Source organism: Calypte anna, chromosome Z (genome assembly GCF_003957555.1).
Source record: "Calypte anna isolate BGI_N300 chromosome Z, bCalAnn1_v1.p, whole genome shotgun sequence".
NCBI classification, from domain to species: Eukaryota; Metazoa; Chordata; class Aves; order Apodiformes; family Trochilidae; genus Calypte; species Calypte anna.
This window is the reverse complement of record NC_044274.1, coordinates 4,368,844-4,490,739: the sequence shown is the minus strand read 5'-3', so window position 1 is coordinate 4,490,739 and position 121,896 is coordinate 4,368,844. Positions and strand designations below refer to the sequence as shown.

At 44.8% G+C, this 121,896-nt stretch overlaps 4 protein-coding genes across 6 annotated transcripts; 2 read left to right on the top strand and 2 right to left on the bottom strand.

Moving 5' to 3' along the window:
- Positions 1-1,816: 1,816 nt before the first annotated feature.
- PSTPIP2 (proline-serine-threonine phosphatase interacting protein 2) lies at positions 1,817-25,887 on the bottom strand. Of its 2 annotated transcripts, XM_008506424.2 has the most exons (15): positions 25,821-25,887; positions 15,978-16,078; positions 14,762-14,839; positions 13,639-13,673; positions 11,536-11,642; positions 10,326-10,388; positions 9,778-9,876; positions 9,536-9,581; positions 9,069-9,148; positions 5,994-6,092; positions 5,413-5,509; positions 5,029-5,110; positions 4,006-4,040; positions 3,446-3,503; positions 3,170-3,264 (listed from the first exon to the last, which is right to left on the bottom strand). In XM_008506424.2, the coding sequence occupies exons 1-14, from the start codon at positions 25,851-25,853 to the stop codon at positions 3,454-3,456; spliced, it is 1,005 nt and encodes a 334-aa protein (XP_008504646.1). In that variant the 5' UTR covers positions 25,854-25,887; the 3' UTR covers positions 3,170-3,264; positions 3,446-3,453. The 2 variants fall into 2 exon arrangements, with proteins under 2 accessions (XP_030323217.1, XP_008504646.1); XM_030467357.1 differs by lacking the exon at positions 3,446-3,503 and having other exon boundaries at positions 1,817-3,264.
- Positions 25,888-32,483: 6,596 nt separating this feature from the next.
- ATP5F1A (ATP synthase F1 subunit alpha) lies at positions 32,484-40,317 on the bottom strand. Its single transcript, XM_030466836.1, has 12 exons — positions 40,120-40,317; positions 38,992-39,070; positions 37,716-37,885; positions 36,775-36,948; positions 36,524-36,690; positions 36,240-36,388; positions 35,583-35,734; positions 35,247-35,471; positions 35,034-35,141; positions 34,325-34,469; positions 33,331-33,481; positions 32,484-32,685 (listed from the first exon to the last, which is right to left on the bottom strand). Exons 1-12 carry the CDS (start codon positions 40,177-40,179, stop codon positions 32,604-32,606), a joined length of 1,662 nt encoding a protein of 553 aa, XP_030322696.1. The 5' UTR covers positions 40,180-40,317; the 3' UTR covers positions 32,484-32,603.
- A 2,597-nt stretch (positions 40,318-42,914) lies between these two features.
- HAUS1 (HAUS augmin like complex subunit 1) lies at positions 42,915-55,353 on the top strand. Its single transcript, XM_030467665.1, has 9 exons — positions 42,915-42,987; positions 45,083-45,257; positions 46,116-46,251; positions 48,780-48,914; positions 49,824-49,947; positions 51,332-51,397; positions 53,089-53,160; positions 53,995-54,042; positions 55,059-55,353. Exons 1-9 carry the CDS (start codon positions 42,967-42,969, stop codon positions 55,134-55,136), a joined length of 855 nt encoding a protein of 284 aa, XP_030323525.1. The 5' UTR covers positions 42,915-42,966; the 3' UTR covers positions 55,137-55,353.
- A 13,277-nt stretch (positions 55,354-68,630) lies between these two features.
- CZH18orf25 (chromosome Z C18orf25 homolog) lies at positions 68,631-117,915 on the top strand. 2 transcript variants are annotated; one of them, XM_030467123.1, is made up of 5 exons: positions 68,631-68,767; positions 85,674-86,490; positions 104,739-104,921; positions 110,889-111,015; positions 114,968-117,915. In XM_030467123.1, the coding sequence occupies exons 2-5, from the start codon at positions 85,767-85,769 to the stop codon at positions 115,155-115,157; spliced, it is 1,224 nt and encodes a 407-aa protein (XP_030322983.1). In that variant the 5' UTR covers positions 68,631-68,767; positions 85,674-85,766; the 3' UTR covers positions 115,158-117,915. The 2 variants fall into 2 exon arrangements, with proteins under 2 accessions (XP_030322983.1, XP_030322984.1); XM_030467124.1 differs by lacking the exons at positions 104,739-104,921; positions 110,889-111,015; positions 114,968-117,915 and adding an exon at positions 93,073-95,717.
- The last annotated feature ends 3,981 nt before the right edge of the window (positions 117,916-121,896 follow it).

Below are 121,896 nucleotides of genomic sequence, written 5' to 3'. Positions count from 1 at the left end.
CCCTTCCAACCTCAGCCATTCCATGATTTTCATCAATTGTAGAATTTCAAGCACACAGACCACGCTCTGGGGATGAGAGGTGCAGACAGCACTGACTATGAAAGGACTTAGGACAAGAGAAAAGAGAAAGAAGAATATTAAACTGAAAGAGGAGAGATTTAGATGAGCTATTAAGAGGAAGGTCTTCACTGTGAGGTGGTGAGACACTGGTCCTGTGGCTTCCCCCAGCCTGGAGGTGTTCAAGGCCAGGTTGGATGAGGCTTGAAGCATCCTTGTCTGGATGAGGGGTGTCCCTGGGCATGGCAGGGAGCTTGGAGGAGATGAGCTCTGAGCTTCCAACCTCAACCACTCTGTGATTCTGTCACTTGTGGGGGAGGCTCAGCTCCTCCATAGGGGCCTTGGAGATGGCCAGGGTGCTGCTAGGAGAAAACTGGGATGACAAGCCAAGCCCCTGCTGCTGAGGATGGAGAGTGTGAGGTTTCTTCTGTCTGTGCAGAAGAATCACCAGGGTATCACCTGGAAGTGCTATGGCAGCAGAGCAGCCCTGTCCTGCAGTGCTTGAGGCTTCTCACACCAAAGGGCCAGGAACCACTGCCCATTCTGGACCCTGCCCTGATGCCCTGATGCCCAGCTGTCTCCAAGGAGCCATGGCTGGCACCAGTTCCAAGCCCCTCCATGTGCAGAGTCACCATCCCTGGAGGCATCTAAAAGGCATTTGGACCTGGTCTTTAAGGACATGATGTAGTAGCTGACTGTGGTGTTAGTCAAAGGTTGGACTTGGAGGTCTCTTCCAACTTAAACAGATGATGGATAATCACAAATAATTGCTATCATAGAATCATAGAAAGGGTTGGGTTGGAAGGGACCTCAGAGCTCATCAAGTCCAACCCTTGATCCACTCCCCCCGTGGTTCCCAGCCCATGGCACTCAGTGCCACATCCAGGCTCTTTGGAAAGATCTCCAGACACGGAGAATCCACTACTTCCCTGGGCAGCCCATTCCAAGGGCTGATCACCCTCTCCAGAAAGAAATGCTTTCTCATCTCCAACCTAAACCTCCCCTGGCACAACTTGAGACCCTTTGTGCCCTCTTGTCTTGCTGAGAGTTGCCTGGGAAAAGAGCCCAACCCCCCCCTGGCTCCAACCTCCTTTCAGGGAGTTGCAGAGAGTGATGAGGTCTCCCCTGAGCCTCCTCTTCTCCAGCCTCAACACCCCCAGCTCCCTCAGCCTCTCCTCATAGGGTCTGTGCTCGAGTCCCTTCACCAGCCCAGTTGCCTCCTTTGCACCTGCTCCAGCACCTCAAGCTCCTTCCTGAACTTCCTGAGGGGCCCAGAACTGGACACAGGACTCAAGCTGTGGCCTCCCCAGGGCTGAGCACAGGGGCAGAATCCCTTCCCTGGACCTGCTGGCCACGCTCTTCCTGATCCAACTTTCCTTGGGGAAAGCTTCCCCACAGCTGTCCTTGTACTGAGCAAGGACTGAAATAAAGGCTGAGCAAGGATATCCTCTCGTGGGCCCCCTTCCAGGAGAGGCACCCCTACCTAGAATCATAGAATAATTTGGGTTGGAAGGGACATCTAAAGGAGCAAACTCCATCCTGTGGTGCTTTGAAGGTGTACTGGCCTCAGACAGAAAGCAAACAGGCAACATCAAAAAAGCAAAAAAACAAAAAAACAAAACAAAACAAAACAAAACAAAAAAAAACCCAGAAAAAACTCAAACCAAACAAACCAAAAAAAAAACCAAACACGTATCCAGGACACAGGTCTCAAAACTGATTTTTAAAACATGTATTTAAAGAACTAAGACTACAGCAGGATCCTTCAGAAGAGTATTTGTCTTTCAAAACCAAAATAGGACAACTGATTCTTTGACACGGGCACCTCACAGAGTTCATTCTCATGCAGCAGGACAGAAACTTGAAGCACACTGTGATCTTCTCCACGCAAGAAAACACAGTAAAATCCCCAGAGACCAGTGGGCATAGGCACACACTGAAGTAATGCAGATTCAGCTTGATGAAGAACATGATACAACTAGCAACTCCTTTTGCCCCAGAGTTAGTCACCTGGCACCAGGTTTAGACAGCTAAATTCTGTGTTAATCCCCATGTCCTCTGCCCCTGGGTCCAGTGTTGTAAAGCACTGAGGAGCTGCCATGCAACACTGCAGACAGGGGCTGCAGAGGAAACAGCAGCCCTGAGGCTCTGAATCAAAGTCACAGTCATCTATACAGTAGCAAGAAGGGCACAAACTTTGAGGAGACCTGGTCAGAAAACCAAGTTTCAGGGCTCCAACCCAACCTTAGTAGCTAACTTTGTTTCCAGTGGTGCACAGCCAGAACAAGCCCAAAGTTTAACCATCCCCAGAGGCTCATCAAATAGGGGTCTCCAGAACATACCAGGGACATTTTATGCAAGATCAGGTTGCTCAAAGCCCTGTCTAACCTCTCCTAGAGCACTTCCAGTGATGGGGGACCTACAACTTCTCTAGGCAATGTGTTCCAGGACAAACTCTACCATGAGCCTAAAAAACTCCAAGCCCCTGATTGGAGAGGTGGTTGGAAGTGCTGCCTGACCTCCTCCAGACCCTCAGCAGCACTTCCCAGGATGACTTCCCAGAAGGTTTGTGGTGGCACAGCCTCCCATGAGGTTTCTGCACCAGGCAAAATGCAAATCCCCTTCCAGTGGGCTGACACTTCAGCCAGGAGCACCATCCACAGCTAAGCCAGACCCACGGTGCTCCTCTAAGGAAGCTCCCTGAGAGACATGTCCTAAAGTAAATCTAAATTACGAGTTTAATCACCATTAATAAAAGACTTAATCAGGCACAAGTTTCACCTGAGACTTGGAGTGGGATCTGCATGCCCTGGGCACAAGCCAGCATGCCCAAAGCATCACATATGACTTCTCTAGTGAATGTGTAGCACGGCAGGCTCCAGCCTCCCCCAGATGGCTGCACTTCAGAAGAACTTCAAATCAGAATCTTCTTCTGGCACAGAATCTGAGTCCAGGTCCACTGCTTGTATTCCTTTCCTTCCCCTGAGCGTGAAGATGCAAAATCCATCCAAGGAGTTTGCTGATCAAAGGCACAGATTTTTTTAGCAGGCATTTTCTGAATGTACAAATAATTATCAGAACTCTTTCTTAAACTGGAGAATCCTCGAATTTCTTTCTTAAAATGGAGAAGAAGCACTTCAGCTCTGTGTGGCTGGGAATAACTGGAAACACCACCTTCTGCCAGGCAGGCCAACTGGTGTCTTCTGCCTGGAGAACAAACAGAGCAGACTGACAGCATCTAAACCACTGCTCAGCCAAGCAATGGGAGGGCTGGCATGATCATCACTCCCAGATGGTCACCTCGAAACCCCATCTCTTAATCAGTGGCCTTTCTTTCTCCACTGTCCCTCTGAGTAGCTGCATCTGATATTAAGCTGTGAGTACTTACTGTGGCTGTTAGTGGTGTATCAAGCTGTAGCCATCAACTGTGGCATAATCAGGCTCACCTGAAACACAGAGTACCAAAAAAACATCAGGTCTGTTCATGAGAAGTGCTTCTCATGAGACTCTACATAGCACAGGAATAACATGCAATGCCCTCCCCCCCTCAATTTCTAAGGGGGTAAGAAGTAAGTTGGAATGAGGCTCAAAGACTTGATTTGCCCAAGAGCCAAAGCAGGGCCTCATTTTACCAAGTCCCACTGCAGTATCCTATCTCTGAAGAATGATAAAGCTCATCCTTGTTGAAGCAGAGGGGCCCAAAATGCAGAGGCAGGTGGGATCCCAAACTTAGGCACCATTAAGGAAATCAGACATCTGATGTGTGTGGGTAATGCCTAAACAGGAGGCTTTTTTTAATGAATCCTTGCCTTCAAGCTCCCAGCATCTCTTACTAGAGACCAGACTTACAGCAGGAGCTCCACCTAAAGCAATCCCTTTGGAGAGCTGAAGCTCCTGAACTGATGGGAAAGAGCAAAACCTAGAAATCCTATGAAGCAAGTAACTCACCTGGTGCACTGGTTGGGGTGGGTAGAGGTCCCCTCCTGCACAAAAGGAAACACAGAGCTGAGGATCTTGGTGTCTTGTGGGGCTCTGGCTCTACACTCCCAAATTGCCTTCCCAGAGCAAGGGAAGAAAAAAGCTTTGGCCAGCCTGGGGACCATGGTGAGCTCACCTCTGAGTCAGACACGGGAATTGAAGCTGATATAGTGTGGGGAGAGGAAAAAAACACCCAAAAAGCACTAAGCTGGGGAGACACTCACAAGTGAGCCTCAGGGCATGCCTTCTTACGTGCCTCTGCCCAGAGTCAGACATCAGGAAGCCACAATTGGACACGACTCCTCTCCCAGTATGACAGTCCAAGTGGCAAACTCATCTTCAGCAAGAGTCTTTGGCCCTGAGTCTTCATGTTCCCCCTGGCAGAAACATCCTTCACCTTGTCCTCTCCCTCCACCTTCTGTCCTGAGGGAGTGAATTCAGTTCTGCCATCCCTCCCTCTACCCACACATGCTTTTAACTGAGCCATCTCTGCTCAGACAGACAGGCAACATAGAGAACCATGCTGAGAAGACCATCAGGTTTCATTTTGATATTCAAAGGCTGCTCTGGAGGAAAGCTCAGATTGTTTCCAAAGAGACAAGACATGAAACTGCCTTGTTTTTCTGCTCTCCAAGTACCACTGCTGCTCACCTCAGTGTAAAAGGCTTCTGAAAGATGCTTTGCATAAGAAAAATTGAGCACCCTCTCACCACAGGCACTTTCAGAATAAGACTGCCACCTCTGAGAAGGGAGACCCAAAAAGAGGGAGCAAAAGCCTCTGACAGGGCTTGGAAGAGACCCTGAAGAGCTTAAAACAAGCAGCACATTGGCACAACTCCTGCTGTGCAGCATGATGGACTGCCTGACACAGGAAACTCCCAAGTCAAACCTCCAACAGACTGAAAGTAACAAAATATATGGGGGGCTTTTATGTTTTTTGGGTTTTGTTTGGTTTTTTTTTTTTGTACCAATTGCACATGTTACATCCCTTACCTTGATATGGGCACAGGAACTGGACTTCTCGCAGGAGCCACGTTTCTCTCTGCATTATAGTAGTTTTCATAGACAACAGGAGCTAGAAAAAGGTAATAATAGTAAAATACAGACCTTTTATAAGCACAAACTACTTGTCAACACCAACATTCAGCTGCTAAGTCTTTCCTCTCCCTGGGAAAATGCCTGATCAGGAAATTGAAAGTTACAGAAAATGGAGATAAATGGTAGTGAGTGGCAAAGATCAGCACTATGCAATGAAAGGAGGGATGCTGCAAAATCAGTGGGTTTGCATCCAACCTGATGCTGGTGAGAGCAGCACCCCCATGAGGAAGGTGTACAAGGAAGTGAGCACTGGTTTGTGGAATTGTATTGAGCTCTTACCTGGGGCCAAATTTCCAGTCTTGCGTAAATTTACGAAAAAATCAATATCCTTCTCAATGCTGCACATTTCTAAGCTCTTGCGGATCTCCTCGTATTTCTGCAACAGGGAAATAAAAAGCACTTCTATCCACCAGGTCAAAAAACAAAAGAGTTTTTCCCCATCACTTATCACACATGAGGTGAAAGCCCAGTGCTCACCCAGGATACAAGCTTTCATGGAAAGGGAATCACAGAATAATTAGGGTGGGAAGGGACATTTCACAGCCATTTAACCCAACCCTGCTGCAGCCAGCAGGGACATCTGCAACTGGATCATGTTGCTCAGAGCCCCATCCAACCTGACCTGGAATGGTTTCAGGGATGGGGCAATCTGGTTGTCCTGGTTTGGGCCAGGGTCTCAAAAAAAAAAAAAAAAGGTAATCCCTGTAGATCCCAGCTCTAGGCCAGCCTGCACACTGCTGGTGTCTGGTGGCAAAGCAAAGGCCACAGCACCACTCAGACATCACCGCATCAGGGGCAAAGGAAAGCAACTTGGGCTTTTCTTTCCAAGCAGAAAAATGAAGATTTTCATTTGAGGTAACCTCATCATTCTGGACACAGTCCTGGGAGAGCTGGTTGACATGAAGCCAGAGGGCATTACGGAAGTAGCTGATCCGTTCACACTCCTGAGTCTCGAAGAACTGGAACGACACAGACAAATCACCCCTAAGATCTGTAGAACAAGAGCAAATCTCCTCTATCCTCACTGCTTCTCATCCCCACTACAAAGACAACTGCCCTCCACAAAAAGCAGGTATTAGTGGTCTTCTGTAGGAAACATGGAAACCACAAGTCCTACAGCTTGTGGAGAGGTGAAATCACCCCTCTATGCACCCAGGTATTGCAAAGATAACTCTTAAGCTCAGGAAGGTCTACAGAACCAGTGTGGGAGGGGTGACCCATCATACTGTGACCTCTGAGGAAACCAAGCCACCTTTCTAAAGGCAGTGCACATTCCCTAGGTACCCCATGGCCCTGCATTCCCAGCTCACTACCTTCCCACAGTTATGATGCAAAAAGCACAGGGCATGTGTGAGAGCAGAGGTGCATCAATTGGTTGGTCTTCTCCCTCTTTCCTGCCCAGCCCTTTTCCAAGCAGTTTTAAATCCCAGTCTTTTGAAATCTGCTGCCTGGTATGCCTCAGTGTCACATGCCTGTGTGGATTTCCATGGCAGGATTAGCTTTTCCCAAAGGATAAACCTTTCATCCCGAGCCTATGGACACACATTTTATCAGGTCACAACCCCCACAACACAACAATGGGAAAACATCCATGTGATCCATCTGTGGAACTGAAACTATTGCTCCCCACCTGCAGAAGCCTTCACAGACACCAAAAGCACACCAGCACTGAGACACCAACACACACCCCATGAAACAGGCAGCAAATTCCACTTCAAAAGAAGAAAGCAAAATAGAGGCCTGAGGAGAAATAGCTTGGGAAGGGAATGGTACAGAGGGAATGGATCCACCCAAGGGTAATGAAGGAGCTGGCAGAAGAGCTCGCCAAGCCTCTCGCTATCATCTACCAACAGTCCTGGCTCACTGGGGACATCCCAGATGATTGGAAATTGGCGAATGTCACGCCAATCCACAAAAAGGGCCGGAAAGAGGACCCAGGAAACTACAGGCCCGTCAGCCTGACCTCAGTGCCTGGCAGGGTCATGGAACAGATCATCCTCGGTGCAATCACACAGCACCTGCAGGATGGGCAAGGGATCAGACCCAGCCAGCACGGTTTTAGGAAGGGCAGGTCATGCCTGACCAACCTGATCTCCTTTTATGATCAGGTGACCCGACTGGTGGATGAGGGGAAGGCGGTGGATGTGGTCTACCTAGACTTCAGCAAAGCCTTTGACACCGTCTCCCACAGCATCCTCCTGAAAAAACTGTCAGCCCGCAGCTTGGACAGGAGCACCCTGTGCTGGGTTAGGAACTGGCTGGAGGGCCGGGCCCAGAGAGTGGTGCTGAACGGGGCTGCATCCAGTTGGCGGCCGGTCACTAGTGGTGTCCCCCAGGGATCAGTGTTGGGCCCAGTTCTGTTCAACATCTTCATTGATGATTTAGATGAGGGGATTGAGTCCATCATCAGCAAATTCGCAGACGACACTAAGCTGGGGGGGAGTGTTGATCAACTAGAAGGCAGGAGGGCTCTGCAGAGGGACCTGGACAGACTGGAGAGTTGGGCTTATTCCAACGGGATGAGGTTTAACACGGCCAAGTGCCGGGTCCTGCACTTTGGCCACAACAACCCCATGCAGCGCTACAGGCTGGGGACAGAGTGGCTGGAGAGCAGCCAGGCTGAAAAGGACCTGGGAGTCTGGATCGACAAGAAGCTGAACATGAGCCAGCAGTGTGCCCAGGTGGCCAAGAAAGCCAATGGCATCCTGGCCTGTATCCGGAACAGCATTGCCAGCAGGTCCAAGGAAGTGATTCTGCCCCTGTACTCAGCCCTCGTGAGGCCACACCTTGAGTACTGTGTCCAGTTCTGGGCCCCCCAGTTCAGGAAGGATATCGAGGTCCTGGAGCAGGTCCAAAGGAGAGCAACCAGGCTGGTGAAGGGACTCGAGCATAGACCCTACGAGGAGAGGCTGAGAGAACTGGGGTTGTTCAGCCTAAAGAAGAGGCGGCTCAGGGGAGACCTCATCGCTCTCTACAACTACCTGAAAGGAGGGTGTAGCCAGGTGGGGGTTGGGCTCTTTTACCAAACGACTTTCAACAAGACAAGAGGGCATGGACTTAAGTTGTGCCAGGGGAAGTTTAGGTTAGATATTAGAAAGAATTTCTTTACGGAAAGAGTGATCCGTCATTGGAATGGGCTGCCCACTGAAGTGGTGGATTCTCCGTCCCTGGAGATATTTAAAAAGAGACTGGATGTGGCACTCAGTGCCATGGTCTAGCAACCGCAACGGTGGTTCAAGGGTTGGACTCGATGATCTCTGAGGTCCCTTCCAACCCAGCCAATTCTATGATTCTATGATTCTATGATCTTTTGCAAGCTTGATCCTCTCACCACCATCTCCAAACTTCCCTAACATATGCTTGAAATCCTTGCTAGACCACTTCACTAGCAGAGAATGTGCCTTAGGCTGATACAGGTGCTCAGAGGAGTTCCCACACCACCACATGAGGTACAAGGTGAAGGGCTCCTGGTACGTAGGGACCCAAGATGTGTCCCCAGGCCACCAGCAGCCCCTCCTGCAAAGTCATTTAAAATCTTTGAATGTTTTAGACAGTCTGCTCGGTGCTGCTGCACCTATAGCACACAGCAGCCTCAAGGCACCAGGTGTGCAGAGGTGACCCTGACCCTGATGTTCAAAACAATGGGAAGGGGACAAAAAAAGGGAAGGGAAAGGGAAAGGGAAAGGGAAAGGGGAAGGGAAAGGGTAAAGGGAAGGGAAAGGGGAAGGGGAAGGGGAAGGGGAAGGGGAAGGGGAAGGGGAAGGGGAAGGGGAAGGGGAAGGGGAAGGGGAAGGGGAAGGGGAAGGGGAAGGGGAAGGAATCCTGCTGCTTCACTGCCAGAAGAATACAGAGAGGGCAAATCTGCACTGTCCCTGATACCTGCAGCAAGGGATTGAGGATCATGTTGCCACATTAAAATATTTTGATGCATTTACCTCACAAGCTTTGATGTGCTCTTTCTGCCATTCTTCACGAATCTTCTCCAGTGTGGTAACATTCTGCTGGTAACTTCTGTCTATGGGGGAAATAGCATTGGCCTCTGATTAACATAAATAAAAACACAACCCTTTGCTAGAGGGCAACATGTGAAGCCTGAAATGGCTGGGATGTCAGGGAGAAAGCAGCAGTACTGCTCACACCACTTCTGTAAGCTCAGCTACAGGTGAGCACTGCAAGGGGTTGCACAGCCAGACAGCAAAGCTGAGGGTTCAGCTATGGGAGAAGCCTTGGTGGAGCCATCCAGGCTTCTCCAAGGTGGGTGCCCACATCCAGTATCTTAGGCACATGTTTCTGAGGAGCAGCACCTGCCCCAGGAGCTGGAATTCACCCAAGAGCTGTGCCATGGCTTCACAATACCCTGCCCCAGGAAACATTCTCCTCACTGCTCCATTTCCATGCTCACCAGAGTCCTCCAGAGCTGATTTTGTCTGAGCCAGCTTCAGGAACAGCTGCCAGAAATGGGTTGAGAAGGAAGTTAGCAGGTGAGACACAGCACTGTATCCCAACCAAGGAACATCACCAGCCCTCCTGTCCCATCCCAAACCTCAGAGCTGGGAAAAGAGGCATGGGGCAGGAGAAGAGACACACACACACACACACCCTTTTCTCTTCCTACCGCACAAACCACCCCCTTGTACCAGGTACCTTCTCCTGCTGCTTCTGTGTCACCAGGTTTGCGTTGCGGTGCACAGCCTGTTCTGCCTCATCCTTATCCCTGCAGCGCTGCTCGTAGAGCCTCTTGGCCTGGAATTTTGACATCAAGGGAATCAGAGGGAAACACAGCTCGTGCAGGAGGCTTTGGAGGAGAGAGCACAGCCCAGGAGTGAGGAGGTGGGTGCAGGGCTGCCAGCAGAGCAGGGGATGGCACCCAAGGCTCCAGGTGCCCTGCCGATGGGGCAAAACCAACCTCGCAGGGTAAGATGCTCTTCACTCAAGATTAAAAGCTCATGGCAAGCAGGTCCATGGCATCTAAATTACTCATATCCAACCTTGCAAGTCTACTACCAGCAGCATGCCTTGCAGATTCTTCAGTTCTGCTGAGCACGTGCTGCACACCACTCATGCAGACACAACATGCAGACTTGCAGAAGGGGAGGACAAGCCTTGAGTTTAAATCTGTCCCAGTGCCATCTCTGTGCAGATCAGAAGCAGTAACACGTATGGCAAGAAACAGAAGAAGAAGTTTGCTTTACCTCCATGGTCTTCTTGTACTGCAAATTCCTGTTTTTGTGAATTGCATCCATTATCAGCTCTATCTGTGAAGACAACAGACCTAGAGTCAGCACATCAAAGCTCCAGGATAAACTACATGGCTTAGGAAAGGAAGAGGTATAGACCATATTGAGATGGGGTAAAGGACCTTAATCTACCCAAAGCATCTTCACAAAACCAAGACATTCACCTTTCATGCTTCTAGCTAAGTCTCCACTTGTGTATGCAAAGGAGCATTACACATCCCAGCAATTCAGTGCTGTATCATCCCACAGAACCACAAGAACACAGAATTACTTTGGCTGGAAAAAACTTTCAAGACCATTGAGTTCAACCTTTAACCTAACATTGACAGTTCCTTAACTAAACCATAACCCTAAGTACAATGTCCATCTGACTCTTCAATACCTCCAGGGATGGGGACACTACCACTGGCCTGGGCAGCCTCTTACAATGTCTGATAACCCTTATGGTGAAGAAATTCTTCCTTACATCCAGTTTAAACTTCCTCTGGCACAACTTGAGGCCATTACCTCTTCTCCTATCACTTGTAAACTTCACTGTACAGACTGAGTGCCCCCTCTTTACAACCTCTTTTAACATTGTTGTAGAGAGTGAGAAGGCCTCTCCTCAGCCTCCTTTTCCCTAGGTTAAAAAAACCCAGTTCCCTCAGCTGCTCCCCATAAAACCTATGCTCCAAAACCTTCATCCAAACCTTCTTTGGATGCACTCAATGTCATTTCTGTGGTGAGGGGCCCAAAACTCAACACAGTACTCAAGGTGAGTACAGGTGTAAATCCCCACAGGGTCCATGGAGAAGACCACTTCCCCACTGCTATGTCCAAACCAGCCCCAAGATCTAGAAGTTTTCTCTCATTTTCCAGACATGGGAATCTAAGCCAGGACAAGTTAAAAAGAAGACCTTATGGAGATCACACATACACATCCTTTAAAAAAAACCCTAGTTGAGGCTGGTGACCCCAGAGAAATGCCCCCCAAAAGCTGCCCAGAGGTGCAGATGTGGCACTGAGCAGAAGGAAGCTGGGAGGTTGCCACACACACAGGTCACCAACACAGTTGCAACACATAGGAAGGAGCTCAGGGCTTCTGGCAGCAGCAAGGGCAAGGGACAAGGAGCAGGCAGAAGAGAGGAGGCACCTGGCAGGAGCAGCCCATCCCACCACACCTGACCTTCTTCCGATGCAGTTTCTGCTTTTCCCTGAATTCCTCCATTTTCTTCGCCTCCTCCCGAAGGGTTTGTGCCAGCTGGATGTGACCTTGTCCCACATTGTCTACCTCTGCAAAGAAAGGAGATTTTAAAAATATTCATACATCCCTAAAAAAGGATTCTTCCTCAAATCAGCTGCTGCAGCTGGCATCAAACTGAGCCATCGAACTGGGTTAGGGTTAGGGTTAGGGTTAGGGTTAGGGTTAGGGTGAGGGTTAGGGTTAGGGTTAGGGTGAGGGTTAGGGTTAGGGTTAGGGTCAGGGTTAGGGTTGGGGATAGGTTTAGGGTTAGGGTGAGGGTTAGGGTGAGGGTTAGGGATAGGGTTAGGGTTAGGGTCAGGGTTAGGCTTAGTCTTAGGCTTAAGGTTGGGGATAGGTTTAGGGTTTGGGTTAGGCTTAGGTTTAGGCTTAGGGTTGGGGATAGGTTTAGGGTTAGGTTTAGGGCTAGGTTTAGGTTTAGGTTTAGGGTTAGAGTTAGGGTTAGGGATAGGTTTAGGATTAGGGTTAGGGTTAGAGTTAGGTTTAGGATTAGGGATAGTGTTAGGTTTAGGGTTAGCATTAGTGTTAGTTTTATGTTTAGAGTTAGGATTAGGATTAGGGTTATGTTTATGGTTAGGGTTAGGTTTAGGGTTAGTGATAGTGTTAGTGTTACATTTCCTTGGGGTTACATCTACCAGCAGAAATACATAAAAGCAGCAACACTTTTTAAGTGGGTCTCAAGGAGTATGTGCATATGTCCTGCTCTGGCCTGACCTTCAGTTTAAGGAAACCCACACCAAGAGAAGTCATTCAAAAGTACACAATCACATCTCTACTCTTCCAGGTGAATTCAGGTATGAAGCAGCCACCTGAATTAAGTGCTTCCCCAGCTTGGTGTGGAAAAGAAATACAGATATCTCTGTCTCGTCTGGGTTGTGGTGAGCAGCCTTGCCACAAAACACCACACCAGCCAGCTCATCAAGGGAGCAAAGCCAAACTGTAAATCATGATTCAACCCACAAAGATGTTTCAAACCTGCAGCTATTGCCAGTCAGCTGCTGGGAGGGCAGATCAGGTCAGGGAGCTTTGTCAAGGGACAGGACAGACCTGAGCAGAGGGTGAGCTCAGGACAGGGAAGCAGAATGCTGTCCCTCCAGGTATGGATGCTGGCCCAGTGGGATGTGATGTGCAATGCAGGGACAACAAAAAGAGGTCAAAGCATCATCTTCTAGATGCTCAGAATAGAACCACAGAGCATTACAGTTATTTAGATTGGAAAAGACTTTTAAGATCATGGAGTCCAGCCCTTAACCCAGCAGTGCCAAGGCCACCAACATGTCCCTCAGCACCACATCTCCAGGGCTTGGAAATCCCTCCAGGAATGATGGGGACTCCAGCCCTGCCCTGGGCAGCCTGGGCCAGGCCCTGACAACCCTTGCCAGGGAGAAATTCTTCCCAAGCTCCAATCTAAACCTCCAGCTCAATTCCTCTTCTCCCATCCCTTCTTCCTTGGGAGCAGAGCCCGACCCCCCCTGGCTCCAACCTCCTCTCAGGGGCTTGCAGAGAGCCACAAGGTCTCCCCTCAGCCTCCTTTGCTCCAGGATCAACACCCCCAGCTCCCTCAGCTGCTCCTGGGCAGACTTCTTCCCTTCCCCAGCTCCATTCCCTTCTCTGGACACACTCCAACCCCTCAATGTCCTTCTTGTCCTCAGGGGCCCAGAACTGACCCCAGGATTCAAAGTGCAAATTCCTTCATACATGTGTGAAGAGGTGAGCCAGTCCAACAAACTCCAGCTGAGTTTCTGGTCCACAACCTCTATACAATGCAAGCACAACCTCTCAGCTTCAGCCACCCCTGAAAGACCAAGAGATTCCCAAAGGGACATCCTATGGGTCTCCTTTACCACTCAAGCCCTGAAGTGCTCTTTCCCAAACCCCCAACCCTGGAATAAGCCTGGCCAGGAGGACAGCCCACACCTGACCCCTGCATTGTGTTGTCTTGGAGGTTTGCCTCCTGTTTTCCTCCCAAGCAGTAGCCTGTAGGTTTGCTGATGCCAATTGTCCTGACAAACATAAGGAATTACTCACGTTGCTTGAAAACATCCAGGGATCTCTTCAGCGTGCTAAAAAACAAGGCAGAGCATTAAAAAAAAATGTGAAAACATGGCCATGTGCACCAGAGCACCTCTCCCAGACCAGATAGCAAGTCCCTCACTCAGCACTGGTCAAAGGAGCTCAAAGAATGTTTATTTATCCTCTTTACACCTCTGGCTTTCTCCCTCTCAGCAAGTATGCACAGTTCACTTGGTCTGAGATCTACTCTGTATCTTTCTGAACACTGAAGGCTACTAAAAGAATCTGAGTTTTGTGATAAATGTTTCAGGAAACCTCCTAAAAGTACAGTTTGAATTATATGAATACCTTCTACCTGATGCATTGGCCAGTGGTTGGAAATGTAGGAAAATCTCCTCCCTATTGATATTGTAAAAGAAATATTTCAGAAACATTTAATTAGACAGCTCATTATAAAACTGTAAAAAAAAAGATTGGAGAAATAGGACCAGGCATGTATAAAGTACAGAAACAAAGGAGGAAGCAGAAGATGCTCTCTGGGGAAATTAAGACCCACTCATGGAGCCAACTGCAGAGCCCACACCACCCTTGCAAGGTGATAACCTGCTGGGCTTTGAGGATTTGCATGGTATGAATCAAAGAAGCACCCGTACTTTCCACTGGCCTCCAAAAAAGCCAGGAGTGAACCCAATGTCTCATGACCCTCAGCTCTCTGCAGAACTGCCAGCCCACAACTTGCCTGAGAGCCTATGATGCTTTGGTTGGTCTGCACCCAGTGAGAACTTGGTGGAGTCTGACTTATTTTTTGGCAAAGGCCTACCCACTATGCACCATTCATTCACAAGATGGATTTCAGATCATCTTCTGGTAGCATCCCAATCACAGTTCAACACTGCTTTGTCTCTCACAGCCTCCCTACTCCTTCTCCTCCTCTCCTTCTCCTTCTCCTTCTCCTTCTCCTTCTCCTTCTCCTTCTCCTTCTCCTTCTCCTTCTCCTTCTCCTTCTCCTTCTCCTTCTCCTTCTCCTCTTCTCCTTCTCCTTCTCCTCTTCTCCTTCTCCTCCTCCTCTTCTCCTTCTCCTCCTCCTCTTCTCCCCCTCCTCCATAAAAGCAAAGCACACACAGGACTGTGGACTTACTTCAGCTCTGTCTGCCCACAAGGCTTCTTCTTTGACAAGTTAATGAGCTCTTTGCCATATTTTTCTTCTATAATTGCCCTGTTGAGGAAAAAGAGAAATTACAGGAAGCTCTCATTTCAGAAACTTGTTTGCAAGACCTGCTCTTAACACCCTCTCCCTACCTGCTGACCTGCTGTGGATGGTTGACTGAAGGAGGACTGTTGTTTGCAGTTACCCAACAACCTTTCTGGTGAAAACACCGTGCCTGTGGTCCTGAGGCATTGCCCTCCCCATGGATAATGGGTGCAAGGACCACCACCACCACAGGAGGTGGAAGGTCTAAGTGAGTTGTACACTGTTCTCAAGAGTTCAGCAGATGGCTCCTCAGACAGCTGGAAAGCCCAGATTTTCCTGGAATTACAGCCTAAATAAATGTAGGTGCACTGGATACTTCTAACTGCGGGTCCTCCTCTTCATCTCCATTACAGCTGTTCCAGGCTGTTTTGTCCCTAGTCTTGTACTCAGAGGTTTGTTTTCTCCAGTCCTCAGTACTCCAATTACATTAATTCAGGGTTGTTCTACAACATTGTTCATACTTATCTATTGCTAACAGGTGGATCATAAAGTCAAAATACATGGCCAGACCACCTCAGCTGTATTCATCACCACTGTAGTCCCTCATCTTTGTATTCCCTACTTGGGTCATATGCTCTGATTAATAAACACACTACCTAGTGCTACTACATCTTTTTAACATAAAATTTCTGGGCTGTCCTAAATGTACAGAGACAAATTCAGGCCAAAGCCAGGCCTTTCTTATGCCAAAGTCTTCACTTTATCTCCCACAAGCTGAACTTACACGGTGAACTTCATAGGACAGCGTGTGGCCTGGGCAGGCCAGCAAGAGCTGCAAACACATCAGCACAGATGTCTGGAAATAGGTAAAATGGAATTTTTAGACTGTTCCTGATACAATTTTCTTTTTAGCAGACGGTTCAAAATAGAGCATCAAGCCCTGGGCACCACTGCTGCCTTGCAGCTGAGGATTCCTGGGCATGGACTTTGTACCACTGCACCTCCCATGCAAGGAAAAGGTATTCAATAAAATTGAAGGTGTTTTAACAAAATTGATAGTTAAACATGACATAAACTGAAATGGGAATACCCAGAGCATATGTAGTGCCACTGCCTCACTTCCCAGGTTCAACCCAACCTATTCTCAGAGGCAGTTCCATACCTTTCCTTCAGAAAGTCTTCAAACTCTTTGCAGTTCTTCCTGCCATCATTCAGATGTTGGATGATGCTGTCATAGCCAACTGTGCTCGTCAGATCCGTGCTCTGAAAACATAAGAACAGAAGTTACATCCTTGTCACTCCAGTTCATGGCCACCTCCAGCATCATTTGGACAAGCAATAGCGAAGTGAGCAGCAAATAACTCTTTATGAAATCAACTCTTGCTGTTTAAAGCATGGGAGAGACTCCAGAAAGGCATCCAGAAAGAATCATAGAATCATAGAACTGGCTGGGTTGGAAGGGACCTCAGAGATCATCAAGTCCAACCCTTGATCCACTCCCCCCGTGGTTCCCAGCCCATGGCACTGAGTGCCACATCCAGGCTCTTTTGAAAGATCTCCAGACATGGAGAATCCACTACTTCCCTGGGCAGCCCATTCCAAGGTCTGATCACCCTCTCCAGAAAGAAATTCTTTCTCACCTCCAACCTAAACCTCCCCTGGCACAACTTGAGACCCTTTGTGCCCTCTTGTCTTGCTGAGAGTTGCCTGGGAAAAGAGCCCAACCCCCCCCTGGCTCCAACCTCCTTTCAGGGAGTTGGAGAGAGTGATGAGGTCTCCCCTGAGCCTCCTCTTCTCCAGCCTCAACACCCCCGGCTCCCTCAGCCCTTCCTCACAGGAATTCTGCTGGATCCCTTCACCAGCCTGGTTGCCCTCCTTTGGACCTGCTCCAGCACCTCAGTCTCCTTCCTAAGCTGAGGGGCCCAGAACTGGACACAGGACTCAAGCTGTGGCCTCCCCAGGGCTGAGCACAGGGGCAGAATCCCTTCCCTGGACCTGCTGGCCATGCTGTTCCTGAGCCAGGCCAGGATGCCATTGGCCTTCTTGGCCACCTGGGCACACTGCTGGCTCATGTTCAGCTTCCTGGCAATCCAAACTCCAAGGTCCCTCTCTGTCTGGCTGCTCTCCAACCACTCTGTCCCCAGCCTGGAGCTCCCCATGGGGTTGTTGTGGCCAAAGTGCAGGACCCGGCACTTGGCCTTGTTGAACCTCATCCTGTTGGAATCGGCCCAACTCTCCAGTCTGTCCAGGTCTCTCTGCAGAGCCCTCCTGCCTTCCAGCTGATCCACACTTCTCCCCAGCTTAGTGTCATCTGTGAATTTGCTGATGATGGACCCAATGCCTTCATCTAAATCATCTATAAAGATACTAAATAGAACTGGGCCCAACACTGGTCCCTGGAGGACACCACTAGTGACCAGCTGCTGACTGGATACAGCACCATTCACCACCACTCTCTGGTGGCCTCCAGCAGTTCCTAACTAGGCACAGAGAGCCCCTCTCTGAGCCATGGGCTGACAGCTTTTTCAGGAGAATGCTGTGGGAGACGGTGTCAAAGGTTTTGCTGAAGTCCAGGCAGACCACATCCACAGCCTTCCCCTCATCCGCCAGGCAGGTCCCCTGATCATAAAAGGAGAGCAGGTTGGTCAGACAGGACCTGCCCTTCCTAACCCCGTGCTGGCTGGGTCTGATCCCCTGTACATACTGCAGGTGCTGTGTGATCGCCCCCAGGATGATCTGCTCCATAACCCTGCCAGGCACTGAAGTCAGGCTGACAGGCCTGGAGTTTTCTGAGTTCCCCTTTTTGTCCCTTTTTGTGCATTGTCGTGACATTCACCAACTTCCAATCATCTGGGATGTCCCCAGTGAGCCAGGACTGTTGGTAGATGATAGGGAGAGGCTTGGCGAGCTCTTCTGCCAGCATGAAGATGGTAATTTGGACAAGGCACTTCCATGACTTTAAGAAAACAGAAGATTTCAGTTCTGCCATACCCTATTTCTTCCCCCTGAACTAAACACCGCTGGCACCTAGGACCTCAGCTGTCAGCTCTGTCTTAATTAAATCAAACAATGAGAACTCCACAAGCCTCTAGACATAGCCCATCTTGCTATTGCTTCTACCACTTTCTGCAGACATGCAGACAGATCTTGGTAAGCAGTGGCTGGCACTATTTTGGGTACTGCCATCATGTTCCACTGCAGGAGCCTATGTCTGGTGCATTTTTCAGACCTCTCTGCACAGAATGGCTGAGCTATGGGCTTTTCTGGCTGCTTCACAGCAGCGTGTGGATGCACTTAATCACCACTGCTGCAACAGCTTTCTCTTTGTTTTTGCAAAAAAGGAACACTGTCCCACACATCAATTCAAAACACCACTGCAAAGATCATTTCCCTAAGCACCAGCTCCTCCCCACCACTGCTGTAGGCTCTCCAGCACACCACAGGGGGACAGGTTCCAATGAGGACAAGCCTCATCTTCCAATACAGGACTTCCAGCCACCCAGTGTCACTCAATCTTCCCATTGACTTCTGAAGGATCAGTGCTTTCCTTTGAATTACTTCTTAAAAACTGTAGTAATATTAAAAAAAAAAAAAAAAAAAAAAAAGCAAGCTACATGCGGCTAGGATGAAGGTTGACCAATTCTAACCCATTTTTTCTTCCTACCCATACCTTGAAGCAGCTTGAGACAAAAAATGGATTTTTGCCCTAAGATTGTTGAGGATTAACCACCCGGGAGACTGGACTAAGACCAGAGCTCCTAAGTACTGATAATATTAAGAGATGTTCTGAGTATGAGCTCTGCTTCTCTGGGAGAAGATTGAAGCAGATGCCAGGGGCTGAGCAGGAGGTGATATCTGTTGTCTTCTGTTTCTCCTCTCAGTCAGTGAGGAGAAAGAGGGTATGAGGAGGAACGGGGTATTTGTGATAAATGAAAGAGTTAATGATGTGGAGACAAGGGCTTAAATGTCAGTGTCCAGAGTGCAAGAAGTGAAGAGCAGATCTGGTGGAATGGGACCTGCAGAAAATCTCCAGATGTGCTCTGCTCATGGCAAGCATGGGAAGAGGGGACTGTGGAGCAGGACTGCCCTGGTTTGGGCCAGGATAAAGGTGATTTTCTGTCTTGGACTTTTGCTTTCAGCTCAGTCTCTTGTAAGGAGCTGCACTTGCTGAAATGAACAGCAAGTTTCTCAGGCAGTGTCTGCTGCTGGGACTGATCCCACTCCATGTTTATAGTTACTGCTGGAGACTGGTGTGCAGAGCCAAGGGCACTGCTCAGCTCTGAGGAACATTTTGCCCTCCAGAAGGAGAAAAGGAGTAAAGAGGTCACACCTGGAACCCTCCTCTGGGGAGGAACAGACAAGATAAATGACCAAAATTGACCAAACAGAGGATTCCATCCCATACACCTCATACTCAGGATAAATTGGAGGGATCTCAAGGGTCAAACCCCTTCCTGCTTCCCCTTCTTCCCGTCCCTGTTTGCTTCAGCATCCTGGGAGGATTCCATCCCTTCCTCTGCCTGTGCTCCTGATCCATGCCAGCCTCAATCTGTGTGTTCCTGCCTCCAGCTCCCAACTGCTGCTGACCCCAGGATTCCAGCCTGGACTTTCCCAGGGCTGCCCTGCAGCCTCGGTGGTGACGTGAGAGTTACTGGGGGAAAGGGGGGAGGAACATGGGATCAATTTTCCTGTATATTTGTATATATTTAGCTTTTTTTTTTCTTTTTATCATTACTGTTTCATTAAAGCTGTGTAGTTTAGTTTCCAACCCCTCAGTCTCTCTCCCTTATTCTCTCTCCTTTCTTTATCAGGGAGGAAATGGTGATTAATAGAGAGCATCTGGTATTTGATTTAATTGCCAGGCAGTGTTAAACCATGACAAGGACCTAAGCAGAAACCAAACCATTTTCCATTTCTTTACAAAGCACTAAAGTCCCTCCAAAATGGGCTTATGGCTGGTAAACCCACAACCAGTTCTCAGCTTGCTTTGTGTCTTGGCTACCCAGCTCTCTGAAAAAGGAAACACATGTGCACTGAACTCAGTCTTCATGACAGCTACAAAATGCAGGGACATCCAAACTTGGCTTCCTACCCCCAGTTTCAAAGGAAATACAACAAAACTGTCAGTCCCTGCAAGCCCAGGCAGGATTGGGTGGTCAGACCCAGATCACTGCATGCCAGAGGGCACCCCAAGGCTCCTGCACCCTGGCTCTGCTGCTTGGGTTTGCTGTGCTGGGTGGAAATGCCCAGGGGAACACAGAAGTGCTCATCAAAAATGTGCAGTAAGATATTTTAATGCCCTTCCTCCTATAAAGAAAAAAAAAAGGTAAAAAAAGAAAAAAAAAAAATAAGGGAAAAAAAAAGAAATAAAAAAAAGAAAAAAGAACAGAAAAGAACAGAACAGGAAAGGAAAGGAAAGGAAAGGAAAGGAAAGGAAAGGAAAGGAAAGGAAAGGAAAGGAAAGGAAAGGAAAGGAAAGGAAAGGAAAGGAAAGGAAAGGAAAGGAAGGAAAGGAAAGGAAAAAAAATTAAAAAAGAATGTGTGCAGCATGTGTGTATTTCCTGAGCTCCCACGGCCGGACCACACCTCTTGGTACGAGGTGTTTCCAAAAAGCTGGCTTCCAGGCAGGAGGAGCCACTGGATGAGGAGCTGGGTTGTATGCCATGAAACCAGCCTTTGCAGCATGGAAAGAATAAAAAGATCCAGCATGACTGCCCCTGGGATGTCCCCAAGGCAGGGCTAGCAAGGAGCAATGAAGGAAGAAGGGCAACAGAGCCATGGGTGCAGAGGAAAAGATTTCAGGACATAATAGACTAAGCCAAAGACAGGTTTGGAGGATGAGGAGTTGCACCAAGCCCTCCCCAGCCAAAGGGAGGTGGGACAATCACCTCCCCCCTCCTACCCTGCAGCACATGGCTGTCCTGCTCCTCCTCACTGGGCAGAACTCTGAGCTCATGACCTATTTAGAGAACAGCCCATGGAAACTACAAACAGATGATTTCAAGGTGACAAAGAAGCAGATGATGCTTTTCGAGCGCACAGGGCTCAGCAGGACAAACACCCACCCCCCTTCCCAACTCACTGCCTGGGTTTGCACCATTGTCCTGATGTTAGGAGAAGTGATCTGTGTTTATTGAAATGTTTTGGGTTCTGTTTACCCTTCTCACCAAAAGAGGGGCTAAAATGTTCTATTTAGGGCTTGAAGCCACGTTGTTACCTGTGTGAGTCACAGATGAAAGGGGCTGAGCTTGATCTTTTCATCCACCTTTCACCCCACCTTACATTGAAACCCCCCTCCAGATACATACCGTATGAAGCCAATGACACAGGACAGTCATACAATCATTTAGGTTGGAAAAGACTTTTAAGATCACCCAGTCCACCCAAAAGACTTTTAAGATCAACCAGCACTGCCAAGGCCACCACTGCCCCATGGCCCCCAGCACCACATCTCCAGGCCTTGGAAATCCCTCCAGGAATGATGGGGACTCCAGCCCTGCCCTGGGCAGCCTGGGCCAGGCCCTGACAACCCTTGCCAGGGAGAAATTCTCCCCAAGCTCCAATCTAAACCTCCAGCTCAATTCCTCTTCTCCCATCCCTTCTTCCTTGGGAGCAGAGCCCGACCCCCCCTGGCTCCAACCTCCTCTCAGGGGCTTGCAGAGAGCCAGAAGGTCTCCCCTCAGCCTCCTTTGCTCCAGGATCAACACCCCCAGCTCCCTCAGCTGCTCCTGGGCAGACTTCTGCTCCAGACCCTTCCCCAGCTCCATTCCCTTCTCTGGACACACTCCAACCCCTCAATCTCCTTCTTGTCCTCAGGAACCCAGAACTGACCCCAGGATTCCAGATGCAGCCTCACAGGGGGACAATCCCTGCTCTGCTCCTGCTGCCCACACAGTGCTGACACAAGCCAGGATGCTGGTGGCCTTCTTGGCCACCTGGGCACACCCTGGCTCATGTTCAGCTGAATCAACCAACACCCCCAGGTCCTTTCCCTCTGGGCACTTCCCAGCCCCAAGCCTGGAGCATTGCCTGGGGTTGGGGTCACCCAAGTGCAGGACCCAACAGTTGGTCTTGTTGAACCTCATACAATTGTCCCCATCCCATCATTCCAGCCTGTCCAGCTCCCTCTGCAGCCTCCCTGCCCTCAGGCAGAACAAGACTCCCACCCAATTTGGTGTCACCTGCAAAGTGACTGAGGGTGAACTCAATCCCCTCGCCTAGATCACTGATGAAGACACTGAACAAGCCCAGCACTGAGGGAGACCACTGGTGACCATCCACCAGCTGGATTCAATTCCATTCACCAGAACCCTTTGGGCCCAGCCACCCAGACAGTTTCCAGCCCAATGAAGAGCTGAGCTGTCTGTGCCATGACCCATCAGCTTCTCTAGGAGAATGCTTCGGGAGACAGTGCCAAAGGCTTTACTGATGTACAGGTAGGCAACACCCAGAGCCTTTCCCTCACCCATTAGGCAGGTCTTCTGGCTATAGAAAATCATGCTGGTCAAACAGAACCTGCTTTTCCTGAACCCATGCTGGATGGGCTTGATCCCCTGGCTGTCCTGCTCTTTGCCTCAAAGTGATTCCTTCTTCCCCCCAAAACCCCACTTTGTTCCTTCCAAATGACAGCCTGAGGGTTTCATAATGCTTCCAATAAGCTCTGACAACCCAGCCTCCATTTCGAGAAGGACAACCAAGGGCAAGAGGAAGTGAAACAGCCCAGCCTGCATCACATCCCCAGTCAGCAGCTGGGGAATGAACCCAAGAGCCCAGGACTGGCAGAGGAGTTTATCTTCAGAGATGTGAGGCTTAAAAAGAAACCATGGCAAGGAAATAAAAATAAAGCCATGGCAAGGTGGCATCCATAACCCCTGCTGGAGGGCCCAGAGGGTAGGGATTGCCAATTCCTTTGCAGACACAGCTGCTCTCTTGCTCCACAGAGAAGGGCAAAGCATTTCTTTCCCTCCATGCTTCATTTCTGCCACCAACAAAAGAGATGCAGTAGCTCTTTCCTATGTGCTGGGGGGTAAACAAGCATTTTCAGATACTTTGCCACACGCTTTGCTACAAAAATTAAATATGCCAGTGCATGGAAAATGAATATTTATCAGTGCCTAAAAGACTTAGATACTGAAGGTCTTGCTTTCAAAGATCACTGGGCCAAACCAGCCTTGGCTAAAGACAGCAGATCATAGTCTTTAGCCTTACTTTCTTTTTTTTTTTAAAGTTTTGCCAGATACTTCTTTTTACTGCATTCTGGAACCCACTGCAGAGAGCAGAGCTATTACTTTTGTCCCATTTAAAGCAAAAGGACTGAGAATCCACTCTCCATGTTGCAAGTGGTCAGCCAATACATCAGACGTGAAGTGTGATTTTAGTATTATTATAATTTTTGGTTTTCCCACGTAGTCCTACAAGGCCCAAATGATGAGACCCAAAGCTTTGCTGTTGGGTTACCTGGAATAAGCTGCAAGAATAGTCACATACCAAAAAAATTACTTAACTGAAAGAAGAGATCTTGTAGAGTAAAAGAAGAACAACAAGTTGCCAAAACCTAATGAAAACTAAACCCCACGCTTGCTCAATTTGCAGCAATCACTATAGGCAGGGCAAGAGGAAACACGCAAGATCTTGGGCATATTTTTACTTTTGCACAGCCCTTTTGCAGGCAGCTGCTGGCTGTGGAAGGCAACATCACACAAGCAGGGGCATTTGAGGTTTAACTCTGGTTTAAGGTCCTTCCTTCCCTGCTGTGCAGCTTTGGGCGTCTCTGGACTTCAGATCCTGGGCAAGCAAGAGCTGTGGCAGGATGGAAAAGAGCAAAATCCTTTATTTAAAGGGATTTATCATCTTGTGCTGATGCCTAACACAGTGTGCTTCCCCAGTGCAGCATATGATGAGCATCACACCATGAAATTTGGGCAAGGACCAGGTTCCAGTGCAAAAAAAAAAAAAAAGACAGACACACACACCCCACTGATAAAAACCAGAAATAAAGCGTTCCCCAGATGAGGCTCAAGGCACAACCCCACTGCCCTGGCAGTACAAATGGGGGTGCAGATTACCCCACAAAGAAATTCAGTGGCTGACGTTCACAACCAGCCACATCTCAAGCTGGAAGATGCAATACCAAAACCTTCTCAGCTTTTTTTTGGGGGGTTGTTTATTATTTAGACTTTTTCCCACCATTTGGTGCCTCTCTCCCCTGCAACCCTCTCAGCATCTCCCCTTTCCCATCGGACTGCCCTGACCACTGAGAAATCACTTCCTTCATCAGAGAAGGCTTCTCCTTCCCTTTTCAGCTGAAGCAAAGTCATTTAAGAGGAAAAACTGCAGGAGGAAGTTTGTGCTCTCTCACCACACTTACCAGCAAACCGAGGCTGGATGAGCAGCCCTTCACACCTCATCTAAATTTGGTTTTTTGGGTTGGTTTTTTTTTGGTGTTTGGGTTTTTTTTTTTCCTGCCCACATCTCCTTCCCCCTCCCAAATCCCTCCCCAGCCTGATGCACAGTCACCAGTACATGGTCTGGGGGCAGGCTGGGGTGGCAAATGCCTTTTCCACGGGACAAAAGACAGCAGAAGGGCCTCGATGTCTCCACTGAGTCACATCCATCACGCTCCCCAACCAACCTCCACCCCAGATGCCTGACCCCCAGGCACCTCTCCTCAACTCGGGGAGGGGGGTGAAGGACACAGGCTTGAGAAAAAAAAGAAAAAAAAAAACACCAAAGAAACCCCCCAAAACCAAAACCAACAAAAACCAAAAACAAAACAAAACCAAAACCAAACCAAAACAAAGAAAAAAACACAAAAAAAACCAAACAAAAAAACCCCACAAGCAAGCAAAATCCAGGGCAACACCAATAGTTATGGGCTCAGCAAGAGGATTATTCAGTAAATAGAAGTATTTGCTAGCACAGGGACCCAGCAGCCATGACAGACCCCGTGGAATGGACCAGCTCCTCCTGGCCTTGGGGTTGCTCCTGCCCCTGTATCTTTTCCCACTGATCCCTTGTCCTCAGGGATCATCCTTCTGACAGCACCACACTGCAGCAGGAGAGGATCAAACGGGGCAGCCGTAGCCAAAGGCAGCCCCAGGGCAAGGACTTCTTCTCCAATCCACAAACCACATCTCCTCAACTCTCTCGGCATCACGGTTATTCCCTCCGCACCCTGGGGGAGGCTGCCACCGCATCCCTTCCCTCCCGAGCATTTTGCAAAAGCACAGTGAGCACCGGGGAGTTTTTCTTGGGCAACGAAAAGCTGAGAAACTGCTGCCAGATGCAAAGCACTTACACATGTGGAAGCTCACAGAGCTCTCACACCTTTGCCCCGTCCTGCAAGCCAGGAATGGATTATCCCAGGTGATGCCTGGGAAACCCTGAGGGCTGCTGCCATTCCCACCGGGTGGGACTCTCATCCCCAAAAGCCAAAATTTTGTCATTTCTTTCCTGGTTGCCAGTACTTGACATGAAAACTTGCACTCCCAGAGGAACCGGGCAGCCACAGCGACCGTGCTGGGCAGCAGATAAGTCGCTTGTTTGGCACTTCTCCTTTTCCAAAAGCACAGTTGGGGCTCAAAAAGAGTAAACTGAGGTTTTCCACGAGAACTGGGGCTTTTCCTACCACCGCTTGGCAGGCAGCAGGACCCTGAGGGGCTCGCTGCTACTCCGGGCTTAGCTCGGAACCAAAGGACCCGTGCTTGGCCACGGTGCCTCCAAGTAGTTGCCCAGTGGGCAAAGAATTTAATATCACCAAACCCTCAATCCGGCACCGGGAAGTTATTTTGGCTGCAAAGCCACGGCTGTCAGGACCGGGGCTTGGGGGTAGGGGGGGGGGGGGAAGATACTCAGAACCTTCAGCAAAGCCCTCATCCAGGACCACAAAGGCGGCTTTGGACCCACCTCTGATCAGAGCGGGGTTACCCCCTCACCCTACACCCAGCTGTGATCCCCCCGGCTCCTCTGGGTCCCATTCCCGCTCCTGCCGGGTCCCACCACTCACCCAGAAGTGGTCCCTGAACCTCGCCTCCCGCATCCTGCTGCCACCGCTGCGATCCGGAGCTCCAGCACCGCCCGCCCGCACGGTCCCACCCCTCGGTGCAGTGTCCCCACCCCGTCCCGTCCCCACACCCCAAAAACCGCACGGTTACACCCACAACCCACACACCCCCCCTTGCTGCTCGGGGCTTGTCAGAGCGGTCCTGGGTCGCCCTGGGTGACAGCATCCCAGGATGGTGCGGGTTGGAAGGGGCAGGAACCTCGATATTGGAGGTTCAGCTAGAGCAGGCTGCCCAGGATGACGTTCGGGAGGGTTTTGTATGTCTCCAGAGTGCGAGACTCCACAACTGTTCCGGGCAGCCTTCTCCAGTGCCTGCCACCTTCAAAGCAAAAGTGGTTTTCCTCAAAGAATCATGTGCCAGACTGGTTTGTGTTGGAAGGAACCTCAAAGATCATTCAGTTTCAACCCTTCTGCCACCTCCCACCAGCCCAGGTTGCTCCAAGCCCCATCCAACCTGACCTGAGACACTGCCAGGGATGGGGCAGCCACAGCTTCTCTGGGAAACCTGGCACAGGGGCTCAGCACCCTCACAACAAAGAATTTCTTCCTAATATCCAATCTCAATCTCCCTTCTTTCATCTTGAAACCCTTCCCCCTCATCCCATCCCTCCCTGCCCTTGTCCCAAGTCCCTCCCCAGCTTTCCTGGAGCCCCTTCAGGCACTGGAAGGTGCTCTAAGGTCTCCCTGCAGCCTTCTCTTCTCCAGCCTCAACAACCCCAGCTCTCTCAGCCTGGCTCCAGAACAGAGCTGCCCCAGGACCTCATTTCACCTTGTGGCCTCCTCTGGATTTGCTCCAACAGCTCCATCTCCTTCTGGTGTTGAGGGCTCCAGAACTGAACACAGTGGTGGATTCCAGGGGGAAGGAGGGTGTCTCATCCCCTCCCTTGACCTGCTTGTTATACTTCCTTTTTATACAGCAATTATTTGTAAGCACTGTTAAGATCCTTCTCAGTGTCCTGTTCTCCAGGCTAAACAGACCCAGGTTTCTCAGCCTTTCCTTGTCAATGAGATGCTCCAAACCCTGATCACCTCTGCAGCCGTCCCACACGTCTTCGATACTTCTCTTCCTACTACTGAGGAGCCCATCACTGGACACGGTTCTCCTGATGTGGCCTCACTAGGGCAGAGCAGAGGGGTAGGATGACCTCTTTTCTTCTTGCTGGCCACACTCTTCTTAAAACACCCCAGGATGCCATTGGTCACAAGGGCACCTTGCTGGCTTATGGTTAACTTGGTGTCCACCCAGAAGCAAGAGGAGTAAGGTGCACTGCTGCAGGTGGGTGAGGGTTGGGGATGCCAGCCAGGAATGGTGTGGATGTGCCATGGGAGGAAGCCCACTTCTGATGGCCAAACCCAGCTGACTGACACAGTTCCATGAAAGAAACTTGGTGTGGAGGGTGAGCATCATCAGCAGCAGCTGCACAGCCATGGCCTGTGACCTGTAACACCTTCCCCTCCCAGCCTGGCCAGAGGCTGATGGAGAGTTTTGGGAAGGTTTCACCATATATGTCTTGTTCTTCTTACTTGACAAGGGGATGCAGGGTGAGCAATCTCTGAGCAATTCTTGAAAAAAAGATGACAGCTGATGGGATAGGACTCTGTGCTGGAAAGCCTGAATCATTCCTGCTGCCCTAACCTGCTGCCTCTGCTTCAGCATGGGAACAGCTGAAACACCACAGTAATGTTAAAAAAAAAAAAAAAAAAAAAAAAAAGGGCATTTTTCCGCTTACTGAAATAAATCTGCCCAGTTCTGACCTGAGGCCACTGCCACTGGGTGATTATTCCTCAGGTTTGTACTGATGAAATCAGGTTTGCATGGACTGTGCTCCCAGTGCTTGTGGCTGCAGTTCCTGCCCCATCAGCAGAGGCAGTGCCACATCTCTGTTTCAGGTGTGAAAGGTTTCAGTCAAAACTTTGAAGAAGTTTTAGCACCTTCATCTGAACATCTATGAGCTAAAGTTCAGCCTGCCGAGCTCCAAAAAAAACTCCACGAGAAAACTCCAGAGTGTGAATTCTGGAATATATTTCCAAGTTTTCTGTCTGATCAGCCTGCACTGGAAGGGGCAGGAGGATAAGGGTGAGTGGGACAGAGATCCAAAATGAGCAGGACCAGGCTACATGGGTAGCAGAGCAGCTCAGGGCAGTGTCTTCAGTGGTCACCACCAGCCCTGGTGTCACACATCAGCTTGAGGGCCACTTGCAGAGGGAGAGGGTGCTGTGGCAGGGCTGGCAGTCACCCATCACCACACACCCATCCAAAGGGTGCTTCTGGGATGTCAGGGTTTAACACTGACCTGGCAATTAAACCGAGTAACAGATGCTCTCTATTAATCTCTCTCTCCTCCCTGATAAAGAAAGGAGAGAGAAAAAGGGAGAGAGACTAAGGGGTTGGAAACTAAACTACACAGCTTTAATGAAACAATAATGATAAATAGGAAAAATTACTAAATATATACAAATATACAGGAAAATGGATACCACGTTCCTCCACCTTCTCCCCCAGTAACTCTCACATCACCACTGAGGCTGCAGGGCAGCCCTGGGAAAGTCCAGGCTGGAATCCTGGGGTCAGCAGCAGTTGGGAGCTGGAGGCAGGAACACACAGATTGAGGCTGGAATGGATCAGGAGCACAGGCAGAGGAAGGGATGGAATCCTCCCAGGATGCCGGGTGAAGGAAGGGAAGCAGGAAAGGCAGGAAGGGCAGGCAGCCAGAAGCTGGAAACTGGCTTGGCCCTCATGATGCCTCAAATTTATCCTGAGTATGAGGTGTATGGGATGGAATCCTCTGTTTGGTCAATTTTGGTCATTTATCTTGTCTGTTCCTCCCCAAAGGAGGGTTCCAGGTGTGACCTCTTTACTCCTTTTCTCCTTCTGGAGGGCAAAATGTTCCTCAGAGCTGAGCAGTGCCCTTGGCTCTGCACACCAGTCTCCAGCAGTAACTATAACCATGGAGTGGGATCAGTCCCAGCAGCAGACACTGCCTGAGAAACTTGCTGTTCATTTCAGCAAGTGCAGCTCCTTACAAGAGACTGAGCTGAAAGCAAAAGTCCAAGACAGAAAATCACCTTTATCCTGGCCCAAACCAGGACATGGGATTGTCTTGTGATCCTCGGACTCGGCTCCTCAGGGTGATGTGGTGTGACAACCCCGTGCACACTGCCAACAGCGTTTTGTAAGAAAAAAAACAAAAACCAAAAACCAAAACCAAACAAAAAAAACCCCCAAAAAATCAAAAGCGGGAGTTTAGAGTTATTTATATAGATGTTAAAATTTTGCACTATTTTTTAATATAAAAATGTCAGTGCTTGTGTTGGTCAAAACCTCTAGCATGTCTACCATGACCTTGTTAAGGGATATATTTTGAAGTGAAGACCCAAGTAGCTGGAATGGGGTGGACAGATGCTGAAGTGGAGATGCCAGCCCTGGGAGGAGCAATGAGCGAGATTGCAGCTTATGCAAATCATTACTTTCCAGAGTCCCTGCACATGGCCACCAACAGTCATGGCTTTATACATTCCCTACAAAGCAAGAGGAGTTGGTGTGTGTCTGTATGTCATCCGGTAGGATTATTGGAGTAAAAAGGTAAAATTAAAACTCCCTGCTTCTGTGAGTCGGTAACGAACAACAGAAGCAGAAAAAAATTACTTTGATTTATTTTTTGAGGGCACAACCGCTCATCACCACCGACCCACACGCTGTTTCTCGGCTTTCCAGCACCACACTGTGGCCAGGCCAGCTCACAGCACAGCTCCGGGCTTCGGTTCTTCAGAACCAGCTCTGACATTACCCTGCTGTGTAGCCAGACTTAACCACCACAGTGTTTTAACGAGGAAATTGCCACCAAAGTCACAGCAGCGATGGGGCAGAAATCAGAATTTAGGAATATTTATGTTACCAGAAACAAATGTGTCTCTGTGCAGTTTGGGATGAAAGCACTCCTGTGCTTGGTGCTTTCCAGCTACGACAGCAGACAAAAAAAAAAAAAAAAAAACATAGTGAAAGTGGAAGAAAGAGGAAGCTGAACATGAGCCAGCAGTGTGCCCAGGTGGCCAAGAAGGCCAATGGCATACTGTGCTGGATCAGGAACAGCGTGGCCAGCAGGTCCAAGGAAGTGATTCTGCCCCTATACTCAGCCCTGGTGAGGCCACACCTCGAGTACTGTGTCCAGTTCTGGGCCCCCCAGTTCAGGAAGGATATCGAGGTCCTGGAGCAGGTCCAAAGGAGGGCAACCAGGCTGGTGAAGGGACTCGAGCACAGACCCTATGAAGAGAGGCTGAGAGAGCTGGGGCTGTTCAGCCTGGAGAAGAGGAGGCTCAGGGGAGACCTCATCACTCTCTACAACTCCCTGAAAGGAGGTTGTAACCGGGTGGATGTTGGCCTCTTTTGCCAGACAACTTTCAACAAGACAAGAGGGCATGGTCTTAAGTTGTCTTAAGGCCATGGGGAAATTTAGGTTAGATATTAGAAAGAATTTCTTTCTGGAGAGGGTGATCAGACCTTGGAATGGGCTGCCCAGGGAAGTAGTGGATTCTCCGTGTCTGGAGATCTTTCAAAAGAGCCTGGATGTGGCACTCAGTGCCATGGTCTAGCAACTGCAACAGTGGTAAAAGGGTTGGACTCGATGATCTCTGAGGTCCCTTCCAACCCAGCCAATTCTATGATTCTATGATTCTAAGTGACAGATTTAGTCACTGTGTACAAACAGCAGGAAGCTGCCCTGGAAGGGACATGAGGTGCAGGGCAGCCAAAGCAACACAAAATATTCCTTCCCATCCACAAAGCCTCCCAGCTACGGGTGGTGGAGCTGCGTGTGGACAGATGACTTTGGAAGGTCAGAAGACTGGAAGGTCAGAAGAAGACTGGAAGGTCAGAAGAATCTGGAAGGTCAGAAGACTGGAAGGTCAGAGCACCTCCACAAGAAGTCCCCCTCTCGGAGCACAACACTGATCTTTGACCTGCCAGCTCTTCCCCAGTGTCTGACAGTTCTTTCATTTTTAGATCAAGTGTTTCCAGCTGCCCCCAAGCAGCTGAAGATGTCAGACTGGGCATTAGCAAAACCAGCTGCAGAGGGTGGTGGCAGATTATTGATCCATTCTGCTCTGGTATGGCCTCACCTTGAGATTGGGGCACTGGAATATAGAAAAGACATTGGAGAGAGCAACAAGGATGGTGAAGGGTCTGGAAGGGATGACTGATGAGGTCACTTGGGTTGAGGAGGCTGAGGGGTGACCTTATTGCAGTCTATGGCTTCCTCACAAAGGGACAAAATGGGATTGGCATCAATTCTTCACTTCTGTGGCCAAATACAAGACTTGGGAAAATGTGAGGAAGCTGAACCAGGGGAGGTTAGCTGAGGTATCAGGAAGGTTTTTCACCCAGAGGCCACCAGGGCAATGGAACAAACTCCCCAGGGAAGTGGTCATAGCACCAAGGCTTCCTGAGTTAAGTGTTTGGGTGATGCTCTCAAGGCACATGGTGTGATCCTGGGGGTGCCCTGCTCGGGGACAGTTGGACTTGATTATTCTGATGGGTCCCTTCCAACTCGGAATATTCTACCACTATAATGTAAAAGCTCAATGTGCAGATGTCCCACAAACTACAAGAAGTCAGTTCCAAAATAAACCACCTTGCAGGCAGCAGGATGGGTGAGACAGTGTATTACCAGACTGTTACAGAAGAACAGGAACTGTTACAAGAACAGGACTGTTACTCAGGAACAGTGTGGCCAGCAGGTCCAGGGAAGGGATTCTGCCCCTGTGCTCAGCACTGGGAAGGCCACAGCTTGAGTCCTGTGTCCAGTTCTGGGCCCCTCAGCCCCTCAGGAAGGAGACTGAGATGCTGGAGCAGGTCCAAAGGAGGGCAACCAGGCTGGTGAAGGGACTCGAGCACAGATCCTACGAGGAGAGGCTGAGGGAGCTGGGGGTGTTGAGGCTGGAGAAGAGGAGGCTCAGGGGAGACCTCATCACTCTCTCCAACTCCCTGAAAGGAGGTTGGAGCCAGGGGGGGGTTGGGCTCTTTTCCCAGGCAACTCTTAGCAAGACAAGAGGGCACAAAGGGTCTCAAGTTGTGCCAGGGGAGGTTTAGGTTGGAGATGAGAAAGAATTTCTTTCTGGAGAGGGTGATCAGACCTTGGAATGGGCTGCCCAGGGAAGTAGTGGATTCTCCGTGTCTGGAGATCTTTCAAAAGAGCCTGGATGTGGCACTGAGTGCCATGGGCTGGGAACCGGAACGGGGGGAGTGGATCAAGGGTTGGACTTGATGATCTCTGAGGTCCCTTCCAACCCAGCCAGTTCTATGATTCTATGAAGAGCCTGCTGTCCAACCAATTGTCAAGATAGCACAGAACAGATCATCTGACCTAGAGAAAAGGGTAAAAACCACACAAGCAACCCTCAGCTTCACCACCACAAAAACAGCAGCTTCAGCCACAGAATTCAGCTGCTACCCCCCTCTTCCTCCCATGGGAAGTTGGATCCACCCAACAATGAAGCTCCCTGATTTTCCCTGTTCCTTTGTCAAGTGTGTGTCCAAGGGATGTTTAACTGCATGGTTTTAAAGGCACACATTGCTCCAGTACCAGTAATTCAGAACAAAATATGCAAAAACCTTTTTAAATGGAAACTTTTATTCTAACTGATATCTGTACATTCAAGTCGCACATACATTTAAGTCTTTGATGGAGCTGGAGCACGGGATCACAACAGCCTGGTCTGTTTTTTAAGAGTTTATGCCTCAAAAGTAGACAGGAAATTCGTGACTATTTCCTTCAACTTAGCTTCTGTCTGGTCAGAGATCTTCCCTTCGGTCCTGTTGAAAGAGTTTAGTTAAAATTCTGATGCAGGAATAGATAATATGGGTTAATCCCTGGCTCTGCAATGAACCTTTCAGTTACTAATAAAATTATCATTTTAGTGCAGAATGCTGTACCACTGAAACTAACAGAACATCCTTTCTCCTCAAAAACTCCTGTTTAAGAACAAAGGTTTGTCAGCAAATACTTCAAAAACAGCTGTACATAGTGCAAGGAGGCTATGCCTCAGAGATGCAAGGAACATGACTTGGCTGATGACACCACAAGCTAGGACCAGCTGACAGGACTATGGAATTGTCCAGCAGTTCCCTCAGCAGCAGGGAAAGGAGTGGGCAACACTTGGCCTACAGTTCTCTAAGAGCTTAAAGCTGTCAGAAACATCAAAACTGACTAAGGGACTTCAGTACCAGACTGGAGGAGAGGTATGCCAGCAGGTTCACTTTAAATGTCATCTGAATTTAAGTAAAAACTGGAGAGATGAAGCTGACCTCTGGACAGCAGCACAAAGACCATGCTGACTGAACTTCCAGTTCTGGCACAGGCAGCTCCAGGACTGATGTTCTAGGACACACTAAATAAATTAGCAGTTCTGTGACTACCCTCTAGACTCCAGCCATGGAGATGAGAAAGACAAATCATACCTGATTGTGGAGAGGAGGGACTGGTGCTGGCTCACCACATGAGCTAGGAAAGCACTTTCAAATTTAGTGATCTTGCTGGGCTCCAGTTTGTCCAAGTGACCTCTTACACCAGCATAGATGACTGCTACCTGTTCCTCAATAGCCATGGGCACTGCAGAAAACAAAGCATTCATGCTACTGCTGACTCTTGCATGGGGAGACTTCTGTCATTCATTCTACAAAAACCAACTGCATGCACTCAACGTGTTTCAAACAGTGTGCCCAGGTAGCCAAGAAGGCCAATGGCATCCTGGCCTGGATCAGGAACAGCTTGGCCAGCAGGTCCAGGGAAGGGATTCTGCCCCTGTGCTCAGCCCTGGGGAGGCCACAGCTTGAGTCCTGTGTCCAGTTCTGGGCCCCTCAGTTTAGGAAGGAGATTGAGGTGCTGGAGCAGGTCCAGTGGAGGGCAACTAGGGATCCAGCACAAGTCCTATGTGGAGAGGCTGAGGGAGCTGGGGGTGTTGAGGCTGGAGAAGAGGAGGCTCAGGGGAGACCTCATCACTCTCTGCAACTCCCTGAAAGGAGGTTGGAGCCAGGGGGGGGTTGGGCTCTTTTCCCAGGCAACTCTCAGCAAGACAAGAGGGCACAAAGGGTCTCAAGTTGTGCCAGGGGAGGTTTAGGTTGGAGATGAGAAAGAATTTCTTTCTGGAGAGGGTGATCAGACCTTGGAATGGGCTGCCCAGGGAAGTAGTGGATTCTCCGTGTCTGGAGATCTTTCAAAAGAGCCTGGATGTGGCACTGAGTGCCATGGGCTGGGAACCACGGGGGGAGTGGATCAAGGGTTGGACTTGATGAGCTCTGAGCTCCCTTCCAACCCAGCCCATTCTATGATTCTATGATTCTAAACAAACCCACATTTACCATTGTCCATTCCTGTGGACATGCTGCCACAAAGCCCAACCTCCTCAGCACAAGGAATGAGTGGGAAGTGCAGGTTTATGTCCAAGACACTCACCATACTGTCCTTGTTTGAGGAGCTCTGTCAGACGTACGCCACGGTTCAACAGCTGCTGTGTGGCTGCATCCAGATCAGACCCAAACTGGGCAAAGGCAGCAACTTCACGGTACTGAGCCAATTCCAGCTTCATGGTACCTGCCACCTACAACACCAGGTCACACCAAGTTTGATCACCTCTTTTAAATCTGTCTTGTAGTTTAAAGGTCATCTCCAGCTGCCAGTTGTCACATGCCAGTTTTGCCTTGCATATCAGCCAAGTGGATCTCAAGGTTCTGGCAGATGGTTACATGCATTTCTGAAAACCCTGCTGTCTGAAAACCCTGGTTTGGCCATAACTTGCTTACCCTGTAAGCAGGACATTTTTTCATAAAATGTTACCAGTTGGTATTAAACCTCTCTAATTCCAGATTTGTTCTAAAAGCATGCCATTAAAAAGAGCATTTTCTATTTCTAATTACATTGGTACCCAAATTCAGCATACTGAAACTTAAAAGCCCTGCAAACTTATGTAGATACTATTTTCTTTCTTCATTCCTCTCCCAGCAGACTATCAAAGAAATCCCCAAAGTTTGTTCTTCTATAATTTCATTAGCACTAAGGAATCCAAAGCTGTGTTCCCTCTCTATTCACAGCTCTTGAATGAAATGGATTGGGAAGTCTACACACTGCTCATCTGTAGGAGGAGCAGCAGCAGTTTCATGCTTACCTGCTTCATAGCCCTGGTCTGAGCAGCAGAGCCTACACGGGACACAGACAGACCCACATTGATGGCTGGACGAATACCTTTGTAGAACAACTCAGTTTCCAAGAAAATCTGCAGGAGAAAATTGCTTTATTACCATGAGTCAGAAGCCTGGAAGCCTCCTCAGAGACCTGCCAGTAAGTTACACAGAAGCACTGTTGGGTGAAGAAGTCCTACCTGTCCATCAGTGATGGAGATGACATTGGTTGGAATGTAAGCAGACACATCACCAGCCTGAGTTTCAATGACAGGCAGGGCAGTCAGAGAGCCACCTCCAAAGGAATCATTCATCTTGGCTGCTCTCTCCAGCAGGCGGGAGTGCAGGTAGAACACATCACCTGGGTAGGCCTCACGACCAGGTGGACGACGCAGCAGCAGAGACATCTGACGATAGGCAACAGCCTGCAAAGTACCAACAACACTCTCAGACTTCAGATTATTAAAAATTCTGGTTTTCTGCACCCGATGCATCTTAGGGGTACAAACACCAACGCAAACAGGACATTTCCTGACCTGTTTGGATAAGTCATCGTAGATGATTAATGCGTGTTTCCCGTTGTCTCTGAAGTATTCCCCCATGGAGCAGCCTGAGTAGGGAGCCAGGTACTGAAGGGGAGCTGCGTCTGATGCTGTGGCAGACACCACGATGGTGTACTTCATGGCATCTGGGAAGAGTTGGAAACACACACCACTGTGAACACATCACACACCTCTGAGCAGCAAGCACACAACATGCACGTGAAGTGGTAGCTGCTGAGGAGAGCCCAGGCAGCCCTTGCAGGAAAAGATCTCTCGTTCCAGATTAGCATCTCTTGAGCTCAACTAACTCAAGTTTCATAAGCAAGTTCATGGCACCTGATGTCTAAGACTCAAAGACTTTTTTTTCCCCATTTAAGACAGTTGCAACTATCACTAAGGCACATTTTGGTTCTACAAGAAACTCAGCCCAAAAGTCCATGTTTTCCTCACTACTGGAAGGTGGTACTACTCTTGGTCATGTAATTCCAAAGTATGTCCATTACAAAGTGGGGTCAGTACAGAAAGGGTTCCTGGCCAGGGGTGACTCTGCTTGACCAGCAGCAAGACATAAGGTGGCTGATCTTTTACAAGTTGTTAAAATACAAGCTTTGGTCAACAAGATCACTGCTTCTGAGAAGATGCTATTTGTACCTGCATCAGTGAGCCTCTTCACCAGCTGGGCAACAGTAGATCTCTTCTGGCCAATTGCAACATAGATGCAGTACAGCTTCTTTTTCTCATCTGTTCCATCATTGAATCTTTTCTGGTTGATTATTGTGTCAATTGCAATTGAAGTTTTCCTGTGTAACACAAAGCCTGGCAAGTTAAGCTGTCCCAGCCTCTCAGCAGCTCTGTATTCAGCTTTGCAGAGCAAAGAACACTGTACTTGGGGTCTCTGTTTAAGGAAACACTTTTAGCTTGGCCATGTAACTCACCCAGTCTGCCTGTCACCAATGATCAGCTCTCGCTGGCCACGGCCAATTGGCACCAAGCTGTCTACAGCCTTAATCCCAGTCTGCATGGGCTCACGCACAGAGATTCTGGGAATGATTCCAGGGGCCTTTAAGCCAACTCTTCGACGGGTTTTGGATGCAATAGCACCCTTAGAAGAGAGAAAACAACCTGTTGCAGCAGTTTGTGTCACACTGGTAACAAGGAGAGGCAATAAATACATAGTTACACTTACCTTCCCATCTATTGGGTTGCCCAGGGCATCTACAACGCGGCCCAGCAGCTCCTCCCCAACAGGAACATCCACGATGGCTCCAGTCCTCTTCACAACATCCCCTTCCTTGATCAGTCTGTCGTTGCCAAACACGACAACACCAACGTTGTCAGGCTCCAAATTCAAGGACATGCCCTAGGACAAAGACCACCATTTACAGAATTTTGACAGTGTAATAACAGAATGATTATTCTACAGTGTAAAACACCCAACACCATATTATCTCAATTTTATTTGTAACAACAGTCAGTGTTCTGCTTTTATGTACAACGCCTGTATGTTCTTCTATTTTGGTTAAAAAACATCCCTAAGCCTTGAACCTACTACATAATTTTACCTGCAGCAATCACTTATCTTTCTAAAGATAAGCAAGATTCAAACTTCTTGCTTGCCAAAAAACTAGACAAGAGAAAAGCACCAGCTTCTTCCCTGTCTGTGTCAAGCAAGGTCATTAAACATAAGAGATGTTACAGAACTCTGGGAATAGTCAGACAGCTCTAACTCTAGTCTGCTCTTACTACACTAAGAAGCCTGCAATCTGCACATTGCTTTGAAGCATGGAGGCTACTGCTCAACATTAAAAGATAAAAGCAAGCCTGAAACCAAATACAATAAAATCCAATGAAATTTGTTCTTAATGCTTCGTAGGTAAAGAGAAATAAAACTCAAATATTGGCCAAGAACCAGATAATTAAAGCAAAAAGCTTTAAAAATTTAAATGACATTTGGTTTTTATTGTCTAGTAGCTACTTGAATTAATAAAATAAAGTTGCAATGAAGTCTGTGAAGGGTCCATACGGGTAACTCCAACTGGAGTGTCAGGTTGTCCATGGAAAAATCTTTTCTTAAAATAGTCTTCTTTGCACTCCTAGGCTGAGGAAACTGCTTTAGTGAAATCTTACCTTCAGCCCAGAAGAGAACTCAACCATTTCTTCTGCTTGGACATTTCTGAGGCCATACACACGGGCAATTCCATCCCCAATGGAGAGCACACGGCCAGTCTCCTCCAGCTCAGCAGAGGTGTCAGCTCCCAAAATACGTTCCTCCAGAATGGAGGATACTTCAGCAGTGCCTGGGAAGAGGTGTTTCAAACCACTTTTAGCACATTAAAGCACAAGATGGATTCACTTAGCTTGTCCTGAATTCACAACCCAAGGTCTCCTTTCCTGGGTAAACCACAAGGTTTAGCAAGCAACACTTCCTTGCAGAGGATGTGAAAGATAAATACCAGCTTCTGTTCTCACAGGCAGTAAAAGCAGCTTCAACTCATCATTATAGCCAGATTCAGTCAAAATATTGATGGCTGTTTAGTTATCTACTTCCTTCATTATGTCTATGCTAATAGCCCACTCTGCTCTTGGGAGCAATTAGATTAAATAATTAGCTTTCAGAAAGAATAGCTGTTAAAGAAATAGCTGTTAAGAAAAAAGAGACATGCTAGCTCTGCTTGCATGGCATTTACTTAAACTGAAGGCATCCCAGCACCTTGCCAACTCATCTATAACTCAAGATACAAAAGCATTTAAAATATTAAATAAGCAAAATGTTTGATATAAGCTATAAAAATATATTCTCTATCATCCAACGACTCCATTCTCCAAAACCATTTTATTTCCTCAGCTAGGAAACAGCAAGTAACATTGTGAACACTATTAATTCCTAGTAACACCTTTAATCACCTTTAACCACTTCAAAAATTGTACACAAACCACTACCAAAAATACACCTATTCAGCACTGCTGCCTTCTCTGATTGCCAAGATGCTGACAGCTAAAAAGTTACCCTCAAGGACACAAGGTCAAACTTCCAGTCAGGCAGTGGAAAGTCATCTGTTCCTTCACACTATTAGAAACAAGATATGAAACTGGAATTTGAAGCATTTTTTCCACATAACGCTACAGCAGAATCAAACCCTTGTGAGGCAGGTAAGCTGTGTAAGCCAGCTGACATGTGACCATTCCTCTGGTTTGGCCATAACTTGAACAGTTACTACAGTGAAGTCTTCTGGAGGTCACTAAATAACAGACAATTTACTGTTAAATGGTCAGAAATAAAGTGTTTTCAGGTGTTTTGTCTACTAAAATGTACACATCCCTCACGCTCCGTATTCAAACTTTTTGTCTGACAAAGCAAGTTTCTTAAACTGTGTTCTTATATGAAGACATTTCTCAGACTCACCAGTTTTCTGAAAGCATGTTTTGGAGGCATGGATGTTTCTTGTGGCAACAAAAGCTGCACCCAGGGTGTTTCTGGAAATCTAAAGCAAACAACTCTTTCAGCAATGGTAAAATTTCCTCTATCATTCAAGAGGAGATAACACACTGAAATTTTTGGCCATGAGCTTATACATTTAATACAAGTCTGTTTTGAGTTGTCCTCCACAGCACTGCGTTCACAAGCTGTACTTATAGAATCAAGTCCAGAATGACTAAGCAAATAAAGATGGTAACAGAGATTTCTCTTAATTACTCCCCGAATTTTTCTGCATTGCACTTATGTCACCACGACAGCACCACAGCAGATCCCAAAAGCAACAGCCCTGTTCCACACCTTTGTGCTGAACATTAAAAGGGTCTGGACCAAACAATCTCTTGGGATCCCTTCCACCCCCCCTAACACTCTGTGAAAAACTAGAATATGAAGAAATGAGTGCACCCCTCATGATTCTGCACAAGGGTGGAAACAAGACAGCTCCTTAAAAGGGTTGGCCTTCCTAAGAAAAATCTAACTGCAAGTACTTACTGAAGCATGTTTAGAACATATAGCAGAGACAAAAAACGCATTAAAACATTATTATTATCCTACACCCCAAGGCGAAAACCCAGTGCAGTTCCTTGCAGCCTTATTGCTGCTCCTCTGGAAGTCCGCACAGGCCTCTCCTCCATTCACCTTCACAAGGGACACCAGCCAGAAAGAGGTCCTGACAAACCCCGTTCTCCCCACAAACACCACGGTAAAACTGCGACATGGCAAAGCCTTCCAGCTGAAACCCTCAATTATGACTGGGAACTAGCAGCTCTCAGACATTAACCTGCACCTCAGGGGTGCCAATCTCTATCCCCTGCGAAGGACACGCCGTCCCCTTAACCCTCCCACCTCTCAGCCGGCGGCACCCCCGCTCCTCCAGCAGTTCGTGGGACCCCGCTGCCACCCAACACTGAGGCAACCCCTCCATGCAACCCCTTCCCAGACTCCCAGGAGAGGAAGGCCGCGGCCCCTCAATGTCACCGCAGCCCCCAAGATGGCGCCGGCGCCCGCCTCCCCCGCCAAAGGATCTCGCTCCTAGAGAGGACAGGTCGCACTCACCAGGCCGGCCTGCCGCGGCAGAGAGCGGGCGAGGGCGGCAGCCACGCGGGCGGAGAGCATGGCGGCTGTGGTGACGATGGTGCCGCTGGTGGAGGAGGACCTTGAGGAGAAGACTGAACCGGAGGTGAAGCTACTGCCGCCACCGCACCCTCTCCACAAAATGGCGGCGGCGCGCTCCTCCCCTTTTGCCGGCCAGGCCACGCCCAGTGCAGGAAGTGCCGCCCCCCCGCCACCCCCCCCCCCACCTCAGGAGCGGCTCTGAGCGCTCCCCCCCCTCTGCGCCTCTGGGAAACAGGGGGAGTGTAGAGATATCTGGAAAATAATAATAAAAAATGAAGGCGAAATGGGGCTGGTCTTTGAAAAAATACCTCGCTGGGGAGAATGCCCTTGAAACGGCCCCCGTAAGGGCGGAAGAGGCGGGGCGGGGGGCGTGAGGAGGGCGGGTAGGTGTGAGGTGGTGTTGGGGGGGGTCTGTGAGGCGGTCTGGGACGAGGTGCCTGGGGGAAGGGGTAGCAGGGTGGTTTTCACTCTTTTCTGGGGGTGTTCCTGGGCACCTTGTTCCACAGAAGAAGAAAAGTCGAAAAGTCCTCCACGGCAGGGGAGTGCGGGTATCTCGCCATTGCTCTGGGAACGGAGCACCATGTAGAACCACAGTACTACAAGGTTGAAAAAGACCTTCAGAACAAGTGGAAAGCATCAGCCCTACACAGCTATAACCACTAAACCATCTCCCGAAGTGCCACATCCACCCACTTTTTTAATACCACCAAGGGATGGTGACTTTGGCACCTCCCTGGGCACCCCCTTCCAAGGCTTCACCGCTCCCGGTGAAGATTTTTCCTCGTATCCAATCTGAACCTCTCCGGGCACAACCTGAGCCCGCTTCCTCTTGTCCAGTTGTTTGTTCCTTGAGAGAAGAAACCAACACAGCCTCCTTCCAGATAGGTGTAGAGAGCAAGTAAGTCTTCTCTCAAACTCCTCCAGGCTGAACAGTCCCAGCTCCCTCAGCCTCTCCTCCCAAGACCTCTTCTCCAGACACGTGTAACTCCATGGTGGTTTCCTCACCGATGCTGCACAACTTAATTTTTCTTTTTTATCCAGCCTGCTGGTAGCATGTCCACCCTAAAAGTTGACCCCTTAGGTGCTATCAGAGTGACAGTGGCAGGACAATAGCTAAGGAGGACCTGTCTGCAGGAGGTGGTCATGCCTCTTACTTGCCATGGTCCATGGCTTCCCAAAAGCCCTGCAGGGACAATGTGCTTGGCAATGTGTCCCTTGTGTGACACAAGGGATTGATTCTGCCAGGGAGAAAGCGACAAAACCTGAGCACAGCACAGTTGTTTCCCCATGGTAATCCAGAATCATAAAATCATAACATTTTCAGGTTTGGAGTGGAGCTTTAAGAACACGCAGTTCCAACCCCCCTGCCATGGACATGGACACCTCCCAGCAGCCCAGGTTGCTCCAAGTCCCATCCAACCTGACCTTAAAAACTTCCAGGGATGAGGCTTCCACCACCTCTCTGGGCAACCTGTGCCAGGGTCTCACCATCCTCATGGTGAGGAACTTCTTCCAAACTTCCAATCTAAATCTCCCCTTCTCTATTTTTAATCCATTCCCCCATGTCCTATCACTCTCTGGCATCCTAAAATGTCCTTGTATCGATACTGGATCCTCCTTAGATCCTTCTCCTCTCCAGACTGAATAACCCCAACTCTCTCAGTCTGTCTCCATAGGATCATCCTTGGGGCCCTTCTCTGGACACACTCCAGCACATCCATATTCCTCCTGTAACAGGAGCTCCAGAACTGGACACAATACTCCAGGTGGGATCTCACAAGAGCAGAGTAAAAGGGAAGAATCCCCTCCCTGGACCTGCTGGCCACACTTCTCCTGATGCAGCCAAGGATCCAGTTGGCTTTCTTAGCTGTAAGTGTACCCTGATGGCTCATGTTGAGCTTCTCATCCACCAGCACCTCCAAGTCCTTTTCCACAGGGCTGGTCCCAAGCAGAGGGGTTGGTAAAGCACAGATCCCACCAGATCCCATTAAAGTCTTAAGTGAAAAATCCTCCACTATCGTACCATGTGTGGCACCAAATCAGCTACTTCAGCAGGGTTCCTTACATGGATGGTCCCAGTGATCACTTTAAATTCTTTTAAAATGCCTGGGAAAAAAAAAAAAAGAAAAGAAAAGAATTATGCATTGACTTAAATAACCCATTGTGCCTCTGTACTTATGTTACTAAAGAAATGTGGTTCCTTGATAACTGTTTGAGGAAAAAGGTGGTTCCTTGGTAACTGCTTGAAGAGTTTGACTCAGAAGATGTGTTTTACAGTGTATTTTCCAGCAAGGAGTAAATTTTCAGATGAATTTACATAAGCAGTAATACACAAACCGTCCAGATTTCAATTTTTACCATTGAATGTAAAACACAAATCTTGCCTTTTTTATTTACTATTTGTTATAAATGTTAATATATTATTTTTTAAATTCTTTTTATATTTTTTTAATAAATTTATTTTATTTTTGTGGAGTGTTCTATATGCTTTTCTCTTGCAGCCTTCCACATGGTACACACATCACACACGACCTCACGGCTGTTTTCCTGAATTCGGTAACAGGGGGTGAGAACCTTCCTTCAGAACAGTCAGATCTACTCCCTTACAAGCGCCGACTGCCGGCACTGAACTAAATTGTAGTTATTTTTCCCTGGAAATTAAGCATTTAAACCCCGGGATCTGCGTGTTCCCCGCAACCCGCAGCCCCTCGGAACTACAACTCCCGTCAGGCCCCGCGGCGCGGAAGCGGCTCCGGAGGCGGGAGACTCAAGGTGGCCGAGACCGCCATGGAGAAGAAAGCGAAGCGGGTAACTGGGCTCGAACCGGAGTGGGTTGGGTCGGGACGAGGTTCTGGCGGTAGGGGGGGGGGGGGTTAGTGGAGGAGGTATCGGTGGGCTCCGCGGAGGCGGGCGTGGGCGCGGTGCGTTCCCGGAGCCCGCGCTCCGCTTATCCCGGGTGCGGCTCTTCCCGTCCTCACCGGGCACCCACCCACCCCAGCGATTTATTTCTTTTTATTGAGAAAGGTTTGAGATAAAGGATTTTCTGTGCCCTGGGGTGTACGAAGGAGCCCCTGTTGTTTCCTTGCTGCTGCCAGCGGTGGGGGACAGGCAGGATGTGGTTCCTGGGGAGGGTGGGGGTGTATTTTATTTTATTTTATTTTATTTTATTTTATTTTATTTTATTTTATTTTATTTTATTTTATTTTATTTTATTTTATTTTATTTTTTCTGCCCCCAATTCTGTGCTCAGCCCACTGATGTTTCAGGGATAAGACCCCGAGATCGCTCCCCTCGAGGTATCAGCCCACGGCCCGTGTTAGAGGTCAGCCTGTGAAGATCTTGGGTGCTAGAGGTTTTTTTTGCGTTTCGAGTATTTCTGATGAGGGAGAGTAGCAGGAAGATGTAGTTCATCCTTTGTTCACGAGCCTGGAATCAGAGAATCACTGAACCACAGAAAGTGAGGGGTTGGAAGGGACCTCAAAAGATCATCGAGTCCAACCCCCCTGCCAGAGTAGGGTCACCCACAGCAAGTCACAGGAATGTGTCCAGGTGGGATTTGAAGGAGACTCCACAACCTCCCTGGGCAGCCTGGGCCAGGGCTCTGTCACCTTCACAGTGAAAAAAATTCTTCTTTGTATTTATACAGAACTGCCTGTATATTTATACAGAAATCCAGTTTATAACCATTGCCCCGTGTTCTATTGTTGGTCACCCCTGAGCAAAGCTTGGCTTCCTCCTCCTGGCTCTCTCCCTTTACATATTTTTAAACATCACTGAGCTCACCCCTCATTCTCCTCTTCTCCAAATTGCAGAGCCCCAGCTGCCTCAGCCTTTCCTCACCAGGGAGTTGTTCCACTCCCTTTCATTATCTTGGTTGCCCTGTCCTGGAACTGAGGCTTTCTTGCAGTATTAAAGGGTTTTTATCTACATATAATTAGTGCTGTTTGCTTCTCTGGGCTTGATGGTTTTCTCCCCAGCACAGTTCTGGGAGATGCAGTGTAGATACAAGGAAGCAAATGATTTATGCTGAGGGTGGGGAGACCCTGAACCAGGTTGCCCAGAGAGGTGGGAGATGCCCCATCCCTGGAACCATTCCAGGTCAGGTTGGATGGTGCTCTGAGCAACCTGATCCAGTTGGAGATGTCCCTGGGGTTGGACTGGATGGCCCTAAAAGGTCCCTTCCCACCCAAACCATTCTGTGATTCTATGTTTGCTTCGTATCTAGCTGAGATGCTGCTATGGTAAAAGCATAAATCAGGACATGCTGGAAAGAATTGTCTTTTTTAAGTTATGAGGCTGGGTCCTTTTCCATCATTGGGTTGCTTAGATGTCTCAAACAAGGAATTTTTGTTTCCTCAGTGTTGAACTTTCATGTGTTCAATAATTAACCAGCCATAATCTAATCTTTCTGTACCACTTGAGAGCATTGCATCAAGCTTGCTCTAATTGCTGACATTTTTCAGAGGTAAAAACTGTGTTCTGCAGAGTTATGCCTGTCTGATGTCATAACCTCCTCTCCCCCTCTTCCCTGTAGAGACTTCCCAATTATCAGAGTTTGGGCAGGCATATCCCATGCTGCTTTAGTGCAGTAGTTTTTACCCAATGCAGCTGCCCAAATACTCACATAGCATCTCTTAGACCATTAGTATGTCTGCAGCAAGTGAGTCCTGCAGATAAAAAGAGAAATTTTTATCTACTTTAGGTAAGCATGTGTTCAGTGAAATGGGGGAGATCAAAAGATAAAGGATTTTCTAAACTCCAGAGAGTGTTTAAAACAGAAACAAAGGAGCTTTAGGACTTGTTCTTCAGAAGTGGAGAGCTTGCAGCACCTTACGTCTCACACATCTCTCACTGTTTTCTGTTGTTTCACTTGCTTATGCTTTTTATTTTCCTTCTCTGGCAGGTTGGTTTGTGGCTAAGGAAAATATTGGGGAATCAGCCTATTCCACAGTTTGAAGTGACTGAGACATCAGTTAATATCTTGCATGAGATTGCAGCGTGCAATGAAGCCAGAGACAGGGAAATTCTTTTGCTGATAGAGAACGTGAAGCAGAGGAGAGCAGCATATGAAGCAGAAGGTTTGAAACTCCATTTCTCAGTTCAGTCAAAATTAGAAGATTGTCTCTGTTTAACATTGTTGGTTTGTAAGATTTTACATTTGCATTTACACAATTTGCATTTACACTTTTACATTTACACTTACATTATACATATAATGGGAACAAACTCAGCTTTTGTTCTGGTGCTGCTTTTTCTACAATTCCTTGCTTTTGGCAAAATTTACAGTCATGAAAGGTTGGTCAAGAGCAATTTTTTAAGCTATCCTGAGCAGTCCAGTAATACCAGCAAGCAGATTAATTACTAAAACCTCCTACCCTGCAGGGCTGAGTAACACAATATTGAAATATGTTCTGGTAAGACAGGGAAGGAACCCTACAGCTGATTTAAGAGTCTGAGCTGTTGCTAATCCACAGTTAAGGAAAGCACTTGAGGAATCTGAGACAGCAGCAAGGTGATTAAGTTGTGCTTGAGCTCTCAGAGTGCGCGTTTGTTAATGGGGTTTTCTTGGACCAAATCATAGAATCATAGAATTGGCTGGGCTGGAAGGGACCTCAGAGATCATCAAGTGCAACCCTTGAACCACCGTTGCGATTGCTAGACCATGGCACTGAGTGCCACATCCAGTCTCTTTTTAAATATCTCCAGACACGGAGAATCCACTACTTCCCTGGGCAGCCCATTCCAATGCCGGATCACCCTCTCCAGAAAGAAATTCTTTCTAATATCTAACCTAAACTTCCCCTGGCACAACTTAAGACCATACCAAAGCAGTGGTGCAGGGGACCACAATACATTTTTAACTCACCTGTTACAAGGGAGAGTCCCTTGACAGTGCTATAAAGAAATTACCATATTACCTTGTATTTGTTTTCCAGCTAAATATCTACAGGACATTCTGGAAGAAAGCCTGGGTCTTTCCCCATCTAGGCTGTCCCATAAAGCCTCCAAATGTCTTGATGTCCTGGCAAAGAGTGCAATGATACTTGAAACAAAGGACACTTCTCTTATCAGGTAGTTTTTCCCACTGTGCATTAAGGGTGGTGGTCTGTGCTCCCTCCTGTGTATTTTTTATCTGTTCAGTGGTTTCAAACTTGGGGTTTCACACCTGGTGTCTTGTCCAGCTTATTTTGCACCCTTTGAGCAGGTTTGCAGAACACAGGAGCTGAGCACAAAGCTTTAGCTCTTGGTTATCCTCATCTGCAGATTCCATCTGGAAGAGAGATAATTTTCTTTTTAATAGCTAGAAAGAACAGTTCTGTGTTTTGTATTGAGCGTGGGATTTGATATGAGAGGAATGCTGATAATACACAGATGGTTTAGCTGTTTGGAAGAAATCAAGGACTTTTCAACTTCCCATGCTTTCCTAGCTTGCAGGTTCTCAGGAAGGTGGGAGGGAGGCATAGCCAGAGCAAAATACCCAAACTGGCCTGTGGACTATTCCATACCATGCTATGTCATGCTCAGTATATAGATGAGAGTTGGTTGGGAAGTTTCCCTCTCTTCTAGGATTGCAGTTTCAGGGTTTCCGTCCCACAGGGTTGCCAGCTTGAGACAGGCTGAGCATGGGTCAGAGAGTGGTCAGCAGTTGCACTGCACATCACACATCACTTGTTAGGAAATTCTCCTGTTAGTATCATCATCATTATTATTTTATTACTATTATTAATTTATTTATGTTACTACATTTTTTTTATCTCACGAGTCTCTTTTACCTTTCCATTTCCCTCCCCCCAGCCCCAGGGGAGGGGCAGAGGAAGAGGGAAATGAAGACTTCACTGATGCAAGAATATTTTGCTGCCTGCCAGGCCAAACCATGACACCCAGCAAAGGAAGTCCTCAAAGCCTGAGAAGTGCATTTGCCAGAGTTAAATCCCTCTTTTTTTTGGCCATGCTTTTGTGGTCAGGGGCTGCAGGATGTTGCCACTCAGGCTGTTGTGCCAGGCTGTGCAAGCTGCAGCAGGATTCATGCTGCTTAGGCAAGGACTGGGGAACTGTAACTCATCTCTCAGTCTCAGCTCCTCATTCTATCCTCTCTTATCTGCCCTCATTTAATATAAGGAATTTCCCTTGGCTACAGAAAGCTGTTAGTCTGGGCCCCTCTCCCTAGCCTGGCCTTGGCCCATTAAACAGCAGGTTTGTGCTTTACACTGGCAGTGAGGAAGGACCTAAATCTGCTTTGGAATCTGATTTTCGTTTTCTTTTGAGTACCTTGAGGTGAATACAATTCTCTCAATGGCAGCTTGGCAAGCCAGGGGTGCAGCTTGTGTCAAACCCAGTGATTATATTCACAAGAGTGCCACGTCTTGTTGAGTTCCCCCTGCTTGCTGGGCCACTTCTCCTTTCAGATGAAATGTTTATTAGCAAAGGGCAGCAAATACCCTTGGTGACTTTTTTTTACTTCCCTTCTCATAGAATCATAGAATAGGCTGGGTTGGAAGGGACCTCAGAGATCATCGAGTCCAACCCTTGATCATCTACCGCCACAGTCATTTGACCATGGCACTGAGTGCCATATCGAGTCGCTTTTTAAATGTCTCCAGGGACGCAGAGTCTACCACCTCCCCAGGCAGCCCGTTCCAATGTCTGATCACCCTTTCCGTAAAAAAAATTCTTTCTAATATCCAATCTGAACTTCCCCCGGCACAACTTGAGACCCTGCCCTCTTGTCTTGCTGAGAGTTGCCTGGGAAAAGAGACCAACCCCCGCCTGGCTCCATCTTCCTTTCAGGTAGTTGTAGAGAGCAATGAGGTCTCCCCTGAGCCTCCTCTTCTTCAGGCTGAACAGCCCCAGCTCCCTCAGCCTCTCCTCATAGAATCTGTGCTCGAGTCCCTTCACCAGCTTGGTTGCCCTCCTTTGGACCTGCTCCAGGACCTCGATATCCTTCTTGAACTGAGGGGCCCAGAACTGGACACAGTACTCAAGGTGTGGCCTTACCAGTGCTGAGTACAGGGGCAGAATCACCTCCTTGGACCTGCTGGCCACGCTATTCCTGATCCAGGCCAGGATGCCATTGGCCTTCTTGGCCACCTGGGCACACTGCTGGCTCATGTTCAGTTTCTTGTCAATGTAGACTCCCAGGTCCCTTTCTGCCTGGCTGCTCTCCAACCACTCTGTCCCCAGCCTGTAGCGCTGCATGGGGTTGTTGTGGCCAAAGTGCAGGACCCGGCACTTGGCCTTGTTGAAGCTCATCCCATTGGGATCAGCCCAACTCTCCAGTCTGTCCAGGTCCCTCTGCAGAATCCTCCTGCCTTCCAGCTGATCAACACTTCTCCCCAGCTTGGTGTCATCAGCAAAGTTGCTGATGATGGACTCAATCCCCTCATCCAAGTCATCAATGAAGATATTGAACAGAAGATATTCTCTAAGATAGCTGGCAGTTACCTGGTGGATCAAGACATAAGAACAAAAAAAAACCCAAAAAACCCAAAACCCAGTCATTTGTGTAAATTGTGGAGAAAATAATAATAATAATGATGATGATTCTGAGTTTCAGAAGAGCTAGTTCCTGAGCATTGCCACTGATTCTGTCTTTTCACCAGCTTCTTCAGTGCCATCAATGATATGACTGCAGAGGTGTATGCAACAGAAGCAAAAAACAGAAAAATGAAAAGGGAACTGATCAGGATGAGGGACAAACTAACTGCAACACTGCTGTTGGAGCAGAAATTAAAGGAGTGAGTAATAGATGGGAAAAAGGAAATATGTAAGAAATACATCTTATATCTTCATTGTGGAACGTTGTTTGTGATAACTGGCAAGGATAACTGAATTTTCAGGGTATTGACAGTATTTGTAACTATCTGCCAAAAGCCACGTGCTTTGGACATACTCAATAATCAAACCAGATCTGTGGTATCATCAAGCCATTTTAAACCAAACATGGTCTACAAGCAGTTTTCAGGTATGGGCTGACATCTTACACCAGCTGCCTTCTCCTGAGATTGAAGGCAAACCTGGTTTTATTACCACATCTGGTGTGTGCTGTGTAGTCAGAGTGAAGGAGACAGGCAAAACAAAAAACGTTCCCAGGTAAGAATTTCCTTTAACCAGTGTGTGGGACACTTAAAAAAATAATAATTTATATCAAGTAACTTCCCTAGAGGATGTAATCTGAAGTGTTTGGTCAAGCATTGCAGAATCCACCTCTGATGGATTTGCAGAAGCATTGCAGAATCCACAAAATGATGAGAGCATCATTTAGTGGCCCAGATGCTCTCCACAGCCCCCTTCAACTCTTAATTATTTTTTGGCTTTAGTCTTTCAAGGGTTGCCATGGCCCCTCTCTGTGATCTTGAGTGTAGCTTGCATAACAGGTCCCTAACTGGATTAGGGAATTAAGCAAGAAGACTGTGCTTTTATGCAGATAGCTTTACCCTTGGCCTTTTTGGGTTTTTTTTGGAGGCTGGGTGTCACAGCTATGGATGTTTCCACTGGGAAATCTAGTGGGGAAATGCAAGTGTTCTCTCTCTTTTCTGCTGTTGGTTGTATTGCATGGTTTCACTTGGGCATAGGTAATTAGGCAGTATCTGTGTACCAGTATCTCTTTGAATGTAAATGTTTGTTTATTATTGTATTTTTTTAAGGGATATTAAAAAAACAGAAGAACAACTGGAAGTAGCAAGTATCAAATCTGAAATCCGAAAATGTGATTTGAAGTTCTTAAAGGATAAAAGTCTGGATATGGCAATCAGGATCAGAATTGCTGAGGTAGGTGGAACAAATCTTCCAATGTGATGTTGTGACAGGATTGCACCATCATGGGTGGTCAGGCCCAAAGCTGCTGTTACAGACATCCCAGGAACATCCTAAGTTTGAGGACTGAGGACTCTTGGGCTAAGCTGAACATGAGCCAGCAGTGTGCCCAGGTGGCCAAGAAGGCCAATGGCATCCTGGCCTGGCTCAGGAACAGCGTGGCCAACAGGTCCAGGGAAGGGATTCTGCCCCTGTGCTCAGCCCTGGGGAGGCCACAGCTTGAGTCCTGTGTCCAGTTCTGGGCCCCTCAGCTTAGGAAGGAGATTGAGGTGCTGGAGCAGGTCCAAAGGAGGGCAACCAGGCTGGTGAAGGGATCCAGCAGAATTCCTGTGAGGAAGGGCTGAGGGAGCTGGGGGTGTTGAGGCTGGAGAAGAGGAGGCTCAGGGGAGACCTCATCACTCTCTCCAACTCCCTGAAAGGAGGTTGGAGCCAGGGGGGGGTTGGGCTCTTTTCCCAGGCAACTCTCAGCAAGACAAGAGGGCACAAAGGGTCTCAAGTTGTGCCAGGGGAGGTTTAGGTTGGAGCTGAGAAAGAATTTCTTTCTGGAGAGGGTGATCAGCCCTTGGAATGGGCTGCCCAGGGAAGTAGTGGATTCTCTGTGTCTGGAGCTCTTTCAAAAGAGCCTGGATGTGGCACTGAGTGCCATGGGCTGGGAACCACGGGGGGAGTGGATCAAGGGTTGGACTTGATGAGCTCTGAGGTCCCTTCCAACCCAGCCCATTCTATGATTCTATGAACAAGACAGTGGGTTACTACACTTCAGTTTTCCTGCTATATTCCTGGTGTCTCTCCAGGACATCCTGTGAAATGCAAGGACATTTCATCTCCTTTCACTGAAAAATGTGTGAGCTCAGACTACCTTGTGCTTATTGTGAGGTTTTCTCATGTAAGAGCATCCAAGCAGCTACTGGTAGAGCAGCTAATCCACTGAAATAAATTCTGTGTCAAAAATGTGAATACAGCATTTTTTTTTAAATTAGTGAATGGATAAAAATCAGAAGCTGTACTGCCTTCTCATTCAGAGTTCTTACATGATGAAGGACATGTGAATGCTTTATTTAACTGTCCATTACCTTGATGAAAATCATTGTAGGCACTTTACTGAGAAGCCTCTTCCCAGCATTGGCCCCTGCTTTTCTCCCACTACTTCTTGATACAGCTCCCAGTAGCAGCTGATTTCAAATACCAGCAATAGCTGTGGCTCAAATAGCACACGTTGCTGTTGTTGACGAACTGTGTTCTTGTTTGCCAGCTTAGGTGAACACCCAAGGAAGTGGCAAAACCTTTCTTCCTCACTCTTATGTTTTGTGGTCAGATACAAACTCTTTCCTTTTTGTAGGAGAAGTTTCTGGCCTCTGACTTTGACAAGTCGCTGACACATGATTCACTGATGGAATTGGCTGAGGTAAGTCTTCTGGTGCAAGGTGGATGTTTCTGCAGTGGTACAGAACAGGATTGTTTGTCTAGTGGCTTCAGGAAATTAATTTTGCTACTTGGTTACCTGAATCAATCTCAGTAGCCAGAAAAAGCATAATTAAAAATCCCGTAGATGGGTTGCTCTGAACTGGGATATGTTGGGTGGGTTTGTCTGTCCTAGCCACTGAGAAGCATCTGTGGCTGCTGAAGTGGTGCCTTTTCTTCAGGGGAACAATTGGAAACTTTATTTTTGTTGCCTTTTTTGGTTTTCCCACTCTTCTTTTTCCGCCTCTGTCTGTAACTGGGAATAGAGCCTACTAGAGAATTGCCATGGCATAAAAATCCCTGCTACTGACAGAAAATTGGCAGCCCATGACCTGCCTCCTTTCTCTGTGATCTGGGTCAAAACCAGAGTGAGCTATATCCTGTTACATGGCTGCCTATGTATTGCAATTACCTAATAGAATGACCCAGGTGATTCCTTCTAGTTCATGTGAAATAATGAGCAAGGAAAGGAGGTCAAGTGGAGCCCAAATCCTGACCCACCATATGCTTTTTTATTTTTAATCTTGTGTCTTTAAATATAACTTTTTTTTTTTTGCTGTATTGTAAGCTCAGCAGAAAAATCTGTTAAAAGAAAAGCATGTTTCTAGCTAGATTCTCCAGCTGTGTGGTGAGGCTTTTGTACACAGGTAACATACATTTGTGGTATTCTGTCTGCAGAATATATTAATAATAATAATATGTAATATTGTTTCATATTACTGTAATGTGAGTTTAGCCTTCCCATTTATTTTGCTAGCTTATCCTGCATGTAGGTTAAGTTGAACAATGAAAATAGTAGGTCTCCTGAGTTTTATGTTGTCAGTCTCCTGAACCAACACTGGATGGCAATGTTTACATTGCACAGTGTTTCAGAAGAGTACTAACAAAAAGAGAATTTCTGTGGCAATTTTACACATAAAAAGTTGTTGTAGGCAATGGTCTAAACTTGTCATCTTCTAGAACCTGAGCATAAGGGCAGGCTGACTTGCTGACATGTCTGTATCTGCTTTGCCAAGACCTCAGAGAATTGGGCAGCACGTGTGACTGTCTTCAGAATGTGGGTTTATTTGGTTTCTTTTTGGTTTGTTTTTTTTTACCTTTAAGTTGATTATTTGAAAAGAGTTGAGGACTGTGGAAGGTGCTCATTTTTCAAGCCCAAAGAGAAATTACTTTTCCTTGTTAGCAGACTGAGCAGAGCCATACAAGCATAAGGGGAGGCTTTGCTGGTGCAGATGCAAAACTGCTTTCACACAGAGAATGGTTCCCTTTCCTTGGGGCTCAGTTCTCTGCCCTGCAGTGAGATTGACAGTGAAAAGTCATGCTGGTGAATTCTCATTTGAAGTCCCCTCTCCCTTCAGGGAAGTGAGGTCAGGTGCTTTTACAGTTGAAAAAAAAAAAAAAAAAGAAGTCTGAAGGTGTCTTCAGAACAGAGGAAAATTAATTGATACCTCTGAGTAAAGCTAGCTGCCTCATAACTGAGTGAATGGCAGATCTTTAGTTTTCTGTGGGTTTTAAGAAGGATCATGAAGGCCAAGACCTTTGAATTCCAAAATACTGTAGATAATTGTGGATCTATTAAACTAATTTACATGACTTCTGTAAGTAAGACTATAACCTGCCTTGCTCTCTTCACAGAAAGTGGCTAAACTGAATAAAGAAACTGCAGCTTTGCAGAAGAGGCTGAAGGCTTACGAAGATTTACCTCCTGTAATTATATTTTCCACTCCTCTATTGCATTTGCCATCAGATTAATTTTAATGGTATTCAGAATGTAAAGGATGCTGTGATGCTTTCACAAGCAGATGTCTTACAGGTCTACTTATGGATGGATACAGAGGCTTTACTTAAACAGAAGGCTGTATGTATTTATTAATCAAAGCCCAAAAATTAGGTATTCTTACCAGGCAATGTTGGTTAAGAAAAAATATACATAGATTCACTGGGTGAGCTCAGTGTGAAGCTGAAATGGCCCCAAATTAGACAAGGAAATATGAAAGAGAACATAATTCCTCAGTATAACGTTTTTTTGAGATTTACCAGTATATTAGCTATACATGTCATCAGGATGTCAGTATGTGGGATACAGCACCTTGTGCAGAGGCTGGAGGTCAAAGCAAGATTTTAATGATTATTACAAAGCAGACACATGTGAGTGTAATCCCCTAAACAAATGCTCTAACTTGTGTGAGTACTGGCTGCTTCACCAGTTTCTCTGATTTCTCTTGAGGGTGCTGGGTACTTACCAGGACCATGTCTAAAATCCATTTCCTTCATTAGCAGGTTTGCAAAATTAATACTAAAAATGGGTTGGTTTTTTTCTAGACTTTAAGCCATACCAGATTTCTGAAAAATAATGGGGTTGCCCAAACCAAGCTGATACTAGGCTCTTAAAGTCAGTACTTTCAGCATGTGAAAGGTGTATGCAAAACTGATTTCACTGTCCCTGAATTCCCCCTGGTGCACACCATCAGACTCTGGCAATTATTTGGGTACTCTGTTTCCAGCTGAGATACTGATTTTTGTGCCATTTTGTCTCGTTAGAGCATTATTCTTGCACAAGTGAAGATTGCAGAAGCAAAACGAGAACTGGTAAGCGGTTTTTTTTGGGGGGCGGGGGGATTATGTATCTTTCTCAGGTATTTAAATGAGTGTTGGTGTTCCAAAACAAGCTATATGTATTATTGGTTGTGGATTTATCTACCTCAGATTGTAGTCTTAATGATCTCTAGAGGGAAATTTGCTGTGGTAAAGGCAGAAGCCATGTTGATGGGTAAGAGGAACTGGTGGGGGAATGCTATCTAAGATTCAGAAGTAGTTGATGGCAAAATGGTATAAGTGGGGATTAGATTTCTGTATGCCTCTGGATTTTGTCTGCTTCACATCTCAGAATGTTTATTGACTCAGCTGTGTGGCAGCTTTGTGGTCACTCACCCTTCCTTGCTGCTCCTGAGCTCTGAGGGCTTTAGGGCCCGTGTTTTATTTAATACCTGCCCTGTGGACTGCAGTGAAGACTTTCCCCTATAAAACACAATGCCCATTTCATCCACACTTGTGTAATCTGCAGGAAACAGTCAAATAAAGATTTTTGGGAAGCTCATTAATAGCTTTCCTGGGTGAGCAGGGCCACACCTGAGCACATAACCTGTCTTCAGGCTATTATCTTTTTTCTGAAAGATAAAGGCTATTCAGTGAAACCCTTAAAGCTGCCATTGAAAATCACAGCTGTTTGAGAGCATTTTGTACATCTCCAGGTGGAACTGCTCAGGTTGGTGACAACCACCCTGTTTTGGTTCAGAAATACAAGTTCACCTTGTCATCCTGAGGCTTTTATCAGGTCAGATACTCACCTCTGGGGTGTTCCTGTTCAGCTTGAAGGTGTCTGATGCCACACTGGGACACAGCAAATGCCCTTGTGTAGCCCTTCATTTTGAGATGTCCTGGTAGTGGTCTGCAGAGGCTGCTGCTGTTGGCAGCAGTGACTATTTCCAGATGAATACTCAGGCTGGTCAGTGCCAACAAGACCTGAGGATTTTGTCTAATGGGAATCTAAGAAAACTCTTTTGTGAGCACTGATCCCTCTTGTTTTGTTTTTTCAATTCTGCCAGAATATCTTGGAGGAAGTGTTCACAGCAGAGATTAACAAGGCATTTTCTGATATGCCCAGGAGTTACCGGTACACTTGAAGGGGACTGCAAGGAAGATGATTTCCTTTCCAGTGTCTGCTTGCAGTAGTAAAACATTTGGGGCTTGTTACTGTACTTCTGCTGCTTTTAGCCTTACCCTTCTTGCTGTTGGATGGCATGTTTGTGACCTCCCAGCAAGCATGCTCAAGCCTACAGCTCATGTAGCCTTGTATTTGTAAACCTCACTTAATTTTCATTAAATATCCCCCAAACTTGCTGCCTGTTTTACCAGTTCTTTTTCCTGTGTGATGATATACAGCTGGTGTCCAGATAGCACCTTCACCAGAAGGTGTCCCTATCAGGATTTGGTTGATCATTACCACTTATAATTGAACTGATCAGGGAGTTTGGTTTCCTTTTTCCCTGTCCAGGCTCTGGATTGTGCTTCTTCCTGAAGTCCTCTCCTTGGTGGGGCAAGTACGGTGATGACAGACCCTCTTTACATCTACTAGATCACTGAATTTTGCTCCCTTGTTCTGTTTTCTGTCATCACATCATGGTTAGGGACATAACTTTTTTGTTGTTGTTATTCCATTCATAGCACGTCTGATGTTTACCAAGTTGAGAAGATGAGTTCTAAGAGAGAGGCTTGTGCCTGGAGTGCTTCTTAGTCTGAACATCTTCCTCAAACAGAAGTGAACAGTTAAGTTTCTTCTTAGTATCTTCAGCAGGGATTTGATATGTTAATCAAGGTGTACAGTGCAGAAATGGTGATCTAGGGCTCAGAATAGCAGCTCCTGATGCCTTTTAAAGCTCTGCAGCACCCAAGGCAGACCACAAAGGGAATTTTCTTCTCTGTGAAAGCTGTCTATCCTCTTGTACTACTCCCACAGGGAAAAAACTGAGGTGAGATGTAGAAGCAGCAGCCTCCTAAGGTTCTTTAAGAATCTGAGAAAAAGGAAGCCCGTGGCACTAAGTTGTTGGGTTTGCCCATTTTTAAAGGCTCTGAGAGATACCAGTCTACTGTTGACTACTTGTTGTTCCTCCTTATGTTCTAATTAGGGCAAAGCAAAGAAAAGTAGATAAATGGCTTTATGTATAGTGAAGTGAACCAAAAAAGGGCTTTATAGGTCTGAAAAATACATTCATATTTTCATAGAACCACTGTGGGACCTGGTCATTTTGAAGCTAGAATTGTCCTTTTCAAAGCTGCCTCAAATGTTATCTTCCAGAAGGGTCCCCATAACCTTCTTTTTATTCCCATGCTACTACCACACCACCCTTGAACACCCCAGCTTTTAAAAGTTGTTCTGTACTAAAGCAAAAAATCTGAAAAGCTCCTGTGGATGGGGAAAGCCCCAAGATCTAGAAATAGTGGAAGCACTTAAGGACGTCAAGCATGTCCTTGCTTGACAGGGACTGTCTGTAGTGGGCCTGTTTGTACTGGGCAACATCCAGACAAGCAGCAATGGTGACAATTCGTATGTACATCTGTTTGCAATTAGAGTTGCAAAAGATTATGGTAACGATTTAGCATGGTGTGCCTGTTGCCAGGAGCTGTTATTTCACTGCAGAAATTGATTTCCCTGATCTACAGGAGGACAGATTCTATTGCTTCATGTCCTTCCTTGAAGAAGCAGGATCATGAGATCTGTGTCAGATTATCTATAGGGTGTAGCTCTGGTTTCCAGGATGCTGCAAGCTCAGATTGACATGGGTCTCAGTGGAGTGCCTTCCTCATCTCATTTCTCTTGCTGTGATGGGGAAGAATTGAAGGATGTTCACTTCTTGTGAGTCACTGCTTGTCTGAAACTCTTCTGGAGGCAGTTCTTGTTTAATGTCAGGTTTTTAAAACACGAAATTAGGAAAGGGTTAGTTACCTTAGTTTTGTGACTCTTTTGAGGTTTGATTTTTTTCTGAGCTGGAAATCAAGATGGCAGGAGGGAGTGGACAAGCCATCTTTTGTACACATGGGGTAAGCTGGCTAAATGGGAAATAACTTCAGAGGCAACAGAGGAAATAACACTCAGAGGTGTGAAATCCAGAGCTGTCATGGTAGTGCAGGGATGATTACAACAGGTACAGCTACTTCTTACACACACACAGAAAAACCTAAACCAAAAACAAAAACACCAAAAGAAGAGAAGGGAGGTGTCTGAATCTGGAAGGACCAAGAGCATAATGTGATTTTCCCAGTTGTGAAAGGGGAAAGAAGTCAGTCTCAAAAGGCATCAGAATGTAGCTGTGGGATATACAGCAGAGAATGATCCAAGCAGAAATCCACTGTAAGGCACTGGAGGTCATGGCCTGACAATTAAGGAATCTTAATCACTGAAAGCTTTTAAGAGCAGATCAGGAATGCTTTGGATAAGTGTTTATAATGTGAGGAAGCCTTGATCATGCTCTGGGATAGAAACACAGTTTAGATGAGGGCTTGAGGATGCTGCCAGCCCTGCTTCTCAACGAGAGCCTCAAGACTTTGGTGCAGCTCACATCAGATGAAAGCTTTTCATCACCCACGTGTTACCATGACTCATGGCTTAGGAGGATTTCCTGGGGCTGTGGCACTCCCTTAGCAAGGCTTCACCATGTAACACAGCACCAGGTGTGAAAACTGGGGTCTGTCCTCCCCCTGCACCCCCCAGGGCAGCTGTGCTGCTCCCCAGCTGCTGCCATTTCACAGCATGTGCTGCATCCCTTTCCTGGGCAAAGAGCCCAAATGTAGAGAGCAGCAGGGCCAGACTGACTGGAAAGTTGTCCAAAGGCAGCCTATGTGTTGAACTGGAAATGCAAAGAGGGGGAATAAATAAATAAATAAAATACACACACACACACACAAAAAAAAAAATCACAAGAAAACCAAACACCAAACCACCCAGCAGCTGCATCCGAGGTGTGTGCCACAGCTGAGCCACAGCACATGCAGCACCAATCATCAGCCAGTTGTCAGGTCAGGATTTCAGCTCCTGGACTTGTCAGGGTGATTTCTCAGCTCTTTGATTTCGTGTCTGGGTGGGCAGAGGGCACCTGTGTGGAGTTGTCCTTCCTCCCCTCTTGGTGTCTTGGGGCAGCCCCAGCTTTCCCAGTGGATGCTGGCTGATGGGATGCTTCACCAGTGGTCCAACAGAGGCAGGAGGAGCACACCAGTCTGAGCACTTGGTTGGTGACAATGTTTGATTTTTGGGGCTTCACCCTCTACCCTGCCAGCTGCTGAGTGTTTCCAGGGAGGGCACAGTGGGTGGTGAGGAGGGAAGGTGCCAGCTGGACCCCTCTGCTGTTGTATCCCCTGGAATAATCACCCAGCTGAGAATAACACAAATGCCTGGAGAGGCCCCTCTGGGTTCAGCCTCTCCTCAGGTTACATCAGCTGCTCCTCTCTGAGCTCCCAGCCTGGTTTTTGGAGCTGTCTGTCTATTAACACCTGCAAGCTGGGAGCAGTTGTGCTCCATGGGGGCTTCACATGGGGTTTCCACAGCTCCACGGTGTGGGATGCTACAGAGCTGGGGATGGGGATGGAGCTGGGCTGTGCTGCAGGTCCCTTGGCTTAACAAAGTGTAAAAGATGCTCTGGCTTTACAACCATGCACTCAATTCCTCCTCCTGCAAAATGTGAGGATCCAAACTCTTATCTGACGAAAAAAAAAAAAATAAAAAAAATTGAATCATGCTCTAGAGGTGAAGACCAGTGGTCAACCTCAAGTGTGAACCTGAATATGTTTTACCACACAGTGGCTATTATGCAAAGTAATAATTGCTTCAGGAAAAAAAAAATTGGAATTCATCCCCAGATTAGATAGGGGGATAGGGATTTATTTAAAGGAAAACACTGGGGTATTAGAACCAGAATAATAAAAATAAAATGCTGGAAAAACGCAAAATAGAGGAGGTAAATTTAAGGCTATCAAGGTGAAATACATATATATATAGATATAGATATACTTAAAATGTCTTGGATCAAAAGAGATGGTTTTTTATTGCCTTTTTTGGCAATATATTTTGGCTAGTAATATAAAAATGCCCTATGAACATTTCATTGTGGTTGCTTTTCATTCTTCCTTTGACTTAAAATGTTCATTATTTTTTCCCCACTCATATCCACCCTTTACTAGATACAGAAAATTAACATGAGATTGTTAACCACAATTTTTTAAACATTAAAATAGTTTCAAGATCTATTTTTAAAGTTGTTTGCATTTCATACCATCTCCAGGAAAATACTCCAAATATTCTTATGACACTCAATTCTGGTTTGGGTCCTTACAAGCAAAAATGGTGATGTGTCAAGATTGTGAACGTACTTACAATATTTTTCATTACAACTAGCAACAAATAGGTTTTACTGGTCTGGGAAAGATTTTCCACCTGAACTATTCTTTGAATTTTGAAATTACAGGGTCAGCAGTGCAGCAGCAGTAATCCTGGTGTGCGTGCTCTTGTGTGCTTCAGGGAAGGCTTCAGTTTGTCTCTTGAGTATGCAGTTGCCATTAGGACCTTCAAGCAGCTTTAGAAACTTACATGCTCACTTCATTAAAAAAAAAATTCAGTGCTAGGGTAGAAGGATTTCTGCTGCTCCAATTCAGTAATATTTCTTATGGGAAAAAAAAAAATAAAGAAAAAAAGAAAAAAAAAGAAAAAAAAAGAAAAAGGGACCAAAACAACCAACAAAACTTCTAACTTTTGAGTAAGCAGAGGCTTTACCAAGATGTGTTTAAAGCAGAACCTGTGGTTCCTTCTCTTTTTGATGGGTAACACCTCTGTGGGAGGACACAGCACTGCCCTGAAGCCATTCAGCGTCACACCATCCCTCCTGAACCCTGCAATCACAGAATCATAGAATCATAGAATAGGCTGGGTTGGAAGGGACCTCAGAGATCATCGAGTCCAACCCTTGATCAACTACCGCCACAGTCACAATCTCTGGTTAAAAAAAAACAACAAAACAACACAACCAACATCCCCAAAACTGACCTGGTGCCATAAATACCTCCTCCAGCCCCTCACCCAAAATACCCTTAGTGATAGCTGATACTGGGGGGAGGGGGGGGGGGGTAAAAACTACCAGCAAGGAATGGTTGTGCCTCTTCCTGCCCCAGGAGACAGGGTCTGTATTTCTGGGGGATGGGGTGGGGTGGGTGAACCCCTCAGTGTCCTGCTGCCCTTTTCTGTGTGGCTGCAGAGGAACCCGTGGTGCCTCGGTGAAGCCCAGCAAGGGGAGGGCTTGGCTGTGTTTCAGCAGCAGCACATTTGTGATTTCAGATGCTTGGCAAGCCCGCTGCCCAGCCTGGAAAAAATGGGCGTTGTTGAAATGTTACTGGAAAGGTGAAGTTTCTATATATTCCTTCTGCAGGAGGGTGCTTAGTCACTGTGCCTATGGAGGCTGCCACCACGGGGGGCAGGAGGGTGAGCTCTTGGGAAGTCATTTTCCCAGCCTGGAGCTAAAGGGAAGATTTTTGGCCTGGGTCTGGTTGTGAGGTGAGAGCAGGGATGCTCAAAATCCCAGTGGCAGAAGCTGGGTGGGAACCCGAGTGCTCTCACATCCAGCTTTTACCCTGACACAGGAGCATGGCTCAGGGTTGCTCCTGCTCCAACACTGAGCTAATTTCCTCCCATTGTCTTTGGGGGAGCAGGAGTTCAGCAGGGGGGTGTGTGACAAATCCTCTGGAAGCTCAGGCACACGGCTGCACTTTTGGGACCCTCTGCAGCTGAAGGAGCCTCCCCTGCTCCCTTCCCTGGTGATCCTACCTGGAGATGTCCCACAGAGGCTCCCATTTCTCAGCCTCATTTCTTCCTGGTGGAGTTCTTATCGCTTCCTTGGGGGGGTAACTAATGCTGAAATCATTTCACTCTTGGCAGAGGTGGTGGAAGAGTGATAAAACAGAGCCAAAGGAGCCTGGAAGAGGTGCTGGGCTGTGCTGAACTTCCTGGAGCCAGCACCACCTCTTGCCTTTCCTCCTCGCTTCTTAATCTTTCAGCTCATCTCCCTGAAAATTCAGAATGAGTCCCCTGGTATTTCTCCTAACCCAGCATTTAAAATCTCAGGCAATAAACCTTTCACCACTTCCCTCGGGGAGACAATTTTCCAGCCTACGGTTTTCCATTCACACGCTTTCCACCCTGATTCTCATCTTAAACATGCCCTTCCTTAATTTCACCCCATTAAAATCATTAACTTATCACCAGCCTTCTCCCTTCATGCCACTTACTTCATTCAAATATTTACAGATCACTGATGTCTCCCTGCTTAGTTTACTAATTCCGTTGTACCTATGATAGCCAGAATTTTTTTCCTTTTTTTTCTTTTTTTTTTTTTTCCCTTTCATAATGCCTCCAGGCTGTCAATTGCTTCAGCCGTGGCTCTGTGAGCTCCTTTCCATTTTACCACTCTTCCTGCAAAGGCAAGGCAGATGCTCACCACCCTCGCCTGTGTGGTTCTGTTTTTCCTGTACGCCATCCAAAACTGCATTCCCTGCTCCTTGCTGCCTTCTCCTGACGCCTGTGCAACAGCATGCTGTCCTCTGGGTGTCCTTCAGGAGTCGTGCCTCCAAAGCACACATCCTTCCCTGTAAATACAGGCTCTGGATCATTTTCCCAGAAGTAGCTGGCAAGGATGGGGAGGTTGGTTTTAGGTAGCGGGAGGGCATGGCCGAGGAAATCAGAGCTGGTTCTGGGTCAGGGCGCCCTGGAGCAGCCTCACCCGGGGGAAGGTTTTATCTTTTTCTGGATTTTGTTAGCTCTCTGCTTGTTCCCTCATACACCACCAGCCCTGGAAGCACTGTTGGGGCTTGGTGCTCTTGCAGAGGAAGTTTTTTACAAGTTAGCTGAGAGGTGTCTTACAAAGTATTTTTAAAAAAAGAGAAGCATGAACTCCTGAGCGCGGAGCTCTGCTTTCTCCTGAATCTCCCTCTTACTTCTCAGTGTGATAAATTTTCCTGAGTATGTGTTGTCTGTCCTGATTTCCCAAGCCCATGCATGTGATTTGGGGGGTGGTAGATGCATACAGGTTTCCAGGCTATCAGCCCTGTCAGTGTTCCTGTGCCAGGAGCAGTGGCTGTGGAGAAGCACAAGGGAGGACCTCCCAGGGGTGCCTCTGCTCTGCAATGCATCTTTAGTGCTGGAATTGTCCAGATATTTGTATGCCCTGATCAGGAATTAAGGACTCTGCTGAAACCATCAGGTTTACTCCTATTTTGGGAATGATGTCTGGTGGGCTTTTATTGCATTCTCTCCCTTTTTCTTCTCCCTTCTCTCGCCTTTTGGTGAAAATCAGGCAACTTGGAAAGCTGAAAATAAATCCAAGGAAATACTGTGAGTGGCTTTTGCAAAAATAGTGGTTTAAGCATTTAAATGGCTTTGTCTGCCCTTCTCTCTCCATGGATTTGCCAGCTGTCAATGTTCTAGCAAATTAGTTCACTGCTAAAATGCATATAAATGGCTTACTGTTAAACACCCCATTCTACTGAACAGTGATACATGAGGAGCAAGGACTCTTTGGCACATTGATGAAAATAAATAAATGCAATTAATTGCAATTTCCTGCTGGACAGTTTTAGTTCACAAGTTCTGTATCTTCCATGTTTGCCTTATAAAGGGCATGCAGGAAAAGCAATAGCTTCTTGTATAACTGAAATATGAAACTTGAAATATGAATGTTTTAACCATACTTTATGAATAGCCATACCTTCAGTTAAAACAAAGGAAGGAAAAAAACCCCAAAACCAGAGATGGAGAAGCTACTTTGAAGCAGTGGCTAAACTCATGAGAGGAAATGAAGAATTTCTAGCAACCTTCCAGTATGTGAAGGGACCTCAGGTAAGCTAAAGAGTGACTTTTTGTGAGGGCATGGAATGATAGAGTGAGAAGGAACAGTTTCAGACTGAAAGAGCAAAGAGTTAGGTTACATATTAGGAAGAAATTCTTTGTTGTGAGGGTGCTGAGCCCCTGTGCCAGGTTTGCCAGAGAAGCTGTGGCTGCCCCATCCCTGGCAGTGTCTCAGGTCAGGTTGGATGGGGCTTGGAGCAACCTGGGCTGGTGGGAGGTGTCCCTGACCATGGAAAGGGGTTGGGGATGGATGAGCTTTAAGGTCCCTTCCAACCCCAAACCAGTCTGGGATTCTATCACTGCAGAGACATATTTTCAAATTGCAGGGCACCACCTCACAACATATTGTGCAGTTACGCAGCAGATATATATATATATATACACACACACACATATACACCCTGGGGCTGCAGAGCTAAACACTCTGATTAAGAAACATCAGAACAACTTTTAATGAATGCACTATAATGCTGCCCTAATTGCACTTGTGCTTCCCTGCCCTGCCCCCAGGTCCCTGATCTCAGGGAGGCACTTGCAGTGCTGGGCTCATCCCTGCATTTCTCCTGAGCTTGGTCCTCCTTGTCACCCAGCCCGTGCACTGGAGGGGTGAAGATGTTTCTTCTCAGTTCTCTCTGCTTCATCTTCCATGGTTCTTCTTCCTCCCCTGCTTGGTTGGAACACTGCTCCAGGCTGCCAGGAAGCCTGAGGAAGCTCCTGGAAGGTGTCCAGAGGAGAGGCACTCAAATGCTCAGAGGGCTGAGCACCTCCCTGGGAAGCCAGGCTGAGGGATTGGGGTTTTTCAGCCTGGAGAAGAGGAGGCTCCCAGGTGAGCTCAGAGCAACCTTCCAATATCTGAAGGGGCTCCAAGAAAGCTGGGGGAGGGCTTTGGACACGGGGGGGTAGGGAGAGGAGAAGGGAAATGGGTTAAAACTTGGAGAGAAAGGGGAGATTGAGGTTGGAGATGAGGAAGAAATTGTTGAATGTGAGGGTGCTGAGCCCCTGTGCCAGGTTTCCCAGAGAAGCTGTGGCTGCCCCATCCCTGGCAGTGTCTCAGGTCAGGTTGGATGGGGCTTGGAGCAACCTGGGCTGGTGGAGTTGTATCCATCACCCAGCATACAAAAAAGCCAATTCCCACACAGTGTGGAGGCACTTTCTTTCAGAAGCCTCCACTTCTGCACAGAAAGGGGAACAGGGAGATGCTCCACAGAACCATCCTGAATTCCTGGATCACAGAGTGCTGGTTTTGACGCCCCAAAAATTGTGAGGAAAGAACTTCAGTGCTATTCTGACAGTCACACATCCAGGGTTGGTTGACTGAACCCTCAGTGGCAACACTCAAAAGCTTTCCCTTACACCTGCCCAGGGCGTCTTTGTTAGCAGGGGTCCCTCCAGCCCATGGGTGGGCACATCACAGAATCACAGAATCATCTGAGTTGGAAAAAACCTCTGAGATCTTCAAATCTGACCCTTGATCCACTGCCCCGGTGGTTCCTAGGCCATGGCACTGAGTGCCACATCCAATCCCTGCTTAAAAACCTCCAAGGACACAGAATCCACGCTGGGCAGCTGATCAGAGTGTTATTAACTCACTGATACTTCAATGTTCCTCAGCAGCTCAAGGCTGTAACCAAGGTAAGCTGGGGATGGAGTAGATGACCTTTGGAGGTCCCTTCCAACCCAAATTATGCTGATCCTACAACAACTTGTGAGCAGTGCTCCTCCCCATCCTTTTTGTCTGCCCTGGAGGTATCTGGCAGGCCTGGCTCAAGGCTGGGCTGTTGAGTGCTTGGGTCATGTTTTTCTCCAGTTGGAATGTGGTTGTCTACTTTTTACTGTTTTGTGAGCCTTATTTTTTACTCTGCATGTCTCCTTTGTTCTCTTTTATGTGATTTTTTGTTTTTTCCCCCAAAATGCGATGTTTTTTGTCAAAATAACCACTGATATGCTTCTCTCTGAACTGCAGTTATATATTTAATGTTAATGAGGAGCTTTCCGATAAGCACCAGTTCAAGGCACCCTCACCTGCTGTTTCATCACCTGCCAAAACTTCTTTAGAAAACGTAGAAAACGTTTATTGCTTTGTAGGAGCTCACGACAAAAAGGAGAAATGCCTTATTAAATCAGTTTGAGGGATTAAGAACTATAATCTGAATGGATAATTGATACCCATTATTAACCAGATTTATGCTATGGGATAGGAACTTTTTAATGGATAATAATGCGTATTTCTCTTCTCTTCTCTTCTCTTCTCTTCTCTTCTCTTCTCTTCTCTTCTCTTCTCTTCTCTTCTCTTCTCTTCTCTTCTCTTCTCTTCTCTTCTCTTCTCTTCTCTTCTCTTCTCTTCTCTCTTCCCTTTCCCTCTTCCCATATAATTTCATTTAATTTCTTTTTTTTGGGGACACACACATAAAATTTCACTCATTTCAGTGAATAACCAACACCAAGGGGGGAAGCCCCAGCCCGTGACTTTGGGGCTTTCAACCTCATGATCCTGAAGGTCCCATCCAACTCAAAACCCTTCTATGATTCCAAAATTCTGGGTCCCCATGGGGCTCAGGGGTTGTTCATTATGAGGGAGGGTTTTGAGACCCCTGGGGCTGTTTGGGATGGGGGGAATTTGAGACCCCTGGGGCTGTCCGGGATGGGGGGTTGGAGGGGTTGAGCCCCCCGGGGCTGTTGGGGATGGGGGGGGAGGGTTTGAGACCCCCGGGGCTGTCCAGGATGGGGGGTTTGGGACCCCCAAGTCTGTTTGGGATGGGCAGGTTGAGACCCCCAGGGCTGTCCAGGTTGGGGGGGGTTGAGACCCTTAGAGCTTTTTGGGATGGGGGGGTGGTTTGAGAACCCCAGGGCTGTCTGGGGTGGTGGTGGTGGTGGGGAATTGAGACTCCCGGGGCTTTTTGGGGTGGGGGAGGAATTTGAGAGCCCCCAGGCTGTTGGGGATGGGGGGTTGAGACCCCCAGGGCTGCTGGGGATTGGGTGTGGTTGAGACCCTCGGAGCTTTTCGGGATGGGGGGATTTGAGACCCTCGGGGCTGTCTGGGATGGGGGGGTGTTGGGACTCTTGGGGCTGTTGGGGATGGGGGGAAGGAGAGGGTGTTTGAGACCCCCGGGGGTGTTTGGGACAGGGGGAGAATTTGAGACCCCCGGGGCTGTTGTGGATGAGGGGGCGTTGAGACCCCCAGGGCTGTTGGCGATAGGGGTGAGGGGAGGGTGTTTGAGACCCCTGGGGTTGTCTGGGATTGGAGGGGGGTGAGAGGGGTGAGACCCCCGGGTCTTTCAAGTTTGGGGGGGGATTTGAGACCCCGGGGGCTTTTCGGGATAGGGGAGGGATTTGAGACCCCCTGGGGCTGTTTGGGATGGGGGGAATTTGAGACCCCTGGTGCTGTCTGGGATGGGGGGTTGGAGGGGTTGAGCCCTCCAGGGCTGTTGGGGGGTGGGGGGGAATTTGAGACCCCTGGGGCTGTCTGGGATGAGGCGAGGAGTTTGAGACCCCCGGGGTTGTTCGGGATGGGTGTGGGTGTGGGTTCAGACCCCCAAGTCTGTCCGGGATGGGGGGGTTTGAGACCCTCGGAGCTTTTCGGGATGGGGGGATTTGAGACCCTTGGGGCTGTTTGGAATGGGGGGGGTGTTGGGACTCTCGGGGCTGTTGTAGATGGGGGGAAGGAGAGGGTGTTTGAGACCCCCGGGGGTGTCTGGGACAGGGGGAGAATTTGAGATCCCCGGGGCTGTTGGGGATGGGGGGGAGGGGAGGGTATTTGAGACCCCCGGGGTTGTCCGGGATTGGGGGGGGGGGTGAGAGGGGTGAGACCCCCGGGGCTGTCCAGGTTGGGGGGGGCTTTGGGACCCCGGGGGCTTTTCGGGATAGGGGAGGGGTTTGAGACCCCCGGGGCTGTTTGGGATGGGGGGAATTTGAGACCCCTGGGGCTGTCCGGGATGAGGCGGGGGGTTTGAGACCCCCAGGGTTGTTCGGGATGGGTGTGGGTGTGGGTTCAGACCCCCAGGTCTGTCCGGGATTGGGGGGGTTGAGACCCTCGGAGCTTTTCGGGATGGGGGGGCGGGGGGGGTTGAGACCCCCCAGGGCTCTCTGGGATAAGGGGGGGGAATTGAGACCCCCGGGGCTTTTTGGGGTGGGGGAGGAATTTGAGACTCCCCGGGCTGTTGGGGATTGGGTGTGGTTGAGACCCTCGGAGCTTTTCGGGATGGGGGGATTTGAGACCCTCGGGGCTGTCTGGGATGGGGGGGCGTTGGGACCCTCGGGGCTGTTGTAGGTGGGGGGAAGGAGAGGGTGTTTGAGACCCCCGGGGCTTTTCGGGATGGGAGAGGGGTTTGAGACCCCCTGAGGTGTTTGGGACAGGGGGAGAATTTGAGACCCCCGGGGCTGTTGTGGATGGGGGGGCGTTGGGACCCTCGGGGCTGTTGGGGATGGGGGGGAGGGGAGGGTGTTTGAGACCCCCAGGGTTGTCCAGTATTGGGGGGGGGGGGTGAGAGGGGTGAGACCCCCAGGGCTGTCCAGGTTATGGGGGGCTTTGAGACCCCCGGGGCTTTTCGGGATGGGGGAGGGGTTTGAGACCCCCTGGGCTGTTTGGGATGGGGGAAATTTGAGACCCCTGGGGCTGTCCGGGATGAGGCGAGGAGTTTGAGACCCCCAGGGTTGTTCGGGATGGGTGTGGGGGGGGTTTGAGACCCCCGGGGCTGTTTGGGATGGGGGGAATTTGAGAGCCCCGGGGCTGTCCGGGACGGGTGGAGAGGGGTTGAGCCCCCCAAGTCTGTTCGGGATGGGCGGGGGCAGTTGGGACCCCTGGGGCTGTCCGGGATGGGGGGATGCGTTGGGACCCCCCGGGCTATTGGGTTTGGAGGGGAGGGGAGAGTGTTTGGGACCCCCGGGGCTGTTGTGGATGGGGGGGTTTGAGACCCTCGGAGCTTTTCGGGATGGGGATGGGGATGGGGAGGTTGAGACCCCCAGGGCTGTCCGGAATGAGGGGGGGAGAATTGAGACCCACGGGACTTTTTGGGATGGGGGTGGGATTTGAGACCCCCGGGGATTTCAGGATGGGGGGGAGCCTGAGACCCCCAGGGTTGTCCGGGATGAGGGGGGGGAATTGAGACCCACGGGACTTTTTGGGATGGGGGTGGGGTTTGAGACCCCCGGGGCTGTTGTGGATGGGAGGGGGGATGGGTTTGAGACCCTCAGAGCTTTTCGGGATGGGGGGGGTTTGAGACCCCCGGGGCTGTTGTGGATGGGAGGGGGGATGGGTTTGAGACCCTCGTAGCTTTTCGGGATGGGGGGGTTTGAGACCCCCGGGGATTTTCAGGATGGGAAGGGGGGAGGGGTTTGAGACCCTCGGAGCTTTTCGGGATCGGGGGGTTTGAGACCCCCGGGGATTTTCAGGATGGGAAGGGGGGAGGGGTTTGAGACCCTCGGAGCTTTTCGGGATCGGGGGGTTTGAGACCCCCGGGGCTGTTGTGGATGGGGGGAAGGAGAGGGTGTTTGAGACCCCCGGGGGTGTCTGGGACAGGGGGAGAATTTGAGATCCCCGGGGCTGTTGTGGATGGGAGGGGGGGGAGAATGGGTTTGAGACCCCCGCGCTCCCTCCGCTCCTCCCCCCACCCCCGAGAAGGCGGTCACCGCTGTGCGCCGCGGGGTGGCGTTGTCTCTGGCGGCCTGCCGCTCTGCCCTTGGCGCTTCGCTGCTCCGGCGTAGGCCGGAAGTGACGCGCCGCCCGCGGCCTCCGGTGACATTTTCTCTGGCGTCGGGGGCGCGGAGCTGCAGAGCGGGGCGGGCGGTGGCGGGGGTAACGCAGGAGGGATCACGCGCTTCCCGCCTGACCCATGCCTCAGCGTCTTTCCCCCGCTACGAGGGTTCTGCGTTCAACAGGTGAGTGTGGCCGGGGCTACCGGCGGGGTCGCGCTGGCTGTCCGCAGGTTCGGGGCCGTCGCTTGGGAAGCGGTGCCGGTTGTCTGAGGGAGGGAGGGAGGGAGGGAGGGACGGGCCGCGGTAAAGGACCCGTAATTCCCCATCTCCAGGGTAGCGGGTACGGCCCCGGGACACCTCGGGGGCATCGTCCCACTGGGATCCCGGAGGGGACGGCCCTGGCCCTGCCGGTAACCCCCGTGCTGGCTTGAGGGGTTTCGTAGCGTTTTAGAGTGGTTTGGGTTGGAATGGACCTTAAAGCTCATCCATTCCCAACCCCTTTCCATGGTCAGGGACACCTCCCACCAACCCAGGTTGCTCCAAGCCCCATCCAACCTGACCTGAGACACTGCCAGGGATGGGGAATTTTTGAGGAAAAAGCGTGTGTTTTGCAGGGCTTTGGTGATCGCCTCGGTGAGGAGTGACCTCCTCCTCCTCCTGGCCTCGAAATGCGGGAGTTTCAGCCCATCCCCTGTGTTTTTGTGTCGGGGAGTGAAACCCTTGCCACAGCTCCTTGGGAACAGCTTTTTGGTGTTTTTGCCTTTTTTTCCAGGATTTCTGCGATGTGTTGTGGGGCTCTTATCAGGCATTGGGAGAACAGCCTTTTGCAAAACAAGGCGTGTAATTGCTGTGGTTTTAGGCATTTCTAGTTTCTCGTTGGTTTTTTTTTTTTTTTTCTTTCTTTCTCTTGTTTATCTTGGGTGATGTGGGAATATATGTTTTATGTGGAAAAAAAGTTCAAGTTGGTTGTTGCTTATCTAGCCCGAATTCCCCCTTGAGCTCCTGACTTCTAATGGGTTGCAGATGTGGCCCTACAGTGACACATAGGAGAATATAAACTTTAGCTGTGCTGTTTGTTCTTTTCAGAAAGGGAAAGGCAACCTGAACAGACTTTAAGTATTTCCCCAGCTCCAGTATGGAAACTTTCTTTTCATTGAGGGTATTTGACATCCTTCCAAGAAGGACACTTTTTGAGAGACTTTGGGCTTGGGTTTTTTCATGTTTTACACTCTGTAGCTGGTGGGTAGGGAGAGCTTCCCTCTCTCTTAACTAGTGTCTAATTGTATTTATGTCTTAGTTGGTCAATAGTTGAACAAGGCTAATTGTATGAAAGTTTGTAGGTACCCTTGTGAAGTGATAACTGTGAGAACTTAACTAAATATGGCCTTGGTTGTAACTAGTTACATACATTAAACTCGTGCAAAGTACCCCAGAGGCTGAAAACACATCTGCTTAAAGATGCTGTGGACAGTCAGTCCTGTTTGGTGTTTTGTTCTGGTTTTTTTTTCACACTGGTAATTCTAGTTTTTTTACAAATGAATGAGTAGTAAGACTTTGAAGCCTTGAGCATCTCTTTGAAAATGTAAAATGTATCTTAATCCATCCTTAGTAAATGTTTCTTGGTTTTAATTCTTCCTCGGTGCTCATCAAGCATATGACAAAATACTTCCACCTGCAGGCAAGTGTTTACCTATTTCCCATGTCCCAGCTGGTATTTTGGGTGCAAACAATAGTCCCTCTCTCCTTGGAGCATCAAGCAAACATTAGATTTGAGGTGTTTTTCTTAAATTATCTTATATTGCTCAAGTTTATCAAACTTGATAAAACTTGGCCTTGTGGTGGAAAATGGGTATGGTGCTGTTTTGAGGCCTTGATCTTGTTCTTCTGTCCCAGTTAAGAACTCTTATTTCTGTTTCCGTGATACAAGAGCTGAAGGTCAGGCAGTCAGAACAGTGAACCTTCCTCTCTCTTGCCCTGGAGGTGAGACACATCACCTCTGGGGAGGGAGTAGGTTTTTAAAAATAATAATAATAATAAAAAAAATCTAAGGAGAAGAGTAAGTGGCTTGTCATGAGTTGGCTAAACCCAACACATCCCCCACCCTACACCTATGGAATACAAAAGCAATGGAGAACTCTTTAGGTATCATTTTCTGAGAATTTCTTGCAAAGCTCCAAAGGGGGTGGTGATGTGGCTGCTGAAAGCTGCTAAAATACTTCTTCCTGCTAAAATACTTCTTCCTGTGGCTTGGGTGTACCCATGGTTCTAGGGGATTAGGAGGAGGGACAGTGGGGGTGATGTGAGGTGGTAGGTGAGGTTAGCCAGCTGGTATTTTATGCTTAGCTATGAGGACAGCAGTTCTGAGTCATTTTTTTTATAAACACTTGAATTTTTAATTATAATGTGTCAGCCTGTTTCTGTTTGCTCTTCAGCCTAATTGCTCTTTAGCATCGTGAAGAGGGGGCAATGAGGAATTCCTGAGAAATCAGGAAGAGGAAAGGGCTGTGGCTTTACACATTCAAGCCCGTGGTGTGTATGGCACTGCAGCCCCTGCAGGAAGCCAGTGCATGAAATTCAAGTGCACAAACAATCTGGGAAAAGAGTGGATTCATTAAACTGGGTACAGGGGTTGGAGGGGAGAAGGGGAGGAACCTGCAGCTGAGCAGGGTTGATGTGGTGTGGTCACAGCATCCAGACCAAGCTCTAACTAATAAAGGAGGGGCAGGTGGGATGTGTGTGTGTGTTTGACAGATGGGCAGGTGATGCTGGCAGCTGACAGTGTGGAGCAGGTAGGGATTAATGAGATATGTGAGATGAGCAAAGAGCAAATACAGAGAATCATCAGAGGCTTTGAACACGTTAGGGAGAGAAGTCAGTGCAACCTGGTGGGAGCAGCAAGAAAGAATTGCTGTGGTTGTCCTGACACTCGTTCCCTTACTGCATATTTACTGTTAAAATTTGGGCTTTGTTTTGCCTCGGTTTTGTTCACTTTCTTTGCTTTCTCTTGTGTATTACCATGTCAGCTCCCTGCTCCACCAAGGATGGATGTGCCACCTCTGATGCACCTGTGTATCAACATCTCACCTGTTAATGAGAGGGGAGTCTTTATGTACCACCCTGTGAAAGCAGTTGCAGGCCAAGCATTCACACCTGCCTGCTAACCCTCTGACCAAAATGTGATCTGTTCAAGCTTTGTAAACTTTCCAACCAGTTTATTGTTGCAAACAGCTTGGATTTAATTTCCTGTAACATTTCAAAGTTAGTATGTTGATAGTACTTTTTGACAGAATTGGGTCGATGGTCAATCTCAGCTTCTGTGTTTTTATCTGCAGTTGACTAAATGGCTTACAAAACTGTAAACATTGACAGAAACTGAGCAGCAGATTTAATAACACATTTACTAGATCAGATTGAAAGATTTCATTACTGTAGTTGCAAGCTTATAACTCTCACCACAGAACAAAGCAGTCTGGAAAAGAAATACCAACACTTGTCCAGACTTGAATGTCTTTTGGTACCAATGGGGAGCAAACAACAAAGCAGCAGTTGGAGAATGGGGTAGGCATGGTGCTGGGAAGGAGCTCTGGTGTAATGTTGTGTGGTGTGATGCACATTGCTGCACAGCTGGAGATCCCAGATAACCTCAGAGTTACACGGGAAGGAAGCCACTTCTGTCTTGGTTTTGTAGTGATTGAATTGGAGTTAATCAGGGAACCAGTGCTCATTCCTTCAGCTTGAGCACCATCACTCTGCAGGAGTTGAACTGTTTTGACACTGTGTCCTGGTTTTGCTGGGACTGAATTATAAAATCATTTTTCTCTTCAAAGAAACTAATGTTGAAATGCTGCAGAGACCAGTTCTCTGACAACAAAAGAAATAAGATGCATTAGATTTTTGATTTTTGGGTTTGTTTTTTTTTTTTTTTTTATACCCAGGTCTGATCTGCAGGTCTCTATGGTGGTCAAGGGTAGTTTTGAACCATGAAGGTGCAGTGAACTAGAAGGGGTGAAGCCCAGGGCAGCTGACCCAAGCTGGTCAACCCAAGTATTCCACACCATAAACATTTCCTTCATGATGTATCAGAAAGTTTGGGGAGATTGTTTTTTTTTTCTTCTGCCCTGTCTACCTTCCTGAGAGGGTCCTGTCTATCTCTCTAACTATCCCATGCCTGAACCCCCCTCCTCCATGTCCTGTGACCACCGTGTCCTTGATGGAGCTGTCATACTGCAGTGTTGGGCATTCAGCCTGCACTGCTAGAAGTGCTCAAGTTGTGACTGCAGTCTGGAGCTTAGCATAACTTTGTATCCTAGTTATTATTTGGGCTAATATTAGTTCATTATTACTATTCTATTAAATCTGCTTTCCCTGCAGCCCGCAAGTCTCCTTTCCTTTTCCTGATTCCTCCTCTCAGGTGACAGAACAACTGTCTAAACCATGACATGCTGGAATATGTGGCAGCAAATAATTTTGCAGGGACCTTAGTAAGATTTTTGTGGTAATTTGTGTTGTCTTTCTGTCACATCTTTGTTCCAGGTTTTTAATGCCTAAGGCGGTTCTGAGTCTGCAGCTCTGCCTAGCCTGTAGTTTCTACAAAAGTGCAAGACTGAGCAGAAAGAAAACTGAATGAAATAGACTGTAAATTAAAATGTGCATCTAGTGTAAATACTGTCCTCCGAGTTGCCTTATCACAGCAGAGTACATCTCTGAGCTAGGCTGGAGGGACTGATTCCTTGTCACTCCCTTGGTGTTAACTGCTAAGAGTTAGAATTTGAATTTGTGGTTGCTCATTCATTAGTGTTCCTGCTTCACACCTCTGGTCAGTGTCAGAAGAGCCTGTGCAGTGCAGCAGTTTCTCCACGGGTCTGGAGGACTTCCTGCAGTTCAGTTCTGCAGGGGTAGATCACACACTGATGACTGAAAATGAGATGTGGCTCAGCCACTGAGGTGTTGCCTTTACACTGTTGCAGATGCACTATTGAATGCATGGGGAGGTCAGGTAACATGCCTGTAGTTGTGTGATGAGTCAGGTGTAGATTGAGAGTGATCCAAGCTAATATCCCGTTTTATTTAAGAAGGTATTTAGGGTTTTAAATGAATTTTAGCATGTAATCTGTCTCTTGAATACTCAGAAATTGGTGTAAGTAGCAGAACAGCACACAGGCTTCAGCCATATCATGCCTTGTGGTATTTCTTTTCCAAGAAGGCAGCCTAAAAACTGGACTCAATCTGACAGCTTTTTAATCATGAGTGGAACAGGTGGTGACTCTTTAAATTAAACATGAGTATTTAAGATTCTTTCAAGCTGGCATTTTTGTTTCAGTGTACTTGGATCCCGATTCAACATTATAGTGAGACTTATGCAGTGTCCTGCACAATGCTCTTCTGCTTTGATGCTTAAGCATTTCCTGGAAATGATCAGATAAGAGCCAGACCATGATTGGATAAGTAGTTTTCTTGCTACTTTTCTTCTGTAATGTCTGGTTTCCTGGTGCTTGGTCATTAGCCTTTCAAAGCTTATTTTGGAGAAGGCAGATTTCATCCAATCACCCAAAATGGGTCGGGACCAAATGACTCACAGTAGCAGAGCTGGGGATACCTAAGATCCAGACTTTTTTTTATAATGCCAGTTGCTGGTGTGATGATGCAGTTATTACCATTTCAGTAATCTGTTTTTCTTAAGGAACACTTTGTTTCCATGATGCCAGTTTGAGGTTGGTGCTGCATGCTCCAATAGTGTTGTCCAACTTTCTGAAGTAAAAATAACCAGCAAAGCATGGTGGGCAGGTAAGATTAAGGCTCTCATGTGCTGCAGCTTTCTCATCAGCTGGTGATCTCCTGCCTCCTCAGCTCACTCCCAGTTATTGCTCTCTGGGAACATCAGCTCTTGCTAGAGGGGCAGTTCTGAGTATTGTGGAAAAAGAAATTTTGGGAAAAAGGTTAGTAAAGAGTAGGTCAGGAAGCTGTCTACTGATACTATGTGTGTGTGTGCTTGAAAATTCAGTGCAAGATTAGAGGCTGTGTCATAACTAAGTTGGGTGAAATACTGGTAACCTGAGGCCTCATCATGTTTAACAAGATAGTTTTTGGAAATGAAGTTGTTTTGGTGGATGAGAATGTGAGTAGCAGTGCCCATCAGCTGTATTACTAATAAAAACTATTTGTCAATAGCTATGATTCCTTCCTTCAGACCTGGTGATGCCTTTTGGTCAGCACTATGCAGAACCAGTGATTGAGCAAGAAACACTTTTTTTTTTTTTTTTTTTTTTTTTTTAATCTTTAAAGGTGAAATCTTATTTTCCATGGTCCCAGTTACATTAATAAGTTATCTCAAAGGCAATTAATGAGCTTTTGCTCACAGTAATAAAGAAAATCCAGAAATGATTGAGCACCATGAGGCTACAGATCTCACCTCAGTCTAAAATTGGCTTAATGAGAGACACTTGAATTTTCTTTTTGGTTTTAGAAGACCAAGGTGTTTTTTCTTCTTTTTAACACCTCTGTATGTAACTGTTGGCCTGAACTCATGAAGCTACAATAAGACTGTGCTGGATGAATAGAATGAGGCCAAATTAGTACTTCAGACTTGATGGTCCTTTTTTCTTTCTTTGCAGGGGAAGCTGTATTTAATGTTATTTAATGTCCCCTGTTGCTAGCCATAAGGGTTTTTTCTTAAGAAAGCTTTACTGGCTCTGCACCTTTTTCCTAAATTGAGAACATTAATGCAACAAACCATGTTGAGGTAAATGGTGCTTTTATTTAAGAATAAGTAGGGTTTTTTGTTTTGATTTTTTTTTTTTTTCTTCTTTGTTGTTCTTTGTTCTCCTGCCAGTACTGGCATAGGACTGATGAAAAATAGGTTTTAATTTTCTTTTGCTTTTTATAGACAGTAATTTCGTATCCTCTTACATGCTGTTACTCAATTTCCATAGTCAAATACATGCCAAGTGTCCTGTGTATTGTAGGAAATAGATGCCTGTTTCCTGGTCTGTCTGTTATCCTCTCAAAGTAGAGGTCAGATTTTTTTCACCTCTACCAACTGGAAGTAAATACTGTAGGAAATACCTGATAGTAAAATGCCTGTTAGAGGCATTATTCACAGCTCACGTTTCACTGGCTTTTGACCCAGTCAGTTCTGTTTTCTTGGAATACCTGAGGTAGCTTTTGTTCACGTGTAGAACCATTCATACTTTTTCTTCATTTGTCAAAAGCTCATTCTCAATTAGCCTTCTCCTGCACTGTGTCCCTTTTTTTGTTCTCATTCTGCAGCAGACTGTGCCACACTCCCTATAATTCTGATGCTCCCCACGTACCTTTGTGGCTGCAGCAGCAAACGAGGTTTCAACTTTTTTGTTACATCACTTTCTTAGGGAAGCTCAGCTAAGGAGGAAAGAGTTAGGATTTATAAAGACTCAGAGTTTAGCTGTCTTGAGTTAACTGTGTTCTTGAGCATGGTTCAGTGGCACTGGTAAGATTTCTTGGTGAGATGGTAGTGGGTTGTTTCCAGTGAAGCCAAATGTGCTGCTTATGGAGTCCTTGCTAGGTCATGACAGAGCAGTATAGTGACTGCTTCCTTCTTTACCAACACTTTTGACACTTAAATCCTTGATTGTCCATAGCAGCCCACAGCAGATGGTGTCATACTAAAATTTTTGTAATTTGAATGCAGTGTGACTTTGCCTTTTGTGTAATGATACCATTTACTTATTCCAGTAATATAACTACTGCAAATAAATATTGCAATTTTATACTACTAGATTTTTTTTTTACTACTGTTTTAATAATTAAATCGGCACATGAAAAATCTTAGTAGCTAGTGGATGAGAAAATTACTAGAGACTAGGGTTTGGCTTAAAATTCCATTATAGCCTTTTTGTACAATGTGGGCATGTCATAAATCCCAAAGTGGTTTGGTTGGAAGGGACCTTCAAGATCACCCAATTCCACCCCCCCTGCCATTGTCAGGGACACCTCCCACCAGCCCAGGTTGCTCCAAGCCCCATCCAACCTGACCTGAGACACTGCCAGGGATGGGGCAGCCACAGCTTCTCTGGAAAACCTGGCACAGTGGCTCAGCACCCTCACATCCAAGAATTTCTTCCTAATGTTTCATCTCAATCTCCCCTCTTCCAGTTTAAAAACTATTCCCCCTTGTCCTAGTGCTACCTGCCCTTGTAAAAAGTCACTTGGTGTTTCCTCTTCAGTTTACCACACCATAAAATGAGCAAGTTAACTGCTCTGTGTCAGGAGAAAACTGGCTTAAGGCAAAGACACAGCGCTGGTATTGAATTAAAATACTTCAGGTTTTAAAATACCTGAGGGTTGGTTTTGTTTGTTTCCTGTGTACCAGCGTGTGACAAACATGTGTTGAAAGGACTGATCATAAAAAGCTTGTAAACTGTAGAGTCACTTAATATTGCTTAACCCCTCTTTATTAAATGTCTCTCATAAATCCTAATCACTTCTAGCTTAGTGTAAGAGATGCAGGGATGCTGATGATTTGTGCATTAGCTACAGAAGTATCAGCAAGGCAGCCTGGGTGGTTGTAGTGTGGGTGTTATGTGGGCAGCACTATTAATGGAAAGGAACTTTACACAGAACTTGGCAAAGCAGATCTCTCTGCTGAGGCTTTCTGTCCTGATGTCAAGGGTTGTGCCGTTTTGGAGTGGTATTTTGCAAGATCAATTGTATCTCCCAATGCTTTCCTTTGCTCCAGGCTCTTCCCTGCTGTGTTGTGTCAGATGCTCACCTTTTGCTCTTCCTCTGGGCCCTGCCTGAGGTTGATGAGATGCACAGCTCTCCTCTAGTCATCTGAGTTACCAAAGGACACGATGGGTGCAGACTGGCCCAGCAGGTAGACAGTTCTGAGGAATGGAACTGCAGCCTGTCTGCTGCAACACTCTGTTCTGTCTCAGGATTTCCAAATAAAAGCAGCAGCAAGGTACATTTGAGGCTGTCCGTGCTGGACTGGCTTTGATTTTTGCAGGAGGCAGCACAAACCCTTCTTGAATCAAAGCTGCAATGCCAGGATGACTTTACTACTTTCAAGTTTCTTTGCAGTTGTCCTGATCTGACAGTTGGAGCTGCTGGTGAATAACACAAGGTTTGATTAATTTCAGGGTATTTTGCAGAACTGTCAGAGTTGAAAGAGGCCTTTAAAAATCATCCTAAGTCCAACTCCCCCACTAAAGCAGGATCACCCAGAGCACATTACTCAGGATTGTATCCAGGCAGATGGTATCTCCAGTGAAGGGGACTCCACAACCTCCCTGGGCAGCCTGTGCCAATTTAACAGGAATCAAAGCTGTGCTCTGGAAGTCAGGGTTAATTTCTTTCTATGATGCTCAAGCAAATTAAGATGTGGCTCTTCTCTGAGCATTATTGTATTAAATGTATTAGAAAAATAGACCAACATTTCTTGAGGTCTGTTAATGTAGCATGATGTTAACCAGCAGAGAAAACACAGAATGCATTCCTCTTGAATAAGAGGAATTGATAGGTGAAGTGGGGAAGTTTGTGAAACAAAATCTTGGAAAAAAGTGGAAAATCTACATGATTGTGCTCAGTATAGTGATGTTCTGCAAGGTACTATATGGCAGAAAGAAAAAGGGACGAAGCATGACTCTCATTGCTTTGATTTCTGTTACCAGTGTTGTTCAAAGAAAAAAGAAAAATCTAAGAGCAAGTCGCTTACATTTTTAGGAGCAGATGGTAATAAAAATGTGTGCCCTCTATTTTTGAACTAGAGAGCATTGTAGACTCTAAGTCACTGTGCACCTGGGAAAAATGGTTTCACTATGAGAGAGAAATGAGATTTTTAGAAATTTTAAGTGCAGACAGCCCTGTGTGCCTTTATCTCTGTGCTAATTAATTTACTTTTGAGGACTATACTATATTTTTAAAATTTTTTCTTTGTGGGATTCTGGTGCAGCTGATGAACCTTTCTGGAAGCTTGTGTGCACTTAGGAACTAACTCCTACCTGGTAGTTACCATTCATTTGAAAGAGGCAGAATATATGCATTAAACATTACAGTGCAAAACCAGGAACTTAAATGTGAAGTCCTGTTTGTTATTTGTGATGAAAAATGCTGCTTTTGAAGGTTACAGAGGATGCTTTTCAAACCTCTATTTTAACACAGGTTTTTTGTTGGATAATTTGCATATGCAGCCTATTGATCACTCAGTAGGAACAGCTTATTTTTTACCTTTGTTTCTGTATGCAAAAGCAGCTAAAACAAAGCATTAGTTTAATCCTTTCATGTGTTGTTTTGGTTTTGCACCCCAATTCTATTACCAGGGTCCTATTCTTTAGGGTTGCTACCAGGCCTGATTTATGAATCATTTGATAAAGAGCCAGCTCCACTCCCAGGATTGTGCCTTAGGTAGAATTGTATACCAGTGAGTCAGCTTTAGGGCAACGTTTTCAAAGGAACACTATATAAATTACACAGTATCCATGTGGGGGTGGCTTTACTGTTATGAAAGCTCTCTTGAGCATCGTGCACACAGATCCACACAGAACTGAGTCAACTGTCTTGAGTTAAATTGAGTGCTGGTCACACTTCTGTTGTTTTAAAAGCATGGGTATGTGTGACATTTGCAAGAAAACAAAAAAAGAATGTATGGTATCCTGGGGAGGAGATGAGCAAGTCCAAGAGGCAGCAGTTGGGAAGTGCAGGAAGTGTTGGTTCATCTACATTTGTGTGGGTGCAGATTAGGTGTTTCTGATAGAGGTCTAATTATTTGGATTGATTAGTTTTTAGCTACTTAGGCACTTGGTTGCTGTGCACTTCAGTGTGTGTTAATCGTGCTAGAATGTCACTGGTGGGTTTAAATTAATAGTGTTGGCTTTTAGTGGAAAGGAAGGTGATTGATTGGGGAAGAAAGAAGGAATGACCAACATGCTGATATACCTACAAAGGATTTTGGTGGTATTTTGGAAGTGGCCAGAGTCACATCTTCACGTAGTCACAGGTGTATGCCGCTCTAAGAAGAGAGTATAACCTTGGTCTTTGCCAAAAATTTTTCTTTAGTAGGAAGTGGACTTGTATATTACAGCCTGATCTTTAGTATCCAAGTTATGGAATCCCAGACTGGTTTGTGTTGAGAGTGACCTTAAAGCTCATCCATTCCCAACCCCTTTCCATGGTCAGGGACACCTCCCACCAGCCCAGGTTGCTCCAAGCCCCATCCGACCTGAGACACTGCCAGGGATGGGGCAGCCACAGCTTCTCTGGGAAACCTGGCACAGGGGCTCAGCACCCTCACAGCAAAGAACTTCTTCGTAATGTGTAACCTAAATCTACTCTCTGTTGTATAGAGCTGAGGGTAATAAGTTATGTATTTGTTATTACCTCTTTCACACCTCTGATTTATTCTATATATGCTTAATTATGTTGGGTAAAGGTAAGATAATGTAGTCCACTGAGTATTGAAATAGTTATTTATGTAAGTATGAGCCACTTTAATCTTTATGTGTATAAATATGAAAACATTCAGGTTTAGATGAAAATACTGACTTTCATGATGCTGGATCTGTAATGCATTAGATACTCTGGAAGGATCTCTGGTTAGCTTTGTGTTCTGAACAAGTAACTCCTATGCTGCAGTGCAGCTTTAGTTTGCATTAAAATAGTCACAAAAGGTTAAAAAACAAATTTTTTTCAGAAACGCAGATGCAGTTTCCTCTTTCTTTCTTTTTTTTTTTTAAATTAGAGCTTGCAAATGAATGGCTAGTGGTGTGAGGCAGTCGCTTGTTTGAACTGTTTTCTTCCAGTGCTAAAATGGAATGAAAAGACATTGTTCTGCTATATAATTTTTTTTATTTAAACAATTGGTAGAACTGGCATCGGAGGGGATAATGGTCTTAATGGAAAATAATTGGTCTGTTGGTCTCTGAATGAAAGGAAATGCGTTAGTAATGAGCTAGAGTGACTTCTAAGAGCAAGCTGCTGTGAAAAACTTAGTACTTTTGAAGTAAGAATCTGTTGTATCCACAGCTGCTGAGGAAAAGAACTGGTTTGCTTCATATAAGTATTTTGTGTTGTGAATCAGTTCAGTAACATCTAAAATATTAATGTATACTTAAGGTTAAGGCTGTCACAGTGTTCATTAAGTGTTTCAGGCCTTAAATCATTTGTTCCGATGAAACTAGTTTCCTTCTGACATTGCAGGATGTACATTTATTAAAAAAAACATTTGCTGGTAGCAGACCAAACAAAAATATTATGAAGGATTATAAGTGGCCAGTTATTGACTGATAAAGGGCATGTGTGCCATCTTTGACATAACTCTTTCTGCAGTAGTATATATTGTGTACTAGCATATATTCTTTTATAGTTATTTTTTTAGGAAACTACTAACAACTGCTTGAATTAAAAAGCAAAGAAAACCTAAATTAAATACTTCTTTATCTTTAAAAATCTCTCCTCAGAGAAAACAGTGGTGTGAAAGAAACACATGGTACCTTCTCCTATTTCTAGTCAGAACCTGTGAGTTCAAGCTGTGATGAGACCAAAGAGGTAGTGATTTTTAATCAAATGTTTGTTTTTCTGAGAACCTGCCCAAGAAAGGATGAGCCAGTTCTGGTGCAAAGGAGGGAATATGGCTGTGCAGTCAGAAGTGAGTGGTAAGAGATTAGGTGATAAGACCCATCTCTTCAGTGGCAGATTGGGGGCTCTGTCTCAGATAATCTGACTTTCAGAATCCTTCTGGATTTCTCCACTGTGCATTTTGCATGGTGTACAAATTATGTGCCTTTTTAAATGAGTCCACAATTTGAAGATCTTCCCAGTTAAAGATACAGTTAGATATTTAATGGCTTCTACTTACCGGTGTTTTGTATATGTGTCTGCAAAATAAAGTAATTTATAATGGAAAAATCTAGCACAGGAGTTTTAACAGAATTGCTTTATTAAATTATCAATGCAGTATCTGTGCCTTAGAAAAAGGAGAATGGCATTTCTGAGCAATGTCTAATTAAATACCCATCTGTCTGAAAGACTCACAGCTTATTTTTCAGGGCTATTTTGTTCTCACTTAATAAGTAAGAAACTCATCTTTCTCTATCATCACCCTGAGATTACTTTTTCTAACACTGCTAGAAAAAGTGAGTGTCAAGAGAGCAGTGGGGATTTTCAGTGTAGTCTTCTCTCTCTGATCTGTAAATTTCTGAAGTAGAATTAAATCAGTGTTTTTTGTCTCTGTTTGAGACGTGGCTTTACATGGCATAGGTCTTTTCCCCTGAACTGTCTGTATTCTTCCCTGCAGTGAAGTCTGAGTCATGCTAGATTTTTTCCTTCACGATAAATATGTAGTCCTTTTTTAATATATGTACTAATATTAGAATTGTTGGCTTTTTAAGTGCCAGTTCAAGTGACCCAGAGAGTACAAACCTTATCTTACCTTATCAAACCTTATCTATACCTTAGAGTGTCTGGTCTTGACACACACGTCCATGTTTACCCCCTCAACTTCTGTGAAGTTACCAGTCCCTGTGCTGCCGTGTTACTGAAAATATACTTCCCTGTTCCCTGTGTCAGGGGTCAAACCAGTGTGGTTTGAGTCAAGTAAGGTCCTTCTCAATAATAAAAAAATCTTGAGTCATTGATTTAGTCTTATTAGCAAGGTGACAGTGTGTGGATGGAACAGATGTTTTTTCTGGCAGATAGACCAGAGAGATGGAAAGGCAAGAGCAGGTATTTTTATAGTCCCTTTGGGAGCTGTGAGGTAAATGATGTTCCCAAGGAGAACATTTGTAAAAAAAAAAAAAAAGTCTCCAGTTCACTCTGGCTGCCCGGTGGCTTTGTGTCAAGCTCCATCCTGAGTGCTCTCCAGGCTAAGAGGTTGAATAGTGCAGGAGCTGTTCTGCAGTAATTAGACATTTGTTTTGGCCAGGATAATGCTAGTCCTGTATGTTTTTGAGCTATCAGACTTTTCCTTGCTTGAGCAGAGAGTGCACTTCAGCACTCTCAGAGAAGGTGTTGATCTTTTCAGAGTGCATGTCCTCAGTAACAAAGTGCATGTCCTGGGAGCTGCATGAGCCAGAGCAATACACAGCCCACTGTGTATAACTCCTGGTCTGTCACTTAATCACCAAAGCTGTGTTTTACCCAACTGTACAGCAGGAAAATTATCTGAGAATGTAAATTTTCAGATCAAATATGTAGAAATACTGATCCGTTTTCACAGGATTGGGGTGTGTTTAAGTCTCAGAGCATAATTATTCCTTGATTCTGTGCTTTACCCTTGGAAATGGGATGTAAGAAACAATTCAATAAATTCTTATTTTAAGTTACGTTCAAGAGAGTTTCACTCAGTGCAAGTATTAGCAAACGTTTTTCTTAGAGTTGTCATCCCCACCTTTCTTTTGTCCCAGATTAACTAAGCTTTCTTAACTGGTGTTTTTCTCCCATAATATTTTCACAATTAACTTGCATCCAGCATTTCATTCATTAACCTGAAGAAAGCATGAACTCTTATTTTAATACTCTTTTGAGATGAAGTTACACAGTGGCTTGGGGCAGACAGGACAACACGGAGCTTTTCACAGAACCTGTTAGAAGTAGGGATGGAGCTGCAGATGGAGGAGGGAAGGAGCATACAATCGGTGAAGAAGGATTGTCAGGGAGCACAAAAATATCTCTCAACCATCAGTGCTTTCTGAGGCTGCTCAGGTACTAATTGTCCTTGTCTGCAGAAATGCATTTAAAAAAAACCAAAACAGTAGTTTGAGTCTTAACACTGCTTCTTCTCATCTACTCTTTCTTGAAGTGCCATAGATGTGTCATTTTCTATACTTCTAAGTGCATAAACCATTTGTTCCATACCATCCATCTGTAAGTGAATTTGATTATTGATAGATATTTATGTAGAATGCAAATTGGAAATTTAGGTGGGTGGTAGAGTATAAAAGTCAAGATAATATGGTGAATACGATCTCTTAAATTCCCTGTAGGTGCTGCAGTTACTTTTGGGAGATGAGAGTCATCAGTTCAGATAAATAGCTTGTTATTTTGTTTCTGCACCGAAGCAATGCCACTTATTAAATTAACTCAAAATGTAGGGTAGTGATGTGGGCGGATACTCTTTCTTGCTTGCAGCCCATACTATTTGTTGCTGTTCCTCTGACACATTTGAGAGAAACTAGGTCAGCTTCTAGGTTCTCATTCAACCAGAACTTAATAAGGGAGTCACTCAAAGAGGACCTGACTTGTGTATCAGATCCTCCTAAAAGGATTTTACATGACTAACCAGGGTTCTCTGCAGCAAACAAACCTATCATAGATCATAGAATTGGCTGGGTTGGAAGGGACCTCAGAGATCATCGAGTCCAACCCTTGAACCACCGTTGCGGTTGCTAGACCATGGCACTGAGTGCCACATCCAGGCTCTTTTTAAATATCTCCAGGGATGGAGAATCCACCACTTCAGTGGGCAGCCCATTCCAATGCTTGATCACTCTCTCCGTAAAGAAATTCTTTCTCACCTCCAACCTAAACCTCCCCTGGCACAACTTGAGACCCTTTGTGCCCTCTTGTCTTGCTGAGAGTTGCCTGGGAAAAGAGACCAACCCCCCCCTGTCTCCAGCCTCCTTTCAGGGAGTTGCAGAGAGTGATGAGGTCTCCCCTGAGCCTCCTCTTCTCCAGGCTGAACACCCCCAGCTCCCTCAGCCTCTCCTCATAGGGTCTGTGCTCGAGTCCCTTCACCAGCCTGGTTGCCCTCTTTTGGACCTGCTCCAGGACCTCGATATCCTTCCTAAACTGAGGGGCCCAGAACTGGACACAATACACGAGGTGTGGCCTCACCAGAGCTGAGCACAGGGGCAATGTTACACATAGCTAATGTTTCTAAAGACCTTGCCTCTAGATGTCATAGACAATTGTTCATCACAACTTAGTATCATTCCACGGTGTTTTTATTGTAAATACATCTTTGTCATGTCAGATCCACTGGCAGAGCAGTTCCAGTTCCACTGGAAAACCAAAGTGTTCATTTAAGTCTTGCTCTGTAGTTGCTTGGTTTCTGCTCAAAGCGACTGGATTTCTCCTTTGTCATGTTGGTACTCTAAAGTTTGCAGATTACTGTAAAAAGCAAATTACCATAGAAACCTTGTACTGTTATAAGGTTGAGGTCGTGTTCATCTGAAAGTAGATATAGATACAGAAACTGAACTGTATACTGGCCTGCCTAGGTAGATGACTACCAAGTCTGGGAATTTTAAGGCTGGCATTGTTCACAAGGAGTAAAATTCTCAATGAAAATGTGCTTAAAGCTCTAGGTAGAGAAATTTAGATTATGTTGCTTATATAAATTGATCTAAATTTTGTGAAGTAAGAATTTAGAAATATGTTTATTTTTCTGGTCTGTTTTGGTTATTCTAGGGAGGTGAATCACCTTTAGTGTGATTCCAGTATGGTTTTTACTGTGTATGTAAAAGGAAGAATCATAGAATCATAGAATTGGCTGGGTTGGAAGGGACCTCAGAGATCATCAAGTCCAACCCTTGGTCCACTCCCCCCGTGGTTCCCAGCCCATGGCACTGAGTGCCACATCCAGGCTCTTTGGAAAGATCTCCAGACCCGGAGAATCCACGACTTCCCTGGGCAGCCCATTCCAAGGTCTGATCACCCTCTCCAGAAAGAAATTCTTTCTCACCTCCAACCTAAACCTCCCCTGGCACAACTTGAGACCCTTTGTGCCCTCTTGTCTTGCTGAGAGTTGCCTGGGAAAAGAGCCCAACCCCCCCCCGGCTCCAACCTCCTTTCAGGGAGTTGGAGAGAGTGATGAGGTCTCCCCTGAGCCTCCTTTTTTCCAGGCTGAACACCCCCAGCTCCCTCAGCCTCTCCTCATAGGGTCTGTGCTCGAGTCCCTTCACCAGCCTGGTTGCCCTCCTTTGGACCTGCTCCAGGACCTCAATGGTTTGGTGTGCCAGGATGAATTCACTGGGAAAAAGTAAACGAAGAAAACCAGTGTGACACTGAACCCCACTGTCTGTAATAGAAATCAGTGAGTTGGTTAGGCCATGCTGTGGAGAGCAGGACTGGGGGATGTATTTGGGTAAATTATTCTTGCTCTTCTGTTCTTGTGCAGGCTGCTGTGTTGCTGAAGTCCGTATCTAGTTCACCCAGTCTCCCAGCCCGTGTGCTCCATGCTTTGAGACTAGGAGGACCTTGGTGTTTTGAAATGAAGATGGAGGCAGCGGGGAAGGCAGAGGAACTTGTTGATTCAGAACTTTCAACAAAGACTTCTGAAAAGCACGAGACAGCTCCCGTTGAAGACGGATCTGTAGGATTGGAGACACAGTCTCAGAAGGACAACGTACCCGCCGCAGCTGACTCTGCGGTGCTCTCCTCCATGCCTTGCTTGCTGATGGAACTGAGAAGAGACTCCTCTGAATCTCAGTTAGCATCAACAGAGAGTGACAAGCCAACGGGTGGTCGAGTTTATGAGAGTGACTCTTCCAATCATTGCATGCTTTCCCCTTCCTCCAGCGGGCATTTGGCTGACTCAGACACGTTGTCCTCAGCAGAAGAGAACGAGCCCTGTCCAGGTGAAGCTGCTGCGGAGGGAGACCCTTCCGGGGTGTCTGGGGCTGCAGTTGGGAGGAAATCCAGGCGATCCAGGTCCGAAAGTGAAACTTCAGGTATGGCTGCCAAGAAAAACCGACAGTCTAGTGACAAGCAGAGCGATCGGGTCACCAAGGTGAAAGGTCACCGAAGCCAAAAGCACAAAGAAAGAATCCGTCTCCTGAGGCAGAAACGGGAGGCAGCTGCTCGCAAGAAGTACAACCTGCTGCAGGACAGCAGTACCAGTGACAGTGACCTGACGTGTGACTCGAGCACAAGCTCCTCGGATGATGATGAAGAGGTTTCAGGGAGCAGCAAGACAATCACTGCAGAGATACCAGGTAGAGGATGTTTTTTAAACTGAACTGTAACGCACCTGACATCGTTTCTCAGCTGTCATGATAAATTAGATGAGTCACACTTGGGGGGGGGAAAAAAACAAACAAACAAACAAAAAAAAAACCCAGGAGAACTGCAGCTCTGTGTAAATTTGAAGACTGCAGTGTTTTTAACAAGCCATGGGCAAATTTTACAAAGCTGTTTTGAGGTTTCAGTGCACTTTTGCATACCAGCAAAGTATAGAGATGGTGAATCGGAGGAAGAAGTATCTTTGTATTCTGGAATTTTCAGATCTTTTCCTTTGTAAGCCTATATGAACTCCTGTGAGTGCTGTCAAATCCCATTAGATGGTGATAATCTAACAAATACATTGTTAAGTGGCCAGCTTTGCTTTAATATATTAAGACCACAGCTCAGCAGCTGTGTTAAGAGATTATGTAGCATCCCTCTTGCCCATGTTACAGTAAGGCCCTGTTCACTGTTGAGCTGTATGTTTCATTGCATGACACTTACTTAGCCTTATGGTAAATTCTTAGGTTGCAGCTGGTCACCTGGTTTAGGAAAAATATGGATTTGTTTATGAAGTTGCCCAAGCTATATCCACACCCAAATTTTCAACTTTTTAGACAAAAGTGTTACCATTTGTCTATGTCATACGGATCTTTTAAGTTCAATATACAAAATTTTCTGATACATCTATGTTAAGATTGGAGTCAGCAAGTCATAGGGGCCTTCTCATTTTTCTACTAGGAAAAGAAAGATTAATTTTCAAAATCCTTTGTTACCCGAGTCTTTGTTATTTTCATAGCCCAAGTGCTGTGGGCAGGATTTTGTGCAACTTATTCCTGACGGATATTATACCACAGAACGGTCATTTTATGGCAATCAAAATAAAATTGCATCAAAATAAACTTTTTGGTTTGCCAGTGTTTACTGGGTTACATGCCTTTTTGCCTCTTGTGGTAGATTTTTTTTTTTTTCCTTTTTTGGGAGGGGGGGAGATAAATTTTAGCTTACACAGGGCAAAACATTTAAAGGAAAACTGCAATAATTAGCCTGAAGTTGCTGAACTGGTGTTTGCTAGATTGAAATATTTGCAGCAGATTTTACAAAGAACTATGTTTTAACTGGCTTGATTGTGGTGAATGGTTCTGTCACCATGAGAACTGGCACTTTTCCCACATACTGTTAGCAAGCAGGTTGCACAAAGTTAATGTTTATTGTTAGAAACACTGGAAAAGGCATAGTTCTACTGTAATTATTGTGTAGTAAACTTTTAATAGAGACCTAAAATTATTTTTACCAATAGAGTAGTTAATAAGAGTTCTGCTTTCCATACCTTTTTTCATTTTTTATTTACTATATTTACACGCTGGGCAATTAAAGCCAGATTTGAAGCCTGTCAAAGAGAAATATTTCACTAAGTTTTGGGACAGGTTCCCTCCCAACCCTAAAAAAAAAAACAACAAAAACCCAGGCACACAAGATCAATCTCACAGGTTATGTTTGCTTTTTTTCTTTTTTTTTTTTTTAGGCCATAAAAGTACCTTGTGATGGTACCTTGTGACCCAGAGTGGCACCACATGGTATTTTCAGATCTGCCTAGATTACTTCATTGCAGACATCTGAAACCACCCTAGAGAACTTTCCTCTGTCACTAGGCTCTTCTATATTTGAGCTCTCAGTCTTCACCACAAGATGCTTGCTGCAGAAAGGTTCCATTGCAAGAATGTGGTGGTTTAGGGATGGTTACACCAAGGTCCAATTTTACCTGCAATGTGGGAGTGCAGAGAGTACCCTGAGGGAAAATTATCTTTTATTTGTATTTCACATTAAATTACGTTTAAGGCATTAGAAGTTTTCAGGTGTCATTTTGGAATCAGATGCAGTGCCTTACCTGTGCCACATTTCAGTTTTCCTTTAAACAGAAACAGAATTGGTTTGTGGGAAACAGTCTCCCAAGTAGAAGAGAAAGATCTTCCCCATAGAGATAAGGACAAGGTTGGCCAAAAAAAATGCATCCTGTGCTACATGTGGGTTAATGAAACATTGTGGTCTTAACAGATGTAGGGGAGCTCTGAGTCTCAGCAGGGCTTCCAGCTCTCTGATGCAGTGGTGGGTTCACATGCCACCTGCAGCCCCTCTTCTTGGAACTGACAAAGTGCTTAACTTGGGTTTTATTTTTTTTTTTTTTAACAAAACAAACAAAATTTAGTGCACTTAGCATTACACTGTGAGTGTCCTCAAAATACAGGGAGTGAGCACATGATCAGAAAACTATACACATAATCAGAAAATAAGCATTACTTAAAAAAAAAAAAAAAGCATTACTGGAAATTCAGGCCATGAATGTCCTCTGCAAACAGTTAAAACCAAAGAACTTTAGGTTCAGCTCCAACTTCTGAGTTTCAAGGAAACTACAATGCACCTGTCAGAAGGACGTGAGCAAAATTTTGCCTTCACTTTTTCCAAATTCAGGACACAGTGACTCAGAAGTGTTTTACTGTGTTTGCCTGTGTTCCCCCATAGTCTTACTGTATGTGTACACTTCAGCTGCGTGAACGTAGCCTTAATATTGGGACTGGTTTTCAAGTGTGCATTGTCTAAAAACAGCTCTGCCAAGAGATGCCCTAAAATATTTGGTGACAGCTAATTCAGCATGGCCTTTGTGTACAAGGGATGTACATACATACAGTGGCTTGTACATACATACAGTGGCACTTTGCCTTCTCTCAACACACATAGTGTGCCGCTGTGGGGTCTGAAAATTAAAGGAAAAATTAAATTCAAGAACACAGTAGTGGTTTTTCATGTTACCTTACTAAACTTCTTCCATTTTAATACTGCAGTCACATTTTTGTTATGTTTTTGGTTTTTTTTCTCCGAAGCACCCACTTGACTGGTTCTATACATTTGGCCCTATTAGTAAAGTAAGGAAAATAAATGTTCAGTGAAACACATACAAATGTCATGAGCATCTGTAGTGTTGTCAGCTCTGCTTTGTGTGTGCACCCAGGCTGTGAGCAGAGCAGCTGTGGAATAGTCAGTGCTGAGGTCAGTTGCAGTGTGGATTGAAATACTTGTTTTTTTTAAACAAAGACTGAAGAGTTGAGATCTTACAGGTAATTATTCAGTACAAATATTGTGAGTTCAGTAGGAATTAAGCACCTCTATGGTGCTTAATTCTGAGTATGACATTAAGTTATGCTTGAAAATACAGATTGAGTCTAAATCAAATGTATGCTGCTGAGAACCTTACCGCTAACCTGAGCAGTGATAGGAAGCTAAAGCACTTTGGGCTTCTCAGTTCTGGGAGGGCCATGATTTTTGAGTTATTGCAGATGAAGAACAATTTCTTACCTTTTAATCACCAATCCTCTCTGTTTGCATTTAGAATTTTACCATTATTAAACAAGAAACAGGTAGCATTCAGTTTGGGCTTTAGATCTTTGAGTCCCAAAACAGGTTCTGCTAGACCTGCTGCTGTTGGAAGTTTTTCCTTTAAACAGTTGCAGATTTAGCCATGCAAATTAACTCTGAATAAAATTAACATGAGGCCAAGTCTGAGAAACAGTATTTATTTCTGTGTAAGCATTTCCATTGGAGAAGAAGGAAGTTTTTTTTTAAAAAAATCAAATACAATATGAGAATATTGGCATTTCACCATCATTGTACTTCCTACAACTTGGAAAAATCTGAATTGGAATTTGAATGACTTATGTTTGAGCCCTTCAAAAGGTCTGTTAAACAAATCGAATATTGATTTTGAAGAACGTATTGTATCTCACTTTGTTAAAAAAGAGAAAAAAAAAAAGGTGTTTTTAATATACAGAAATCTAGGTAGAGAGGCACAGAGTATGTGAGGTCTCTCAGCCAGGTTGCCTCTTCCTAGGTGTTGTTCATAGGCCTTGGATGAAACATCTAGCAAGGGATAAATTTAGTTGAAATAACTGACAATAACAATTACATAGGGACAGGGGGGAAAATACCTGTTAGCAAGATGTGCAGTAAAACACTAATTTGGAAATGTTAGCTAGCATGATGACAATAAGGAACCCACCATTGCTAATTAGGATGAAGATGTGACGTCTTCTTAAATTATGTCAGATTTTCCAAGTCAAATCACTTTGGGTTTGGTTGTTGTTTGGATAGTACTTTACAGATCCCATAAGGAGACAGCACTGGGACGTTTCTTAGGTACTGTTTTGCAGGTGATATTGTTCTGAAATTAAGATAGAGGGATGTTGGATTCTGACACCTTTGTAATTGTTAAGTTCTTCATCTTTTAATGTGCCACAAGTTCAAAAAGCATGGACCTGCAAATTTACAGGTAGCATAGGGACTGATTAGAGAGTTGCAAACATTTAAAATATAATAAATGCATTTTTATTTTTTTTTTAACACGGCAGGCCACTAGTAAAGAAAATATGGATTAAGGCTTGTTACAAGGACTGAAAGGGAAGCATTTGAAACATTGAATTGCTGCTACTGTAAATTGTGGATATGCTGTGAATTGTAGATCCCCTGTGTATGATGCCTTTTTTTCAAAACAATCTTTGGTTTACAAAACAGTTTCATCAACTTTGACTGTGCTTGTTAATTCTAAGCTTTAGGAGCTAGATTATGTCTCTCATCTCACCATCAACTGTGCTTTATTTAAATTATAATTAAAACTTTCTCAGCATTGCTTGAGGGTGTCTGATAGTAAACTTGTGGAAGTCAGACTGCTGTAAAGTTATTTGCTCTTGGGATGAGATCCCTGACTAAAGATCAGTGAACAGAATCATATTGGATGTTCAACACTATAAATAGGAGAAATATCTTGGGGGATGATAAAAAAACATTGAATATATGAAAGGAACCATGTTTTGGTACCATTTTACTTTATTACTTTTGGTTAAGGTGCTGTCAGAGGGATCTGAATTAGCTGCTTTCAGATAATTTATTTTTGAGCAGAGGACCTGAATGCTGAATTTCCAGCCTGCCTGATAGGTAAACAGATGGGGGAAGATGTAAAATTAGGATTTTTAGTAGAACATTTTTGGCCCCCTGATGGGCAGCGTTGATGCTGCTCGGAAGTGAGAGAACAACTCTGGGCTTTGTTTAACTGTAGGACTTATGTATACCTCATTTAAATAACTTTTAGTATTAAAAAGAATATATTGTTTAAGTAATACTGTAATTTTCGTGCACACAGTGAAATCCCAATAAGGATTTAGTGCCTTATATTTTTAGTAATAACTATTTACTTAGGTTGTGCAATGAGTTCTCTCATTCCTAGAACATTTTTTATTATTCTTAAGCTAGGGGATCCCACAGGCTTCATGTTTACAAATTAAATTGTCAGGTTATGTAGCTGTTTTGTGTAGATTAATGTGATGCCTGTCTTGTTTTGGAATTACTTGAGGTAATGTTTGTGTGTTTGGACAGCATACACTTGTTTATTCTTCCTCAGTCAGGTACAGAGCCTTGTTTTCTTGCAGTTTTACTGCTTCCTAGAGGGTTGCTACCTGAACTCTAAACTTAAAAATAAAAATACCACTGCCTTTTCTTACTGATAGATAGGTAGAGTCAGATGATGAGGATTGCCTTCTTTTCATGCTGCTAAAGTTCTTCCTGATAATCCCGAAGGTCATTGTTTTAACCATCTTTTTGATGGATGGAAGTAGAGCCATTTCCTCACAGCTATTCCCCATCTGTTTGTTTTGGTTTGTTGGTTTTTTTCTTTTCTTTTTTTTTTTTTTCCTTTTGCCTTGGCTGGAACTAAAGACTAGAAACACTGCACAACCTGTGTCTCCTGCAGGGAAGGGCATGCTTCTAGTTCCTGTGGTGCTGATCACTCCTTCCTCCATGTCCTGTGGATTTACCCCTCCTGTGGCGTGGTTGTCCCCTACACCAGAAGCCGCGTTCACCTCCTGCGTTCTCATCGCATTCCCTTCTCTTTGTGTTTTATGTCTTCCTGTGGTGTGTCCTCCTCCATTGGTGTCCCTTGTGTTTCCCAAAACCCGACCAAAAGCTTTGGGCTTGGGTTACTCCTGCAATGGCTGCGTCAGCTTTTATCTCTGTGTATGATTTCATCAGTGTTTAAGCACCTGTTTGGAAAGAGTTTGGGTACGCAAGCGCCATGTCCATAATCGTTCAGGTTTATTAGCCAAACAGTAGCATTTTGCATTGCTGCCTTTGCAGAGCTTAGCATGTTACTGTAAATGCTTTTGACACCTTCAGCTGAATTCAAAACAGTGTGCAAGGGAATTGGACTAATTTGGTATACTAATTTGGTTTACTAAGAAAGCACCTTTGTGGCAGAATTGTCTGAGAATTCTAGAATAAAAACAGTTTCGAAGCCGAAATTTCTATTATAATCTCAGTGAGTGTAAATAATTTTCCTTTTTTTTTTTTTTTTTTTTTTTTTTTAGTATGGTAATACCACTGTTCGTTAGTGTTTGCTAATTCCTCCCCCCACTGTCATATCCAAGGGACACAGCTAGAAAAGTTTGTTTTCCTGAGTTAACATGCCTTAATAAACACAATTATTATGTTCTTACTTAATGATGTCTTATCAAATGGCCTCAATGTCTTTAAAGCTGGCTTCAGTCGTGCTGGGGGATCTGGAGGAGCGACCAGGGAAATTCCAGGATTGCTTGACAGGGGCACCGTGTGGGATAGGAACTGCATAGGCAATGTCCTGGAAGAGGCCATGAACTGCTTTGCCGAGATGCAGAGGCAGACAGAGGAGAAATTTCGCATGTGGATAGAAAAGTTAACCCGTCTTGACACGGATGAAGAAAGCAAGCAACAACTGGAGCCCAGGGAACCTAAAATTCAACTAGTTGGCCAAAGAATCCCCCCTACCACACAGTCAGGGGCTTTCATACAGATGCCTGATAGCCAAGTACTTCCACAGCAGTCGTTTAATTCTTATGTGGGCTACCAAAATGTCGATGCTGCGCTAGAGTTTCCAGTGACTTTTAATAACAATTTTCCACCTATCTTTCCAGAGAATGGGAATATTGCAGAGTCTGATCTGAATCAATCATAAACTTAAAAAAAAATCGGATCCTTGCAATCTCGATGTTACTTTGGATTATGCTTAAAAATCAAGGTTTGCTTTTCTCTTTGTGTGTGTATTTGTTTTATTTTTCTCTTTTGCGTTTCATTAACAAGTATTGCTTTGGGTTTGTTTTTTTTTTTTTATTTATAGAGAATATATATGTGTTTTAAAAAACCCACAGTATACCCACGTGCATGTGCCAGCACACAGACACAAACATCTTTAAAGTTGTGGGTGGTAATAGTAAGCTTTTATCACCAAGCTTGGGAAAATACAACTTCGAATCCTTGTTTAGATACCCCCAAATCAGTAGAGGTATGTTTGCTACAATAGGAGCATTCAGAGTATTCACCCAGATGCTCTTTTTGCATGAGAAAACACTTATATTAGGAAATAAGGTCTATATTTAAGGATATAAAGTACCCTAGAGAACCAGACTAGATACAAACCCCTAACGTTTCCTTAACTACAACTCCCAAGTTTTACAGCTTGAACCTGCCACATGTTAGAGTTTTTTTTTCCTTCTTTTTGGGGTAGAAATAATAAATAAGCTTACCCCAAAGATTTAGCTATATATAGCAAATGTGCATAACTGAATTTTTGGGTTTTTTTGTCTCCCATTTAAGTAGCTCATTTTTCGTCCAGGGTTTCTATCGATGTCACTGCTGTGTTGTTGCGCCTGGCACATTTTATGGAAGCAGCTGTCTTAGACTATGTGCACAAATCCACACACGTTTTATGTGTTTGGTTTGGGTGGGAATCATCTCCTCTAATTTTAGGTCTCTAGTTTTGCTGTCCTGTGGATCTCCTTCTGAGTCAACGGGAAGCATTAAGCACCCACAGAAGATACCTCCTGGAGGAGATAAGCAGAGGATACCCCCCGGCAGCGTCTTTTCCCTTCCAATTAGCTGTCTAAACCTCCCTCACAAACAGCTCAGAATAGGTGACTTTTGGCTAAAGTTAGGTGAGATGAGTCACACCCAACTGCGTGTGCATGCATGACCTGTGCATGCAAAGCACTGCTGCTTCCTCATGTATATAAAAGCAAGCTGCCTCCTTCAAGCTGGAATAAAAAGTAGTTGTTAATCATTCCTAAGATGAGCATCCATCAGTGGATGAATTGAGCCTTGGCACAGGAATTTAAAGGAAAGCTTGATAGGTTATTAAGCACTCGTGGTCTGAAGATAATGGGCTGCTCATCTAGGTGAGACAGCAAGAGCATCTTCTAAACCATGACTGAATGCCTCTAAAATAATTATTTACTTGTGATGGGGAATGCCAGAACGTTAGTTTCATTTAAATAATTCAGTAACTGCTATCATGTGGATTTTTTAATACTAATAGTTATCTTGAATAGGCAGGCTTGAAACTGTGATGTTTAAAGTAGGATTAATTTAAACTATATATTAGAAATCTGTATTTAATTCTTACTATTGTCACTATACATGGGGATTTTTTTGTTCACCTCTCCATTAAGACCTTTATTCATATGAAGTAACCTTCCCATAGCTATAAAAAATGTATATTTATTGTCATAACTTGCTAAAAGTTTCTAATTAAAATTCTAATACTGGACATTGTAAGTCTTTGCATAGACATAACTTAAGTAAAGAAAATGCTCTGGGTCTCCTTTTAGCTCTGCTATTTTGCTTTTTTAACCACTGCCACATTTTTCTAATTATTTCAGTATAATTCCTTTTCTTCCTTTTCCTCATCCTAACCACCGTATCTTCCGTAGGTCTGATTTTTATTTTAATTTTTTTCTTTTTCCTCCCTGAAGTCAGTGCTAGTTTTTCCATCAACTTATGTGAGGGATTGGAGCAAACCTGTTACAGGAACTCAAGAAATCATTTTTATCAGTATAGTACTAACACTGGTGTTTTAACATTAATCTTGGCCCAGACTTTTTTTTTTTTTTAAAAGTATATGTTGCCTTCATTAAAAAAAAAAAAAAATAGAAAAAAAAGAAAAAGAAAAAGAAAAAAAGTGGTTGGAGAGCTGTGTTATTTTCAGAGTAACTGTCTGAAAGACTATGCAGGGGATAATTTTTAAGTACTGGAATAAATTCTTTTACAGATCACCTTCGTGCATAATTTTGATACAAAGATTTTGATATGGACTTGTAAGAAAACTCCCTTGTCTGACATTGTGTGTGTGTGTGTGTTTAACTAAACTATAGATAAAAGTTAAATGAGTTGGTTTTATGTTTGATTGCAACTTAATAAAATTCTCATCTGTTTAAAACTTAAGATCCTTCAGGGAAGAGTGTTTGCTGATAAATATATATATATAAAAAAAATCAGATTCTTCTGGTGTTCATAGGTTTGATTATATATATACATATATATATACATGCACACCTTTATGATGATAAGAGCAGCATATTTTAAGGCATGACAGCTGTGTAAGTCTTCCCATGCATGCAGAAGCAGCTTTTTGCAGTGACTGATTTCTTTTAATATGTAAGAGTAATTTGACTCAGTATGTCTGTGAGCATGCCCTGAACTTCTTCTATACAATAATATCTATGGAGCAATTATGTATTTCAAAACAAATTGTGTAAGGTCAGCTGAACTTATTTATCTCTAAGGCTGAAACAGTTTGTTGCACACTGATCTTGTGAATGTCCCTCTGCTAGGGATGTCACCAGAAAAAAAATTCTGCCAGCTTTTAATGTCTTGGCTAGGTAATCTTAAAACAAACAACTTAAAATAATGAAACAATTTAGCTTATTGATAGATGAAAATTTAGATTTGGTTAGCACAGGCCGAAATCAAAAACCTGCAGATGTTTTTATTATCCATTGCTGTTATTTGTTACTTCCAGTGCAAGCAGCTGTGAATGTGAACAAGCAGAGGATTCCAGCAGTCAAGCATTCAGGCTTTGAAGCTGAACTCTTTCTAGGGTAAACTCACTCCAAACCAAGGCACCCAGAAGACTGAGGGGGATAATTCATATTAGATACAATTTTAACTTAATTCCCCCACAAAAACTACCTAGTGTTAAGAACACCTTTGCAAGACCAAATGGTTGTAAATAGTTTTGTAAACGTTAAATATTCTTTCGTTTGGTCATTCTGAAAGTGAAAATTTCCCTCAGACCCGGAGACAGATCTTCAGGGGTGGTAAATCTGCTCCCTTTAAATTGAAAGTGTGCATTAATTTACATGATTGAGTACCTGGCCCAGTAGCTCATTTTCCACGGGAAGAAAAAACACTTCTCCTTCAAGGAGCTTAAAGGGGAGCCCCACCTTTCTGTTGTCCAGGTGTAGCAAAACCTTCCCGAGGAAGGACTTGTCAGACTGTGAAATTAAACAGGAGCATCTCTCTGCTTGCTGTGTGAAGAAACCAGCCCTCAGACACCAGCATGAGTGATGACTCTGTGTTTTAAATGTGTCTGCAACAGCCTTTGGCATCTCTTTCCAGAAAACATATTCCTAATACATTATTTTAGATTTGGTGGGTTGTTGGTTTTTTTTTTTTTTTTGGGGGGGGGGGGGGGTGGCTTTTTTTTGTTGTTTTTTTCCTCTCCTGGAGATGTTTTTGCTGTATGATAAGGCTGCAGTTAAGTTTGTCAGGATTTCTGTTCTAAGCTCTTGTTTTCAAAGGGCTTTGACTAGAAACTTTCAGGGAGTTAAAATTTCTTCAGCTGAAATTCTAACAGATTCTAATCTCACCCACTCAGTATTTCATTAAAGCATTCTTGCCTTATTTAAGAGTATTTTAAGATTATCTGAAGGAAACTCTTCTACTTTCCAACCCAGAGTTACATTTTTAATGTATGTTTATGCTCATACCTCAACAAGTACTTAAAACCCACCACGTTTAACAAGTAGAGGAGTAATCAGTAGGAGTTTTGCACAAGCATGAGAGTCACGGAGGAGAATTTTGAGTTTTGCCCGAGGTTTCACACTTCAGGAGTAAAGTGCATTCTAGTTTACTAAACATTTTTTACTTATTTTATGGGTTGAGGGAGGAAAAGAATTGACTCAGATCAGCTGTTGCAGGCTGGTGAAATTCCAGGGTAGACTGTCAGTTTAAACCCAACTGGCTTGTTCAGATTTCTACATTGCCACTTAAAATATAAAATGATATGTTCAGTGTGGCAGCTGCTTGCATGGTTGTGCTGGAGCATCTGTGTAGCTGCAGAGTGGTGGGTTTAGCAGCACATAAATCACATGTACTTTGTTAGCACTCTGCAGGTGCAAAAGGCATCTTTTTAATCTGTGTCACTGAATGTCAAACTGACAGCTCTGTAAATTAAAAATTCAAGGATCTGCTCCTAGGATTGGGCTGTATGTATCAACCCCTGGACATCCAAGGGCTTTAACATGCAGTGTTTTTGCAGGCTTGGCCACAGGTTCTTCCCCAAGCATTTGTACTGCTTGGTTTCATGAGGAAGCTCTATAGGAAATTCCACATGATTTTATCTGAGGGTGTGGGGTGTTCCTTCACATGCCTCTAACAGAACACCTGAATTTTCAGGTTTTATTTAAGGGGATATCACATAAAACAAATTCAAGGAAGGGCAGTGAGACCTAATTCACTGTTTCTCTTGCAAAAAATACCTGAGGTGGGAAATAGATGTTAAACCTTCCAGGTACACTGCTTTTCAGTGTTATTTGTAACAGTTAGGAAAAATAATTGAGGCAGAAGTATACATCTCTATTTTTTTTTTAAGTTCACAATGTCTTTTAGTGTTTCTGCAGTGTGGCTGGATTATTTTATCTGAGCTGCTAGAGTTAAGACTGGAGGTCCTATCTTAACTTCAGTGATACTGGATTTTACTTGGTAGTTATTTTACAAATCAAAACTTATTTATTACCCCCTTTTTTTTTCTTGTTAATATCTTTTGTCTCTTCCCATATCCACATACTGTAAATCTCTTTTTTCATTTCAAGGGCATTAATAAATTATATCCTAGCCTCATTAAAACCAGTAGTAAGCTTATGGTCATTTCAAGGGGGCTGGCATTTCACCTCATTAGATGCTGAACTATAGGGAATCCTTTCGCTAACTTTAAGGGCAGTCTTTGCCAGATAGGTGTGTATAAAAATCAGGGCAGCTGAGTGTGTTTTTAAAAATAATCAAGGTCTGCACTGTGCCTGCTGCAGTTAAATTTGGGAGTGTTAGGAGGGAGACGCTGTGGAACTTGCGCTGTAGAAGCTCAAACACTCAGGCTGATTGAAAGAGCTGGATGGTGCCTTTCAAAACACAAAGCTGGGTACCAGCTTTCTCCCAGACTGGAGCAGTCTCATAGTGTTAGGTCAAAAAAAATGAAGGCACATGGAAAATAGGCTTATTAAGCTAGCAGTGGTTTTGGGTTAAACTTCGCCAACTGGTGGAGCAGGGTCTTAAGACACAGCAGTGAAAGTTTTGCACTGAGGCTGTATCAGTCCTTCCATGTGAAGATGCAGTTTTTACTTGCAAGAAGCAATGTTGTCAGGAGGGGTGTGTAGGGAGTGCACGTTTGCCTGTCTTTTCCTCGTGTAAGCTGTCTGTACATTTTAAATTTTAAATTCCTCCTAACTCATGGCTGTGTACAAGTCGAGTGTGATGGTTTCCAAAACCCTCCTGATAACACTCCTGCAAGAAAAACTGGGAAAGAGGTCTGGCTACTGTATCTGCTTCCATAATTAATGAATCATTAGGTGGCATCACGAGATGATGAAGTGCACACCACTTCCTGATATTTTCAGTGCACAGCCATGTTCCATGTGCCTTTGCTTAACGCACAATAAAAAAAGACTTTCTTACGTCTTTATATGTAATCTGGGGAAAAAAGTCCAAGATATTTTCCATCTAGTGATCAAAAAGCCTGAAAGAATGAATGTTGATCAGCAAGACTTGAATTTTTGAGACCTTTTCTGATGTTATATTGAAAATTATCCAGCCTGAGAACAGATACTCATTTCATCGCGTTGTTTTGATTTTACTGTTATGCTGTTGTTAAAAAAGGATCAAACACAAAAGCTTTACTGTATAAAATGGAGGAAAATGTGAGGAAAGCAGATTCATCTATAACTTTTTGTTCACTTTATGATTTTAGAGAAAATCTTGTTACAACACTACTCTTGTTTTTTATTGTATTTACAATGTATTATTTGCCTAACCCTGTAAATTTTAAAATGTAACTACTGTAACCTGTAATAAATAAATAAATAAAAATATTAATGAAGTGTTTCATATTGCTGAACAATATAAAAAAAAATCACAGGTCTCCTGTCCCTCATTTCCCTTTGGGGATTGTTTTAGGGTTCAGGTAGTTTAAGCTATTTGAGCTGCACCTCCTTTATGAAATGGCAGCTCTGGATCATGCTTTAGATAATACCAGTACAGGTCTGTATTGTTTATCTAAAACAGAAAAGCTGTCACTTCAGCCTGTAGTCTTGTATATTCTGTTTGGATCAAAGGGTGCTGATATGTCTACTGTAAAGCTATTTTGGCAAGTCCTTTAGCATGAATCCTCTAGGTTTTGGCAGACGAAGTGTGATTTTGATTACTGTAATGATAATCTGATCTTAGAAATCATGCAGCTATTAAAGTCCTTTATGTTTTTTTTTTGTTAATCTTTAAGTAAGTGGTGTTATCTGGTGTCTAGTGTAAATCAGGGTATTCTCACACCTTGTTATTGTTTTAAAACATCTCAGAATTCTGCTACCAGTGCCAGCATTCACAGTAAAGATGTAGAGGTGAGGCTGGAAGGAGCTGTGTCTCCTTGGGCTTATGAGCACCTGAGTGCCTCTCTGTTGCCTTTACAGCTTTTCCATGTTTCACAAAATCATCCCCAAACACTATTTTTAAACTCTTTACTAATTCACCATTTAAAAATAGCTCACTAATTTGGTGTTGTTTTCAGCAAAGCCGAGCTCCCCTGGTTGCTAGCCATGAGCAAGCTGCAAATCTCTGCTTGCCTCAGTTTCCCCCATGGGCAAAAGGAGGTTAATAACCACCTTGGAGCTCTCTCTTATCTACTAATCAAAAGCTTCTTGTGAATAAAGTGCTGTAATTATTATTGCTATTATTATTGTACCTGTTCCCTGTGTTTTAAAGCCTAGGGTGATATTCATACCTTAATAAGGCTCCAGAGCTCAATGCAAAGACACAGATGGCTCCAGAGGGCATTTCAGACCACCAGAATTAGGCTTTTAATTTTTAATTTATTTTAATCAGGATAGTCCCCTGGAGATTATGGTCTTTTTCCAGGAGTTGTAGAGAAAACACAGCCAAGTTTGAATCCCTTCTCTTAAGGCTGGATTTCATTTTGCTGAACTTCATCAGTGTCAAGGTTAGGTGCCATGTGTAAGGTGTTGTTTCACCTCTTTTTGTTTACTTGGGAAAGGGAGGAGATGATGCTCCAGGCTACAGTTTCCAGGCTGAAATTTCCTGACCCTGAAGTCCCTCAGTTTGACTGCTGTGGGAGGCAATTTAAATGTCAAGTGCCCAGATTTTAAGAAAGCTAAAGAGAAATAATATCTTAAAGGAGGCAATTTACCATCCAGATTCTGCTAATGTGTGTTGTGTATTGATAGGCAGCTCTTTCAGCATAAAGGTGCAGTGATTGTCACAGGATTACTGCTTTTAACATACAGTTGGAATTTTACAGTTAATTCCCTCTTTTTGCCTGTGCTGCCATGGTAATGAAGCAAGGGGCACCAGGGGTGTGAATCTTACAACACAACTCAGGCTGCTGAATGTTGAGATCTGGCCCTGAAAAGTATGGTAGTAGGGGCTAGGAGATAAGAAAATCCTGAATTTCCTATAGAATTGTTATGTGTGGAACTGAATTTTTTTGTGTGCGGGTTCTGATTCAGTTGTCCTGAATAGAATTGGTTCTGATGAGCTCTGTAAATTGAGGGAGAACTGGATAACTCTAAACTCTGTCCCCATGATGACTTTTGCCTCTGAATTCTCTAAAAAAAGAAAAAAGGAAAAAAAAAAAGTCAGTCTTCCCATCCCCCTGTTAACATTAAATGTCAACAGCTGTATTGTGCTGCTGTTTCTTATTAACTTTTAGCCTTGTCATTTTCAAGCATTTATTGCTTTAGAAAGGAATTAAAGCTTATCAGCAGGAAAATACAAGTCTTCCACAGCTACCTTGGCTTCTCAAAAGATGTGACGATTTTATTTTTTTTCTAATACAGTGTGCAAATTACTGATCAGGGATCCTCCTCACTGTGCTACACTGAGTTTTGATTCTAGCATGATTCTGATGGGTGTCTGCTTTTCTAAGGGTTGAAATCCTGTTAGGGATCAGTTATTACAGGGAGATTTTTTATTCTAAAAAAGTGCAGACAAAAGTTGTTCCTAGATGAAGCCATTTGTCCTTATTTCTTAGTACCATACATTCACTTTGCATCACATCAATGGAACACTGTGTAGTTGGCAGGGTATGTGTTATTTATTTCCAAATTTAACCCCTCCTGTTCTCTCCTGGTAGGAACTAAAAAGAAAACAGGCATTTAAGAATGAAGGGGTTTTAGAGGGTTGCAACTTTCACCTAGTTGTAGGTGCTTAAAACTAACATATTTGTTTTGTTTCAAACATACGTAGGCATTTATTGCTTATTTCTTCTTTTATATATGCAGGGAGTCTTAAGATTTGTTTCACTGTCGTTGCCATTATCTTGGCCTTATTGGTAATTTACTGGTAATGGGTATGGGTAACCCTGGTGTCAGTGGCCTTTCATTTCTATATCTCATCCTGAAAGGCAAGGCTGAGAGAAGCAAAAATAAATCTGCTGTGATTGCTTTGAAAGTAGGCAGCTTTTTTTTATTATTATTTCCAGATTGTTAAATTGGTGGCTGTTTCACTGAAAAATACAGTTACAGGATGTAAATTATATTTTAAAATATTTCTGTCTGTTTGATGTATACTAAATTTAAGCTAAGTTATAAGGTGTGCTGTTTGGAAGTGTGGAAGATACAAGAGTGGAGCTACAGATAACAAGTTTATGCTTGTATTTCCTACTGATGAAGACTTTCACACAAGTTATTTCTATGGGTAGGTGATGAGAATATCACTCTGCATGTATATACATTTATTATACATTTTTGCATGATTATACATGTAGGAGTGGTACAATTTTGACTTGAGACTATTGGTGCCTTTTGTGCAAATCCAATTTCACTTGTGTAGACATGTCTATCTAAAATCAAATTTCACTTCTGCTTTTGGAGATCTTAGTAAGAAGCAAGAGAAGCAGAGACCTAAAGGAACAGTACATAGCTCCTGAAATTTTAGATAACCTATTGAAAAAATGGTCAAATAGTCAATATTGTACTTGACCCTCGTATCTTCTGCACTCGACTTTATTTTTATATATATCACATTTTATATGTTGACACTGAACTCTGATGATGAGACTGAAAGAAAACATGCCTGTCATGATTCAGTCCAACTGTAACTTCTGCATGTAATTTAATCATCAGCTTTCACAAATAATTAACTGAACATCAGCCAGCTTATTGTTGAGCTTGGCATTCCATTAATTTAATTGTCTTTAAAAAAAAAACAAACAAAAGATTGCCTTTCAGTTAATTATCAGGACTTCTCCAGTCATAATCATCAGTGTTTCATGTTACGAACAGTTTGGTCTTTAATACATTGGCATTTAACTACTCATTTATTTTTGTTGGGTCTGTTTTAAGTTTGTAATATAACATTGTTTTATGCAATTGTTGTTTTGGAGACAAGTCTGATCGGAAATATTTTGTGAATGTCTTCATACCTTGTTGCAAAACTGATCTTTAATATGACTTTAGCAATATGGTCACTCTTTAATAAAGTGTGTTGCTAACCACAAAACAGGAGGGTTTTTTAAAATAGTGAGTGGAATTATGTTTTGAGGACCAAGTTACCCTAAAAGCCTCAGTAGGAACCTCAGTTTTTCAGAGAACTGAATTTGATACTTAGTTCATCATGCTCTTTCTGTCTTCAGCAGCCACGTAGCACTCCTAAAAGAAATGAACCTTCCTGAAAAGTCGTTTAATTTTATTATTTTTTGTGTCTTTTAAAGATTTCTTTAGTAATTTTGTGATTCTGAGGGTCTTATCTGACATATTATTTCATATTATTCCATAAAAATTATGCCCTCTGTCATACCCACAAGGAGAAATTCCTGCAGACACTCAACTGCAGCAGTGAAGTTGTTGAGCTTTGGCCCAGTGTGTTTTTTGTATTTCGTAATAATTTTTGTGGGTGAAATCTTGGCCCAAATAACATTTTGATTCTGCCATTTGAGGGATGGGAACTCCAACCACTTTAATCCATTCTGAGTCAATAAGATGCAGCTGAGACGTTTAAGTTGAAGCGTGCATTATTTTAAAACTATTTATCCATTTTCTCTCTCTGCTTCCACATTAATCTTTGTCTTGAATCTGACTTTTTTCCTAAACCCCATCTGTTTCAAGCAAAATTATTTTCACTCTATACAAAGAAAATATTTCTTCCTAGCAAAATAGAACAAAAATACCTTTTTTTCTGTTATTCCTCAAGAATAGATTTTGGAATCACATAAGCACTTTTTCTCCTTCTTTCCCCCAGCACTTTGGTGGCCAGAGAATGTGGTAATCATATTGAATTAAAAGCATATTTATCTTAACACATCGTAGTTTTGCTTCCTGTTATTCTTGGTCTTAAGAAAAACAATGCAAAAAAACCATTGCCATTTTGGAAAATTCCCGTGCCCTTGACAAGTAAATATTATAAAAGGAAAGCTGCCTCATGTTATGTTTATTGTCACAGTTATACCAGAAAGTTATTTTTGTTCAGTCATCTCTAAAGTATTGTGTCACATTAATTTTGTAAAATTCTCTAGATAAATATCTTGTCTTACCATATCTAATGTCCTGTAACACTATTTTTTTATTTTAATCTGAAGAATTTATCCTTTTTAAGATTCTGAATGCAATGTTGTCAGAAACCGATAGATTTAAGTGTTAATGTGAAAGATAATACACAAGTAACTTTTGCATTGATAAACATGTTTCTCTTACATTTGTCTTTTCTTGTGTATGCAAGGGTTAAAATGTTTCTGTAATTTCAGACTGTGTTCCTTAACTGAAGTTTAATAATTTGTATAATTTATAGTTCTTCAAGAGCTTCACGTAGGGGATTGAATTTATCCTTAAGCAAATTATTAGGTGTCTTTCACAGGATGCTGACCACTAATACACACTGCTTTTCTCTCCTTCTGCAGATGGACCACCAGTTGTAGCTCATTATGATATATCAGACACAAATTCAGACCCAGAAGTGGTAAATGTGGACAATCTGTTGGCGGCTGCAGTGGTCCAAGAGCACAATAATTCCTTGGGAAATCAAGACATGGGATCTACCTGGAGGAACAGAGGGCTTCTAAGTGAACTGAGCACTGATGCAGGTTTGTTTAAATTATCTTCGTCTGACATTTGTTCCAGGGTCTCATTTGGTGCTCTCCTTTAACTACTTTTAGTATTTTTGCAGTCTGTGCAGCTTTAAAAGCTCCTTGTGTGGATTTTGCAGTAAACCAGTATAGGTGCTTACTAAGAGTGTCTGGCATTTTTTCAAAAATAGAACTGATAAAAATTGACAAAGATTCCCACAATGTATTTTTGACACCAATTTTCTTGATTATTATTTTCACCCTTTTCCTTCTAATTACTTCTTAGAACTTAACTCTGGGGTTTTGGTGTCGTGTTTGTTTATTTTTAAATAAGAATGAACTAAGCTTGTTACCAAATGGTGGATTATGGCAACCCATGCTACCAGATAGTAAACCAACCTTAATCTCGTTTTAAGTATTGTATTTGAGTGTGTATGTCTTTTTTGTTTGTCTCTTTATTTCTTTAAAATACAAGCATTAATTATTCCTGTATTCCATCTGCACTTCAGACATACCTTAGAAATTCTACAGGCCAGCATCAGGAAAAGATGAAGGGTGAAAAGGTGCTGCTACATGGGCTTAGCACCAAGAAACAGAAAAGAATTTTCTTTCAAGACAGCAAGAGCAGAAATAGTGTGAAAGAATCCAGAGAAATTAATATATCTCATAAAAATCATTCAGCTTTACTAAGTGCTTGCAACTCTTCACTAACAAGAGTTGAACATCAACATGAGACTGTGTTTTGGATGCAGGAAACTAAGGGTGTATTTTTTTGTCCAACTTTGTCCCATAACCTTGTATGCCAACATGTTCCCTTCCTTTCCATTGATTTTTTTTTTTTTTTCATACCCGTGTGAAGATTTTTGGCTACATGAGACATGGAGTTTTTCCTGCAGTGGTGTGTGGAGCACAGCAGTTTTTTGCTTCGTGCTGCATTTTCCAAATGTAAGCTTGCCAAAGGGCACCTGAATTGGAAGTGTCCTGGTAGCTGAACTACTTGTCAATGTCTATAATGCTTAAAGAAATGCAAACACCTGGCAGATTTTGAAATAAATGTTCCATTATTGTTTAGTCAATAAGGCACTTACTTGGAAATTAGAATTTCTGTTGCATTATTTTCATTTGATCTGTGGCTGGATGTTGTTCCAACCTTTTTTGAGGCTAGCCAATGTTTTCCAAGCACCCTGGTAGTGTTTGCAGCATAGCAGCTGACTCATAGTTAGCTATTTGACCCGTAACAAGCCCTCTCCTTTATAAAGAGATTTATCAAAGAATTAGATCAGAAGAAATCTGTCATAGAGCAGTAATGGATTGGTACATCAAAGGAGCGTAAGGAAATAAAAAGTAAAGTTTCTTACCAAACTTTTCTTCCACTTAACAGACAATAAATTATGTATTCCCATGGGGAAAATAATAACATAAGCCTTATCTATGTGAAAAACAGTATTAGGGCACACTATCACATCTCTGTTCATGAGCAGATATTTGGGGTTTTTATTGTTTGGTTGGTTGGGATTTTTTGCAAGCCTTGATGTTGTAGGGTAAGCAAAACATCTCCTGTGGACATCATCCTACTGTTCATGGAGAGAAACTTAGCAGCATAGGTGTGTTAGTGGTGGGTCATCAGAAATAGGGTGATAGGGGTAGGACAAAGTTGGTCTTGATGATCTAGAAGGTCTTTTCCAATTCTATGAGCAATTCTATGAGTCTGTTATTAGGCATGAAATTTGTATGGCCAGAGGCTGTGAATCTGTCTGCATGCTGTAATCCTGATTTCCACTCAGCTACTGTTGCAATATCCACTCTGCTAATCATGGCTTCTCCACTGCTAATTGCCTTCTTGCTGTCTGAACTTAAAGCTATGGTAATACATGAAAATATTTGGGACTCTCATTTATACTCCTGGGGATTAATTTTGGGGATACTTAAGGGCTGATCTGCCTTGCCACTGAGACAGACATCACCCTGTCTGGCAAAGCCTGCAGAGTTGTGGCACACCATTAATACAACATATGAGGGCAGGGTGATAATATCCATAAGAGTTTGTGGGAATCAATGACCAAGAACTGTGTGGCCTTCTGCCACCTGAGCTGTAGCAGATGGGACATCCAGGAGTTGGGGTGATGAGGCTTAGAGAAAATCTCCATCCTTTATGGGATGCCAAAAGAAACAGAGGAACAAAGGACGAGGAAAAGGCTGAGGTGCTCAACACCTGCTTTGCCTCAGTCTTTCTTTAACTGTCCTTTCCATAGACACTCAGCCACACGAGCCAGGGGACAGAGAGGGCATGGAGAATGAGGTTATCACAGTAAAAAGTCAGTGGTTAGTGACCTGCTATACCACTGGGACACACACAAGTCTTTGGGGCTGGATGGGTTACCCCTAAGAGTGTTGAGAGAGTTGGCAGATGTGCCTGCCAAGCCACTTTCCATTATTTTCCTTACAATTTTCAATTATTTATTTTAAATCCTGGATACCGGGAGGTCCTAATGGACTGAAGGGTAGCACATGTAACACCCATCCACAAGGAAGGCAGAAAGGAGGATCCAGGAAGCTACAGACTTCTCTTCTGTGACTTTGGAATCAGGGAAGGTCATGGAATGGATCACCTTGGGTGCCATCACAAGTCATATAGAGGACAACCAAGGGGTCAGGCCCAGTCAGCATGGGTTTGTGAAAGGCAGGTCTTGCCTGATGAACCTCTGCAGAGGGACCTGGACAGACTGGTGAGTTGGGCTGCTTCCAATGGGATGAGGTTCAACACGGCCAAGTGCCGGGTCCTGCACTTTGGCCACAATAACCCCATGGGGAGCTTCAGGCTGGGGACAGAGTGGCAGAAAGGGACCTGGGAGTCTGGATTGCCAGGAAGCTGAACATGAGCCAGCAGTGTGCCCAGGTGGCCAAGAAGGCCAATGGCATCCTGGCCTGGATCAGGAACAGCGTGGCCAGCAGGTCCAGGGAAGGGATTCTGCCCCTGTGCTCAGCCCTGGGGAGGCCACAGCTTGAGTCCTGTGTCCAGTTCTGGGCCCTCAGTTCAGGAAGGAGATTGAGGTCCTGGAGCAGGTCCAAAGGAGGGCAACTAGGGACCCAGCAGAATTCCTGTGAGGAGAGGCTGAGGGAGCTGGGGGTGTTGAGGCTGGAGAAGAGGAGGCTCAGGGGAGACCTCATCACTCTCTCCAACTCCCTGAAAGGAGGTTGGAGCCAGGGGGGGGTTGGGCTCTTTTCCCAGGCAACTCTCAGCAAGACGAGAGGGCAGGGTCTCAAGTTGTGCCAGGGGAGGTTTAGGTTGGAGCTGAGAAAGAATTTCTTTCTGGAGAGGGTGATCAGCCCTTGGAATGGGCTGCCCAGGGAAGTAGTGGATTCTCCGTGTCTGGAGCTATTTCAAAAGAGCCTGGATGTGGCACTGAGTGCCATGGGCTGGGAACCACGGGGGGAGTGGATCAAGGGTTGGACTTGATGATCTCTGAGGTCCCTTCCAACCCAGCCAATTCTATGATTCTATGATTCTATGGTCTCCTTCTATGACAAGATGACCCAGCTATCAGATGAGGGAAAATCTGTGGATATTGTCTATCTAGGCTTTCAGAAAGCATTTGACACGGTTCCCTGTAGAATTTTTGTGGAAAAACTCACTGCTCATGGCCTGGGTGAGCATACAATCTGTTGGGTGAAGCAGTGGCTTGAGTGGAAGGGCCCAAAGAGCATTGATTTAAATCTGGAGTTAAATCCAGCTGGTGGCAGTCATAAGTGGCATTCCTCAGGGCTCAGTGTTGGGACCATTTCTGTTCAACATCTTTATTGATGACCTTGATAAGGACATATTGTGCATCATCAGTTTGCAGATGACACCCAAGTTGGGTGGGAGTGTTGATCTGCATGGGGATAGGGAGACAGGATGGATGGGCCAGTGTCAACAGCGTGAGCTTCAATGATGGTGCCAGATCCTGCACTTGGGCCACAACAACCCCATGGGATGCTCCAGGCTTTGGGAAGTGTGGCTGGAAAGCTGCCAGGCAGAAAGGGCCCTGATGGTTCTAATTGAGAAGGGACTGAAAATGAGCCAGCAGTGTGCCCAGGTAGCCAAGAAAGCCAGTGGCATCCTGGCTTGTGTCAGCAATAGTGTGGCCAGCGGAAGGAGGGAGGTGACTGTCCCCCTGTACTCAGCACTGGTGAGACCAGACCTTGAGTTTTGGGTCCAGTTTGGGGCACTTCAGTATAAGAGAGATCTCGAGGTGCTGGGGTGAGTGCAGAGGAGGACAACCAAGCTGGGGAAGGGCCTGGAGAAAAAATCTTATGGAGAATGAGTTAGGGAGCTGGGACTGTTCAGTTTGAGGAGGAGGAGGCTGAGGGGAGACCTCATCACTCACTATAACTACCTGAAAGGACATTGTGGAGAGGGTGGTGGTGGCCTCTTCTCACAGGTGTTTGGTGATAGAACAAGAGGGAATGTACTGAAGTTCCAGCAGGGTAGGTTTAGACTGGACATTAGGTAAAAATTGTTCACAGAAAGAGTGGTCAGACACAGGAATAGGCTGCCTGGGGCGGTGGTTGGGTCACCATCCCTGGATGTGTTTAAGGGTTGTTTGGATGTGGTGTTGGGGATGTGTTTTATGGGAGAACTTTGTGGATGGTGGTTGGACTCAGTGATCCCAAGGGTCTTTGCCAGCCTGAAAGGTTCTGTGGTTCTGTGATTCTATGATGCCAATCCCAGGGCAGTGATCACATAAAGCCCTCAGTTTGTATCTCCTGCACATGACTCAAAGCCTCTGAGCACTTGTATTTTATATCTCACAGTGTGCCCAGCCACTTTTTATTAAAGAAATATCTGTGATGCATTTTGGGACTTTCTGGCAGTCTAGTGTTATTTGCCAAGAAATGTTCAGATGAATTATTGTGTTAGGAAAGATCTTCTTGAGTCATTAATTCATTTTAAGTTCAGCTGACAAGTCTTTTTTGCCTTGTGAGGTGAAAACTCCTCTTTTGGGTACAGGGCAGCACACAGGCTTCCTTCCCTTGCTAACCCTGATCAGATGTTGCACTAAAGGGTCTATAAAAAACAAACATGCAGTATGGACTATGCCCCTCTATTCCCTGCATCTTTTCCTAGCAGTCATTAGGTTTCCCTGGCACTTTTTTATAGTTTAATTTCTTCTCTCAGTGTCCTCTTGACCTACAGGGGGTTACAATCAGTTCTGCATGTTCACATACATTTGAAATTCTGTGGACTGTTACTGCATTCTCCTCCTCTCATCTTTGAAGAGGTGTCCAGTCAAGCTAGGTATACATAATGTATTCATCTAATCTCAAATTTCCTGTTCAATGAATGATTCTTCCCCTGTGTGAGCTGAGTGAGCAGTTTCCAAAGAGTACTGTCATCTGCTTCTGAGCTGCCCAGCATCCTTCAGGTTACTGCTAAAGAGAGACAGTAGGAGTAATTTTTTTATGTATTTATTTATTTTAGGGGAAAAAAAAAAGTAGTAGAAGTTATATTTTAATTGAATTTTTATTGTGAAATGACACTTTTAAGAAATTACATCTTAATGACTAAACAAACATTTTCCTTGGTGTGTGTGATGTTTCTGTCCAACCAGTGAGGTTTGTTAGCCACAGTATCACTGAGTTTGATTTACTGACACCAGGTTGTCTTGCTTCTTTATTTCAGATTCAGGCACAGTGTAACTGCCAGAGCTGTAGTAAAATAACAGCTGGGAAGCCTAATTACACTGAGTGTTCTTGTTGCAAAAGTGTTCACAGTTGTGTGATGGCACCATCACTACTGAGACTGGATAAATCTCATGGTCATCTCCTGTCTCCTATCAGATAGGAAGCTGGATATCTGGAAGCTGGATAGCTTAATCTAATAATATTTTCCAGTCTCTGTGTTTCAGTCTTGTTTTATTAGCTTGGAAAATTCCTTTTCCAGCTGATTTCTGTGTTGTGCAAGTTGTTGAGTACTGGCTGTATTTGTGTTCTTTCCATCTGCAGGTCATTTGGATCCAGGCTTCATTGCAGTTGACAAAGCCTCTACTGGTAATGCCCAGATCAATGAAGAAATTAATATCACCTCTTCTGATAGTGAAGTAGAGATTGTTGGAGTTCAGGAACATGCCAGGTATTAATTCCTTTTTGCTTTCTCTGATATTTCTTTCTTTTTATCAGAATACTTGAATTGCCGAAATTAATAAATAAAATAAAATAACAATAAAGAAACAACAATAATAATAATGATGATGATGATGATGATGATGATGATGATGATGATGATGATGATGATGAAAACAGCTTCCCACTTTCTCTTCTGCAGTTACCTGTCCATGCCCCTGAGTTATCCAACCTTGCACTTCTTTTTTTTATATTCTGCTGGTGACTGTGATGTCAGAGTGCATTTTTCCATAGAATATTATCAAGTATTCAGACTGACAAGTATTCAGATTAAGCTTGCAACTTGATATAAAACACTAACAGGCTAAGCATATGCATTATTGAAATACCAAATATTGCAATACTAAATGTGTATGCATCAGGAATTCAGATTTTAAGTGTGAATATGCAGATGGATAAACAGAAATACTTACTGGTTCTTGTTTCCTTTTAAAATACTTCAATAATTCAATCAGCTTCAGTTGATTTAATTAATCAAGAGTTGTAAAAATACTGTATATAAATGGCCAGTGTCATAAGATAGCCCCTTTAGACTAAAAATTACGAATCTTGGTTTTATTTCAAGATAGTAGAGAGTTCAAAACCCCAGCTGAGGGTCCAGATGTGTTTCAGCTGTTATTCTCATTAGGCATTTTTTGATGTTGCTCTTCATCTTTAGCCTGTGATCTTTCCTTGGCTTAATTTATTACAAAACAGTTGAACACGACTGGCATTTTCAAATAGTTTGAAGGTTTGATGTGCTAGAATAAACCCAAGGTAAAACAGCAAACAGACAGACTTTCTAAAACTGGTCTGGTGCATGGCTGGAGGCAGAAAAATGCTGTGGGGGACAAGGAACAGAGCTGTTCCTTATTGTGCCTGCACCCTGTCTTCATCTTGAGGAAGGGAAAAGAGAAGGTGTGCAGGACTGAGTTTCCCAGGCTGAAAACTCTGCAGATGTTGTGGGCACAAGGCAGTGCTGCTGGATGTGCAAAAAGGGAATTTTAAGGTTCTGAAGCAAGAGAAATTTAGTCTTTGCTTTTAGAACAGTGAAAGCCCTTGCACGGCCAGCTCTTTAGGAAGATGCTGATTCTGCAGAAAGTATCTCTGCTGGCTGTTTATCAGGCAGACCAAGGGCTTAGAGGATCTTTGGTGTAATGATAAGCAGTGTGGACTTGCCCCACCTTACCAGCTTGTGTAAATCTGTGTAGCACCATGTGCTCACAGCCCTTCTTCTTCAGGTCCCCTGTCTGAAAGCTTGCCATGCTGCTTGCCTCAATAATATTTACCAGAATGTGAATGTTGAGTAAATGTAGAGTTGGTGTTTAAAATCCTTTTTCATTGATATGGACAGCAAAGACAGATATGAAGCACACCTCAGTGCTTACTTTGTTGGTATAACCACCTACCATCTCCAAAGACTGGTTCTTACTGGCTCTCTTGAATACTCACACATTTCAGGTGTTTCAGTCCTGTTTAGAATTTTATTTCTCTTGTAGGTTTGCAGTTATGAAGTATTGATGGGCTTCTGACAGGGTTGTCATTTGGAAAAGGTTTAGGTTTTTTGATCAGTATTTTTTGCATGCTTAGTTAGCATGGTGTTTGGATTCTGTCCTTTTCCTCACAGTGTTTTTGTGTCATTGTTGGACTGCCATGAGTTGTGACACCCTAGAATTTGTCCATCATTTGTAGTTTTTTAGATTGATAGTGAATTGGTGGTGACTCTCATCGTTGGAGTATTACTTGGCATCTACTTAGGACACCAACTCATGTTTTTCAGTTCATTTAACTTTTTTCCAGTAGATTTTAATCTTAATTTTTTATTCTGGATATGTATATACAATCCTTTTCTGTTTTGTTTTTTTTTAACAGTTTTCCATGCCCCCCACCCACCTAAACTTCATATCTTTCCTTAGCTACAGACTGGAAAGCATGTTCCCTAAGCTAATGTTTGGTGTAATTTTTTGTCTGTGGGCTGCCTGTGCGACTTGTTTGAGAAAGAACACTTTTGGTTTTGCAAGGTATCATTTCTATGAGATAATTTGTAGCTGGCTTTTTGTCATCTTCAAGGAGCTAGTATTAGCTTTGCCTAAGCACTGATTTCTGTTCTTTGTCAGAAGGATGGACCATAGTCCCTGAGACCAAATATTGTATTTGCTTTGTTTACAGGATTTTCTTGTCAGTTACACTTTAAAGTATTTATTCTTAAAAGAAAGGTGTTTTTTTTTAAAAAAAAACCCAACAAATAAACAAACCTATAGTTGTTAGAATTCCAGTCTCTTACTACTAGTTCTTAGGAGATATGTTCTTTAAGTATATATTTTAAAGACTGAGGAAGTAATAAAAAAGTCATTCTGAACATCACATCTAAACTAAATAGCATATCTGAGAAGGAAATGAGACATTTGTATTCAGAGAAGTTAAGAGCTCACAGAATGAGATTTTTCATTCCATTTCATAAAGCTCCAACCAGACTCAAGAGAGATGAGCATGACCTAAGTAGTTCTGGAGAGAACAGATTTTACTACCTTAAATTAAAACAAATGAAACGTAAATGTCAGGGATGTGCAACCGGCGTGGAAAACCTGGATTCCTGAAATGAGGCACACGTGCCTTCAGAGTGACATGGGGAGTGCTTGCCCCAGCAGCCTAACATCTCCTGCTTTAAGTGTACAGACAGGAGCAGCCTCAGCCACCAGCAGTGCTTACAAGAGCAAGTCAATTTTTTGAGCAGTAGGTATAAAGTTTTACTAGGATTTGTTTAAGATGTACAACTAGGAATGGAGTGTTCCTCTTGAAGGCTCCAGTAAATTCCTGTCGTCACTTCATCATATGATCTTTCAATTAGTTGTGGTTTTTTTTCCTATTTATTATTAGTTTATACTTAATTGTCACAGATCTGTTATGAATATAATAGGTAGAAATACTGTGCAAATAAGTAGGTATGTACCTCACTTCAGCAAGGCACCGGAGTGTGTGCTTATCTTTAAATAATCATTTAGTCTCATTGACTATAATCACTTCAAGCTTGAAGGTTTTGCTGAAGGAGGGCTTTACTCTTATCAGTGAGCATTCCCCAACATGTTTGCAATCTTGAGTTAAGGACACCAAAGAAAAACCAAGTGTAATGGCTGCAATGTAATTACAAGATGTCTCTTGTAATTACTGTAGTGAAAGTCTCATTATGTCCTTATTTTAACATGCTTTTAATTTCACACAGGAAGGTATCTTTCCTCTTTGTCTCACCCAGACCCACTGAAGTTTTTCTCTTTGTAACAGTCCAGTGGGTAAAACTCCTAGGAGGAAACCCTCCTTCTGAATGGTAATACATGTGATGTAATGGGGCAGACTTTCAGATCTTTAGGACCCATGCACAGATGGATGAATGCATAGAAACACACACATTTTTACACCCACTGGCAGAATTCCCTTCTTAAAAACAATATAATTTCACCATCACCCCTGAGTTTTAATTTTAGCCTTAGCTTTTGTCTCACCCAGCCCCACTGAAGTTTTTCTCTTTGTAACAGTTCAGTGGGTAAAACTCTTTGGAGAAAACCCTCCTTCTGAGGAATGCATGGTAATACATGTGATGTAATGGGGCAGACTTTCAGATCTTTAGGACCCATGCACAGATGGATGAATGCATAGAAACACACACATTTTTACACCCACTGGCAGAATTCCCTTCTTAAAAACAATATAATTTCACCATCACCCCTGAGTTTTAATTTTAGCCTTAACTTTGTTACTGGTCATTGAAGGAGGCATGGGCTCTACAGATGGAAAAAACCACAAGGGCATATTGGAGAGGGGCATGTTACAAGATGCCTAAGTGATAAACCACTGCAGCTAAGAACCTTGTGCTTGAGCTCCACGGCAGCTTTAATCCTTCATGGGTTTTTTTTTTTGCCTTGCTACAGGTGTGTGCATCCCAGGGGAGGTGTGATTCAGCGTGTGTCTTCCTGGAAGCATGGCTCAGGCTCACAGTATGTTAATGCTCAGCAAACACCATCATGGACAGCTGTGACTCCCCAGCAGAATTGGTCTTCACCCCCAGAAGTAGTGGACCTCACTTTGGATGAGGATACCAGACGCAAATATCTACTGTAATGCAGTGTCACTGTGTTTGTGTCTCCCCAGCCCTTCTCCCTTCCCGTGGCACAGTTCATTGCTGAAGCTTCAGCTTCAGGAGCCTGAGTCCTGGCATTACAGAGCTCGAACTCATAAAAGTTTTTAATTTCCATAAGAATATGGTGTAGTTTCAGTATCACTTAAGATGGTTTCGCCTTCTCAAAGGAGGATTCCTCCCCAAAATTAAAAGCCAGTAGCTCCAAATTTAAAACATATCTACAGTTACTAACTTGAGTGTGTGTTAATCAGAAGTAATAACTGTGTGCAAGCTTATGTCCTCCCACCCTTTCCCACCTCCTACTTCAGAACGTTTTTAGTTTATCAGTATATTGAGTTTGTTAGTAGAAGTTAGTGTTTTGCTGTGTGATTTTGAGAAATGCTGTGTCCTCACTGATTTCAGTGGAACTGGGGGTATTCAACACTTCTGAAAACTGGGCCAAGAGTATTTATACCCAAGCTTATTTGGTTAATGATACCAGCAGAAGGGACTGCCTTTAATACAAATGGCCCATAACATATGCACTGAACTGCTTTTAACAGTTTTTTTTTATTTTCAGTATAATTTCTAGTTTACACTTTTCAGTGCTGAGTCTTCTGTCTGCTTGACTACTGTGTTTCATGGATCGTTTTCCACAGCTTGGTACAGTTTAGAGTAGTAATAGTAGTGATTTACTAGCAGCTGATATTTTCAAAAGCACAAGAAAAGTAATAAAAAGGCCCATTGTCCTTCTTTTTAAACATATCTGAACTTTTCTACCTGTTTCTGAGTCTTGCCTGGAGTAGGAGAAGGCGAGGAATGAAATATGTTGCTCATGGTCCTCATTACTACTGTTGCTTATTTGCTTCATTGACCATTTCAAAAAAAAAAAAGCCCAACTTGGCAAAACACTTCAGCAGATGCATAACATTCAGTGTTTGCTGAAAATCGTGAAGCCATTCAAGTGTTTTAAACTCTGTCCTGAAAGATGTTGCAGAAACAGGGCCTACTGTTGTGATTTCTTTTTTTAATTTTTTTTTTTTTTAATTTTTAAAATTATTTTTAACTAAAAAAACCAAACCAGATCTTCACCATTTTTCTTGCTTTTAGTGTGGGATGGTTTTTTTTTTGTTTTATGATACAATCCTGGAAACACTTTCTACCAGAATATGTACTGAAATCAGCAGAACTACTCGGTTTAGCAGGCTGTATTTTCTGTAGTGTAGATGGGAATTCCTGCCCTTCATCTGTCATTTTGAGCCTTTTTCAAGGCAAAAACCAAAGATTAGACTTTCACAAGATGTTATCCACTTTAATTGTCTATTGTGCAATTGAAATGTTCCTTTGTAGTCAGAATGTTTCTAGCAGAAATTTTGTACAGCTCCATCACCACATTTTTTTTGCCATTTAAGGCTGAACAGGGGATAGTGGGGGCATGGGAAGTTCTGTCTTCTTTTTGTGTTGCCTGCTATCCAAAGTTGGCTTGGAGTAATTTCATCTGTGGGGGAAAAAAAAAAAAAAAAAAAAATTAAAATTACCTATGGTGACACATAACTTACAGGCAAAAAAAAACCCAACCCCAAAACAAGAAACCAACAAGCCAGCTAATATAGTTAGTAACAGTTTTTCCTTCAAAAAGCAGAACAGTTACAGAACACCTAGGCAAGGTATTGATACTCCAATTGCAGACCTTCTAAACATAGTCGTATTGAATGGCCAGAAAAATGCACGAGGTGCTTTTAGTGACTGATTTCTTTCTCTGGGGATGGAATGGAGAATGGAGCCAGAAGGGGGAAGCCCTGTGCTGTTGGGGCACTGGATCAGCCATGTAGTTTGTTGGTTTTTTTTTTCTCCTTGTTGTTAAGTCACACAACTCAGCTGTCAGTGGGCCAGCACCCATGCTGTAAAGGTAATTTCTTTTTTTAACAGTGCTGATGCAGTGTGGCAGCTCTTCACTGTTCCAGCTGGGGGTCTGTCAGAAAGCTGCCAGAAAGGGCCCATTTGTAGTCCTTCCGTGACAAATGCAAAGTAACTCACTTTGTTTTTCAGTTTGTATATGATGTGAGTTCCATGTATATATAAAAACAGATGCGTCCTCACCAAACTTCCTCCAATTGTGCACTGTGTTTGTTGAAACAATTCGCATATTGTAGTCTGATGCAGGCTTTCTTTTTACTTAAAACACTACGTATTCTCACAAATTTGAAAGGTAGTGATCTGAAAACTGCAATCACTGGATAGTTAGCAAGTTTTCTTTTTTTGTTATTTTTTTTTTTATTATTGCTTTTTTTTTATTTTATTTTATTTTATTTTTTTTTATTTTATTTTTTTTTTTTTTAAGAGAGCAAAGGGTGCCTGGACAGTTTTGCTCTTCTCAGCAGGAAAGAGAAATGTTAGCCATTGTATGGCTAAGAAACAATGCACTTGGGGCCTGATCCAGAACCCACTGGAGTTGGTGCAGGGCTTTCCACCAATTCCAGTGTGCATTGGCTCTAGCTCTCCATGGTTTTAGCAGTTCCTGAATTGCTGGAGTGTGAACTTAGAATCTTCTGTAGTGAAGACAAATCATTGCTTAGATATAAATGTTTAAAACATGTGACTCTAGTTAAAGAAGTGGATTCTTCTCAACACTCACTATTTAGTTCTCATTTTCCATCTAGTATTTAATGGTCTTTGGAGAAAAAATAATAATAAAACAGAGTGTTATATATATATATATATAAATATATATATTTTTGGTGCAAGATGCGACCTTCTGTTTTTTGAAACAAGTCTGTAGCATAAAGGTTTAACTATTTTAAGACAAAATAAAATAGAGTGTATTATTTAAACAATATCAACTTGTTTGGGATTTTTTTTCCCCCCCACTTTCATTCAGTACCCTGCTGTTTGTCATATCTCCTAAATAAAGCCTTAATCTCTGAGAACAGGTTCCAGCTGCTCAATTTCAGCACTGTTCTCTGCTGTCATGCGTTTTAATGTTGACATTTCCAGGCTGTAAATGTGATTTCCTGACCCCAAAACTTGTTTTATCTCTAAGACCAGAGCAGGACCACTGCTTCTCCCTGTCCCACTGGTGGGGGATGCTCAGGAATCCCCTGCCCATTGAGCTCAGCAGAATCCCTTCTAGGAATGTGGATTCTGCACAGCCCCCCATCTTCCCACTGGTGTATCTCCAACTGCATCCCCTCATCCCATCCTCACAGCTCTCTCCTGGTGGGCAGTGAGAACACTGGACCAGGACAGAGAGCAGCATTGCACCCCTCTGATCTTCTCTCACATTCAGGTGGTACCAGCAAGCTTGGTTCTGCTGCCAGTGGGCAGAACAGTGGAGGGAATGGGTTGTATTTGGTCACAGTAACCCCAGGCAATGCTGCAGCCTTGGAGAAGAGTGGCTGGAAAGATGCCTGGCAGAAAAGGAGCTTGGTGTATTGATTCACAGGTGGATGAATATGAGCCAGCAAGGTGGCCAAAAAAGCCATTGGCATTCTGGTTGGGACCAGAAATTGTGTGACCAGCAGGAACTAGGGAAGTAATCCTCTTTATCACAGAATCATCTGGGTTGGAAAGTGCCTCTGAGATCATCCACTAATGAATCCACCCCCTGTACTCAGCACTGGGCAGGTCCCACCTCGAGTACTGTGTTCAGTTTTGGGAACCCCAATACAAAAAGGACATTGAGGTGTTGGAGCAGATCCAAAGAAGGGCAACAAAGCTGGTGAAACTTTTGGAATACATCACCTATGAGGAGTGACTGAGGGTGTTGGGGCTGTTTTAGTGTGGGGAAAAGGTGGCTGAGGGGTGACCTTATCACATCTTTATCTCTTTTTTATCTTTTATCTTTACCAATACCTGAAAGCAGGTTGTAGTGAGAGTAGGGTTGGTCCTGTCTCACTGGTGACAGAGGACAGGACAAGGGGAAATGGCTTCAAGTTGCATCAGGGGAGATTTAGGTTGGATATTAGGAGAAAACTCTTTACAGAAAGGGTTGTTAAGCACTGGAACAGGCTTCCCAGGGAGGTGGTTGAGCATCCCATCCATGAATGTTTTGTAAAATCACCTGGTTGTGGTGCTTGTGGACATGGTTTAGTGGTGGGTCATCAGGAACAGGGTGATAGGGTTAGGATGAGTCTGGACTTGATGATTTTGAAGGTCTTTTCCAGCCTGAGCAGTTCTGTGGTTCTGTGATTTGCAATGGATGTGTAGCCCAGCTGTGGAGCTCTGGGCTGGTCCTTGCAGACCATAAGAGGGGGTGCCAGGCTGAGCAGCATTTTGTAAAACCAGAAAATGACACCAGGAAATTTGTACCTGCAAGTAAAGAGAGGGATGGTAAGTATTAACTGCATGGTGCTAAACTTAGGAGCTGCTGGTTGCCACTCTTCCCATAGCCACTATTGAACTAATAATAAAATCCACTACACTTCCAACTAAGTAGAGGAGTTTGCTTTAGTTCTGCTGTTCTTATCACAAGAGAAGTCCCTCCGTGGTGCAAATAAGCAGAACTGTTGTGTTTTATGTAACCTTAGCATTAAAATCCATGACTATTTTAAATGCCATGATGGACTCACTTGAGTTGGCTTTTCAGCCCCATTGAGTTCTTGGCTCTTCTGAATCTCGATGAAACAAATTCTGGGTCTAGTAGAGGTTATGGGGGTGGACACCAGACCCAGATTTTATGTCGTGTGTATCACCACCTGGAGCTTGGTGCAGATGTGTGATGATGAGAGCTGACACAGCTCCTGAATTTTTTTTCTCTCTCCTTCACCAAGAGACACCCAGGGTCTTTGGACTTCAGGATGCACTAAATGGAAAGCTTGAAATTCCTCCTTCAGCACTCATGGCTGCTTTGCTTTCTGGGAACTGCCATTTCTGGCATGGTACAAGAACTGTGACAAAAACTACCCAAACAGGTCAGACTATCTATTGCTTTCCCCAGTGAAACTGTTGCACTGAAGATTAATTTTCTTGCTGAAAATGTATTTTATCTGCCTGAAAATGGGGACTGAAAGTGCTTTAGTAAGTGCATTAGTTCCCCAGTGCCATGGGGAATCTGTAAATGGTGTCCTTTGTAGAGCCCATCTCCTCCATTTACTGAAATACTACTTATTTTTCCCTTTCCTTTTCAGACCCATCATTTGTGAATGTCAGCTCCTGTGGCTTTCTCCACAGAGCATCACTGGGGTGCCACTTCCCCTCTGCCAGCAAAGGAAAGGAGCAGCACACCTGCAAAATGTGAACATGAAACATACAGACCCTGGATTTACTTTCAACTTTGGTGCAAATAAAGTCAGGACCCTCCTTTTATTGAAACTAATCAGCAGCTGAGGAGTCCAAACCCCCAGGTCTGTGTCTCAGCATCAGGGAGTTTATGAAGTATAAATGCATTCCTGAGAGTCCTTACCACTACAGATTCATAAATGCCTCTTGGAAGTTTTCTCTTGGAGCTGCTTAGTCACCTGGATTTGCAATTCACTTTAAAATTAGGGCTGAGTTCCAGCTGCTGGGAAGGAAAGATCTCTCAGACAGTAAATCTCAGGGCAGAGCTGGAGCAGGCAGGGGGAAAACTGTCTGAAAGTTTAATTTCAGGTCATTTTTTTTTAAACGTTTATTAGCTGCATATCCAGCTTTTTGGTGAATCCAGGGCAACCACATCAGAACTGGAAAAAGAAGCGAGTAAGTATCCCCCATCAAATAAATTTTTCATTAGTGTAGGTGAAGCAAACTGAGTGATGAGCTCTTGGAGTCTGACCAGTGCCTTTCCTAGGGGCTTTCCTCTGTGTGCCTCAGGCACAACACAGTCTCCTTCAGCTGGGGACCAATTTTGCATTTCCATGGCTTCACATCATTGATAGTTTTTGGCTTGCCCATCAGCAAGAGCATTCAAATCTTACCATTTCCTTTCTGCCAGGCCCCTCTGTGTACACCTTGAACTTGAGAGGACTGCACTCCAGTGTCAGGTCTGTGACTGCAGCTCATCTGACCTCACCCACATCCTCCAGTATCACCTCTGTCTGATCAGCAGTTTTAGTGGAAATCACCAACCCTTACGTCCCAAAATCACTCTAAAAATAGTGATCTTGTGTCACTTCCTTGGAAAAGCATCTTTTCCAATACTGCAGATCATAGAAGCAGAATAACTTATTGGATTGGAATAACTTATATAGATTGGAAAAGAACTTTAAGCTTACCAAGTCCAGCTGAATTAACTATCTGCATCCTATAATACCTCTTGATTTCCACCCTTATCACAATTGCTCTCTGGATGCCCATCATTCAGCAATACAGACCTCAAGGGAAGGCTGCTGTTTCAAAGCAGGGCACATCCAGATCCCTCCTCGGGGGCTGCAGATATAAGTGGGAGATGTTTATCCACAGTGTTATGAGCCATCAGTGGTTCTATAAACTGAAAGAGGAGCTTTGGAGTCAGATGTGGTTGGGCTGGAATGAATCTTTTAAGATCCTGGTGGGAAATGTGTCACTTGTGTTACCTGTTCTCAGGCAAAGCTCTCATCTTAGCGGGCACAGGCTATGACAGAGATTCATGAAAGGGTAATTTTATGGCTTTTCCACATGATTACACTTCCCATTTGGGTCCATTTATTCACACTCTCCCTGGACCACAGATGGCAACCCTGCCAAATAGAAACTTCCCTCTCAGGAGCTCTGCCATTTACAAATCATGGGCTGAGCACCTCGGATCTGTTTCCTGACATCTCACTAACACCTCCTTTCTGCTGTTGT

Bases quoted from the DNA above. Each gene is read 5' to 3' on its own strand.
- HAUS1 (XM_030467665.1), top strand. From the start codon at position 42,967: ATGGAGAAGAAAGCGAAGCGG. The intron at 42,988-45,082 runs GTAACTGGGCTC...CTTCTCTGGCAG, and splicing joins TGGAGAAGAAAGCGAAGCGG to GTTGGTTTGTGGCTAAGGAA. The intron at 48,915-49,823 runs GTGAGTAATAGA...TATTTTTTTAAG, and splicing joins TTGGAGCAGAAATTAAAGGA to GGATATTAAAAAAACAGAAG.
- CZH18orf25 (XM_030467123.1), top strand. From the start codon at position 85,767: ATGAAGATGGAGGCAGCGGGGAAGGCAGAGGAACTTGTTGATTCAGAA. The intron at 86,491-104,738 runs GTAGAGGATGTT...CTCCTTCTGCAG, and splicing joins AATCACTGCAGAGATACCAG to ATGGACCACCAGTTGTAGCT. The intron at 104,922-110,888 runs GTTTGTTTAAAT...TTCCATCTGCAG, and splicing joins TGAACTGAGCACTGATGCAG to GTCATTTGGATCCAGGCTTC.
- PSTPIP2 (XM_030467357.1), bottom strand. From the start codon at position 25,853: ATGCGGGAGGCGAGGTTCAGGGACCACTTCTGG. The intron at 9,877-10,325 runs GTAAAGCAAACT...TCAAAATTCCAG, and splicing joins AGTACAAGAAGACCATGGAG to GCCAAGAGGCTCTACGAGCA. The intron at 9,582-9,777 runs GTACCTGGTACA...CATTTCTGGCAG, and splicing joins CACAGAAGCAGCAGGAGAAG to CTGTTCCTGAAGCTGGCTCA.
- ATP5F1A (XM_030466836.1), bottom strand. From the start codon at position 40,179: ATGCTCTCCGCCCGCGTGGCTGCCGCCCTCGCCCGCTCTCTGCCGCGG. The intron at 37,886-38,991 runs GTGAGTCTGAGA...ACCTCTTCCCAG, and splicing joins AACATGCTTTCAGAAAACTG to GCACTGCTGAAGTATCCTCC. The intron at 35,142-35,246 runs GTAGGACTTCTT...TTTCTCCTGCAG, and splicing joins TCTCCATCACTGATGGACAG to ATTTTCTTGGAAACTGAGTT.